Source organism: Beta vulgaris, chromosome 1, assembly GCF_026745355.1.
Source record: "Beta vulgaris subsp. vulgaris cultivar EL10 chromosome 1, EL10.2, whole genome shotgun sequence".
NCBI classification, from domain to species: domain Eukaryota; kingdom Viridiplantae; phylum Streptophyta; class Magnoliopsida; order Caryophyllales; family Amaranthaceae; genus Beta; species Beta vulgaris.
In genome coordinates, this window is record NC_079202.1 from 3163558 (window position 1) to 3293178 (window position 129621).

At 34.8% G+C, this 129621-nt stretch overlaps 6 protein-coding genes, 1 long non-coding RNA gene and 1 other non-coding gene across 9 annotated transcripts; 4 read left to right on the forward strand and 4 right to left on the reverse strand.

Annotated features, from left to right (window-relative positions):
- Window positions 1-9604: 9604 nt before the first annotated feature.
- LOC104884499 (xylulose kinase 2) lies at window positions 9605-17110 on the reverse strand. The gene is made up of 11 exons (XM_010669158.4): window positions 16863-17110; window positions 15744-16395; window positions 15515-15603; window positions 14490-14554; window positions 13490-13545; window positions 12986-13106; window positions 12822-12896; window positions 12696-12749; window positions 12197-12291; window positions 11946-12120; window positions 9605-10066 (listed from the first exon to the last, which is right to left on the reverse strand). Exons 1-11 carry the CDS (start codon window positions 16919-16921, stop codon window positions 9834-9836), a joined length of 1674 nt encoding a protein of 557 aa, XP_010667460.1. The 5' UTR covers window positions 16922-17110; the 3' UTR covers window positions 9605-9833.
- An 8786-nt stretch (window positions 17111-25896) lies between these two features.
- LOC104884500 (xylulose kinase 2) lies at window positions 25897-31163 on the forward strand. Its single transcript, XM_010669159.3, has 11 exons — window positions 25897-26037; window positions 26452-27103; window positions 27221-27309; window positions 27442-27506; window positions 29312-29364; window positions 29477-29597; window positions 29739-29813; window positions 29889-29942; window positions 30357-30451; window positions 30564-30738; window positions 30828-31163. The coding sequence occupies exons 1-11, from the start codon at window positions 25979-25981 to the stop codon at window positions 31064-31066; spliced, it is 1677 nt and encodes a 558-aa protein (XP_010667461.1). The 5' UTR covers window positions 25897-25978; the 3' UTR covers window positions 31067-31163.
- A 106-nt stretch (window positions 31164-31269) lies between these two features.
- Window positions 31270-31343, reverse strand: TRNAN-GUU (transfer RNA asparagine (anticodon GUU)). The gene has a single exon. It is a non-coding gene; the product is annotated as a tRNA-Asn (tRNA).
- An 11123-nt stretch (window positions 31344-42466) lies between these two features.
- LOC130592059 (uncharacterized) lies at window positions 42467-43291 on the forward strand. Its single transcript, XM_057396171.1, has one exon. The coding sequence runs from the start codon at window positions 42467-42469 to the stop codon at window positions 43289-43291; it is 825 nt and encodes a 274-aa protein (XP_057252154.1).
- Window positions 43292-45119: 1828 nt separating this feature from the next.
- Window positions 45120-49551, forward strand: LOC130591296 (uncharacterized). Its single transcript, XR_008969117.1, has 3 exons — window positions 45120-45402; window positions 48128-48228; window positions 49203-49551. It is a non-coding gene; the product is annotated as an uncharacterized LOC130591296 (long non-coding RNA).
- A 3100-nt stretch (window positions 49552-52651) lies between these two features.
- LOC104884801 (replication protein A 70 kDa DNA-binding subunit B-like) lies at window positions 52652-59848 on the forward strand. Of its 2 annotated transcripts, XM_057394430.1 has the most exons (10): window positions 52652-52708; window positions 57558-57707; window positions 57798-58068; window positions 58178-58280; window positions 58364-58488; window positions 58649-58727; window positions 58803-58923; window positions 59024-59190; window positions 59268-59388; window positions 59468-59848. In XM_057394430.1, exons 2-10 carry the CDS (start codon window positions 57570-57572, stop codon window positions 59603-59605), a joined length of 1263 nt encoding a protein of 420 aa, XP_057250413.1. In that variant the 5' UTR covers window positions 52652-52708; window positions 57558-57569; the 3' UTR covers window positions 59606-59848. The 2 variants fall into 2 exon arrangements, with proteins under 2 accessions (XP_057250413.1, XP_057250402.1); XM_057394419.1 differs by lacking the exon at window positions 52652-52708 and having other exon boundaries at window positions 56639-57707.
- A 38333-nt stretch (window positions 59849-98181) lies between these two features.
- Window positions 98182-101840, reverse strand: LOC130591305 (receptor protein-tyrosine kinase CEPR1). Its single transcript, XM_057394463.1, has 2 exons — window positions 99167-101840; window positions 98182-98856 (listed from the first exon to the last, which is right to left on the reverse strand). Exons 1-2 carry the CDS (start codon window positions 101646-101648, stop codon window positions 98462-98464), a joined length of 2877 nt encoding a protein of 958 aa, XP_057250446.1. The 5' UTR covers window positions 101649-101840; the 3' UTR covers window positions 98182-98461.
- A 17795-nt stretch (window positions 101841-119635) lies between these two features.
- LOC104884798 (receptor protein-tyrosine kinase CEPR1) lies at window positions 119636-122398 on the reverse strand. The gene has a single exon (XM_010669494.4). The coding sequence runs from the start codon at window positions 122126-122128 to the stop codon at window positions 120281-120283; it is 1848 nt and encodes a 615-aa protein (XP_010667796.1). The 5' UTR covers window positions 122129-122398; the 3' UTR covers window positions 119636-120280.
- Between the last annotated feature and the right edge of the window lie 7223 nt (window positions 122399-129621).

Below are 129621 nucleotides of genomic sequence, written 5' to 3' on the forward strand. Positions count from 1 at the left end.
AAGTTGTGTATGAGTCTGTTTTATTTGTTTTAGTGTGTGTTTATTTAAGCTTGTAATAAGGCTTAGAGTTGACTCCTAAATGAGATATAATTTGGCCAGCAATAGTGTGTGTATTAGCCTATTTTATTTGCTTTAATGGTGCATTTAATGAACCGTGACAAGAGAAGTGAAAGTATGAGCTTTTGGTGCTTTTTGTAACTGTTTTGGGGAGGTATTTCTTGGCTGGCTAGCAACCAACTTTTGACTTTTTATTTCTCGTGCAAGCTGATATATATATATATATATATATATATATATATATAAGGGAAGGGAGGAGCTACGGTGTCCTCTTTTGAACTGACTATTTTACCCCCCTTCCCTTTCTAAATTACAAAAGCAATCTCAAAATTAAAATCGGGACTCAACAAATAAACTACCGAAATTTAATTTACAACACTCACTCACAAATCACATAAAAGAAGAAACTTTACAAACCACTTATACAATTATTTAAGAAAATCATGTTATAAAAATCACGCAATCAAATAATCAGGAAACTTTATTAAAACTTAAAATTAACATACAAAGTAAAACTAATAACCTAGAACGTCAATACATACAAAAACATTTACTACAAAAATTTACTTACAAATCACTGTTCTCAAGAACCATTCACAATTACATACTCACAAAAGTTACCTATAAAACAAAATTTGAGAAAAGCATAATATAAGATTTTGACAGCAATATCACACATTCATCCATTGACAATTTGCGAACTTCCAAAAAGGTACATAATTCTTTTAACCTTCAAAATTATTTCACATTAGTTGAAATAAACAATAGCAAAATAGTTGACTGTTATGTAGTTAAAAAAATGGAGATGACGATAATGAGTTCAAAAGGGATTTCATACAATCAGAATTAAATTTAATTCATTTTCATATAAAATAAATTTAGTTCTTTCTAAAAAAAATGCCAATATTTAAATTTTTTCCCATAACTTTTGCAAAAAGTCCATGTTCAGAAATAAATTTTGAAAAACAAAACAATATCAAACTTTTTGCGAACAATTTTTGCAAAAATTCATTTTCAAAAAAAAACTAAATTAATTTGCGAAAACTAACAGTTTTTGTTCAAAAAAAAATCCAATATCAAATTGTGTATGAAAAAAATCAAAATTTATTTCAAATATAATTAAAGCTCAAAGTGTTAAAATTTAGAAAAGGACAAAAATTGAAATGATGAAAATTTTTAAATATCAATGTGTGCAAACATAATTTAGAAGTTAGACAAGGAAAAAAAACTGAGGTGTATTTGTAGTGAAATCATAATTTAGAAGTTAGACAAGTAAAAAAAAATATTTACTTTTTCATAGTGTTTCCTATATATAATGAAACTTTTACATATATTTGGACCTATCTCTTTCTATTATATAATAGCGATTAATTATCAAGGTAAAAAAGTTTATGTAAAATATCATTCAAGAATTAAAGTACAACATATCTCTATTATATAAGGGAAGGGGGACTATGGTGTCCCCGAATAAAGAGACTATTTTACTCATTTTCCTTTCTAAATTACAAATCCACTTACAAACCAAAGGGTGATTCAAATAAAAATATTATTGGAAATAAAAAATTATAAAAAATCACTCACAAGTCAACTTAAATCATAGAATTGCATAATTTACATTATACAAATCACTCAAATGATGAAAGTTTACAAAAACCAAAAAATTAACTTACAGACTACCACCAATACACTACAACGTCAATACATACTCACAAAAATTTGACTTGAAATCCAAGTGTCCACTTTCTTCACAATATATGAAGTAGTGTACTTAATTTAAAAATCAACTAAAAAATTATAATATTAGAAATAATAGATAAATTCAATAAAATTTCTATTTTGTTCATAGAATTTTGACCTTGAAAAGTAAAAAAAAAAAAAAAAGACTGGTGAGAGACTTTAAGTGACAGAGACTAAACCAATTAAATTTTTTAACTAAAAATAATTATACTTTGTATGTCTAATGTTCAAATTTTGACTTTTACATAAGTCGAAAAAAATCGAGTTTCTGTCTTGAAAAGAATTCAAGCACGCATCGCGTGCAAAAAATGCTAGTATATATATATATGAATCGTTTCCCAATCTAGTGTTAGAAATTAAACAAATTCCCAATTTGGTGTTTGCTCAAAACTTATTCCATAATCTAGTGTCCATGTAGGCTTGGAATTACAAACCTAATATTTTTAGTTTAACAACACTCCAACCCTCTTTTTTTTGTGAAACTCCAACCCTCTTTATCATCTTGTAAATTTTTTTTTGTCCTCCCTTCATCCCCACGCCAGTTTGATTTTTTTTTTGTTTTTAAAAAAATATTTTCCCAAAATAGTGATGGAAATAAAAGAAATTCCAAATCTAGTGCTTGTCTAAAACTAATTCCCTATTCTGGTGTCCACATAGGCTTGGAATCCCAAACCTATTGTTTTTACTGCCCTCTACCTTTCTCTCTCCAGTAAAAAATGAAAAGTCTGATTTTACTGTCACTATAGTTCCTTACACTCTTCTACAGCTGCACCCACCGTAGTTTACACCACACCACTCACAGCACCACCCACCGGCAACATTGGTATGGAATTTATTTTTCGTCTTCCATGCTTTCCCAAATATTGAAAAAATTCATATCCTATTTTTTCAATCAATTCTTAAAAACATTGGTATGGAATTTTATTTTTGGGGAAAAAAAATTGAACATCAAAGTAATGGTCTTCGAATGGTTTCTGGAATTAAGTTTAGGAATCTTGAATTACTTATTTTATTTATCTTGCAAAGTCAATTGGATTTTTGTCAAATTGAACATCGAAGTGATGGTTTTTGTTTCCCATGGTTTCCTTGCAATGTGTTGCACTTCCTGGTCTTATTTTAATTTTTAGAGGACAAAAAGAAAAAGTCAATTCCTTTATCATTTGCAGAAATGGATAGTCCCTGCTTTTGAATATAGTTGAAAAACTTATATTACAAATATAAAAAAAGTCCATTTGAATTTGATTTATCTTTGTATGCCACTAGTATTCATACACCCATTTCCTTTATCATTTGCAGAAATGGAAAATTCATATTATCCATTAATTGGGTCATTCACGGATGTCAACGATGCCAAATTTTTTATCGATCAAATGAATATTGAATATGAAACTCAACATAACAGCCAGTTAAGGACTTCTACATCCATGATGGCCAACCAACTACAAAATGAACCAATAGGATTAGATGAGCTTGAGTTTGTATCTTTGAGTCGTAATAATGTTGATGCTGATGGAGTAGACAGAGAAGGATGAAGAATTAATTATTTTGGTGGCACTATGTATTTGTCTCAATTTTGACAACCAGCTTGATTAAATTAGTAATGTGAAGATTGTTTGTAATTTGGTCCTAAATGAACAGTAGTATTCTTTCTTTTTTTTAGAGGAAATTTTTTTAAAAACAAAAAAAAAATCAAACTGGCGTGGGGATGAAGGGAGGAGGACAAAAAAAATTTACAAGATGATAAGGAGGGTTGGAGTATCACCAAAAAAAAAGAGGGTTGGAGTATTGTTAAACTACAAATATTGGGTTTGTAATTCCAAGTCTACATGGACACTAGATTATGGAATAAGTTTTGAGCAAACACCAAATTGGGAATTTGTTTAATTTCTAACACTAGATTGGGAAACGATTCTATATATATATATATATATATATATATATAAATATATATATATAATATTATATATATATATATATATGGTGTAATGGAAGAGAAAAGACATATTTGAGTGAATTATAAAATAAAATAAAAAAACCTTATGTTTATGCATTTTAATTTTGGGTGTGTCTCAAGTTCAAGTGTACCCTTGTTGCTTTGAGTGTGTTCTTGAGTAATAAGTTTAGAAGAGGTTGAGTTGGTCTTGTCTCTGGCCTAGAAAACCACAAAACGTTGAGTTTGTCCTTGTGTTTTGGCTCTATCCCTTGTTTTGAGTGACTTTAAGTCGAATTGTAAGTGTTCTTATTTTCATAAGTTTATTAGATTCATCACCCATCTATTTGGAAGGTGTATTTAGATTTATATATGTTAAGTTAGGTGCCTTAAACTCGTCAAAATCCGTTTACGCAGGCCTGCCCGATCGGGAACAGATCGGGCCCGCGACGTCAGAAGCTTGAGGAAATTGACCACCCAATCGGGCGGATGTTGCCTGACCCGATCGAGTTGATGTCGCCCAACCTGATCGGGCGGCTGGGCTTTTACGCAATTTTGGCCAATTTCGAATTTGTTTATCTTTTAGGGTTTTGTACGGGGTTCCTTATGTTCCAAAAGGATTCCTTGGTGTTCATTATTAGATATAACTTATGAAACACTTTGAGCCTCTAGACTTTAGGACTCCTTGTATTATTCTCTATGTTTATTCTCCATTATAGTCAAGAAACTCGAATCCCCCACCTGTGGACGTAGGTCTATTTTGACTGAACCACGTAAATCCTTGTGTTCGTTGTTTGTTCTTCTTTATTGTTTACTCATCCTTATTATATTATTGATTTTATTCCACATTAATTAAACTACAACACCCTGTTTCCTAACAAATTGGTATCAAGAGCTTGTTTATTTAAGATCTTAGGTGTTTATAGAACGAGTTTGATTTCGATTATGCCAATGAAATTTGATATTGAGAAATATGATAGGCAAGTAAATTTTGGCCTATGGCAATTAAAGATGAAAGTCATCTTGGTTAAAGTGGTTGTCACAAGGCTCTTGAAGGTGCATCCAATAAGCCTTCGGGTATGACGGATGACAAGTTGGAGGAGATCAATTTGAACGCACTCTCAGCGATTCATTTAAGTATATCTAATGAAGTTCTGAGAGAGGTTGCCAAAGAGATGACTGCTGCTGGTTTATGGTTGAAGTTGGAGTCACTCTATATGACAAAGAGTATGATCAACCGTCTACTACTCAAATCTAGACTTCATGATATCAGTCTAGAAAAATGTAAACCGCTTGAGTCTCTTTTAGATGAATTATTCTCTATTATTATGGATTTGCAGAACATCGATATTGAGCTCGAAGATGAGGATATGGCTATTAGGTTGTCGTGATCATTAGAGTCTTCGTATAAGCACTTTCGAGAAACCTTATTGTATGGTAAAGATGATTTGAGTTTACATGATATTAAGGATGCCTTAACTCAGAGAGATTTAATTAACAATAAGTTGGTTAATAAATCTAATAATTCTGCTCACACAAATGCTTTCATTGCTCATGGTGGAAAGAATTCTGGCAAGAATAAAATCTGTAACTATTATCATGTGAAGGGTCATATATTAAATATGAGTGTTGAATATTAAAGAAGAAAAATGGGAAAAGGTCCAATGAGGACCGATCTACAAATATCGCCAACATTGTTCTTGATGATGATCTTGCACTTTAGGATTACAAGATTTGGGGCTGCGGTTTCTACGATCTCTTCATGTTTGGTGCCGTTTTGAGATCTCCTGGAGAAACGAGAACCCTGTGGATTTTTGATATGGAGTTTATGATAGATTGCTTTTGACCAGTTTGTAATAAATTAGCAATCTTGGTTTACATTGGATTTTGTTCTAGTTCTGCTATTTATTATTATATCTCAAATTTGGTACTTCTGTATCTTGATTAAGTACAATTGCAATTTAGAAATCATTATTGTCATTTTATTTTCTAAGAATTGCTTGAGTTTGTTATTGAGATGAAGAAGTGTTTTGAAGAGAGTCTGGTCAATTTGAATAAGCATGCTTGACGTTGGTGACTTTATACTCTTGATCTAGGCCATGTGATGATTTTGTATGAAGTTTTGTGTTCGAAGACGCATCGGTACACAATTATAGAAGATGTCCGTCTTTTGGATTGCCTACAATGAGTAGGCTTATGGAATTTTGTTTAAGGTGGAGGTTCTATGGTTTTTGGGTGAGCATCACTTCTTAGTTCAAGGTAAAATTATCTTGTTTTGATCGGTTTCAAGTCAATGTGGCAATTTGTTAAGTTTGGTGCCTTGAACTCGTTAAAATCCGTTTTCGCAGGCTCGCCCGATCGAGCGTTCGTCGCGAGTTACGACCGGGCTAACACCGCCTGATCGGGATCGCGACGTCAGAAGCTTGAGGAAATTGACCTCCCGATCGGGTGGATGTCACCCGACCTGATCGGCCGGCTGGGCTTTTACGCGGTTTTGGCCAATTCTGAATTTGTTTATCTTTTAGGGTTTTGTACGTGATTCCTTATATTATAAAAGACTTCCTTGGTATTCATTATTAGATACAACTTATGAAACACTTTTAGCCTCTAGAATTTAGGACTCCTTATATTATTCTTTATGTTTTTTCTCCATTATAGTGAACAAACTCGAATCCTCCACCTGTGGACATAGGTCTATTTTGATTGAACCACATAAATCCTTGTGTTCTTAGTTGTTCTTCCTTTTTGTTTTCTAATTCTTATTATTTCATTGATTTTGTTCCGCATTAACCAAACTACAACATCCCGTTTCCTAACATCATTATGCTATTCTATAGAATGTAACAAATATTATGCCAATATCTTGAAATAGTATGGGTGACTATCGATTCTACATGGATACATGTATACATGCTAACTTGAACACATCAAAGATGTTTTAAGATTTAAAGTAACTCAAATACATTAATTATAACAATAGTGTTAGTGAAATATTTGTATATTGCTCCAGTTGACAAGTATTGTATAAATCTAAAGATAGTAATGTTAATCTGCTCAGTCTAATCCTGCCAGTTTTAGTAGTTGGATTTTTTTTTCCTCCATGTTATTTCATTGGCCATCTATAATTCATGACATATTTTTCTATCTCTGTCCATATCATAGAGTGTGTATCATAATTGATAGATTAGACTAGCCTGAATATGATATTCTTATCCTAAGTATCATACTACCATTCAACTTCAACCCATTAAAGATTCTCCTTTGCCACAATTCACATATCAAAATGGTCTTAGATTCTCAAGTAAATAATTTTGGTTATGGTACTTTAAAGCTGGCTTTGTGATAGTAACATTACGTAGCATCTGTACCTTTGGTAAGGCATTGTACACTTGTACTAAACTACTAATACATTTTCGAGTTCTTACAATCAAAAAAAGTTGAAGCATCTTAAAAAATGGTAAGCATGTACATTTTTAGCTTTGTTATTAAGTTATAACTATTCCAAACTACAAAGTGCCCCATTAGTAAGCCACAACCTCTTCTTTTTTGGGTAAGTCCCATAATCTCTTCCAGCTCCACCTGTAAATCTGTCTGGATCAGTATTCTTGGCAGAGCAAAATATAGTGCAGCAAAACAATGGTGAAGTCATTTGCTATGGATTTATGAAAATTACAATTAAATCCATATAAGCAACTGCTAATGATTCCCTTATTAACCTAACATAATTACTTTGTTATAACGAACGCAATAAAGGAACGAAGAATTAAAGAACAACCGACACAAGAATTAACGTGGTTCCCTAACAATGTGTTAGCTACATCTACCAACAGAGGGAAAATGTTTTATTTAGATTACAGAATAATTAGAGGCAAAAGTTAATAATAAGATTTGTATGGTATCCTTAGAATGGGCCAAAACCGCTCCTAAAGCAGAAATTAGATAGCGAGATGCCATGCTTTGTTAAGCACCAGATAATTCAAGATATATTTGATATTTCATTATGCTCCTAGGTTAAGTTTAGGTTAATGTTATGTCTCTCCATATCATTCATCCATCAAGTATATATATACATCTGCATTTAGGGCCCATTAGGGATAGCATGCTATCCCTCGAGTCTATCTTAAACATATAAAGATAATTCATATAAAGATAATTCCTAACATCCTATTATATGACGCCTTATTAAAAAAAATTCATTGCAACATAAAATAACCATAAGTTGGACCTTTTCTCTATCCTTTAACGTGCAAAATTTCCGGTTACACACAATACTTCAGTGTAACGAGTTAGTAGACAATTTCTTCAATACACTAAAGGTCTGTTTGGTATTTGGTTGTAAATGGTGATAACGAGAAAGGAGTTGTATGTAAATTTGTGAAGAAAATCGCTTTTTCATTCCCATGGTAATACTAATTTATCCTTAAATGTCTATTTTTATTCTTAAATTTCAATTCTCATCTAATACCGCCTTGTAGAGTCGTAGGTGGTTACGGGTGGTAATGAAAATTGCTTCTTTTTAGAGAAAACCACAAGGTTACGGATGAGATTTACTTTCCCATGGAGAAAAAAGTGCAAACTTGGAGGTTGAAAATAGCTCCTCATGGAAATTTTAAGGGTGTTTCCCTTGTAAAATTATACTAAAAATTCCTGTTCCACTATATTTATTAACAACTACCAAACGACCTAGACGAGTTAGATATTAAAAAGTAGAAGTTCTTCGAAGCTTAATATTTATCGACATTCAAGGATGATACTTGCTGCACAAAGTTTTGCTTTACAGGAAACAATAACGTCAAACATAAAGTTCTGTATTATCTAAATATTTATTCTGTCCTCACACCTGCATGACTTCTTGTCGAATCCAACAATGATATATTATTCCTTCAAAATTACAAGTACTAGTATCATTTTCAAACTTTTTCAAAGTAGTTATTTCAGATGCTTTTAGCTCATTTTCTGAGTAAAGATTGCCACTGATTTAGATGGCATAAAATAGTCAAATAGATACGTATGTGGATGTGGTTATTAGTAAAATTAACATGAGAATGGCAACCCAAAGTTGACAAAGATTCACGCATTTTTAAGATCTGCAAATATTTTCAGAAAATTTGTCTATAATCTTGAATTTTTTACTTCAACTCTAATCTCAATTATGTTTGATCACCAACCAACACAGCAAGTTTCATAGCATCATTTTTAAGGATATGAGATAACTTCTAGATTTATGCTACTTTTCTCTAGATATTAGCGATGAATCTATTAATTAATGGGTCAAATTCAGTTCACATCAATATGTTTAGTGTCATGTGGGAAAATTCAGGTCCGTTCATTATTAATATATTTAGAGCTTGTTTGATTAACCTTTAAATGCCTAAAAAATTAGAATTTTCAAGGAATAAGTATATGTATTGTTGTTTGGTTGACAAAAACGTGGGAAGTAGAACTTCTTAGGTAAGTGGAAATTCCTATGGAAAATAGAATTTTTTATGTTCAACCAAACAAAAAAATGTACTTCCTAGAAAATAAAATTTCATGAGCAATGCAAATTCTTAGAAAGTTATACTTTTCAACTTCAACCAAACGAGCCTTTAATGTTGTGTATGAGGGAAATTCCGAATTCGGGTCCAATTATCATCAAGTCTATTGTGGATTGTCAATCAAACTGTTATTGTTCAATCAAATTTATCCATACTAGTTTCCAGTTTCATTCAAATTTATGTTCAAATTTATGTTCTTTAATTTTAGTAAACATGGGTCAGGGTGGCTCGGGTCAGTATTGGACTTCTGTAGTATTATCTAGATGATGCTCCAAAAAGATATGCACATGTGATAAAACAACACAAATGGAGGGGTTAAGTAGATATTGTTGCTGCAAAGACATGGAAAATTGGTCTTTCTTCCCTATTCTGGAAAACAGAATACTGTCTCGCATCCATCTTCATTTGTTTATGTACATCAGCTTTTATTCTACAGTAATAACGAAAAATGAAAAGAAAAGTAACGTTTTTTTTATATTGGATTTCATATAGAAAGACGAACGCTGCTATTCATATCTTCTAATGCCTTAAATAAAGCCTTCCTATGCGCTTTCCTACTCTCGAGTCTTGCTTTACCAACGACCCAGCTTCTCGACCAGGCGATTCTCTATCTCCATTCTTTTTTGCATCATAACTGCATAGTTAGAGACCAAAGTTGGGTCTCCAGCCTTAACAGAAAGCTTACAATTTAACGATGTCTTTTCGAACTTGTCTTTGTACATGCACTCGAAGGGAACAAAACTGCCCTTTGCATTGCAGAGCCAGCCATGGGCAGCTCTCAGAGCACCACCCAATGATGCTGAATCTGTTGTTGGGAAGAGAAAACAAACAAGAATGGGGTAACCATCAGTTAGTTTCTTGTAACATACTGGAGCATGAATTGCATTTTCAGATTTATTCCCTTGTAACATCCAGGACCAGTAGTTAGTCTCCAGATATAAAGTAGATTATGACAAAAGAAACAAAAGGAAGAAGCAAAAATAGGGAAATTAATAATCGAGATTGACAGAATTGCAACTCAAAATTACAATGATCTGTAAGAGGAGAAGAAAGTCGAGAATTTAAGTCCATATACTCATCAAATAGCATATCATATTCGGTAAGATTAAAGTTAGGGAAGAATTAGAACTTTTAGCTATATCTTACATTGCCCCTACAAAAGAATCCTAGGATAGAACATTTTTAGAAGTAACCTCATTGGGGTTTTTTCCCAATCAGGTTGTTTGGTTCAAGAGAAAACATTTTAACCTTATCATGTTCAATGGACACTGTATTTCAATAGGAATCAGGTTCCAAACTTCAATTTTATTCGTAAAAATCATTTACTTGAGAATTTAGAGGAAACAGGCAGAAGAGGAAAGTGAGAGGACATGGATGAAAATGTGGCATTCCTTCTTTAAATGCGGAAATATAATCCGCCCACTGAAAAACTATTTTCAACTTCAAAACCATCTCTACCTCTTATCTCAGAGGAAAATGGAAAAAGAGAAAGTTATCCTACAAAACAGTTTTCCTTTGAATTAAACATAGCATAAGATTAAGGTTCTAGAGGTAGATTTCTAATTAATGGTTTGCTACTAGTTTTTGTTTTGAATTTCAAAGATAACATAAAAATATGAAAACCAAAAATAAGTTAGTTTCTGTTTCTTTATTGTCAGTTGTCCAAATAAACAGGATTAGAACGAGAATGAATACTTTAAATTTCATCATATAACTTTTATATCATATGATTTTAGAAATCATAAATCATAAATCCAAAAACTAGAAACTAGAGATATACCAAACAGGTCCTAAGCTACCAGTTCAGATATACTTATATCTTGCCTTGCTCACAAAAGAAAAATAAAATAAAACAATTTTCTGTTCCAATAGGATTAGCACTTAGCCCAGCCAGGTTTGACCTAAGCCAGCAACGGGCTTGTTTGGTTTCAAATTAGAGTTATTTATGCCCTCACACTATCATTTTGAGCAAGTTTGCATCAGTCTACTGGATCAGATAAAAGATTTGCTTCGTCTGACTAAGAATACATTCATCAAGCAAAAAATAATGCATACGGAAAATTATGTAGGCAATAGAAATTCCCATGATTTTCAAATCTGGGTTTTCAAATTCGGGTAGTTGTTTGGTTAACAGGAAGTGAGGAAGATGGGGGCAATAAAAATTCATGAGAATTTGAACTTCCCACAAAATGTACGAATTTATTTACATACCCTCCCCTTGGTCACTCACAAATCCTACATAAATTCCTATGAATTACAACTTCACTTTATGACTACCAAACAATTTAGACAAATTCATAGGAATTTCATAAGGGAATTAATTTCCCACAAATTGTAAATTCCTATGGGAATTTAATTCCCATTGCAACCAAACAAGCACTAAAATGCAAAACAACTTTCAAACACCTCTGAAGAGGCCACATAAGAAGCTGAAGGGACTCAAATGAATTTTTAAGTTGAGAAAAACAAAGAGAAGCAAAGCATTCCAGCAAGGAAGAGGATCGCTACATCATTTCAGTCTTGAAAAAAGCAACAAAACTCAACAGGAACCGAAAAGAGACTGACTACTGGAAACAAAACGTGGAGTAAATTTGGAGAAATTATTGCACTCAGATAGCTACTTAGGAGATAGAGTTAGTACTAGTACTTTAATCAGGTTACTTTAGCAAAATATTGGGATTCACCTGGTCTTTCAACAGTGTAGATATCACAGCCAAATATAGAAGCTAAGGAGCCAAGAATGCACTCATTGGCTGATGCTCCACCAGTAGCGATTAACCGTCTTGGAGGGAAACACATCCCGAATCTTTCAACGTGAGCTCGCATTGAGAGAAACTGGCCCTCTATCAGAGCTCGAACCTGCAAATAGTTGATAAATGATATCTTTAGGCAAACAATAATACTCATAATGTCAATAGCAGAAAGCAATTCTAACCTCAGAAGCGGCATCGAACTCTTTAACTTCCGATTCAACCACGTCATCAACAGTATTTCCCGTGAAATTTTTTAGTATGTATCGGTGGACACCAACTGAAACAAAATCAGGAAATTCAATCTCAAAATTACACTCAAAACCTTCAAGCACCAATTACCCTATGGTTCATCATTCTTCTTGTCATTACTCCTTCGGCTCATCTCTCTTTCTCATTAGGCGAACTCCCCCCCCTCCCTCCCCGGGCCACCCCAATCCCAACCCACAAAACAATATTAGACTCTGAAAAACAGCAATTTCTTGACATTTCCATCATTAAGCAGGTGCAGAGGAAGCACCATTAACTCTTTGAGGGAATATATGACTAATACTAACTTGAAAGCAAACTCCACACTGTTGGAAGTAAAACGTATGAATCCATGTAATTATCAAGTCTTCCATCCCATATATGCTCCACGTCACACTCACAGTCGATGTCTACGAAGAAACGCTAAAAACTTACCTGGTAAGGGGGGGAGAATTTCATGCTCTTTGTAGTAGAAACCTATCTTCCCACCTGCAGAACGCCAAACTGTAAACCACACAATTGATACAAATCGACAATCAACTTATGGAAAAGACCACCAACCATTAAGTGGAGGTGTTTGATGCATATAATTGTTGAACATATCCCATGATTTCTCTGCAAACTGATTGCGGATATCTAGCACCAGTGAAGATAATTGAATTATTACATGCTGCAAGATGTCCCAGCATTGATATATGTTGACTACTAAAATATATAGCACATACCTTCACGAGTCAATGACCCATTTTTGTAGCAGAGCATTACCATATAACCTTTTGTATCAACTGGATTAGGGAAAACATGACCTTCTAAACGAGGTTGTGGCTCATCAGTTATGCCAAATACCTGATTAAAGAATATAGCATTTCCATTCAATGATATTAACATAAGACATCGACCACTATTGGTTTTCCTTATTTTTCCTATATTCTTATACTTCCTCCGTTTCATAATACTCGCTACACTTTCCATTGTGGGAAGTTTCACATTACTTGCTACACTTCCTTTTTGGACAATAAACTCTCTCTATCTCTCTCCTCTCACATGGGTTCCTTTTCTTTTTACTCTCTACCTCTCTCTTCTCCAAAAATTGCCTAGGAGTCCGTGAATTGAGAAGTGTAGCAAGTAATATGAAACGGAGGAAGTATATAGAGATCTCATCTTTTTTTTTTTTTTTGCTTTTTGTCCTGCATGGTACAAATACCAAACGATTTGGATTATCAACTCACTGTGTCACTAGTCCCAAGACTAATCGCAAGATCGCCAGGAGAGTTGAGGGTCAAACCTGTATATTAAAAAAGATAAGCGAGGAAAAACATAATTTAGCCAAATATCTGAATCGGTGTATTCAGAGCAAGAATATACATATTCAAAATAAAATTCTGTAGATACAGTTCCATGATATATATAAATTTACTGCAAATCAAACTAAAGAACATTTGCTAAACTCAGTCCTTGCATATTTATCTAGTTTCATGAATACAAAAAGCCACATTAAACAGATTAATATCCCTTTGCAGTCAATAGGTGACTGCCATCAGAAGAACATTCAAGCTTGCATCAATTAGCATTTCATGAACATTTATAAGATTAATGCCACGTCAAAGGATTGATTGGGAATTTGAAAATCCACTGCTCTTTCTAGAGTTATTTGACGAGGTTTTGTGATTCCTAACAAAATTACATAGATAGACATCAGTCAGCATCATCCCTCTCATACCCCAAGAAGAGATGCTTTCTGTTTTCTAGTCTCAATCTTCACGGTGGTAAATTTTTCTATAAGGTAGCCTTTTCTTTGCTAATAAACCAAAAGAGAGCAGCAACAGTAGGAGGCATCGATGGATGAAAATATCACTACCATTGAGAACCAACCGCACATAGTAATGGCAGAAATCTATAAAAGATGAAAAACTATCAGTATGCATCTACTCCCCCAACCCCCACCCTGCGACATCGCATAGAGGAGCTTCGTGGACAGAATTAGCACAACTATATGCTACAGTTGTGTAAAAAAGATAACAATAAGTTTTAAGGCAAGTTAACAAACTCCTAGGAAAAGATAGGGCAATTGCAAAAGCAGATAAAACGCAATAAGTTCTTGGAAAAGGAGAATCAAAGATGAACAAAATCATGATCAAGAGAAACAGAAAACAGAGACCAGAAATTAGAAGTCAAACCAGAACCAAGAGAACCATACAGAAGAATCTTAGATGAAGGGAAACAAGCTACCTGCAAGGCTGTTTGGATTGTCTCCAGACCACTGGATAACCAAGCAATTCTTGCTGAAGCTATACCTGAAATAAACACATAGATATCACCATGACCACAAGTAATCATATAGCTGAAGAGCCTAAGTGCATAGCACTGAGATATAAATTTAACAGTAAAATATTTGGCAAATCAATTCTGTTCACATCATTAGCTAGGCAAGACCCCATCCAGGAGTTACCTAGAGCTTTTTTCCTTTTGCTATACATTTCCAAGGAGAGAGGACCTTTATTTCCATGAATTAGTATATCAAATGATATATGGAAGGTTAGCTTTGCCTTTTTTTTCCTGCTACTTGGGCCCTGTTCCAACAACGTCAGTAGCTGCTTTCCTCCAAAAGGAAATGTATAATTCCTCCTTTCCAACTCGTTTGGTATTCTTTTTTGAAGGAAAGGAAGGAAGGAAAAACATTACTTTCTATTATTTGGTGTAGTGGAAGTTCTTTCCTCTCAAACTCCCCCAATTTTGAGAGGAAAGAAGAGTTACCAGTTTATATACATCAATTTTCATCACCTTCCTTCCCCTTCCTATGCAATCCATATGGTTTCTAAAACCAAACAGGGAAAAGTCAGTTCATTGCTTTCTTTTCCTTTCTTTACGATCCAAATCCTCCCAATCAAACAAGTGTGCAAGTAGAATAAAAGACCAGCAACACTCACTACAATGATAGATCAGACTGGCCGACAGATAAGGCACATCATGGGACAACAATGGGAACGCCTCTCTCATACAGATAATCTTACTCAAATCAACACCTTTTTTCACTAGCTTGCAATCAGGGAAATCTCATGCCACCGGACATTCTTGTCAATCGTTATCTTTTATTTCCCATTTAATTTAGCAAGCACGGCGTGCACATTAATGTCAGAAAGAAGCAGGTACCAGCCACCCTCTTTTACATGATATCAAACTTGTGATATTCTAATATAACTAAAGTCTGGGAAAAACAAGTAAATAGGAGAAACAATAAGCAGTGTGATACTAACCTCTCCACGAAATATGGAGCAATAAAACCAGCAACAGCATATGCAGGAGCTGGCTTTCCAAGCTTTTCCTCCAAATTAGGTGCAGTAGCCTATACCAAGATGCAAAGAATAATATGAACAAGATTGCATCAAGCAGACATCACCAAAATAAAGTAGTAAAAAAGATCCTCGCAAAACCAAACTATCCAACAGGACTAAAAGGTCAAAATAAATGCAGCAAATTGCGTACATCTAAAGCCTTCTTAGACCATGCTCTCTGCTTGATATCCAATAAGTTCATTCCAGCACCATCTGTTTCATCAATGCAAGCATAGCTTCCTGTAAGAAGAGAGGCCATAAAAGAGCTCACAAGTGATATTCGCTCAGTTTGTTTATATACTTCAGGTTGTGTTTCATATATTCTCCGAATTTGAGGGCCTGTAAATCGTTCATGAGCACGAGAACCTGTGAGACAAGATAATTCCAATGCCCCTCCCACAGCCTCCTCTATTTTCTTGCATTGTTCAGTGGTACAACTATCCATCCATATTGGTGATTCTTTAATGGAGAAAGCTTCCGTAAATTGTTCTACCAACTGTTTCTTAGGATCCAAAGATGACAATATAGATGAACCTCCATACTTCCAATACACACTGCCATGCTGCTGTCCACTTCCGGACACTGCAGCAACCTTTCCAAAATCAATCTTTTTCGACAATTTTTGAAGCATCATATCAAAAGCCTCCACCCACATTAAGGTGGGAGATACAATCCGGCCATTAACAGAAGAATCACGATAAACTCCATCCTTGGTCTTATAATGGGGTAACTCAGAATCGAAATGAACCAGCTCCGCCGCAACAATATTAAAGTTTGAATCCAATACTGTAGCCTTAAAAGACCTAAAACAACCAAAATATCACATAATTCAGCCAACAATCTCTACATTACCATATCCAAATTCCTAGGATTATCATAATATTATTGCCCATTAACCAGGATAATATAAAAAAAAAAAACCTTATACAAATTTCATGAAGTTTCCACTAGCTACTTTAATCAAACTAGCCATTGATCCTTTCCAAAACAAATAAATAAAAAAACTAGCCATTGGGAACTAAAATTACTAAATTTTGGGTTCAATTGTGAAAATCAAATTCATATCAAGGCTGAAAACATAATTGAATCAGACATAAAAAAACAAAAAAAAAACACAACATTATCTATATATATAATTGCTAATGCCCAAAAAAAGGAATTTTTTTGCAGAAACATATGATTAAATTTACACAATAATAACAGCATTGCAGATTTATGAAACTAAACGCCAAAATTGCCAAGTGGGTATTCGGGTGAGAAGAAGACTCACTGAGTAGAACTGTCAAATCCCAGAAAGATAGAGTCTTGAGGGAGAGAGCAGTCCGCCATTGAAGAACTTGTTGAAGCTTTAAAAAATTGGGATTTTATTTGTTGATTGAAGGTGAGTTCGATGATCACTTTCTAACTTCTTTTTTTTTAGTTTTTGAAATGAATCCTTTTATATCAATTTGATTTTATGGCTAATTTGCATTTAAGAAGATAAGATCAAATGGGATAATTATAAATTCATGGATTAATCAGTTGGTAATTGATCAAGGATATAATTAGGATTAGATTTCTAATGATTTTACCCCCATATGTAAACACAAACATATTTCTTTTCGTGTTGAGATCCTCTAGAGTTTTAAAATAACTCTATACGGTAGAGTTCGTTAGATATCAGTCATTGATTAACAAATTAAAGGCTTATATTTTCTTTCCCAAAAATCCCCCCTATTTTCCCCTGAATATCCTGCCCATATCTTTTCCTTTCCTACTAATCATGAGCCCTTGATTTTATAATATATGGTCAGGATTTAACTCTACTTTGTAGAGTTTTCATAAAACTTATTGTTTCCTTTGTTCGAAATCAGGATAATCTACAAAGTAATCGAATAGTAGTTCAGTGTTAACGGAGTTAGTCATTTGTTAACCAAATCTTTTTAATTTTGTAATTATAATATCTGGATATACACTTTATTTTCTTGGCAGAAAACTTATCCATTCAGTGTTAATATCAATATTTATTCATTTTTAAGATCTATAGAAAATAAATAAATTTGTAATTTTGAATAACATTTTACTTAGCTAAAATCAATAGATCACTTAGTGCCTCCCATAATAATTGATATAATTCATATTTTTTATCTATCTCATATGCATTGATACACTTTCCAAAATCACAGCTTTCCACCAACTTTATGAATCAATTTTTTGAAGTGCCCTAACAATAATAAATTGGTTTTGTTATTTGTTGGCCTTAATTAGAACTATACATAAAAAAAACAACAAATTCCTATAATAAATGTATATGCCACATTCAATGGAATATATGGCATACTTAATAACAATAACTACACTATATAAGACTCATTAAGTTGGTTTTAGATAATAACTATTGATGACTTATTACTCACATTAAACACAATGCATTTGACATCTAAAAACTTCAACATACTAGAGCATTAAACCATATCCAATCTTCTAACAAAAAGTTACTGGCCTCATATACACGCGATGTGTGCGTTAATTTTAAAATAGTGTCTTATATCCACTTAAAATACAAAGTTCAAATGAAAAAGGATTTTGAAATTGTTTTCTTTTGTATTTTTTTTTTATTCTATTAAATCATTAAGGGTAATTTAGTATTTTTAAACGGATGCACCATCTTCCTCTCCCTTTCCTTATATAATAGATATTCATGTAGGATGAAAATCAGACAACAATTATAGATGCTAATTTTTATCAAGAAAAAAAGGTAACGGCTTTACATGAATTTAGATGCTAGATCTTTCGTTAAAAAATAAAAAGAAAAAATTAAGAGACAATGACTATAGTAGATTGATGCTGGTGTTATAACTTTATCTCTCAAAAAAATTAAGAGCATCATCAATCACGATCTTTAAAAAAGGTCATCGTACCCTCTTTCTAACTTTTTCTCTCTAAAAAATAACATTACACAATCCTTTTGCACCTATTCTCTCAATCATAAACCAAAAAAAGATCATCCCAACTAAGTTTACCTCTCTCTATTACTTTTTGACACCACCCAACTACTTTTTCTCTCTCATCACCCAACCACCATTATACAATATTTTTATTATTTACTTTTTAATAATATGAAATATTTATTACTAATTAATATTTTATTATTAATTAATTAAACTAATAATATATAAATTATAATTATCATTTCAATAATTAAGTTATCTACGTAATTAGCTTTTATTAATTATCTAACATTAGTAATCAATGTTTTTATTAATTGGTTGAATACCAAATTAGCTACCAATTTCTTACATGCGTACATAATTAACGATCTAATAATTAAAATAAGATACATAATTAGAATTTTTAATGTATTATTAATTTAGAGACATATAGATGTTGACAAATACGTAAAATGCTCTTAATTAGCGTTACGACCAATCTAATAATTGAATTAAGAATGAAATACATAAATTGCTACAGCGGTGGAACAATTATTTAAGAAAGAAATACATAAAAGACTTTTAATTAGCGTTACGACCAAACTTATGCCATATATTGGCAATCAAATCACGTTTCAAGGATTGATAATACACATGCTGATCTTCAATTGCATCTCTATTTACCATGTAAATTTTGATATCTATTAACCGATCATAATAATACTCAAATTGGTCATCATTATTACTTGTGTTTGTAGTAAACTCAGTAATATCTGCATAGTGTGCATATGTATCTCGTTCATCTTCCACAATCATGTTGTGCATGATAATGCAAGAAAACATGATATCATTGAGAATTTCTTCATCCCATTTGAGGGATGGTTTACGAACTATCGCAAATCGAGATTGCAACATCCCAAATGCTCTCTCAACATCTTTTTGAGCTCCTTCTTAGTGTCGAGCAAATAACTTGTCCTTGCGAGTCTAAGGACGTGTAACTAATTGAACGAATCTTGCCCAATTCGGATATATATACCATCATTGAGATAATAACCCTTATCATATTGATTACCATTTACGTAAAGTGCATGGGTGGTGCTCGACCTTCCTAAGTATCCCTAAAAACAGGAGATCGGTGAAGAACAATATTGCACGAACCTAGTATCCCAAAGAAAGAATGCCAAATTCATAAGTCACGATCAGCAGCAACTTCAAGAACTAAAATAACAACACCGTCTCTTCCTTGATATTGTGCTTTCTATGCCGTCAGACAAATTTTCCACTCCCAATGCATACAATCTATGGTGTAGATCATGTCTGGGAATCCACGTTCTTACCGAATCGAAGTAGTCTAGCCAAATCATTTGAAGTTGGTCATCTCAAGTACTCGACAACAAATTGGTTGATAGCCCCCTTTGTTAATTTCATTAATGCTACTCGAGTTGTGCTTTCACTAATTCGCACATACTCGTCAATCATGTATGCCGCTACCCCGTAAGCAAGTATTCGAATAGCAGTCATACACTTTTGTGAGGGCGATTGTTATGTTATAAAATAGTATTGCAAGTGCATGGTGTCTATTGTTAGCAGATAATTAGCAAATACGGGTCGATCTACAGTGAAAGGAATTCTAGAGATTGATGCTTAATTACTTGACTATTTAGAGAGAAAAGTTGTTGAATGATTAATAACTAAGCTATAATAAACTAGATCACAAGAGATGGAAATTTATCAAATAATTAAAAATCTAGGGCGTTCAATCGATCCACCATGCTTATACCAATCAGGAGGGTTCAGACAACTAATAATACTTAAGTATAGGGTCGAGCAAGTAGAGTAGGCGTTAATCCTATGGTCAGGTCTTAACACTCTCAAGGCAATATATGTAGTATTGTCACATCACATAATCAGACTCAGTAGTGTGAATAGTTCGTTCCGTCGAAATGTGTGACCTGAGCAATAAAGGTGCGCGACCCGGACACTAAAAACTGACAAAACTCCTCTTTCGCTCAATATGCCGGACCCGGGCACTTTTGGTGCGCGGCCGGGCAATTTAGTTGCGCGACCCAGGCACGAGCTCCTGCCTGGCATCTTTGTCTTCAGTAAATGCCCAGCTTCACCCAACCTTATCTACACATAATATTGAACCCCCAAAGCTCCTAGCACACGATTAAGTCACCATTCTCACAAATCTCCACCTTGACTTGCATCTTCTACAAGTACTCCACCTTGAAAAGATAACCATGATACCTCTCAACAATACATGAGATATCGAACCCTCCCAAGACTCACACATTGAACACTGTGTCGGGTTTTACCCTCTTTATCCTGGGTCGGGATTGCCTCCACCTTGAGGTAACAACCCCCAAAGGTGTTATATGTGACTATCAACGTTCAACAAGTCCAAGCAATGTTTGAGCTTGCGAGACGGAACTGGCTTGGTGAACATATCAGTTGGGTTATCAGCAGTCCCAACTTTCTTCACTATTATCCTTTTCTCACTCCTTAGTAAACGATATCGCACATCAATGTCCTTAGTTCTATCATCATGCACCTGATCCTTGGCAAGACAAATAGCACTCAAGCTATCACAATGCAGAGTCGCTCGATCATGATGTAGACCCATTTCACTGACCAAACCACGTAACCATATACCCTCCTTTGGCGCAGCCGTTAGAGCCATGTACTTAGCTTCCGTAGTAAACAAAGTCACTGAAGACTGCAACGTAGCCTTCCAACTAATCACGGACCCTCTTAGAGTGTATACATACCCACTCATGGCCTTCTAGTGTCTATATCCACAGCATAATCTGAATCAGAATATCTGGTCACTAAACACTCAGTATCATTCCCATATATGAGACCCACATCCATTGTTCCCTTCAAATAGCGGAAAATATTCTTCACAACTTGCCAGTGTTCCTTCCCAAGTTGAGTCATAAACCTACTAACAACACTAATTACATGAGCTATATCTATCCTAGTGCACACCATAACACACATCAAACTACCAACAACACTAGCATACCGAACCTTAGACATGTACTCCTTCTCCTCATCAGATTGAGGAGAAAGAACAATAGAAAGACGAGCATTAGCAACAGCGGGAGTATCAATAGATTTTGTAATACTCATACCAAATTTGTCGAGTACCTTCAAGATGTAACTTTTTCTAAGATGGTAAAAGTTTCTTCTGAGCACGATCCTTATAAATCTCCATGCCTAGAATCTTTCTTGCTGCTCCTAAGTCTTTCATGTCAAACTCGGAACTCATAAGCTTTTTTAATTTCAATACGTCTGACTTCTTCTTCGCTGCAATAAGCATGTTATCAACATATAATAATAAATAAATATAATAATTGTCCTCCAGCTTGCAATGATAAACACAACAGTCATAAAGGACTCATGTCAAATCCATGTTCAACCATGAAGCTGTCAAACCTTTTATACCACTGCTTAGGTGACTGCTTAAGTCCATACAAAGACTTCTTCAGTCGGCAAGCAAAGTTCTCCTTCCCTAAAACAACGAATCCCTCTGGTTGACTTATCTGAATATCCTCCTCCAACTCTCCATGTGAGAAAGCTAAGTTCACATCTAACTGCTCAAGCTTCGGATTAGTGTTACTATTGCTAATAACACTCTAATAGAAGTATGACATAACACATGTGAGAAAATCTCATTGTAGTCTACCCCTTCCCGTTGACTGAACCCTTTTGCATCTAGTCTGGCTTTGTATCTGATACTGTCACCCTCTGAAATTTCTTCTTTCCTCTTGAACACCCATTTGCAACCTACCACCTTACGTCCATTTGGCACCTTCTTGAGTTCCCATGTATGATTCTTGTAAAGAGACTTCAACTCCTCACTCATAGCAACTAACCACTTGGATGATTCGTTACTAGCAACTGCTTCCTTGTACGACATTGGTTCAGGTGACTCTATATCATTGGCTACATGTAATGCATAACCAATCATCTCCTATACACGGCAGTTTTGACCAGGAACTTTTCGGCCTTCAATCTGTTCAATCAGTCTCTGCGTCTTCTCCTAGGTCCTTTCTAACCTTCATCAATAGTTTCCTCATGATCAGGCTCAAGTTCAGTTGTTTCATCAGCAACAACTCCATCTGTTTGACTAGTATCTACAGTAGGAGAATTTACTAGAACATCATCCTCCAACCTCTAACTAAATTCTTCCTTCCCCTCATCTTTTCACCAAAAAGGAACAATGATCAACACTCAATTACTCAAGGACGCAGCCATAGCTACAAAACTGAAGGAGGAGAGCCTTCTTTGCATAAATCTGGCGATTTCTATTTCATATGGGAGTCCTTATGCTTGGAAGATGTTTTACTCTGGTGAAGCATCCAATCTGTTGAGCAAAGACTCCTTCGAAGCCTTGAAGAAAGTGATGAAGACAGCTGAGGAAATGTTTAACACCCCTCCTTGTAAGTCTCCCAAACCTAAACCTACAATTATGGTTTTTGTTCAAAAAAAATAAAGGAGATGGGGTTGAGATTAGTGAGCCTAACACTGAGCAAAAGAGAAAGAAACTTAAGCTACCCCCCATGAACAAACCACCAATTGTCTGCGGATTGAGGGCATTGGGTTCCAATGAGAGCTCTACACCCATAAGGAAGGGAAAAGCAAAAGTTTTTGAGGTGAAGCTGGAATTGGTGATCATTCGAATGAAGACTAAGCTAAGGCTTGCCTTGGGAGGGGATGTATATCAGAGATACTGCATTTGCAGAAGGGAGGAAATGGCATGATATGTTTTGCAAGGATGCTGATAGAAAGCTTCGTCTTTTTAAGGTGTATGAAGGCAATGAGGAATAATATGATGACGAGGGTCCTGAGATTCCCCTAAGTCCTTGTCGTGAAGGGGAAGAATTGGATCCTGATGAACATTCTTTCCTATTATTGCACAAAGGAACTCAAAGGAGTCCATGAGGTTCTAATATTTTCCTCTTGTCTTTTAGTTTACTCCATATGCTTATCTTTGTTTACGTTTTTATGTTTTAGTGTGTTTATCACAAAAAATTGATTGTTTTGTTATTAATTTCATTTTCTTACTCCAAATTGTTGTTATGAAAAGTAGAAGAATTGGTTGAATTTGAACTTTATATTTGTGATTTTTGGTTAGGTTTTTGGGCTGCTAGTGCAAATTTAGTGTTGCATTGTTGTGCGAACTGCTATAAGAATGACATGAAGTGTCTTGTTTCCTTGTGGCAATGTTGGGTATCATATCTTTTATTGTTCATTGCTACATTTATTCTAGAGGAATCTTAGGTGTGGCATGCAATATATGCATATTTGGCTAAACGGGTCAGAAACAACATTTTCGACTCCGTTTGCTTTGTTCTGGGTATTACAAATTGCTTATTTTTGCGGTCAGTATTTTCATGAATTATTGAGAACTCTGCTATGTTTGAGGTGATGGTGATTTTTTTGGTAAGGTTTTGATTATATGCTTCCTGCATTAGTCGCACTTTTGTTGGATTTCTGAATTCTTAGATATGAATTTTATGATTATGATTCTTTCCTAAGGAATAGCATAAAGGAGTATTTGATTAATTGGTTGTGTTTCAGATGAATTCTAAGTTTCAAGGATGAGAGATTTCTAACAATACCTATAACTTAAAGTCCAAGGATTACGGAGTTTACTAGGCATGATTATATTGTTCTAAAGGTGATTGATCACCTGTGGCTATAATTTTCTAAAGGCCTACTGATCCTGCTGTATTTGTATGCATAGACTTATTAGGATGCATTTATATTTTTTGGATATCAATTTCACCTGATTTATACTATTCCTTTCTTTTTTCTGCAATTTCAGATACTGAATATTGTGATATGGGGTGTTTCTGCATTTTCAAATACTGAAAAATACTTCATAGTAATCAGTAACAAGAAAATGTGAACTTCTATAAATAGTTTTTTTTTACCTTGCGGGTTAGTTTTGTTTGTGTGTTTGAATCTAAAGACTGGAATGGTAGACTTCTTATATGTAAAATGTGAGTGATTATTGTAGTTTTTGTAGAGTTCAATCTTTTCATTACCTTGTCAATGGGTTCTTAATTTTCCCCTCTGGATTACTTAATATACTCCATGTGCATTTTGAAGTGTGTGATGGCATAACTTGAGAAGTTGGGGTAAAAGTACGACTTTGTAGCAGTGAAGTGCATTATCTCTCACATGATTGTAGATTTGGAAAGAATTTCGAATATGGTAAGTGAATTTAGGAAAAAAAAAAAAGGTGAAGGGGTGAAAAGGTTGGTCCTTTAATAGGGAAGAAAGAACGTAGGTCCAATTTAAATTTGAAGCTCAATGATGAGCATCTCAAAAAAAAAAAAATTCCTATTGTTTTCATTTCATATTGACTTTGGATAAATAAATATGCATAATTTTTAGCACTTTTTCGATAAAAATTATGAATTGAGGATTCTCCAATGAACCAAATAAACTTACTTTCCATTAACAAGAAAGGATGCATTACATTACTCCACCATTCTCAGTTACATGCACGTTTTCCACAAGTAACCTTCTTTGTGCTATTGTAAGATTACATTTCTGCCTTCTAATAATCGCTTCAAGTTGTTCTACTTCCTCAACCATTTCTTCTTACTAATTGTCTACGCCTTCTTGTAACTTTAAAATTACCCCAGGTAGCTATTCAACAAAGAAGAACGTGGGATCATCAATTTCTCCATCCTACATACTGATCAAACGCAAAATTTCCTGATATTTTGGTTTTTTGGGACTATACAGATAGATGTGCAGCCTTAAATTAGTATAGAGGTGTGTATGCAATTGCTAGGTGTAAGTGCAGTTTTTTGTTTGGGTAAACAATAAAACACTCAAAAGTAGGAAGAGGAGGAGATGGAAACCGTTTCTCAAGTTTGTAAATGTTTATGTAGGTGTTTGATTTTCAAACTCAGCCTTATTAACTTTACTGTTTGAATCTCTTTGTTTTAAAAATCATTAAAGTTCTGCCTAAGTTGTTTTGGATAAAAGTTGTTAGATTAACTATTAAAGTTGCACTTAATTTACCTTTAATGTATTATGTTTTTATGTGAAATTAACGATTATATAAACCATGTTTGCACATCAAAATTCAACACTTTACCAAATGCAACTAATACAACAAGCATATTTACCGCTTGGTTGAAATTCGTGCAAAATGGGCATCCGCCTAACTAAGGCTAACTGACTACGAATATCACTATTACACTATTTTGGGACACCGCATGCGGAGCAACAACGAATATGAGCAAAAGGTCGGATTATTCTTGTTCATTTTTCCTTTTATTTATATCCCACCAAATGTGTGAAGATTACTGAAGGATTTAATAATATTTAGAAAGATATAAAAAAAATTAGAGACCCTTATATTAAAGAATTAATTTTTGATTAGAGAAAATAGAACCTAAAAACCTCATCTTCAATATTTTTGCAGCTTGTGCAAAGCTTGTTTATCATGGAAAACTACTCTCTACCTCAGGGCTCCCTCTTTCTGGGTTTGGATTGTTCTACTCAGTAAGTCCCCCTTTTTCCTTTTTCTTCAATTTTCATATTTAATCCTCTTCTACCATTTGTTTTGATTTTGGGTTTTAGCACTCACATTCTTCATTCTATAAATCTAACACATCAGCTATAATCTTCAATCTATTATTATTATTGGCTTAATCACCTTTTTGGTGCTTCTTTGGTAAGAATGCATTGTTCTATTAATATATACCCAAAGCCTCAATTAAGTTTTAACTACCTCAATTTTGGTGTTAGTGATCTTGCTAATTTTAATCTGTGGTTAAACACTTGAATTGATTAATTTTTAGCATTATATGTGTAGTGTAACTGACATTTCTTAATGATGTTGTTGTTCATGTTGACAGTTGTATATAGTTGGGTTAAATTAAATTGTATTAAAAGACTTTTTCTTGGTGTGTTTAGGTCCTTGAAAGCCACTATTTTGGATTCCAACCTTGTAATTGTTGCTACAGAATTTGTTCACTTTGATTCAGAATTACCCCATTACAAAACCAAAGATGGAGTATATCGCGACCCTGTGATTAATGGCCGAATTGTTTCCCCTACTATGATGTGGGTCGAAGCTCTTGATTTGATGCTTGAAAAATTATCAAAAAAAGTTGATTTTGCGAAGATTGCTTCAATTTCTGGGAGTGCACAACAACATGGTAGTGTATATTGGAAAATTGGGAGCTCCATGGTATTGTCATCTCTTGATCCCGGAAAGAGGTTAAAAGATCAACTTAGTCAGTCATTTCCCTTGGAAGAGTCACCCATTTGGATGGACTGCAGCACAACAGAACAATGCAGGAAGATTGAGGAGGCTGTTGGGGGTGCATCGGAATTATATCGTCTCACTGGGTCTCGTGCCCATGAAAGATATGTGGGCCCACAAGTTCGAAAGATATATGAGACTAGACCTGAAGTATACCATAATACAGAGAGGGTGTCCCTTATTAGCTCTTTTATGGGATCTCTTTTTATTGGAGCTTATGCTTGCATTGACGAAACTGATGGCGCAGGGATGAACTTGATGGATATAAAGAAACGAGAGTGGTCAAATTTGGCTTTAAATGTATGCCAGCTTGCTCATCACATTGTTGCTGAAATAATTTTCAGTTTTATGTTGTCAGGATTTAGACTTATTATATCTTCAGCATTGATTACCTAATATAAAAGGTGCTCACTACAGGCAACAGCACCGTCTTTGGAAGAGAAGCTCGGGAAGCTAGCTCCAGCATTCGCTGTTTCCGGTATCATTTCCCCATATTTTGTTGAGAGGTGAGTACACCTTGAATTGGGTTGTACCACTAGTGTTTTTACTATAATAAAAGAAATGGAGATCTGTGAATTATGTTTAGGAAGTTGAGCATCAAAGCATCACCAGCTATCCTTGCCTCATAAACCTTTCAGATTTAACTTCAACAAGAACTGTTTGGTTATTCAATGGTCAGGAGATAATCCAAACAGCCTTGCAGGTGCTTACTTATTTTTTGCTTACGATGAAGTTATGGCTTGCTTTCCTTGTTCTTTTTTTTTTTTTTTTTGGTCTTTCCATGGTTCCATCACCTCTGCTGTGTTAATAATACCTGTCTGAACTTCTATTGGATCCTAACAAGGTAGATTTTGAAGTGGGAAGATTAAGAACTTATTTTAGGCATGAGCATTGGCTAACATTTGGATTTTGTACTCTCATTTTTTTTTTTTTTTGGAAATTGGAGCCAGCTTAATTAATTAGATAAAAAGTTTGATACATGCCTATGGGCCGAAAATGTTCCATCATTCAAGTTTTGAGGAATCTTACTAAGATTAGATTTTTCCGCAACATAAATATTAATATAATCCGAGTGAGGGTTACTCAAAATACACAAGGTATTGAAACCATCCGTACTCCCTTTGGCATTTCGAGCAATACTATCCGCAAGCATATTGGCTCCTCTCTTTTTTCATGGCATAGCCTAGTGTAGCTTCGATCTTGGAGCAACTCCCTGCAAAGATCAATGAGATATGATAGATAATTTTTTACACACGAAGTCCGATTTATCATATTAATTGTCTGCAGACAATCTGAAGCAATCATGCAATTTTCCCATTGGTTTCGGTATACCCATTGTAAAGCTAGCAAGATGCAGTAGACTTCGGCCTCAAGGGCATCACTGGTATAGGTGGAAAATTGCACAACTTCCGCCCAATCAGTATTGTGGTTACGGCAAACAAGGCCTAAGAAAGCTTGGTTTGATCCATGAAAAAAAGAGGCATCAGTGTTTATTTTTAGTTGGTTTCCACGGAACATTTGTGGAGGAGGAGGGGTTGGGAGCTTTTCCCGCCTTAGTTTGGTTCTGAGTGAAGAACCATTTGGTGGCCGTCCAACTAGAGTTCTTTAAGAGGTCGACTGATGGTGTGTTTTTTTTCTTGAAAAGTGAAGAATTTCTCCTGTTCCATATGGCCCAACTCCCAAGAGGTGAAAACAGAGAACATTTCTTGGAATAGGAGAATTTGGTTGGTGGTGGTTTGAGGTTATCAGATCCTTGAACCAGATTATGAATGGGATGGCGAGATTTAGAGAGACTCCAGCTAAGTCCCAAATCTCGCGAGCTCACAGACAATTGCGGAGCACATGGTTCATGTCCTCAACCTGGGATGGGAAGAATACACAGTGAGGGGGGAAAGATGGAATTCCATGATGGATGTTAGCATTAACAGGCATCCTACCCCACCAAGTTTGCCAAATGAACATGTTTTTTTAGGATGACCCGGAGCCTTCCAGATCTCCTTTCTCCCACCTTAGCCATAAAATCTCCTCTTTTAGAGCTATTTAATTTGTTACAAATAAAGCGGGACTGCTTTGGGAAGACATCCAAGATGAAACTATTTTGAGTTAATTGATAGTTGAGTCTATATTACACACAAGGTATAGCTAGGACTGATAGGGATATAGTTGGGACTGATGGTGTAAATTTTTCTGTTTCTTTTATTGAAGGTGCTTATGAAGATTTCTAGAACTTTCAACTTTTCTTTAGCTTACTATTTGTGTCGTTTTCATTGCCGGTCTTGTGGTCCATTATTCTTGACCTATTATTGACTTATTCTTCTATGTAATCCTAAATTGACCTGTGTACACTTGGACATGAACTGGATGCACCACTTCGCTGTAGCTATATATGTTGCTTGTATATTTATTCCTTGACTCTGCACACAAGTCCTACGATGTTCCATTAATCCATTTATAAGGATAACATTGATATCTGAGATCAATTGCATTGCGTTTTTGTTTTCACTGCAGGTCTGGCACTAAATGCTGGTGATCTCGCCATAAGTCTTGGCACAAGTGACACAGTGAGTTAAAATTTTTCTCATAATAGATCAGTCGGTAAATCTTATTACTGACTACTGAATTTCTTTTTTGTTTGTTGATTATTTAATATATTCTTTTCTTGTTTGCTTAAAGGTATTTGGATTGATTGATGATCCTGAACCTTGCTTAGAAAGCCATGTTTTCCCTAATCCTGTAGATACAAATGGCTATATGGTGATGCTAGTCTATAAGAATGGGTCTCTGACTCGGGAAGGTGCGTAGTGTTATACCATAATTGCTTCAATAGTGTTGCTGCAATATACTTCATGTTATATTTGCAATAAGGTTTACTGGGAAAAAAATGGAGTATTTACACGATGGCTTACTGATGTTGTGAATTGATGTTCTTCATTAGATATCCGCAACTGCTATGCAGAGGAATCTTGGGAAGTTTTCAACAATTATCTGCAACAAACACCACCTCTTAATGGTGCGTATCCATCGTTAATGTCAATGTGGTGAAAGTGCTAACTTAACCTGATGTATATGCTTCCAACATTTACAGAAGGGAAGTTGGGTTTTTACTACAAGGAGCACGAAATTCTTCCTCCTCTACCTGGTAAGTGATAGCTACAGCTCCACCCTGTTTAACACTAGCTATAAATTAGACATCCTTTTCCCTGATGCTTTCCTCACTCGTTTTTTCGATAAATTAAGGAACTACTTCCTCCGTAACAGAAAGAATGCAACAATTCCGTATTATTTGTGAGGTATAAAATATTCAATTGTTGCATTCTTTCTGTTACGGAAGAAGTATATAGTATTATCCACCAGTTATTTGGAACATTATCTTTCAAATAAGTAATGACCCTATGTTCCTAGTTTCATGCCTAAAGTAGATTTATATATAGCACTATTGATCAGAGGACTTCATAGGAGAAGAAAATGTTTTCACTTAATTAAGCTTTTCAAATTTGCTTCCCAAGAGATGTCATACAAAGAGACTAACTTCTTTCCTTCGTATATCAATAAGCTGGTTTCCACAGATACGCTCTCGAAAATTTCAGGGGTGAAAGTATGGATGGTGTAACTGTACAGGAGGTCCAAGAGTTTGATGCTCCTTTCGAGGTTCATATTCTAAATCATATACTTCTATAACTATTATGCTTTTATAGTTTTATGTCTCTTAATATGCAAATAAAGTCATCCTTTCACATAAAAATTGTGATATTGCTTGCAGGTCCGAGCACTAATAGAGGGGCAGCTCCTATCAATGCGAGCACATGCTGAAAGAGTGGGGATGGTGATTCCACCTAAACGACTAATAGCCACGGGAGGCGCATCATCAAATGAGTGCATTCTCAATGCTATTGCATCTGTATTTGGATGTGATGTACATACTGTCCCGAGGCCAGGTAAAATGCATTATTCCTCTACAACTCAAGGGTAAAGTCATCAACTAATATTTGTCAGTTGCTGACTCGTTCTACATGTATCTTCATAGATTCGGCGTCTCTAGGAGCTGCGTTAAGAGCTGCGCATGGTTGGACGTGCCATGAAACATCAAGTTTTGTTCCTGTTCGGTTCTTGTATGAAGACAAGTTGGAGAAGACATCTCTTAGCTCGAAGATTTCTGTGAATGCCGGAAACCCAGCATTGTCATCAAAATATGCAATGCTGATGAGGAAAAGATTAGAAATTGAAGATCACCTTGTCAAACAGTTTGGACGTGTATCAACTTAACATTAAGGATCCAATATAGTGGATTTATAATTAGTAAACATTAGGCTGTATGTAAGATGAAATTTGAGTATTTGACGTTCTGATTATTTGAAGTAAATGTTTCCAGCTTGAAAGAACTGACGAAGACCATTAAGATTTAAGCAAATAAATACTACATTAAAAAAAAAAAATGGATGCCTTGAAAACTTTGGAAAAATAATATCCGCTAGAAGGAGGGCTTGAACCTCCGACCTTGTGGTTAACAGCCACACGCTCTAACCAACTGAGCTATTCCAGCTTTTGTTTCTTCCAATCATTTGTTTTTTTTTAAGAGAGAAAATACCTTGTGAACTCCGAGAGCATACACTACTTCCGTACTTTCTTAGTTGCACCATTTGGTTTTGTGCCACTATTCATCTACCAACTTTGTTAAACTATCTCGCAATATTATATAAGAAAAATATAGTCGAGTGAGATTTTGTTAAATTCGTCTCAATGTGAGGATTTCAAATATTAAATTTTTATAATTTTTACTTACACCCAGTAAGAGATTTTAACGTTCAAATAATGGTCTCGGCTCATGTGAATTAGCAAATAGTGCAACTAAAAATACAGAGATAATACTATATTATTGTGTCTCTTTTTGAATAAACAAACTTGAGCTTACGATCCTACGGTTCTACGATCCGGAAAGACCTCACCGATCCCGTTCCTATGTAGGATCTTAATTTTGTAGGATGTTTCGATCCTACCCAACCACAAAAAAACACATGGTAGGATCTTAATAAGATTCTACGATCCTACGACTCTATGATCCGATCATATCGTAAAAAAATCATAAAGTAATTTTACATATAATATTTATCCTATTAGATTTTGGTTGCATGTCACTTTAATCTTCTAGTATTAACAAAATATCACCATTTTTTAATGAAATAAGTCATTATTGATTTCTGTAAATTTTTAACATGAGTTTCTCGCCATATTCTAACACAATTATCTCTATTTTACGAAATTGTAGGATCTTACGATCCTACGATCCGATCCCACCGATTCGATCCTACCAACTCCTACGATGCAAAGTAGGATCCCGATCCTGATAACATTGCTTACCCCCAAGCAAAAACAGATTTTCGATTGAACGTGTTTGTAGTTTCCCACCCAAATAAGTAATTTTATTTTTATGGACAAAAGAATTTTTTTATGTGAAAGAATTTATTGATTTAGTTTTATCATAAGCTTCCTGTGAATGCCGGAAATCCCAAATAAGTTTTTTCTTTTTCTTTGTTGTTTTGATACTTGTATAAATTGATTGAGAAGGAATTACATAGTAAAAGAATTTGCTTGAAAATAAATGAATTTTTTCCATACATATTGCAAAAGGTAGTTTTATTTCTCTTTTTGTGTCAGATTTCATCTTATTTCCTTGCATACCTTCCACGTAGGACTTGATGCGAGAATTTATTTATAAATTTTGCTTAAGAAGAACGTATTAGAATTAGTGGTTCACATTGCAAAACCACTAATCGGGTAACGGATTTAGGAAACATATAACCGCTACCTAGGGTAGCGGATATTGGATAATATTATATGTAAAGAGATAATATTATAATGTAAAGGGTAGAATGGTACTTTCATAGTCATAGGTCTGTAATGTAAACACTATATATATTGAATGCCAGGTTAACACAATTATTTCCCACACTGGTACATGGTATCACAGCCAAGGATTTCCTAGAAGAATTTTATTTTCTTCAGCCAAATTTTTTTTTCCACGTACTAAAAAAAAAACACATATTTTTTTCCCCAATATATTTTTTACGTGCTTCTCTTTCCTGGCCATGGATTCGCAGTCTTCTTCCGCTATCAACGTTGCGTCGCAGCCTCTGCCGGCAATCATCTCTGCAGCTCTGCTGACCTCCTCGGCCCTCGCCGTCGCTTTGTCGACCGTCACCGATCTCGCCGGACCGCAGTCCTACGCTGCCTCTTTCTTGTCGCAGCCTTATTTCGCTGTTGGGTTATCCTCGACGCCCGCCCAGTCGGTTGGACCATCGTACTCCATTGTACCTCCGGTCACCGCCGTCGCTTACTTCACCGATCTCGCCGGACCGCAGCCCTACGCTCCCTGGCGTCCTTCCATGGCGTCTCTGCCGCCTTCCAGCCGGTTGGTTTCCCCTCCTCCTCCTCGCACACGCCTCAACGAATTCCGCCAGGATTTCACCCCACCCATGCGTCGCCCATCACATGAGGGTATGGTAACATGTTTTCTATGCCACCGTATTCTTCTTCTGTTTTTGCTATGCCACAAATCTCTGCCTCTAATCTGAGTAATCTTGTCACTATCACCCTCTCTTCCCCTGAAGATTATTTATTATCGAAAACTCAGATTACTTGTCTATTACTTTCACATCAACTGCTTGGTATGGTTAAAGGCACGATTTATATTCCCCCTCCAACTATTATTGATGAACATGATGTTTCTATCCCTAATAATCAGTTTTATGAATATTTGCGTGTGGATCAACAAATAAAATCGTGGATTTTTGTCACACTGTCTAGGGATATTTTTATAGATGTGCATGATTTATCTACCTCTGTGGAGATTTGGACTCGTTTACAAACTAGATTTATGCATGCTAGTATGGTTAGATCAATGGAATTAAAGGGACGTCTAACTCGGATTAAAAAGACTGCTTCCCAGACAATGGATGGGTATTTACGGGAAATTAAGGTGATTGTTGATTCCCTTGCTGCTATCGTGTCCTGTGTCGAACTAGGATTTAGTGCAGTATACTCTTTTTGGCCTAGATCGTGATTCTGAGTACGATCATATAGTTACTACCCTCCTGCATTATCCATTCCCCATTAGTTTTGATGATTTGCGTCCCAAGTTGTTACTGCATGCACAAAGATTGATAACTTCTAAGGATGCATCTGATCCATCATCCCATCATTCCTTACTTGCCGTTAAAACTACTGGTACTGGTTCAAGTTCCTCCTCCCAGACTAATTCTGGAGGGAGAAATCGGGGAAGGAATAACAAAAAAGGTGTAATAATACGTGGGGCAACAAGCTGGGGTAATAATGGTGGGAATGGAGGAAACAATAATAATCGTGGCTCTGGAGGAAACAACAATAACAATAATAATCGGGGATGATCAAATGGGAGTAATTCATCAAATAGTAACAATGTTACTTCTACCCCTACTTCCGATACATGTGGTTTGTGTTGGTTTCCAGGTCACCAAGCTGCCTACTGTCCCCAGCGTTTCAATCATAACTTTGTTACCTCCTCCTCAGAAAGTGTCACTCGAGCCTTAGCTGCACTATCTGTTGGTGGTGAAGCTAATGACTCAGTCTGGTACCCGGATTTGGGAGCTGCATCTCACATGACTCCTCAGGATGGTACGTTCTCTATTAAAACTCCTTATCTGGGTCTAGTTCTGTGTAGTTGGTAATGTACCTTACTCCCAATTAAAAGTACTGGTAATTTAACTTTAAAAACTGCAAGTTTCCCTTCGTTTATCATTGTCTGTCATGTCCCTAATTTAAAACATAATTTATTATCAGTTAACAAGTGTGTCATAAAATGATTGTGTTGTGAGTTTTGATAAACTTCTGTGTAGTTAAGGACAGATAACGGGGAAGTTCTGCTCAGGGAACCAGTAAACAAGGTGTCTACCTCTTCAGTCCGCATTGTCCCTCCTGAGCCTTCAGTTCTGCTTTCCTAGCCATTAAGGAGTCGGGTGATGTGGGATGCTCGCTGGGTCATACTATTCTAGCATTATAGGAAAATTATGTTAAATAAATATATACATTACTTCTAAATTTCATATGATTGTGTAGGCTGTAAGCTAGGAAAGATACATCGTTTGCCTTTTGATTCTGTTGAACATATTTCTACATATCCATTATATAAAATTCATAGTGATCTTGGGCAATCTCCTATTTTGTCAAATCAATTATTTCGCTATTATGTTTGTTTGTTGATGATTTCGCGCTATTCCTGGATTTATCCTTTACGTCGAAAATCGGAAGCTTATTCTAAATTCCTTATGTTTCAAAAGATGGCTGAAAATCTTTTTAATTGCAAAATTAAAATATTTCAAAGTGATGGAGGAAGAGAATTTGACAATTCTCCTCTTCTTCAGCATTTTTCTAACAATGGTATAATTTTTCAAAAATCTTGTCCCCACACTCCAGCTCAAAACGGTGTTGCAGAACGCAAACATCGTCATATCATTGAAATGGCTCGTACTATGATTATTCACTCTGACTTTCGTGCTGAATTTTGGGTTAATGCATCATATACTGCCACTTACACTATCAATAGATTACCCAGCTCGGTTTTAGGGGGTGTTTCTCCTTTTGAAAAATTATTTCATCGTCCCCCTTCCTATCAATTTTTGAAAACATTTTGATGTGAATGCTTTCCTTTGTTTCTAAACTCTAAAAATCACAAACTGCAACCTAAATCTAAAACTTGTGTTTTTATTGGATATGCATTGGAATATAAAGGGTATCGATGTTTTGATCCTACTACCAAGAAAGTCTACACTAGTTGTCATGTTCTTTTTCATGAACATAAATTTCCATATCGTCAGTTGCTTGGTCCTGCACCATCTATGCCTTACACCTCTCCTATGGTTCTGACTAGTGACTGGTCCCCCACCAATATAGCTAGTGTGTCTTCTGCGTCCCATCTCTCCTCTCCTAGTGTGCCTTCCACTAGTGTGTTTGCGTCCGCTGACCCGCCCCTCCTCCCTCGTGTCTCGGCTGTTGGGAGTACTCCCATCTCGGCGCTAGCTGAGAGCCGCGAAGTCCTCTCGCCCAGATCTGTTGGGCTCGCTGGCACTCCCTTGGCAGCTGGCACGGTCCCCACCAACTCGTCTGTCCCGTCCGCTGGATTCCCAGCGTCTACGCCTAGTGACACGGCTCGCTTCACAACGTGCGCTGTCTCGGCCACAGCAGCTGCTGTCCATGCTCCCCCCACTGAGTCTCCGTCCCCTACCTCGCCCTCTAGTCCTGTGGATCCTGCACCCTCCCCACCTACCATTATTGCGAATAAACATCCCATGGTTACCCGTGTTAAAGATGGTGTTTCTAAGCCTCGTGTCCTAATGAACTTAAACACTGAAATTGTAGAGTCTGAACCTACAAATTTTAAATAAGCTTCTAAAGACTCACGTTGGCGTCAGGCTATGTTAGATGAATATAATGTTTTAATTAAAAATGATACATGGGAGTTGGTACCTCGCAACTATGATAAGAATTTACTTGGTTGTAAGTGGGTTTACAAGATTAAATATCATTCTGATGGTTCTGTGGAGCGGTTCAAAGCCAGACTTGTTGTTTTTGGCAATCATCAGCAGGAAGGTATTGATTACTTTGAAACCGTTAGTCCTGTTGTTAAACCTACTAATATTCGCTTGGTTCTTACTATTGTTATTTCTCTTAAATGGTCTATTCGTCAGTTAGATGTCAAAAATGCGTTTCTTCATGGTTTTCTCAATGAAGAGGTTTATAAGCGTCAACCTTCGGGTTTTGTTCATCTATCTAAACCTACTCATATTTGTCGTCTTCGTAAGTCCATTTATGGTTTGAAACAGCTCCTAGAGCTTGGTTTCTCGGTTTAGCAACTTTCTTTTATCTATTGGTTTCAAGTGCAGCAGTTGTGACACTTCTATGTTACTCTGAAATATCGTGGTCATCTCATTATTCTTCTCTTATATGTTGATGACATTGTCCTTACTGGTAGTAGTCCTCCTCTTGTTGCCAAATTCATTTCTGTTCTTTCTTCTCAATTTGCTATGAAGGATTTAGGGGATCTTCATTATTCTTAGGTGTGCAGGTTGTGCGTACTCCCTCTGGTTTATTTTTGTCTCAAATAAGTATGTATTGATTTACTACGTAAATTCCATCTTCATACTGTTAAACCAGTTACCACTCCTGTTGTCTCTAGAGTAACATTGTCTCTGCTTGATGGAGAACTTCTTGCTGATCCCACAGATTATCGTAGTATGGTTGGTGCATTGCAGTACTTAACTATGACTCGTCCTGATATTGCTTATGCTGTTAATATGGTGTCTCAGTTTATGCATGCTCCTCGTACTACTCACCTTCATGCTGTGAAAAGAATTTTCAGATATCTGCAGGGCACTCTGGATTATGGACTTTATTTATATAGCAGAGTTCTCCTACTGTTGTTATTGCCTATTCTGATGCAGATTGGGCAGGATGTCCTGACACACGGCGTTCTACTACTGGATATGCTGTCTTTCTTGGGAAGAATTTAATTTCCTGGCGTTCTAAAAAGCAACCTACTGTCTCCAAATCCTCCACTGAAGCTGAATATAGGGCAGTTGCCTACACAGCTGCAGAAACTATTTGGCTCAAGCAACTTCTTGCTGACATTGGCCATTTTCTCCGTCGTCCTGTGATTGTCTATTGCGACAATGTCTCTGCTACTTATCTCACTGCTAATCCAGTTCATCATGATCGTAGCAAACATATCGATGTTGACTATCACTTTGTTCGAGAAATGGTTGCCAAGGGAGGTCTTATTGTTCGACATGTTCCTACTCAGTCTCAGGTTGTAGACATTTTTACTAAAGATCTATCTACTGACTTATTTACTAATCCGTTGTTTCACCTCGTAAAGATTGAGGGGGTGTATTGGATAATATTATATGTAAAGGGATAATATTATAATGTAAAGGGTAGAATGGTATATTCATAGTCATAGGTCTGTAATGTAAACACTATATATATTGAATGCCAAGTTAACCTACAACAGGTTAACACAATTATTTCCCACACTTGTACAGCGGAACTATTATGAATTAATTGAAACCCAAGAATCAGAGATAGAAATACACCAATACCCAGAAGTGAAACTTAGTGAATAACTAAAATCAAGAAGTAACCCGATGGGAGAACACTTTTTACATTTTACCGAGTAATTATTGTGGGTAGTCAAACGAGTGGTTAATTTGAGGAGGATGATGAACAAAGTGAGAAGAGAGAAAATTGAGGTTTTGAGCGCCATTGTTGATAGTTTGTTGAAGGAAGTCGAAACATAGAGAAAGATAGAGTCATTGGGAGTATATTGGGAGGTTAAATTCTTTAAAAAGGAAGAAATTAAGAAGTTGTAAAAATGAGAAATTGACTAATTCATCACATACAGTTGTTAAGTTCGATAATGATGTAAAAATGGAGTGTGGAGAAGTTTTGTCTGATGTAAGGGTCGACTATTGCTTTTTAGATTTGAGTACCCTGATACTGATATCAGAGGTTATATTGTTGACCACCAACAAGAGTGGCGCGTGATTTCCATGTATTAACCGTTGATTCGGGTAGCAGTTTTTGTAAAATTAACCGCTCCTTGTATTAACCGCTTACTTTGACGACAATTAAAAAAAGAATCTTGCGTCCAGTCCTATGTGGATGATACACAAGGAATTAAGATACACTTAGACATAAAACAAGAAATAAAACTTTATTTTTGCAATATCTATGAGAAAAATTCAAAATATATAAATACGATGGAAGGATAACAAAAAATTCATTTAGTAATCTCATACTTTTTCATATTACTTATAATGTTTCTGTGATGCACAAGTTACCTCATAAGTTGTGTGTCCCAACAAAAATTTAAATATCTTTAAAAAAAATAGTAGTTAAAACACATGCAATATATCATTCACCTTATCAACCAAAAACAAACAACTCATTCAATAAACATGTTATGGTTTAATGTTTATAAATATTTAAATATACTTATCTTAATAAAATAAAAAATAATAATATACCAATGATAAAATTGAATGTATTCAACCTCCCAATATTAATAATATCTTTTATTTTTTTGAACTGAATTAACTAGATAATTAAGCATTTATCCATCCTATAGTTGCGCTAACATATCAGTAACTTTTTTGTGTGTATGATTATTAGAACTCGAGCACCTTAATTGAAAAGGTTATTATATGTTTGATTATATTTTTGTCAATTTTTCCTATATCGCAACTATATCACTTTTAGTTAATGTGTTCTTGTATAATTGTCTGCCTTCCATTCAATCCCTTTAATAGTAAAAACAAAAAAAAAGTTATACACCTAAATGTACGGTGAACATTATATATTTAATGCTATTTGTTTAGTTCATTTAAAATCATCCAATTAAGTAAAATGTACTAAAATCATCCAATAGGATTCTCCAAGACAACATATGAAATCAAGTATTATTTTGATGCTTTGTCTTGAAACTAGTTCTTTAGTTTTGTTATCCTTGAGAAAATCAAAAAGCAATATATATTCTTTAAAATGGTGTAAAGCAATAAACAGAGAGGTGCACATTTTGAAAGAAAAGGAAATTCAACTTGATATACTTTGAGCTTTTTCATTTTGTAACCTTTTTTTGAATTTTCATATGGTACCACTGCAGTTTAGATTTATTCTATACCATAACATTCTTTTAAACGTTAGTTTTAGATTAAATAGGGTTAGTAGTTTGCCTCATTTACGTGTCTTGTGCGTCCAGAATAGTTCAACTAAGGTTTATGAATAATTTTGGCTCTTGTGGGTCAAAATTGAAGTCGAAATTAGAGAAAAATGACTAACACCTCGTTTTATGTGTCAGAAAATGCCTACTTATTTTACAAAAATGGACCTTGAATATAGTCGTTAAGGACATAAATTACTCTTAAAACTTTAATTACACAAAAATTAGACAAAACCTAACACTATTTAACCCTCTGATAACACGTTTATACATTCACTTTTATGTGTTATATTTGCGGGTTTTTATCATATTATCTCCATATAGTTGATCTTGTTAGGCTATTATTCTTTCTATTTCGATTATTGCTCTTCTCGGGTTATTTTTCTTGCTTTTGTAGGATTTTTGCTTGGATAGTGTGTAGACTTAACAAGGTCGGATTTAACGCGTTGGAAGAGCTATAAAGTATAGGGGGAAGCTTGCTCCGCAACGTGCTTGCGGCTCACTCCATCATACCGCAGCACACATGCGGCACAATCCACGAAAGGAGCTAAAATCACAAGAGGGCAGTCCACTCCGCAGTGGTACCGCGGCTCATTGATTCGTACCGCAGCTCACCTGCGGCCCCTTGATTTCTAGACGAATTCAGCCTTTTATTTAGGTTTTAAGAGTCTCAATCCTAGAGGAGGTCTACTACTATTTTGCTAGCATAAAAAAATAGGTTTTTTTAGATAGTCTTTTATCTATCACTTGGACAAACTTTATTTGGAGATATTGTATTACGTTATTTTCATTCAACTCGAGGGTTCTACTTTCAAGATTGAATTTTCATCAATTCAATTCAAGATTCGGTATTTCTTTATTCTCTCTTTCATTCCTTAATTGTTAATCATGTTTTCTTTAATTGTTTTTGCTATTGTTCCTGTTAATATGTGTGAGTAGTTTTCTTATTCCAAGATCTAGCGGAACCTTAATATGATTAATGCATGAATTAATTCTTTAAATTCTTTAATAATAATTCCAATTAATATGCTTAATTGATTGTGCTTATGCCGATACTAGATTAGGGATAATTAGTATTGTTATTAATCCATTGTTATAATCACAACGGGAGTTGGGTTTTAACGGGTTTGAATAGTTCAATTAAGGGTTTGAAGTTCATCACGGGAGTAGTTGAATGGATAATTAGGAAGTTAGAGTAATGTGCTTAATGTCTTTAATTTACATGATTCCACGGAAGTAGGTTTGATTGTGGATTAGAGAAGCTATTGAAACTCGGGAGAGATCAATAGTAGTGTCTAGGGATTACTTTTCCTCATTAATTAATTGAATTATATGTTAGGGTAGAACGACTATTGCATTAATCGTATTTGTGGTGATGCTTGATCTTGGATGTTTTTAGCATTTGATTATCATACTATTTAGTTTAATCGCTTCCGTAGTTCTTTAGTTATTATTCCTCATCTATCTTAATTGGTTACCTGCTTAGTATTTACTCGAGTCTATTTAATTAATTAAACCATAGTCTCTTGGGATTCGACCCTTACTTGCCCGTCTACATAGTAGTGGTTTAGTTAGGTTATTTTTGTTAGGTACGCGACACGCCTATCAAATTTTGGCGCCGTTGCCGGGGACTAACGGTTTTTAATCTAGTTATTTGTGATTCGTATTTACTAAGCTTTTGATTTGTTGCTTCGGCTACTGTCCTTTGTGTTTTTGATCTCTTCTTTTTAGTTCTCTGTTGCATGCAAACTCGAAGTTCAGGTACTGAAAGTCTTACACCATTTGATTCTGAGATCGAAGCTACTGCACGGAGAAGACAAGGTAGAAAAAGGAGAAATCGGAAAAGAAGGACTATGGGTGAAACAGACAAATCTCTTCAAGAGTACGGAATTCCTGACACAACAACAGGAATTCTCTCTAGTATCGTCAGACCACCTGTCACTGCTCAGTTCATTCAATTCATCTCCAATGATGCTTTTTCGGGGTCACCGAAGGAATGCCCTATTGATCACATTGACAGTTTCCTGGAAAAGTGTGATACAATGAAGATTCATGGAGTTACTGACGATGCTATTCGTTGCTTCCCGTTTTCACTTAGGGATTTAGCAAGGGAGTGGTTACGAGATGAAGGCGTAGGTTCGTTTGATACATGGGACAAGCTTGCAAGGGCTTTTCTGATCAGATTCTTGGGGCCAGAGAAAACTGCAGAGTTGAGGAATGCCATATCCACTTTCAAGCAATCAGAGGATGAGTCCTTATATCATTCATGGAGGAGATTCAAGCGATTGCAGAGACACTGTCCTCACACGGTATTCCAGAGTGGATGCTGATTCAGACCTTCTATAATGGTTTGACTCATGAGTTCCGCATATACATTGATGCTGCGTCCGGTGGTTCTCTCTATGACTAAAAACCCAACTGAAGCCAAGGCGTTGATTGAGAAATGGCAGCCAATGATAGTTATCATCCAGGGGGCCGAAATTCTGTGAAAACCAGAGGAAAATTTGATGTTGATGCTTTAACCCTCTTGACAAGTTTCCGTGCAAGCATTGACTAGCAAGTTCGATAAGCTCCAAGCCGGATCATCTTCTACTTCATCAGAAACATGTCAATTATGTGGTATCCAAGGCCACATAGCATCACAATGTCAACCTCCTCCGAAGACATGTCAATTGACAAGCAAATGCCTTCTATACCACGCAATCCAAAAGGCCAAATGATCCCTATTCCAACACATACAATGAAGGGTGGAGGAATCATCCGAATTTCTCTTACAAGAATACTCAAGCTCAACAGAATCCACCTCCTCCACAACCTCGCAACAACTACATTGCACCACCGGGTTTCCAACCAAGGCCACCAAACATCAACAACTAGTGCAACAACCACCACCTCAAAAGACTAATCTTGAGTTGATGATGGAGAATTTTATTGCTACCACCAACAATTCCATTCAACAACTACAAGCTCAGAACAAGCTCATGGAAAATCAGATAAGCCAACTTGCTCATCAAGTTGGTCAATCTTCGAAGGCTCCGGGTTCTTTTCCGGGTCAGACAGAGCAACCACCAAAAGGACATATCAATGCCATCACTTTGAGGAGTGGAAAACAATTGGAAGATCCTCCCGCAAGGGAGCCATCAAATAAGGTTGTTGAAGAGGTAGTCACTAATGATAAGGTGGTCGATAGTAGTGTGATCGAGGATGAACCAAAGGCATTGAATCCACCTCCACTTGCCCCATATGTTCCACAAGTTCCTTTCCCGCAAAGGTTGGCACAAGCAAAGTTGGAGAAGAAGTATGGAAAATTCCTTGAGATTTTAAAGAAGCTTCACATCAATATTCCATTCTTAGACGCCATATCCGAGATGCCCTCTTATGCCAAATTCTTGAAGGATATGCTCTCCAACAAAAAGAAGCTAGAAGAGAATGCTAGCGTTGCTTTAACTGCGGAATGTAGTGCTATTTTGCAAAATACTCTTCCTAAGAAGCTTGGTGATCCGGGTAGTTATTCAATTCCAGTCAAGCTTGGGGATATGGAAATTAAGAAGGCATTGTGTGATCTTGGTGCGAGTGTGAGTCTCATGCCTCTATCTATCTGCAACAAGCTTCAAATGGGTGAACTAAAGCCCACACGCATCTCTCTACAACTTGCGGATAGGTCGGTTAAATTTCCTCTTGGTGTGCTTGAAGATGTCCCTCTTCGCGTGGGAAAATTCTTTATCCATGTGATTTTGTCGTGATGGAAATGGAGGAAGATGTACATTCCCTATTATTCTTGGTAGGCCATTCTTGGCTACCGCGGGTGCAATGATAGACATGAAGAATAGGAAGATCACTTTTGAGGTTGGTGATGAGAAGCTAGAATACTCACTTGATGATTCTATGGGAACCCGTCTATGGGAGACACCGTTTGCCAAGTGGATGTTCTAGATGATTTACAACATGAGCAGGTACCCTTGAATAAGTCCATGATGCACTTGAAACAGTGTTAATGGGGAGTGCCGATGAAGAAGATTGGGAAACAAGAGAGTACAAGCGATTACTTGAGGAAGCAAAAGCCAACCCGATCACTACTCCAATGAAGGAAATTCTCAGCTCTTCGGGTGTTGGGGAGAGTACTACGCCTCCCGAGGTAGAATTAAAACCCCTTCCCTCTTCTCTTAATTATGCATATCTTGGTCCTAATGATACATATCCTGTTATTGTTAATGCTGAGCTTAATGACACTCAATTGGAGCAATTGCTCGATGTTTTGAGAAATTATAAAAGTGTCATTGGGTACACCATTGATGATATTAAGGGTATTAATCCCTCTTTTTGTATGCATAAAATCATTCTTGACGACGATCATGCCTCCTCCATAGAACCTCAAAGAAGACTTAATCCAAATATGATGGAGGTAGTTAAAAAAGAGGTTCTTAAATTGGATCACGGGATATGATAGCACTAAATACAACTTGGTCTAGTGGTGAAAACTTTGGTACATGAACTTGAGGTCACGGGATCAAAACCTATACTATGCAATTTCTATTTTTTTTTATTGTACATGGATTACATGAACTAAAACTCTCTAGGGAGAGCGCCACGTGGCACCGTTCTTGATTTACGCACGCCTTTTAATATATTAGTATAGATTACTTTTTCGTTAAATAGGGATAGTAGTTTGCCTCATTTACGTGCCTTGTGCGTCATGAATAGTTCAACTAAGGTTTATGAATAATTTTGGCTCTTGTGGGTCAAAATTGAAGTCGAAATTAGAGAAAAACGACTAGCACCTCGTTTTATGTGTCAGAAAATGCCTACTTGTTTTACAAAAATGGACCTTAAATATAGGCCTTGTTTGGTTGACAAAACAAATCATGGGAAGTACAAATTCCTATGAAGTAGAATTATATGAAGTTATTCGGTTGGCAAAATCATGGGAATTTGCACTTCCTAGGAAGTTCTACTTCCTCCAAAATGGAGGAAGTTACTTACCTAGGTCCCCCTAAGTAAGTAGAACTTCCCATGGGAAGTTCTACTTCAAACACAATTTTACACTTCCTAGGAATTTCAAATACATGGAAAAAATAACTTACTAGGAAGTATGACTTCCTATATCCAACCAAACAAGGCCATAGTCGTTAAGGACATAAATTACTCTCAAAACTTTAATTACACAAAAATTAGACAAAACCTAACACTATTTAAACCTCAAACTAATGTTTTGTTTAATACTCCCTCCGTCCATAATATCGTATTATCGTGCCTACTTCATTTTTGGTCGGTTAAACATTAAAATCTTTGACCGAATATTCTCATTTGTATATATAAAAAAACATATTCATGTGGGATTTTGTTAGATTCATCTCAATGTGTAGTTTCATAATATCAACTTTTTATATTTTTTGTTAATACGGAATTGAAAATATTAAAGGTCAAAGTTACGTCTTGGAAACCGTGTAAAAAAGAAACAAGCACTATATTATGGGACGGAGGAAGTATAATGTTACAGTACTATAAAATAAGGTTAAACTACAATGGTATCATATCTTATATCTTATATCTTATCTTATAGAAAAAGAGGATTGGGGTTTCGGCTGCCCAGGGGTAGGGGCACCGACCCACTTCTCAAAGAAATTACGTCCGTGCCATTGCTCTTAATGGAAAATAAAAAAAAATGACTTTGGGCTCCCGGTATCGACACGTCAATTCTCTCTCCTCAACCTCTTAATTTTCTTTCATCAGTTTAACCAAAACAAACTTTCCTACTTTCTCTCTGTTCATCTTCATCGTCATTGTAATTTCCGCCACTATTATCATCTTCGTCGTCGCCGGAGATCGAGTCCAGTTCATTGATGCTGCTCACTTGGTCAGTTCTTAAATTCAAAATTATGAAGCTTTTTTTCTTAATCCGAAATTTCATCTTTCTAATTTGTTGTAATAGTGTTTGGATAATTTTGTTTTCTGTTCTTTAATTGGTTTATCTTGTTTCATCGACGCCAGTTTGATTCCCAATTTGGATAATTTGCATGGAAGCCTTAACTGTTGTTGGGGGAATTTTGGTCCCCAGGCTTGATGAGAGTAAAACAAAATTTTAGTTTAGAAAAAGTTAGTTAAATCTAAATAAAAGTACAGTAAGGTCAACAAAAATAAGCCATGTTCTTCTACAGTTCCTTGATTTTCCTTATTTTAGTGTTCTTGTTTGAGTTTATTTTATTATTGTATGTACCAAGTATTTGAGTGAAGGCTATTAAGCTGTTATTGATTGTCGAGCTTTGCGGAACTGTTCTATGCATAATTTTTTATTCAGATCATTTAAAAAAAAAAGTAGTATATTCAAATTAAAAACATAAGTGTGATAATATACCTTTTGTAGTATCATATATTGCTGTTTTTGCTGAATATGAGAGTAAAACAAAATTTTAGTTTAGAAAAAGTTAGTTAAATCTCAATAAAAGTACAGTAAGGTCAGCAAAAATAAGCTATGTAGTTGAAATAAGAGTTGAAAAGAATAAATTCCATATGACTATAGTTATAGTTGTAGTATAAACTCTAGGTTTCTTTTTACGACTTATGAAAAAAAAAACTTGTAGCAAAATACAGTAAGTTTAGTGCTGCAAAATAAGTATCCTTGCAGTAAGAATGTGTTCAGAAAAATAAGTTTACACCCCAAAAAAATGCAATAAATTTACTAACAGCAAAGATAAGTTTATAGTTTTTTGCACTAATTCTGGAAAAGAATAGAGAAAAGTTCTTTTTGGGTTGATGCAAAAGAATAGAGAAAAGTGATTGTCAAAGTAGGAGATTCTAATTTTGAAAAGGAAAGATAAAACTATGCAATAAATAGGGAACGAAATTTTTTTAAATTTGAAAATATGCATAAGTTATGAAGTTTGACAAATAATAATAAAGTCTGCTATAGATTGCCTCCATTATGGGTCATTTCAGAATTTCAGATATATATATAAATGGTAAGAAAAGATATGTGCACAACAGTTTTAGATTCTATTTTTGTTATTTTGTTCTTCTGTTATTCGGAAATAATCTAGACAGTGAAAACGGCAAGATTATGACACTTAAAGGAGCAAGTTTAGAAAATGGTGATGGTAGTTCTTAAGAACTAGGAAGATGAAGAAAAGTTATTGAAACCACCGAAAACAAAAAAATTATCTTTATTTTTTTTATATTTGACAGCCTACAACAACAAATTTCATTATACTTTGGTTTCCAATTTGCATGTGTGGAATGTGGATGTATGTCCTTTTCTTTCTTCATTCCCCTGGTTACTGAAGTAAAGCTAGCTACTAATCTCTCCATCTTCAATTACTATACATATTTGGCTTGAGGAACTCATAATGTTTTGGCGAGGAATGGTAATAGAGAGACATAAAGAGGGTGTCAGCATCTAAAAAAGGAAAACAAGGCAAAAAATAAAAATAAAAAAACTCTCTGGCTCAATTAGGATACTAAGCACGTAACTCTGTGATGGTAATTGGGCTTTCGGTTGAGTTGTCAATTTGTCGTTCTTTAATCTTAGAGGTTCTAGCCATTTAGTCATTTTCAATTTAGATGCATAACTTAATTAAATATTTTCAATTTAGATGCATAACTTTATTAATTAAGCTGACGCTTCTTATATCTTGCATGGCACAAAGCTATATTTTATGATATCAACCATATATATTTTTTTGTTGTTAAAGTTGTTACTATATTTTTAATATTTTTTTTGATAATTTAGTATTAAATTTTATTAATTCATAAGAAAAGAATAAAAAAAACTCGACTCGACCTAGGCATTCCTCTTCATGAAACTATATCTTTATTAGTACTTGTAATGAAACTTAATTTAGTTGTTATAATTTGAAAAAAAAAATGTTATAAGAGAGACGTATAGGATACCTATGCATAATTTAAGTCTATGCTAGAAAAACCTATATTATACTTCCATAATTAATCATGATCAAGTTGTGTTAGACAACTAAAATTACGTATTTTTTGTATTTGGTAGCCTACAACAACTACTTCCATGGTAATTTAATTTCCAATTTGCATGTGTGGAATGTTGTATGTTCTTAAAAGTTTTATTGTATATTATAACAAAATACTCATGGAAGTAGATTACGAGCGTATTCTTTGGTTCAAATTTTGGGGTGATGTATCCATTTATAATAAACATTGTATAACCAAAATATGATCTTTGGTAAAGTTGGGATTATGATTAGTAGATTTCATTATGAAATTATGGTACATTGATTGTCATATAGTGTTGGTTGAGCTACGATAAATTAGATGGTTATGTGGGTTGATTAAGTATAGTGAGTTTATATCATCTTAGTTATTCAACTACTATTATTGTTTATTTTCTCATTTATATTTATGAATTTTTATAGTTTATGGAGCAATTTAAGGCTATACGAATTTTGACAATGAGTTTGTGGAATTAATTACAATTTTGGAAATTTCATTTGCTTGATGGTTTGTACTTTGTGATTTCAAAAATTTATCGTAAAATTGTGTTCCTTTCGTGGGTTTTGGTTTTTATCTTCCACATTTGATTTGTGTAATTTACTTGTCTTGATGTATATTGTTTGTAGGTTTTAAACAATATTGTATCGATAACTTGGGTAAGAGTATAGGAAACTTGAAAGCATACCTTTACAAAGTAAGAACGACTACCAAAAGTATTAACTTTGAGGTGAGTAGTTAAAATTGTTTCCTTTTTGATATGCACGACCATGTAATATTAATTTGCACTACTATTGTGAATGTTTAAGAGTGAAAATTACGTGAAATAAATGAATTCTTGTTGCAATTATTGGCAGTTAAAATTGTGATTTCTTTATTTTGTTTTAATATTTACAGCTCAAAATTATTGACAATATTAGATTTGTCTTCTTAAGATTGTTAAGCAATATAAATACTTACCGAATCTTACCGAAATAAGATTCCTAGGGTTAAATTAATTATTGTTTTGTAAGTTATATATGATGGTTATATTTTGTATCTTGATGGATGCATGAAATAGTGTCACAAATATGTAATACATAACACAAAATCACATGTTGTCTTGATGTGTATGATTTGACAACACTATGTACTTTTGGTGTTTTCATTAGTCACTTCTTAGTACTATTCCTTTTTTTGTCTTCTTCAAAATTTCACAAGTGTGATAGATCTATATCTTTGTTTTTTTCCCAAGTTTTGGAAATACAATCTAACGTAACATACATCTACTATGAGGTTTTCTTCCCTTCTATCAATTAAATTTTGTTCCCAAAATTCACCGTAAGATATGATTTTTGTCTTTTTGCGTTAACTTATAATACATTAGATTTTGTTTTTACTTAAAGTTCTGTTGTTTGAATAGTGTTTTTCATTAGTCACTTCTTAGTATTATTCCTTTTTTTGTCTTCCTCAAAATTCACAAGCACAATAGATTTATATCTTTGTTTTTCTCCTTAGTTTTGAGAATATAACCCACCATAACATACATCAACATGAGGCTTTCTATTTCTTCAACCTCATATTAAGCATATTACTTGTTCTTATCCAAATATAAAATACGAACTACAAATTGTAGCCATCTAGCATCTTCAACTCCATTGTCTTAATATAGTTCGGTTGTTTATTTGTATACACTGATACGTGTATGAAATATATGATTTCCAGATTATTCACAAAGCGACGTGTATAGCGGAAGACTTCATTTTAGCTGAATGAGTATCTATATATTATATCCAACTCATTTTTTTAGTCATTCAACTAAGTCCTTGATAGATGTTATTATCTTCATATGGCTTGAAGTTATCGTTACCCGATCCAGATGCAGCTGAAGATTCTTGTGGTTCAATAAAGTTATTAAAGATGTATGTGATTGTTTTTATACGGCCTACCTTATCGTTATTTTCTCTTGTTTGTATTGAAATATTGAACTCAAGATAATTTTATCGAACACTATGAGATAAGATTTAGCTACATTAAAGCAATTATATTTATTTCAAAAAATAATTTCAACAAATATTATTGTCTATATCAATAAAATTGCATTTGTTTTGATTTCATATGGATGGAGAGAAGATTGCAGTCCATAAAGAAAGTTTCTTAAAAGTCACATAGTTGTTTTATACGGCTAACAAATATCATAAATTTGTCACCATTGCATGAGAATGTTAAACTAAAAATTATCTTCTCTGATATTTTGAGATAAGTAGAAATTAATTTTATAAATTAATATTTGTAAAGTTTATTTTATTGTTCTCATTCTCTCCAACTCAAAATTACATTTGTTATCTATTTGAACTTTTTTTTTTACTTGCATGAACTTGCTTAATTAGGAATAATTTTTTCTTTATATAAAATGCCTCTTAATTACATTAACATAATAACGTATACAACGAATCACTTATTATATTAGATAAGTGTAAACAATAAATTATTATAATAACATTAAAAATAGTCAATATGATGAATTATTTTTCCATTTATATTATTATATTATATATGCAATGTAGGATAAGATTAATATTACGTTCTTTTTCTTCTTTTTTTTTTCTACTCTCTCATATTTATTAAACCTTTTTGTATTTTTCTGGTTGTAAGTTACAAAGCGGTGCTGAAACAAATTTCCATAGAATCTATCTATTAGATAAAAAAAAGTATATCATATGCAAATTTTGGCGCCATGTTAGTGAGTTTGTCTATAAATGTAAATGTACGACTCAACCTAGATGGTATGCAACTTTTCAAACACTGAAAATAATATATATCCAACAAAAGAAAATACGGATGATCATTCATACGTAAACCACTTTATGTAGACATATAAAAAGAAGAAGAAACATAAGGTATAATTTTCATGCTATGTAAATTTTTTTTATGCTTTAATTTGTATCTATATTTTTTGTTCATTTGTATAATATTATGTGTCATATATATTTTATTTTGTAAATATCCCAGTTCATACCTTCAAATATGAATTAGAAATAAATAAGAAACATTATGTGTTGAAGTGATATAATGTTATTTTTAAATATTTGTAAATATTTTCAAATAAAAATATGTCTTGCCGCTGGATATCTATCTGAAATGTCATTAAAAATTTAAGTCTTGTCATGGTGAACAACGTTAAAAGTAGCTACAAATGTCAAACAAGCCTCAAACAGCCAAAGTGATCACATAATCACTTAAAGTATTTGATTTTGAATGGCTTTCCTTCTTTCTGTAATTTGTTATAGTCTTATTGATTTACAAATAACATATTGTAAGAAAGATAGCTGCTATAGAATGTTATTGTCTTAATAATTATCATAGTTATGCCTTGTCAGCATTAGCTTTAGGCACTACCAGATTTGTTTAGCTTTCATTATCTTGGTTGTTTTTCAGATATTAGTTATTCTATACACATTTAAATTAATCTTAAACTAGGTTTTTACAATTTTTAAAAACTTTCATATTCAAGTTCTCATATACTAATAAAAATAAAAGAAAATATACCAACTAAACACTAGGAAACTAATTAAGGGTTACTCTCAAATTGAGCTAATTCTGAGATAAGTTAATCGACTCACATTATTGTATTTGGGACTATCTCTATAAGCAAGCAGTGGCAACCAGTTGATGAAAAGGAAAGTCCGCCGATTTTGGAAACAATGGCCAAATAAGTAAGGTCAAGTGGGTGAAGGAATAATTAGTAGGGTCACTAAAGAGTGTGAACTTTAATTATTCAACTTCAATTAATTACTTCAACAACTTCCATTTGTAACGGCTATTTCTTTTTTGTTTCCTCAAAATATAGAAACTAAAAATATATTTTATTTCTGTTTATCCAATTTTTGACATGTAAGGCTAATATTCTAAAAGCAAAGAAAACTATTACAAATAAAATTATATATAATCAATAGTAATATTTTATATCACGTATAGTAAATGAGACAATTTGTTTTTTTTCTAATAGACGGTGGTTAGAATAATGACACATTTCTAATTTGTCCGAAAAGGAAAAAAAATGTAAATTGCTAAAATAAATGCTACTATGTAATAAAAATAACATTAAATAATGGATTACTTCTATCTAATAATCGTTTTTCTTTTATTTTATTAACATTTCATTCTAAAAAGTATAGAACATGAAAAAGGAGATAACCCACTCATCACGGATGCAAAAATTCACGGAAAAAAGAAGAATCATTATTAAAAATTTAAATAAATTGTAGTGATAGTCACCGAAATGTATTATGCAATAGCAAATTTCAATACAAAATGTAAATCTAATTTCTATTTTAGAAATTGACATATTATTCTTTAAATATGTTAATTTCAATAAAAAAAAGTGATATAATTTTTGTCACACGGATACAAAAATTACAAAAAAAACGAAGAATTATTATTTTAAATTTAGATAAATTGTAATTATAGTCACCAAAATTTATTATGCAAAAGCAAATTTCATTTTACAATGTAAAATTTAATTTGAAATTTTGCAATTGAATTATCAGTCTTTAAATATGTTAATTTCAATGTAAAAGTGATGTAAATTTTTATTATCTGGTATTATAGCATCCTATATTATATAACAAAAAATTAAATATTGTAAGTATTCTAAATACATGGGTAAAGAATTTGCTACACCTCCATCTACATTTATAAATATAACAACCTATATGGTAGGCGGTAATAAATTGTGATAATAATGAACTTATAAATAATTATAAATAAAATCTCGTACTAAAATATCCATAATAATGTTTATCCATCCACAGCAGAAGTACCTCTTTGTCTTCACCAAAATCCATAGCATCTTTGAGCACTTTAGAAGTAGTAATGTAGCTTTAGGAAGAAAAAGACATGTTGAAGATAGATAACAAACTCAATTTGATTTGCAATTTATTATAATTATTGCATTTTGTGATCAATATTGTAACGTTATTACTTTCATACTATATAATTACGTACCAATCAATATTCAGAATTCCAAAGTGAACAAACTTCCATTGTACATACATCTGCCAATCTAGATACCTCTAAATCAATAAGAATATACTATGTTTTTAGACTTAAATTATGGTTCAAAATATACAATACAAATAAAATTATCTAATTGACAAAACATATGAAATTGCAGATATTGAATACGAATCTACTAGCAACGAAAGATAATCCATTCGGTGATTCTGTAGGTATGTTGTTTGCATAAAGTAATTTTTATTCATGTACTATATTATATTTATTTTTTTTTCGACTTTGATAATTTGATAGGGATTTTCTAAATATTATATGTGCTTTTATTTTGTATCGTGTACTATGATTAGTTTCAAAGCACTAGGTATGAGTTATAAAGAAAACGAAGCGTCAACCTCGCGTGCAAAAAAACTTCATCTAAAGTTCTCCTAATACTTCAGGTTGTGATTTTTATTAATGAACATATTTTCAAAAATACATACTATATCATATTGTGTTAAATATTTTCATATTAAATGGTTTTCGTCTTATACAAGGTACTAAAAAAACACCACATGAACCTTATATCCTTCCAATTCCGTCCACATGTCAACATTGTGGTGCCAAGCTTCTCGAAGGCGAATCTACGAAATTCTGTTGCAACGAAGGAGATATCGTCTAGCAAGTAATTTAATACAACCCGATCTTTATAGATTATTTTTATCAACAGATGATGATTCAAAAAACTTCAGGCAATATATAATGCTATATAGCAGTCTATTTTCATTTACATCTTTTTGGAGTAAAAAAATAAAGAACTTGCCCGAAGAGATCATAGAATATACACTTTTAAAGTTCAAGGACAAGTGTATCATTATATTAACGACCTACTTCCGAATGAACAAGCTCCACGGTATCTACAATTATATTTTTTCGACACCGAGATGGAAATGGAGTATCGGGTCCAAAGTTCTTCTAAATTGCTGCCAAGTGTTATTTCGACTTTGATGCGAGTAATGGAATCAAATCCGTATGCAAAGTTTTTCCGTTCATTAAAAGACCAGCATATTAGTGACAGCAGTCGGATAGTGATTCGTTCAGACCCCAACCATGATCAGCGTACTCATAACGCCCCAGTTGCATCCCAAGTAGCCGCTATTTGGGTTGAAGATGGTGGTTCGTCACAACAACTAACTCATGATATTATCGTACGACCACATTCAGGTTCAAGCCAACGTGTATGTCACTATTATGGATGTTACGATCCTTACAATATCCTGTTATATTCCCTTACGTGAAACTGGATGGCATCGAAATATATATCGTAGTTCCAGTGGTCGTCAACATCGACAGAGATGTTCAACATTTCCTATCAATGAAGTCTTAGTCCAAACTATTGATGATTTAGTTGAAGCTGAAGAACAAGGTTTGTCCGCTAAAAATTATTTTAATTACGTTCTTATTATTAAAAAAATTATTATCATTCGATTGCTAAAACATTCTTTAAATCAATACAGTTGCTCAATCTTCTTCATCGAATAGAAAGGTTTCTTGTAGAGAATATTATTGCTATCAATTCCAAATCCGAATTGGACAAACGTCACTTTTGCTTCGTTGTGGACGACTACTTCAACAATTTTATTGTTGACATGTACATTAAAATTGAGATGACCCGTCTTGATTTTATAAGGTGCAATCAAGATACTATTCGTGCTGAACTCTATCAAGGAATAATTGATAGTTTACATCTTGGAGAAACCGAAGGGTCCAATATTGGACGCCCTTTTATTCTCCCTCCATCTTTCATAGGTGGTCCACGACATGCGTCGTAGATATCTTGATGCAATGGCTTTAGTGAGACGTTATGGAAAACCAGACTTCTTTATTACGATGACGTGCAATCCTCAGTGGCCAGAAATTAAAAGAGAATTGCTCCCCCATGAAGAAGTACAAAATAGACCAGATCTTATATCCCGAGTCTTCAGAGCGAAATTGACGAAGTTGAAAAAAGATATTGTTGAGGGAAAATTGTTTGGTATTGTTGCGGCATTTGTATATGTAGTTGAATTCCAAAAACGAGGATTACCACATGCTCATTTTCTTATCATATTGGATTCGAAAAGTAAAATTCGAAGTCGGATCAATATGATGCTTATGTATGCGCTGAAATTCCTGATAGATCATTGAATCCTCATATTCATGAAGCTGTTTTGAAACATATGATGCATGGTCCTTGTGGCAGAGATAATCCGAAAATGTTTGTATGAGAGATGATAGTTTGCAAGAATAAGTATCCTCGTAACTTTGCGGAGATAACCAACTAATGGTCGCAATTCCTTTCCTATTTATCGGCGTCGTGATGATGCAGGACAAGTCGGATACGTGGAGTACTATTGGATAATCGATGGGTAATCCTTTAATCCGTTTTTTGTTTAGCCAATTGTATTGCCATATAAAATGTGGAAATTTGTTCGACAATAAGGCTGTCAAGTATTTATATAAATATATTTTATAAAGGACATTGATCGTGTACTTTGTTGCTGTTCCACATGCAACAAATACAAATCGTGCTGATGAAATTTAGTGCATATCAATCTTGCAAGATGGATCATCCTCCGGAAGCTGCTTGGCGGTTTTTCAGATTTCTTCTCAATTGATATATATCCAAACATCGTTGCCCTACAAGTACATCTTCCAAAATATTCGTGACATACAGATCAGAAGAAACGTCTGGAAGATATAGCTGAGAATAACAGTAGAAGAAAGACCATGTTGACTGCTTTCTTTGAAAGAAATCGGACTGATCGAAATTCTCGACTTCTACTATACGAACAATTTCCGGAGCATTATGTTTGGAATCCGAAGAAAAATGAGCGATTTTGGAGTCCTCGTCAAAGAGGGTTTGCCATAGGACGAGTAATATATGCGAATCCTGTCGAAGGAGAACGTACTATTTGCGCCTGTTACTCACTCACATCAGGGGGCCTCAATCATTTGAAGATTTGCTTATTGTTAATACAACCAAATGTTCAACATTTCGTGAAGCAGCATATCGACACGGACTTCTTGAAGCTGATGATTCCATAGAAAAATGTATGGAAGAAGCTACACATTTTCAAACACCATTTGTTCTACGCAGATTATTTGCACTTTACTTATATATTGTCAACCGAGAAGTCCGAGATCATTGTGGGATAAATTCTATTCCGCATTATCAGAAGACTACATTACTCTTTCCCGAAAAATGCACGAAAAGTACAACAAATGACACTTAAAAATATTTCTTACCTCATTGAATCAATGGGAAAAAGCTTTGATAGTTTTGACTTCGGAGGACTGAAAGTTGAAGAAAGCTATGAAGAAAAAAAGATGAAAGAAATTGAAGAAGAGCTTCGAATCCCAATCTCTGCTGAAGAGGTAAGTGCCGTTGATTTGCTTAACTACGAGCAAAAAATTGCATATGCTAGAATATATGATAGAGTTATTCACAATAAACCCGGAGCTTTCTTTGTTGATGGTCCTGGTGGGACTGGAAAGACATTCTTATACTCTACATTGCTTGCAAATTTAAGAGCACAAGGAATAATTGCTTTAGCTGTTGCACATCCGGAATAGCAGCTCAAATATTGCAGGTGGTAGAACAGCTAATTCTCGATTTAAAATTCCGTTAGATATTGATGAAAATCAGAACTCCCAAATTTCAAAACAAAGTCACTTGCAGAGTTAATTCGTATGTCAAGATTAATTATTTGGGATGAAGCATCTATGGCAAGACGACAAACTATAGAATACCTTGAAAAACATTAAGAGATATATGTTCGAACGAATTGTTATTTGGTGGAAAGTTGTTGTGTTCGGAGGTGATTTCAGGCAAGTATTACCGGTCATACCTAAAAGTACATTACAAGAAGCCATCAATGCAAGCTTTGTCATGTCTCCATTATGGACAATACTTGAGAAGATTCACCTAAAGCAAAATATGAGGGCAATTCATGATCCTGCTTTCAGTGAATTCCTTTACAATTGGGTGAAGGAGCTCCACCTTATGAAAACGGAAGATATATACCACTGCCGAAGTCACTTGTGATACCTTATCACAATGAAACTCTCTCTGTTGATCAACTAATTTTGAGCAATATATCCAGATATTGATTCCATGAACACACGTACATTATCTACGGCAGCAAAAGCTATTTTAACACCAACAAATAAAGACGCCGAAATTATTAATTCGAATTTAGTTCACAGGCAGCCAGGAGAAGCATACGAATACAGAAGTTTTGACGAAGCGATAGGAAATTCAGCAAATGATTATCCAATTGAATTTCTAAACAGTCTGCTACCAAATGGCTTTCCACCCCACCATTTAGTTTTAAAAAAAAACAGTCCTATTATACTTCTGCGTAACCTAGATCCAACATCGGGACTTTGCAACGGTACCAGGCTGCTCTGTAAAGCTTTTTACCTAATGTTATTGATGCCGAAATTATTGTAGGACATCACAAAGGCGAACGTGTTTTCATACCATGTATTCCATTACAACCATCCGCTGTGAATAAATATCCATTTCATTTCAGGAGAAAACAGTTTCCCATCCGACTGAGTTTTGCTATGACAATAAATAAGGCTCAAGGTCAAACTCTTGACAAAGTTGGTATATATCTACCGCGGTCAGTTTTCTCTCATGGCCAACTTTATGTTGCTTTATCCCGTGCAAGAAAAAGCCATGACATTCGAGTTGTTATTAAACCCGATGAACGACATACAACTTGCGACACAGAAACGCAAAATATTGTATGCTACGAAGTTTTACAACATGCTGGAATTATTTAAAGTGTTAGTGTCCTACTAAAGGTAAATATTTTTAACAATTAAATATAGTTTTATATTTATACAGCTTTTTCACTTATTTAGCATATTAAATTTTAAAAATAGTCTCCTATACCTATAAATTAAACTTAGTTAAATTCAATAGTACTATAAATATTTCGTAACATTGAATGCACTACAATTCATGTTTTTATATTTAAATTTTTACGAATACTATGCTTGCACAATATAAATATATATTTTTGTTTTCATTGCAAGAACATCATTACTATGGAAAGAGTAGCACTTGCTGATCTATCCGACCAAAGTCGTAATTTTACGACTACAATTGTCGTCCTCCGAAAGCAACCTCCAAAGACTTCTCGTTCAGGAACTGTGAAGATGCAAAATCTTATATTTGAACATGAGGTACATTTATATTATTTTATTTTGTATGCAAGTCATATTCATTACCGAAATTATTTTCCATAACATTGTAAATGTTAATTTTATATTTAGGGTGTACAAATGAGAGCAACAATATTTGAACAAGATATTGATCTCTTCGGAGATACACTTCATGAAGGAAAAGAATATGATATAACAAATCCACTTATCAGTCGAATGCCTGACTATCTCATCAGAAATGAGCAACAATATCAGATGACCATCAAGTCAACAACAAAAGTAACCGAAACCCAATCATCCATACATAATCAAATAAGTGAAACGTCCTACTGGGTATCACTTGATGCGGTAAATGATTATATTGGAAAAAGCGATAGAATTGGTTAGTCATTAGTTATATCTACTATTAATTTTATTCAAACTAAAATTCGTTACTTACGGCTTCTACAATTTTATGGTATGTTGGCCAATCTTGTCAATTGTATCTGCAGATATTGTTGGTGTTGCTATCCATGTACATGAAATAAGAACAGTGACTTCTCAAACAACTGGAAGGACGTATGATATACGTGATATTCAGTTAACAGATACATCGTAAGTTTATAATTTCAACAATATCAATTATTCTAAAATGATTCATTTAAATAACAATATATGTACATTATATATTATGACAGGTTAACACCAATAACATTGTCAGTATGGAGCACTCTTGCTACACATGAAGCTGAACAGATTGCTGAAATGATCGATTCGTTTCCTATTATTCAAGTTACACGTGTTGTAGCAAAAAATTTCGATGGTATCCGCTTTAAATTATAATAAAACTTAAGTACCACATTTACTTTTTATTATAATAACATTAGTGTTACCATTATGTTATTATTATTTATTTTCAGCTATTTTTGTTAATATTTTATTGTTGTTAAAACAACTATAAGTCTACTAATATGTTTTTATAGGAGCGAAATGGAACAGCTCACCTCTTTCGACTATCAAAATAAACACTGATTCACCAACAACATCTGCATTACATAACTGGTAAGTTAAATAAAAGAGTAGCCGTAAACTAATTATTACCAACGTTATCTAATTTTACACATAATTTTGTTACAGGGTTGTCGAAAACACTGAAAAGATATACGAACTAAAAACATCGATTGCTAATCTGAGCAATGAAAACACAGAGCAAAATGGACACTCAGATGTTTTAATCAGTTTACTGCCAGAACAACAGGTTATACTGTAATTTAAATATAAATATACTTCTTATTCCTTTATTATAGTTATATTTTTCTTAGTAATTTTTTTATTTGATTTAATTTTATTAATGTCAGGCTGGAAAGAATGTGCGTATCAAAGGAAAAATTACAGAAATATCTAATAAGCATAGTCTAATATATGATTCTTGCAACGTATGCAACAAAAAATGTAACGCTAACATTGGAGAGGAATTTACCTGTTCAACTTCATCCACTCCACATGCTGCAACAGCTGAACCCAAGTAATTTTTCACACTGTTTTCCATTATTTTTCAAAATTATCTCCCATTACTTATCTGTTCTATTTCATTCACTGCAGATGTATCCTACATGTTGATATTGAAAACTCCAGCGGTAAGATACCTATGACACTCTTTGGTCATCATGCAGAGTTTGTTTTGGACAAAAAAGCAATTGAGATATCTTTACTGTCGATGCAGGTACCTTAATAATCATTTCATATTACATAATATATATAAATATACCAATAATCAATATTAATTACATTTATTCTTGTAGGAACGCCGAATATTTATTGAAGAAACTGTTGAGAAGTTGAAGGACAAATATTTCAATATAGAATTGACTACATACATGCTTGGAGATAACAAACAACTACGTTGGAAAACCAAGGAAATTACATATGCTACCGTTTGAATACTATGTCTATAGTGTAAATTACTTTTGAATATCCATTGTAAGATAAAATAATATAGACACGCTTGTACATATTGTAAACTATGTAAAATAATATATTTTATATGTAAAATAATATATCATAGGAATGTAATATTTGTTTTTTCCTTCAATGTTTATATCTTGGTTTACATGTAATAATGTCCAAAATTAAACTTTTACATTTAGATATAACTTATTATATGCAACTATATTATTCCGAAATTGAAATTATTGTTATAATTCATGTTGGCTACCGCGTGCGTAGCACGCGGTGGTCCAACTAGTTAATTCTAAAAACAATTTGGGTATCAAATGAAAAAACAAAGATTATAGCGGTACCAAGTGGAATTTCCCTTAAAAGAAAAGTTGAGGTTTTTTGAAAGGTTTGTGTAAAAATTGAGGATGATTAATCTAAATAAATTGATAAAAAATAAAATAGGTACGACATTTTGGAACACTTAAAAAGAAATGTAAGTACTATATTATGAGTAGAGGTGACAAACAGGTCATACGAGTCGGGTCAAAACGAATCGGGTCATAATCGGATCAACTTTGTGTTCGGGTTACATACGGGTCGAGTTTGTTCGAGTACGTGTTCATATTGGGTCCATGGGGTTTCGAAACATGTCGTGTCGGGTTAGATCGAATTTTCAATCTCGCAAATAAATATAGCACATATAAGACTAATGAGAATAAATTAAATAATTAATGGAAAGTGGCAAAATCATATATAGTATTTCATAATAATATTTTCCTTAAATTTGTTTAAAAAGTAACTAATATGACAACTTTTCGTGTCGGGTTCAATTTATTGTCACCATTATCGGGTCAATTCGGGTCGGGTACGTTCGTGTTCGGATCATATTCAAGTCTGTTTTAATCTGGGTCGGGTTATTACGTGTTTCAATTCTATTTCAGGTAAACGGGTTTCGAATCGGGTATTTCAAAAATCGGGTAACGAGTACATGTCTATTTTGGCAGCTATAATTATGAGACATAGGGGAGTAGTTGTAATAATAAGAAAAATTTGACAAATCCACACTATCACCGTTCAGCTCAAAATAATCTCAAGTCTCAACTATGAATTATTCTAGAATAATCCAAATTATTGGGAATATTTTTTCAAAATAATCCAACTTTTAGTTATCCTATATATAATAGACCCGAAAGAGATTATTGAAGGCAAGAAAAATAAAAATTTGAATTATTTTGGAAAGGTGCTCCAAATACTTTGGATTATTCTAGAATAATCAAAAGTTGGGATTATTTTTGAGCGGATTGATCATAATAAGGATTAATTCTGTCAATTTTTTCTAATAAAAGAAGTTTTTTCTTAAAAAAAATATTCTAATTTCCTCCAAAAATAAAACCTACTTTCCAAAATACATAATCAAAATTTCCCTGACGTTTCAACTAACTGAAAATATTCAACTAAACAACCACATTAATACATTAATTATCAACAGAACCATAAATTCAACATTTAAAGCTGTGATCTTGGACAATGGCTAACTAATATCCTTCTCCAATCTCTACTAGTAGTATGCTTCGATATTATTAACAAACACATAAACAGAATTGTAAAACAACCCTACCCTACCAAAATGGAAACAAAAATATCAATAATTCCTACTAACAATAGAAAGTAAAAAAAAAATCAACTCATTTTACTAATCAACATAAAGAAGCAAACAAATGAAAGAACTATTATCTCAAATTTTATAACTAAATTTCCCAACGAAAAATAAAACTTACATTTGTCATCGTCACTTCATAATAATGTAAAAAATGTGACAAATCTACAAATACAATAACGAAAATAAAATGCTAAGATAATAAAATGAAATTCCTAAAGTTAAGTAAAATTAAAATGCCCACCTAAAATGTAAAAAAACCCAAATGAGGAAAAAATATCGAGTTCTTTCAATTAGTTGCAGTAAAAAAAAAAAAAAAGAGTGAGATATAATAAGAAGTGCCTGGCTTCATCCTGTCTGCCTTTTAACCATACAGATGAAAAAGGTAAAAAAAATTTACAGAAGAAAGAGAACTAAAATGACATTGCAGACCTTAAAATCATCTTAGAAATTAAAGAGAATGATGGAAAATGACCCCTGTAAAAAAAAAGGCGGTAATTTTTCCACAAGGGTATTTCTGTAATTTCAGATGACGCCACCAGCCAGAAGAAGAGAGCTCCATTTTCAAACTCAGACGCCATTGTTGTGGAGCACTGTAGCAGTGAACTCTCTCAGTGTTTTTTATTTTTAATTTTGGGGGTAAGGACTAAGGAGAGAGAAAATGGTTAACAGGAGAAGAAGAAGAAGGAGAAGATTTGGGAGATTTGAAACGTGGAATTTAGCGTTGGAGTTGGGTGGTGAAAGGCCATTTTCAACCTTATTTGGTTCTTCTCTTTCTTTCTTTCTTTCTCTCTCCTCTTTTGGTGACACTCGCCGCTTTTGTCTCTCCCACCTCTCCTCATATCTCTCTCAATATCAATATCTTAGTCAATACTCCTTTTTTTTATCAACATAAATTGGTATTTGAGTTCGGACATTGATGCTGTTTTTCGAACTTGATATGTATTTTTTTCCATTTTTATTAAAAGATATGAAGGAAAACTCAATATTTGAAAAGTACAAATATAATAATGTAGATACTTAAAGCATGATTAAAAGTTGGTTGAGATGATAATTGTATCATGTATAATATCAAGAGGTCACATGTTCAAATATTGTTGCGAGCTAATTTTTTCTTTGTTAATTGACCTGACTTATGTACACACTGGACAATTCTAATGGAGTAACATTGGTGTCACGTGGCGTGTATACATTATTATGCACACCTTTTAATATATTTGTATAGATTAATATTGCCCGATTCCGTTTTATATTAATTACAACAGTTTGATCGACATATTCATCAACAATCTGTCTCGTATGGATCGATTCAGGTTAATATTAGTGTACAAATTGCCAAAAGTTAACACGTATCATTTCTGAATAATTTACTATATCATTTAGAAACCCACAAAATCATGCAGAAATGCACTACAACTTACTTTGATCGTAATAATTTTATGTATGTAAGATATTAGTGGTTAAAGTTGTGCATTGAAAAAAGTGTTGAATATTTGTAAAACTGTTGCAACTTATATAGGTTGGAGAGAGTGTAATTTTTCTAGATATAAAACCATTTTTAAGTTTTAGATGAGATTACTTTAAGTAGTCTAATATAAGACGATAAGAGTGATCGTTAAAATGGTAAAATGATGTTACTCCGTCTAGAATAGTTTGTTACTCTAACCTTAGTTTAGATTATTACTAGAATTTTTTGCACGCGATGCGTGCTTGAATTTTTTTCGAACAGAAACTCAATTTTCTTCGACATAAGAGTCAAAATTTGAACATTATACATACGAATTATAATTGTTTTTAGTTGCAAAATTTATTGGTTTAGTTTCTGTCACTTAAGTCTCTCACCATTCTTTTTGTTTTTTTTTTTACTTTTCAAAGTTAAATTCTATGAATAAAATAGAAATTTTTTGAATTTATTTATGATTTCAATATTTAATTTTTTAGTTGATTTTTGAATTAAGTACAGTACTTCATAAATTGTAAAGAAAGTAGACACTTTGATTTCAAGTCAATTTTTTCATAGGTTATAGTTTGTAAGTGAATTTTTAAGTTTTTTTTGTAAAGTTTCCTCATTTTAGTGATTTGCATAAGTAAATTATGAATTTTATGATTTTGTTGACTTGTGAGTGATTATTATAATTATATTTTTGATATTTTTGTTTGAAGCCCCTTTGATTTGTAAGTAATTTGTAATTTAGAATGGGAAGGGGGTAAGATAGTCTCTTCATTCGGGGACACCATACCCCCCCTTCCCTTATATAATAGAGATATGTTGTACTTTAATTCTTGAATGATATTTTATATAAACCTTTTTACCTTGATAATTTATCGCTATTATATAATAGAAAAAATACGTCCAAATATATGTAAAAGTTTCATTATATATAGGAAACACTATAAAAAAAGTAAATAATTTTTTTCCTTGTTTAATTTTAAATCTGATTTCACTACAAATACACCTCTATTTTTTTTATCATGACCGACCATTAATTGTGAATGGTTCTTGAGAATAGTGATTTGTAAGTAAATTTTTGTAAATGTTTTGTATGTATTGACGTTCTAGGTTATTAGTTTTAGTTTGTATATTAATTTTAAGTTTTAATAAAGTCTCCTGATTATTTGAGTGATTTGCGTGATTTTTATAACGATTTTTTTCAATTGTATGGGTGATTTGTAAAGTTTCTTCTTATAAGTGATTTAGGAGTGAGCGTTGTAAATTTATTTTCGGTATTTTGATTTTGACATTCCTTTTGTAATTTAGAAAGAGAAGGGGGGCAAAATAGGCGTTTCAGTTAGTTTTCTCTCACAGTTTTCATTCATTTTATTTCAGTTCAGTTCATACACATTCAGTTCAATTCAATTCCGCCCAAAAAAACATGGCCAAAGTCCAACTTTTTTTAAAGGAGCCTAAGTCCAACTATATTAATGGAAAGATTAATCTATACAAATAAAAAAAAACTTTGATAATTATAGTAGCTTCAATTTTATTAGAGTCATTGAACAATCATGCTATCCAAAAATAAAAGTGCAAAATAGTATTGTCAGATGGATGAAAAGAGAAACAGTAAACTGTATAATGAGATGGTGAATAGAGAAAAAAAAACTCAAAATAAAACATTCAAAAAGAAGTAATCAAAAGTAGAGGTGATCATAGGCTGGATCGGCAGGACTTTTCGTCAAAACCGCTAATTTGGATCTGCCAAACTTTAGGCTAAATGTCCATATCTGGGTTGTCCATGACCCTTTTCCCCCCAAAACCAGATTGGGCGGCTCGAGTCTGAATGGTAGTCGGAAATTTCATGTCCAAACCCGCTAATTTTTGGGTCGGGTGTTCTTCCAATTGAATCAATGTTAATCGCCTCTAATTTCAAAAGTGCCAATAACAAATAATTTTAAAAATAAGATTAGGTGGGGTATGTTGGGTTTTATTTGGGCTTAATGAAATGATGGCAAAACATTGTGCCCTTTTTTCCATTTGTAGTATTTTTTATAAAAGTAGTAACAAATGAGAAATATATCTAAATGGCACTCCCTCTGTTTATTTTTAATCTACACATTTTCTATTTTGGTCTGTTTCTTTTTAATCTACACACTGTTGTTTTAACTAATTTTCGTACCATGTCACATCTAAGATCTCTTTGTTTTTCTACCTATCTAATCCACTTTTTAATACATTAATCCACTTTTTAGTTTTTCTCTCCCACTTTTCAGTTTTTCTCTCTAGCTTTTTGTTTTTCCTTTCTTACTTTTGTACTTCTTCCTTGGTTATCCTCCAAAGTGAAGTGAATAAATTAAAAAGAAACGTATGGAGTAAAATGTAGCAACATTTAAAAGATGAAGGGAGTATTTGAATTTTTTTTAAGATAAGGAGAATGGGCCCTTACACGCTAACCGGATAGGAACCTCGCACAGGTCAACCCGGCCCGGATTTACGGGCAAGGCTCCTTAGGCCTTGAGAGTAGGGAAAATGGTGAAGGAAAATCCCCACTCCTAATATACATCTAGTAGAATTTAATCTCACACATTCAAAATCGTGAGATACAAACTAAATCATTAAAACAAATACTACTTGGTAAATTTTTGTTTTTTTGATGAGGAGTCTTATTGAACTGATCATGTACCATCGTATCATGTACGTTGTGAACCGACAAAATTTCTTACTATGCTGACGGAATAAAAATTTACCATCACGTCATACAACAATCCTTCCAAGTTCCAGCAAAAAGGGTACGACACCTCTTTTCTTTTTCTTGGCCCTTGACTAGAATTCGTTTTTGTTTTATTGAAGCAGAAGTCAGGAAGGTAATGTCGTCCATTATTATAACTAATAAATCTGGATCGTGGATCTGATTTTCTCTATGGACCATGAAGCATGTTTTGAATTTAATTTTCTCTTTCGAGAATCGAGGGAATTGATCAAATTTTATTGGAAAAATTATTTCAACTGTACTAACAATTAGCGATTTATTTTAAACGGTACCAATTATCGTTTATTAAAAAAGGTACCAATTATTGAACTTATTTGCAATAAACAGTATATTTGCAATAATTTTTCTGATTATGAACCAGTAAGAGTGTGACACGTGTTACCATATACCGTTTATTGCAAATAGGCCCAATAGTTGGTACTATTTTTGAATAAGCGATAGTTGACACCGTTTAAAATAAGGAAAAATTGATGAAAATAGTCCTAACTATTACACATCTTCTTTAATCAATCCCAACTTTTAATAATTTTCAGTTGGACCCAACTATTGCATGACTTTGCCAAAAACGGTCCTGGTGACCTGATAACCTAGAGTATCATGATAAAACCCTTACGCGGTGACTTTTACCACTTTTATTTTTGTTTTGCCTTTATTTTTTTGAGTTTTTTGTTTTCCCAAATCCCACCCCTCCTACCCCCAACCCAGAACACCACACTGCACCCCCCTCCCCAACTGTTCCATTGTTTCCAACCTCAGAGACCCATCCCCACCACAAACACCAACCACCGTACCCCCACCGTCGACTACTTTTTCACTCTTTCGCTTCCCTCACTTTATCCGACATCCCTCTTCACTCCATCACTCACTCCACAGGTGATCTCTCTTTGATGGGATCTCCAAATACAATCACCTACGTCGGCAATGATAAAAACGATATCAATCAGGTTGTCCCCACCGCCAAACACCCATTTCCATCCCCCGAAAAACAACGCGTACCCCTGGAAACCTCACAACCTTTAATTCCTCATCGTCATCTTGAAAACAAAAAAGAAAAAGGAAAAAGAGTTTATGTGGGTTGGGGACTGGTGGGGGTGGAGATGAGTTTATGTGGTTGGGTGTAGGCATTTCAAAGTTGTGACTTGGTGGTTGGTGTTTGGGACCGGGGATAGGTGGGGGTGGGTTTTGTGGGCTTGGTGCTGGTGGGGATTATGGTTGTTGTCACCGCTTCTCCCTCGGTGTTATGCTACTTTGAGGGTGTTGACGGTGCTCGGGCAAGCCACCATTGTCGCTGTCGAGGTCTGTTGCTGCTACTAGTGGCGCCTCGAGTATTCGAGATAACCAAAGAATTCTTTTGTCTAAACATTGTTTTTTTATTTTAATGAAAAAAATAGGTATAGGAAGGGGTGGTCGGTGGCTGAGGAGGGTGGGGAAGGGGGTGATAGGGGAGGAGAGAGGGTGGATGAAAATGGCAGTAGTGACGTTGTCATCAAATGTCACAAGAGATGTAGTGACCAATGTTTTACCTGCTACAATAGGTAAACCCTTCCAAGGGACTAATAATATCAAACATAAGTTAAAGTTAGGTCCGTTGTTAGTTAATTGATAAATGGGATTGTTGAAAGAAGATGTCCAATAGTTGGGACTATTATTATCAATTTTTCCTTAAAATAAATTGCTAATAGTTGGTACCGTTGAAAGTAATTTTTCCAATTTTATTTTAAAGGGAAAATTTCTAAAAACTATCTTTTATAACCAGTTTTTTTTTTCAAAAAACTACCTTTTAAAAATTTTCTTTCAAAAAACTACCTTATATAACAAATTCCTTTCAATATACTACCATTTTACATTTATATTAACTACTAATCAATAAATGACAGTTGTCGTATGTGTTGCTGCCGATGGGGTAGCGAGAAGAGAAGAGAGAAATGAGAGGAGATGAAAGAAAAACAATTTATGGTAACTCAATTATTAGTGATTATACCCTACAAATTTGTTATATAAGGTAGTTTTTTGAAAGAAAATTTTTAAAAGGTAGTTTTTTGAAATTTTTTTTTATTATAAAGGGTAGTTTTATGAAAATTTTCCTATTTTAAATGTAAAAGTTATAGAGATTTATGATACTACACGCGTCCCTTAATAGTTGTTGTATTGCATTTTTCATGTAATCCACTACCTTTTTTGATTATTTATCTAGTTATTAGGTCCGAGTCATGCCTCTAATTATTAATATTTCCATGTTAAAATAGTTCATTGGTCAAAACTTGGTTAGTTTGTTAACATGGTTACTAAATGCAATCTTCATTTACTAAACATAACCCTTCAAAATACCCTCTTTCTCATAACCTCATTTCCCCTTTGCATATTCCTCTTTCCTTCCTCCCCTATCCTCTCTCTCATTGTCCCTGATATGCGTTTCATGAAATCGCTAACTAAATTGCAAATTTCGCCCAAACTTTTCCCCAATTTCCTACCATAGTTTTACATTTCTGTTGGAATCAATTATGTCCCAAGATATACCTGATGATTTTATTGTGGGAAATGATCGATTAAACAAGGAATACTAGTAATATGAGAAAATGTGTTGGGTTATTATTTGATAAATGTTTACAAAACATAAAGTTATCTATTTAACTAATGGTTTAAAATTATTTAGTATATCAACCATTCAATCACAGCTAGATATACTTCCTCCATTTCGTTTTAAATGCAACAAAGAAATATTTTATATCTTAGAAAAAAATACCCCTTTGTTGCATTTAAAACAAAGCGAAGGAAGTATAATAAGTGTCAATTGTAACTTTTTTGGTGTCCACTTATGCTCTTGCTTGGGAATTCTGTTTTTAATTTCTTAGGTATGCTGTTTATACTCTTGTTTAGGAGTTCTTTTTTTTTTGTGGCAGTTTCTACTATTGCTTAGGTGTTGACATGTTTGATATGCATGAGGTTTTGTTTCCATGCCCCCTAGATCTTTCACTTAGAATAATTTTCACAATCATGGCGTCGACGATCCTCCATTGATGCGTCAGATGAGTCTAATTCATTCTCATGACAAGCAATTCTAAGCTCCATGTCGTGCGCTTTACTTACTGGTTCTTGAAATGTTTTGGGTTTGATCCATTGCATGATGTAGGTCAAATCCCAATGCATGCCTTGGATGCACATTTCGACCGGAGAAGTTCCTGAAAAATGATCTTTACATTGCATGCTTAAAGCACGCCAAAGATTAATGTAGTCAATGATGGGTTCATCATTTCATTGGTAAGTCTTAGTCAACTCAACCATCCTGACAATACATTGAGTGCTATAGAACCTGTTTAGGAACTCTTCCTCTATTTGATCCCAACAATTGATGGATTATGAGGGTAGATTTGTGTATCAATCAAAGGTCATCCCTTTTAAGAGAACGTACAAATTGTTTGATGAGGAAATCATCTATGGTACCAGCCATTGTTACTTAAGATTTCCTTCCAAATTGAATTGTTGAAACTTTTGGGGCTGGTAGCCAATAGGCATATGCCACTCATCAATTATCTCGGTATAAGGCTTTACATAGTGATTACTTCCTTGAGAGTTTTTCTTAAGATGATTCTTGACGGTATGAGCTATCAACAATTCAATTCGTCGAGCTGTTGGTGGACAGGGAGGGTTGTTACCACCCTCGTCTTCGCTTTCATCACCCTCCTGGCTTGATGTTGTGTCGCCTAGGATAAATTCTACTAAGTTTCTCATTGAATGCAATAATTTGCTCGTTTTGGAGTTTGATCTAAGCCTCGTTTTCCTCTATGTCCTTCATCAATTTTTGGAGCAGGATGTTCATTTCAGTGAGTTGTTCCTCAAATGTTTTAACTTAGGTCACCATAACAAAAGTAGTGACAACATCTTTCAATAGTGAAAAAAAGGTCATCTGATGCGGTCAAAATCGGGCTTACTGATGCGGTTTTGGTCCGCATCAGATGGGACCACAACAGATTAAGGAAATAATCTGATGTGGTCCATGACCGCATCAGATTCTCACTACCTAATGCAGTTTTGCAAGACCGCATCGGTTGAAGGAATTTAAAAAAAAAACCTGCTTTGCACTGTAGGTCTGCAACAACAAAGCAGGAACACCAAACAACAACAGTCCAAAGTAGTAATGAAACTTCAAAAAAATTCAGATCTAATAACAAACATTATACAAACTAAAAATGAATTCAATTATACAAAAATTATACAAACTAAAAATGTATTTAATTATACAAATATTATACAAACTAAAAAAATTCAGATGAAGATAACCAAATAAAAACCGAAAAATTTACAAAAGTATAACCAAAAAAGAACAAAATACGGAAATTAAAAAATAAACAAAAAAAATCAAACAAAAAAAAAATCAAAAAAATACAAAAATCGAACAAAATACGAACAAAAAAAATCGACCAAAAATATCGAACAAAATACGAAAATTCAAAACGAAAAAATATAAACCCAAATCTGGAAAAAAACAATGATGATGAAACGATTCGTAGTTCGTCGTTCACGGTTCGTGCTTGATGATGATGAAGAAAATGAACGATTCGTGGTCGATGATGATGAACGAAGTTGATGATGAATGAAGTTGATGATGAAGAAGAAAATGAACGGTTCGTCGTTCGTGGCTTCGAAATCTTAAATTCGTTGAGGAGGGATGATGAATTTGACCCGTTGCCATGATTCGACAACGGTGTTTGTGGGTTTGAGAGGGAGGAGGGAAGAGCAGATCTACCGAGGAGAGAGAGGAGAGATGGCGCCGTGGGTTTAAAAGGGAGGAGAGATTAGGGTTGAGTGAGGAAAGGAGAGAGAGAGGCATTAGGGTTTGAGGGGCGCCTAAGGAAATGGACGCCTAAGGGTTATGAGGCCACGAGTGTTAGTAATGGATTTTCGGATGCGGTCCCATGAACCGCATCAAGTTCATGAAATACCACATCAAATTTAAAATCTGATGCGGTTTTCTAAGGACCGCATCAGATTTTATTTGCCAAATTTCCCTCCCATTTTTTCGTTGTTTTTCGGATGCGGTTTTACAAAAACCATATGTTACTAAGTGACATATAAGGTTTTTTCCACTAGTTTTTTTCTTCATGTTTTTGGTGTGAAAACCAAGAGCATGTCTTCCATAGAGTCACATAACGTTATAGATTTTCGCGAGGTGTCAGCAATGTTTTCAGCAAATTGAAAAATGTTCTTCCTCGATTCCATTTCTCAGATTTTTGTTGATAATGAAACAAATATGAGAGGTAGAGATACCCACTGAGCATGCCAGAATTTGTATACACAAATTTTCAGTCAAAATAAATAAGACAAAAAACAAAGTGACAAAGAAATCTATTTCAATAAATGTATTGAGTACAATCTCTGTATACATTTTATAATGAAAATAAACTAAGGCCTAAGATTCTATTCCATAGCTGGGGAGTGACATGTGTTGATGTCGACGTGGAGTTGAGTATAGAGTGACGTTTTGTCAACATAAAAAATTGAGTATAGGGTGACGTTTTGTCAACGTCAACCTGAGTTTGATTCTGTTTGAGTTTATTCGAATGAGGGATGACAAAAGGATGAATATCAATCGAATATCTTTGAGTGTATCTCAACAATCGGCATAGATTCGATGTGCTTGTTGACTAATTGCAGGAATAATTTTATGAGCTTTTGAGAATATTGATTTTTTGATCCCCTCAACTGAAGGAGGTTAGGTCTATTTATAGGAAATGATGATTTTTTCATGGACTTGGTAGTTTATGGACTTCGGCCCGTAAAGTCTTTTCTACCTTTGCCATTTGACCATCTTATTTGGAATAGTGACATGGACTGGCCCAAATATGTTACAATACATATTATATTTGTTAGATTTAATTTGGATGTTTTATCTAGAGGGGCTAAATTAATCAAATTGGGCTGATTATATTTATTTTAGCTTAATAATAATTAATTTATTTTATATTGAACACTAATAAATTTTTAGTGTCTACAAACACTTATCTAGAATTGGAGGCAATTCGTGTTAAAAAAAACAATTTCAAGTTTCTTTAAAAGTAAGATAAATAACTCTTGCATAAGTAGGGGGATTGTGGATCTCACTTTGCAATGGGCAAGAATCGAACTCTTGTCACAATGGTGGGAGAGGGCCTTTGACCAACTAGGACAACCTTGATTCTTTAAAAATAAAATAAGTTAACAAGCCAAATCCGCAACTCCATTCGTGTTGTATGTAGGATCAAGAGAGCATGAGTTCCAAAGAGAAGTTACAAGTCAAGAGTTACAGAGCAGGAGCATCTTGGAGAGTATAGAAGTCTAGAAAATTAGGAGTTTAATTTTCTATGATTTTTGTTTGTACAATGGAGTCTGGAGTTTGACTGGAACACGAGTCAAGTTTTAAGTAGAACTTAATAGGTGTCAATGAGTCTAATGAGTTTGTGTCTAAAATGAAATCTCATATATAGTAATCAACTAAATTAATGGAATCTCACAAGAGTCTAAAATGGTCTTCTGCCATAAGTATAGGGATTTAGTCAGAATTTTTTTAAATAACTAAAGTTATGACACGAGAGAATATTTTTTGAGAAAAAATTTGGTGTGCCTAATAGGAAGAACAACTACACTTTTATAATAGGACAACACCTTTATCACAACCTATTCTTTACTCGGGCCCTTAAGTTCTACTAGGAACTCTTATCTCAATTAACAGTTCGCCCTAACTGTTGAAGCTCTTCTCTCTCTATTCTCTTCCCTTTACTCGCGTGCAGTTTGAACTCACTCAAGTTCACTCCCCTTGTATTATAAAGAATTAAAACTTTTTTCACAAACTCTAGTGCACTGAACTAAGAGTAATTGGACATGAACACAACTGGAACTTCGTCAAACACTAAAAGAATTTGACTCTAAACTCTTGTGTTTTTACTCTCATCCGTTGTTTGATATTGTAACAAGTGATTAGCTATTTATACTACGTGATGAACTCAACTAAACAACTCCAAGACCCATGATGTCCATTTAACCAACTAACATCCACTTTTCCACTAACAGGAACTTGAACATTCTCAGATGCTTGCTGCCTAAGACTCTTATAATTTTCCCACTAATTGAATTACGACACATGCCTTATTTTTCTTCAGATTTTATTCCTTAAAATTAAACTCTCTAGCCACTCCGGGTTTAGACCTAGATATTTATTTAAGAGCAAAAAGTGCTAAGAGTTCCCCACAACAATTCATCCCTCCTCTTGCAGTGTTCCATTCGAGTCAACAAACTATTTACTAAGTCACATGTGAGTTATACTCTTAACACTCCCCTCACATGTAAGACACCTTTAATCTTACAATCTGGATAGGTTACAACGTCCTCACTGAATAATTTGAATCATTATAGGGGTTAAGTTTGCTAATAGAAGTCGGAAATATGTTTGATCATAAGTTATTCGTTCACTCAAAAAGGGTGGAAATTGTTTGATGTATAAATTAGATAATATTTTGTGTTATGTGATGTCAATTTTCTGGAACATATATTTCCTTATAAAACTTCTTAATCTTTGACCCCATTAAGGAGTATTATGCTTGATGAGCGCATAGATTATGACCAGAATATGGAGGAGGACAATCCTCCCCTTGCGGGGATCTCCGTGGGGTTGAAGGGTGATACGTATAGTAGATGGTGATGCGGGCGTGTGTGGGGGCACGCCAAACATCATTGGCAATGGTGGCGAGTGTGGGGTGTGCCTACCCTTGTGGAAGGTGGTGTGAATGATGTCGCATGCCCTGTGGATGACCGGGGGGCCCATCGAGGAGTGAGTGCAAGATGGTGGGGATGGTGGTGAAGCTTTGGGATGGGGCATGAGAACTGAGTTGCCTTATTCAAAATCGCGAAATAATGTGACTCATATTGTAGTGAAAAAGAAAAGTTCATATGCTTGTGCATCCACTTCATCAAAATCCTCAGGTACTCCTTATCCGATTACACATTTTGTTAGTTGTGAAAAGTTTTCAGACAAACAGTGCAGATATCGCAGTTATTACTGCGAAAACCCTTCGATGCTATTTAACAAAGCCACCAAACATGAAGGATGTCGTAAGGCCATGGTTTAAGAAATTAAAGCCCTTGAAGATCAAGGCACATATCAATTAAACCTCTTCCTCTCGACAAGAAGGCATTGGGGAGTAAGTGGTTGTATAGGGAGAACTATGATGAGCAGGGACAACTGTAGAGATTGAAGGCCATATTAGTTATATTTGGCCACCATCTGGTAGAATAAGGCATTAATTATAATGAGACTTTTGCTTCTTTTTGGCAAAGATGACAATGGTTTGCATATTCCTAGCTATTGCAGCTATGAAAACATGGGATTCATCATATGGATATTGATAATGCTTTTCTTCATGATGATATGGAGGAACAAGTATATATGAAACTCCCTCTTGGCTTTCAGGTAAAAAATGCTAATATAGTTTGTAGGATGAAAAAACTCATTGTATAGATTGAAGCAGGCACCAAGGTGTTGGTTTGGAAAATTAGTCACTGCTCTCAATACCTAGGGGTCTAAGCAGTCTTATTTTGATTATTTCTTGTTCACTTTAACAAGGAAGAAAATTCAGCTCAATATGCTTATATATGTGGATTATGATATGATTATTGCATGGAATGATCAGGAAGCTTTACTACACAACAAAGCTTGCATAAGAAAATGTTTTAAAATGAAGGATGTGGATGCATTGAAATACTTCCGAGGCTTGGAGGTTGCCAAGAGTCATCAGGGACTTTTTATGAGTCAATGTAAGTATGCATCGGATATTATTTTTGATTCTGGGCTATTGGGCACAAAGCCTGCGAACTTCCCCAAGGAGCAACATCATCAACTTGTTATAGTCGCATGTCCCTTATTCGACGATACAGAAAAATATCGTCGATTGATGGGCAGGTTGATTCATTTGGCTGTTACTAGATCTGATTTGGCATATTCTTTTCACATTATGTCACAGTTTATGCAGTCACCAAAAGTAGTGCATTGGGAGGCAGCTCTTCTAGTTGTTAGTTATTTGAACAAAAATCCTGGTTAGGGCATTTTATTTTGTTCAAATAGTGATATACACATACAAGGTGGTGTGGATCTAATTGGGCTAGTTGTCTTCTTACCGTCGATCCCTTAGTAGATGGTCTGCTTTGATGGGATATTCTCTCGTTTCCTAGAAAACTGAATAGTAGCCTACATTGTCCCGTTAATCTGCAGAGGCAGAATATCGCTCTATGGTTGCTATAGTTTGTAAGTTAAAATAGCTCAAGCAATTGCTTTGGTGATATTAGAGTTCAACATCCTAAAGGGATGAGATTGTATTGGGATAGTCAATTTGTGCTATATATAGCCAAGAATCCTGTGTTTCATGAGCGCACAAGACATATTAAAGCAAATTGTAACTTTGTTTGTGATGCTATGAATGATTGTTCTTACTAATCCTTCCTATGTTCATACCAAGTTTCATTTCGTACATATTTTCACTAAAGCTCTTGAAAGGACACAGTTTGAATTTTTATTATCCAAGTTGAGCATTCGTAATTTGCATGCTCCAAGTTGAGAGATGTGTTAGGACTCTATTGCTATTAGGATAATATTTATGTTTATGATTATGTTAATCTAATCCTAGTTCGATTTAGATTAGGACTTTGTCCTTTAGAGTTGTATAATATTGATTATGATGATAAATAAAAACAGAACAAGCTTGACCAAACTTAACAAAGACATATATGAATGAGATTAGAATCAGAAAAATATTACTCTAATACAATCATACTTAGCTAAAATCCTATATGAAATATAAAATATATTAGATAATCACTTAGTTTTTAAAGAAATAATAATGACAAATTATCACAAATATGTACATCTTATTTTTGTTGGGTATGGAGATATTGTTTGAAGCATATTTGTTTTGTTTTATATTTTTATTGTTGCTATGGGAAAGATCATGTAATTTGTCTCTTATCGTTGTTGTGGGAAAGATCATGTAATTTGTCTTTGTCATTGTATTAGTGGTCTCAAGATATATTATCGAATAGGTTTTGGGTTGACTCATGGCGAACCAGATCACACTCGGACATGTCATGTTTATGCCAGTCAGTGTTATGGGTCAAGATCGGTCAGGTTTTGTTCAATGGGTTGGTCACATTTGAATCTTTGAATTATCAGATGCTAGACAGGTCTGACCCGTCCCACTAACACGTCGATTCATTCCCGAGTTTGATTTCCCATGGATGTTTTTTTTAGCCGGGTTTGCGCATGTCATATTTGGATTTCATGTACACTTGGGTCGAGTCAAGTCTGCTCGGGTTGTATTGCTTATGATCTTCGATTGATCATTGTGAAGCATCGGGTCCATTCGCTATTAAACGTCAATTCAACTTCGGTTAAACTCCAGTTTCTGGTCATTTTATATCATGTTGTTAACTTTTTTTTAACAACTAACTATCACTTATCAGAAAGTTTCAAGTCCGAGTTGTTACACATTGACTATTATAGAGGTATGATCAATTTCGATTTTGTAGTGGATCAACAAATCATATTATTATAAGTATTAAGATCGACATATATATACATACATGTTTGAGCAATAAATATAGAGATGATAACGGAAAACTAATAAATATACTAAATTGTTTATCATGATGTTTTTAGTGTATTCTTTTAATCAACTCGTGTTTGGACTAATTGCGTAAAACCACTATAATATATAAATAAGTAGAAGTATTATTCATATCTTTTAATACTATAACCAACAATAATAATAACGAGTATACAATCAATATGTTTATAACAATGGTTCATATGAGGCCTAAGTGATTATATCGAGGGTTCATATGTTGTGCAATGATAATAATAATAATAATAATAATAATAATATTAATAATAATAATAATAATAAACGTAGCAATATTTTATATAACCCAAGTTAATTATTACAAGAGATGAGAGAATTTGAATTCAAGGGAGGGGTTCTTTTTGATTTAGAATAAATAGGTTCAAGAGATGAGAGAATCAAGGATTCCCACCAGAAAGACTAATCCATTCCATAATGATGTACTAGAAAATACTTGGGTTTAGTCGTCTAAATAGGTTGGTTTGAAAAATTAGATCAAATCAGACAAATTTTTATTTTATTTGGTTTAATCCAACTCCAGTTGAATTCAGGTTGGCTATAAACAAATCCGGTTGAACTAGGTATCTACTGTTTCTAATTGGGTTTTGGGTTAATATTGGGTTGAGTTACGATCAGGTTTGGTTTGGAATGCAGGTTTGTGTGGTCAGGTCAGCATATCATCTTGTCGGGTGCCGGTCAGGTCTGGTTCATCTCAGCTCATGTTTCGATCAGGTCTTGGTCATCTCAGGTCAGGTTTCGATCAGGTCTGGGGACTGACGCTCACATGTAGAACCAGCTTTAAGTCGATCGGTACCAGGTTGACCCATCGTTCAGGGTTGTTTTTGACACCACTACATTATATGACACCTAGCTACAGAGTGGCATGTTGTAGCAACTAGCAAGAATTACAACATAACATGGGATTCATAAGATTACTCCGCAAAATCCGTTGCAAGGTCACGAGATAATATTAAGAATAGTTTTCCTAGTTTAATTATGTAATTAATTATTTAGGAAATTAGAAATGTAAGTTGGCATGTATTATATTTTATCTAGGATTAGGTTATTAATTTTAAATAGGATTCTTTCATTTCTAGTTAGATATAAATAGAAGTCCTGGGATGGGAATAATAGGTGTGAAGAGAGAGAAAAAGTCAAGATGTGATGTGTTATAACGGATGTGAGAAAGAACAAATAATGAATGCAGAAAACAATAAAGAACACACAGATTTAACATCGTTGACTAACGGATTGTTAGCTACGTCCACGGATAGAGAGAGAAAAGTTTTATTGCTCTTGAGGAAAACCAGAATTACAGATGTGATTTATGAACTAATCGATGAACAATAGAATTAGATTAAAAGCCTATTTATAACCCGGCTTGAAATCATCAAATCCGCGTCAAAATCACGCTCGCCCGGTCGACCAGGCCAAAACCGCCCGGTCGGGAGCGCAATACAAAATCAGCACGAAGCTTACGAACATCTTGCGTGGTCACCCGAGCCAGACCTCCCGGTCGGGCACCCTACCGCCCGGCCGAGCGAACCTGCCCGGCTGACTGGGTGAGCTCCCGATTCACCTATCTCTTCGTCCTTCAACTAGATTCAAGGCATACTCTTTACAAATCTTCACCTTGAAACCTCTCACAACGAACTAGATAGCCAGATAACAGATGCATTGAACACAATGTCCAGATCTCCCTGCAACCAAATTTGTCTCGAAAGATAACCCGAACCAGATTTGTCCCTTAAGGACACCAGATTAGCCCCTAAGGCCCCAGACGTTCCCCAAAGGGTAACTAACAACCTCAATCAGTTTGTAAATCTAAGAAACCTTGGAACTTACCTTGTGGAACTAGATTCGAACATATGGCTTGCTTATACTCTTTCCTAGCATGAGCAACACCTTCCTTGGACGACTCAGATATATATCCACCCCTCCAACATATAGTGCAAAACCCATTGTGTCTTCACAACAGTCCTTTTGGGGAGAGTTCCCAAAGATTACATGCCGACCAAGAGAAAAATTTGGCTGACCTGATTTTAACGACGAAGAACACGAAAATTCAGATTCAGATAGTGTGTGTTGACGGACTTTTCCCCAACGTGAGCCACCACTCCAAACTAGAGTGTCTCTGTCTCCACCTGTTTCTAAACACTACCACAAATAGCCAATGTGGCAACCCCACACTTAGATGACGTAGACCCTTAAAACACATACAATGTTTCCCATTTAACACCTTTCAGAATTATCTTTGAACCCCTGTAGACATATAACACTCCACCTTCACCTTTGAAATTGAACCCTTTGCTGTCTAACAAACTAAGTGAAATCAAATTTTTTGTAACCTGCGGAACGTGCCTAACATTGTTAAAAATACAGACTTTGCCATCACACGTCCTAATTCTGATGAACTCTATACCAACTGTCTTGCATACTTCAGCGTTGGCCATAGTAACACTTCCATCAACCTGTTTGTAGTTCACAAACCACTCCCTGCTTGAACACATATGACAAGATGCCCTAAATCAAGAATCCACATCCGAAAGATGCATATGTTCATCAGCAACTAGGGCAATCATCATCAGAATTCAAATAACAGCAGAACCAGACCCAAATTTATTTTCTTGATTGTTCTTTTTAGGACATTTCATTTTTCAATGCCCCTTTTCCTTACAGTAATTACAGATATCACTAAGTTTAGGACCTCTTAAAGATGATTTCCTAAATTTTCTCCCCGAATTCCCTTGTACGTTACCTTCAAGCTACTAATCCAACAACCTGATCGATTGTACCTATACGTGACGTCTTATGGCGCAACTCCCTAGTATGAAAATATGATCTAACTTCCTCTAGGGACACATAATCTTTACCAACAATAAAAGATTGCACAAAATTCTCATATGATAATGGTAAAGATACAAGCAAAATTAAAGCAGCACCTCATTCTCCACCTTAACATTAATATTACGCAATTCTAACAAAATCGTATTTAAATGATCTAGGTGAACCCTAAGAGGTGTACCTTCACTCATGCACAAACTGAACATATGTTGTTTCAAAAGCAACTTGTAGGTTAGAGATTTTGTCATATACAAACTCTCGAACTTCAACCAGAGACCAGATGTGGGTTCCTCCTTCACGACTTCAGTGATTATGTCGTCAGCCAGACACAACATAATCGTTGAATGCGCCTTCTCCTCCAGAAGGGTCATCTTAGCGGTAACTGAATCAGTTGACTTCTTTGCCAACGGTGCCTACAACCCTTGTTGCTTCAGTAATTCCCGCATCTTGATTTGCCATAGACTGAAATTGTTTCTCCTAGTGAATTTATCAATTTTCACTCACCCCGGACATGTTTGACTCAGATCGAAAAACCAAAGCGTTGATGTCAATTTGTTATAATTGATGTGAGAAAGAAGAAATAATGAATGCAGAAAACAATAAAGAACACATAGATTCAACGTGGTTCACCAACGGATTGTTGGCTATGTCCATGGACAGAGAGAGAAAAGTTTTATTGCTCTTGAGGAAAATCACAATTACAGATGTGATTAATGAACTAATCGACAAACAATAGAATTCGGTTTAAAGTCTATTTATAACCCGACTCGAAATCGTCAAACCTGCATCAAAATCACACTCGCCCGGTCGGGTGCGCAAGCCAAAATTAACACTAAGCTTACGAACATCTCTCCCGATCACCTGGGCCAAAACCGATCGGGAGAACCTGCCCGACTGACCGGGCAAGCTGTCGACTCGCCTATTTTCTTCGCGCTTCAACCAGATTCAAGGCATATTCTTTACATGATGTGTTTGGGTAGAACACGGATTAGATATGGAAGATCTTCCATTAATTCATGGTTTTTCTCTTGGTTATCGGGTTTACAAGTGAGATCTTCTTGTGTGAAAACAATATAAAAATTTGAGGGTAAAAATTATACTTCCCCCGTCTCACAATAAGTGAAACACTTACCTCCTTTGGCATATTCACAATAAGTGAAACGAAACTCTAAATGGTAAAAATAATTCACTCTTATTACAAATATGCAATCAAAAAGCAAGAGGGGACCACAACCTATTTGTTTCAACACTCTACTTTATTGTGGTCCCAACTTTCTCTCTCTACATTCTTGGTATGTGTGTACTTTCTTTATGTTTCAGTTATTATGAAACAGAGGAAGCATTTTAGAGTTAAAATTTTAAAAATATTTATTTTCTTTGATATCTATATCTGGATCTATATTGGTGATCGTCTTTCTTTTACTTGTTGTTCTAAATTTTACATCTCCTTTACAACATGAATTATTATTGACAAATTAAGCTTAATTAAAAAAATATGGTAGTATGGCATCATGCTTATCATCCCTAAGAGGACCAACATTAGTGCTTTACAAGCAGCTCTCCAAAGAGCTCTCCAAGGAGAGAAAAAAATGGAGAGCCAACTCTACCCCAATATTGGTGCTCTCCAGGTGATCTTCATTTGCTCTCCATTGAGAGAGCTTGGAGAAATGCTCTCCCCCAAGAGCATTGAGAGAGCATATTCTTGGCATAATATGATGACACGTGTCATTGAAGATATTTTATAAAATAGGAACTAAAGATAATAAATTGGAGAGCATATTAGAGAATGATACCATTGCTAGTAATTTTTGAAGGGGTGGTATTGAGGAGAGAGAAAGTTAAAAATGAATTGGAGAGGTATCTTGGAGAGCTATATTGATTTTAGTGCTCGAAAATTAGATACTGATCCCATGATAGAAGTTTATGTAGGCGAGAGGGGATATAATATGTTTAGTATGTTGAGATCGATCTAGGTTAAGTGCCTAAAATATTGGTGATAACCTCACATGTGATGATATGAAAGTTGATTGAGAGGTTGTTTAGTTCACCTCAAATTTCATTGAAATTTTGATTTTCTAGGAAGTATAAAATAGGGTAGCTGTTTGGTATATAGAAAACTAGCCTTCATATGCACGCGATGCGTGCGTTAATTTCAAAATTTGTTATTTTATTAGATACTCCATTCGTACTTTATTTATGATTAAACTTAAATGTGAAAAATTCAACAGTTAGGTGAATTTAGATATATTAATTCGTTAATGTAAAAAAAATAAAAAAGGTTGTGAGTGATTGTTAATATTAATTTTTTGTGAATGAATATTGAACAGAAAGAACAAAAATAATGAGTTGGTTTAACTGAATTAAAGAGTATCAAAGGTAGTGAATGTTCAGACTTTTCATGTGCACGTTATGTATGTCATCTTTTTTTATAAGGTATATATATTTTGTCCATTTAATTTTTGATCGAAGTATTTGATGCATATACCATTTTAAACTTGTTTTAAATGGCAAGTTGGAATGGGAATTTTTTAATGATTTGCTTTTGTAATTTTTTTCATTCCATTAATTAGATCATTAAGGGTATTTTAGTCACTTCAAAAGAGGACACCACACCTCTTCCCTTGGCTTATATAATAGAGATAGGGAATTTATGAGAAATAGAATCTCTTAAAAAATGGAAAGTCCTATGCAGTGTAGGAAATTAATCACCAATCCTCTCCATTGCTGATTAGAAATTCCAATGTTAATTACAAATTTATATGTTCAACCAAACACCTAAAGCCCTCTGAATTTACTTTCAATAAAATAAGACTTTAGATGGAGTAAGATTTCCCATGAAAATTAAGTTCCAATTATGATCAAACGAGGCCTGAATATTGAATTCAAACAAATGGAGTTGGCAATCCCACATATGTATATTATCCGGGTCTTCTTCCCCTTTTTTCTTGGGGGATCAAGTTTGCTGAGCATGTAGATGTAGTACACTCCTAGAATTTATTGCATTTGAAGTTAACGTCCAAGCTGAGCTTACTTATTCTTGGCATGTGACAGGGGTTTCGACTCGTCTATTTCCATGGGTTGTTGTTGTGTTTTGTTGTGTTGGTAGACTACTAGACTGCTCCTGCCGCCTGCTGTTGTTGTTGTTGGCTACTCTATCTAGCTTCTAAACTTTTTATCATTAACTCATGATTTCATTGAAAAGGATATATGCCATGTATAGGGGGCATTTCGAATAACACCACCAATCCCCCCCAAATTTGTGCTTTCTTTCTAATCTTCTGTACACTTCTTCGGGGTTAACAAACTTAATTTTGTAAATTTCTCTCCCATTGTATGAAAATATATGCTTCTTCCTTGGTTTGATTGGAAAATAACATATAACAAAATTTAACTTACAATTTCGACCATTTATATTATAATAATTTATTAATAGTAAATATAATAAAAAGTGGATAATTTCGATAATATCTATCTGTCTGTTTTGTAAATCATTCTACTTTCGATTTGAGTCCGTTTAAAAAATTATTTCTACTTTTACTTTATTTAGTAAAGACTTTATTCTTTTGACACTTTTTTTTCCAGCTGTTAGACTCACATAATTCTATATTCTCTCATAATCATAACCACATATTTCCCCCAAAATATCACTTCATTTATAAAATGACAAAAAAGGAGAGAAAAAAAATTCAAACTTTAGAAAGTTGACTTTTTTTTTAAGAAAAGTTGTAATATAGTTAAGGGTGTGTTCTTTTTACTCGAATTAGGCTATATTTTTTGCAACTTATTTAAGCACTCTAGTGCTTATTTCAGATTTACACAGAAAAATTCGGATTTAATCAGAAAAATTCAGATCATATCATAAAAAGTTCAGATTAGATCAGAAAAATTCAAATCAGATCAGAAAAACATAGATTGGATCATTTCAAATTAGACCAGATCAGAAAAAATCTGATATAACTTGAAAAATTCAGGCCTTATCCTTAATTCTTTTTCTAATTATTATTATTATTATTATTGTTGTTGTTATTATTATTATTGTTATTATTATTATTATTATTATTATTTATTATTAATATTATTATTATTATGATGATGATGATGATGATGATGATGATGTAAGAAATGATATGACACGGCAATACGACCAGAACTCAACACGAAATAAGTGGATTCAGGTCAAAATTTGTGATACGTTTTAAGTAAATGGGTCAACATGACACTAATCGTTCATTAGATATGTGTACCTATATTTTATATAAAGAAGTTAAACTAAGTCATTTATTTAAAGATGCATTGCAAAATCACAATGCATGTTGTCTTGAAGAATTGAAGCCACCTAATTTATTTTTTTCGTATGTTCTCTTTCCTTCTTTAATTGCGATTAATCTTGGTACCCAAATGCCAAATATATATATATATGATTAGTATAAAATTTCATTTGTTTGCTATGTGCTACTGAAAGCTTTCAATTTCATTTTTTTTTATAATTGCAAAGGAGCAACAAAATCGCTTAATGCCTGTGTTTCTATTCTATTGTCTTTAAAGCCTATTTATATAAGGCAAGTATAGGTAAGTATATTTTAATGATATTGACAAAAAAATATACAATTACTTAATAATAATAATAATAATAATAATAATAATAATAATAATAATAATAATAATAATAATAATAATAATAATAATAATAATATCTTGGACGTTAATAATAATAAGAATAATCGTACAGAAAAGTTCAGATCAAATCAAATCAGAAAAGTTTAGATCAGACCAAATCAGAAAAATTTAGATCACATCAGACCAGATCAGAAAAGTTCAGATCAAATCAAACCCGACCAAATCAGATCAAACCAGACGAAAAGAACATAAGCTTACTCTTGAACTTATTTGAATTTAAATCAACTTATTTGAATTTTTTGGAACTTACTGAAGTTCATTTTATAACGTGATAAATATAATCCGAGCTTATCAAAACTTAACTAAACTTATTAAACTTGAAACTTATTTTTTTGAAAAGTAAAGATAACACATCCTAAATAACAAACATCTATACTTATGTGGTCTTTCCATACAATTTCATTTTTATTAGGGCTTTTCTTATAAAAACACCCTTTTATTGTGGTGGAACCGAAAGCGGAATATGCCAAAGGTTCCACCATTCTATATATCCAAAATTCAACTCAAACATCATTATTTAAGACAATTTCCTACATAAAATATATTCGAGCTAAGTTCGAGTAAATGCTAACAACAGTACGTTAATCATAGAGGAATTAAGAATGAGGTATATAATACTCCCTCTGTTTTTTTTTATCGTTCTCACTTTCTTTATGCGCGTCTCCCAATGCACTTCTTTGAACTTAAATATCTTTCATTATATATTAGTAAAAATTATAACGATTGAATATTAATAATGTATTAATTGAGACGAATCAAACAAGACCCCACATGACTAAATTTTTTCTTATAGTTTGAAAACAATTGAGAAGATTCTCTCTAAGTATGAATAGTGCCAAGATTCTAAGTGAGAAAGATAAAAAAAAAAAACAGAGGGAGTATGTTTTTGGAAATAGGTTAAACATCTAGGGTGCGTTCTGTTCAACTTAAAAAATTAAGTTTCAGGTCCAATAAGTTCAGATAAGTTCAGATCAGTTCAGATAAGTTCAGATAAGTTCAGATAAGTTGCAATAAGGTCTAATAAGTGCAATAAGTTCCAATAAGGTCTAATAAGGTCCAATAAGTTCCAATCAGGTGCAATAAGTTCCAATCAGGTGCAATAAGTTCCAATCAGGTCTAATAAGGTCCAATAAGTTCCAATCAGGTCTAATAATGTCCAATAAGGTCCAAATAGTCAATGTTTAATAAACATTTGTATTATTGTCCACTATTTTGTTATTCATAATTTCATATCACTATTAGCGGATTATGTTATTATTAGAATTTTAATTAAAGTACCACAATGATTGTATAGTATTATACTTGTATTAGTGTCTATTATTTTATTATTTTTTTTGTATTATGTCTATTATTTTATTATTTTTTTGTATTATGTCTATTATTTTATTATTCATATTACTATTAGCTGATTATGTTATTATTAGAATTTTTTATTAAAGTACCACAATGTATAGTATTATACTTGTATTATTGTCTATTATTTGATTATTCATATTGCTATTGAATAATATTATAATCATGGTCAAATAATTAAGGTTAAAAATAATAATAATAATAATAATAATAATAATAATAATAATAATAATAATAATAATAATAATAATAATAATAATAATAATAATAATAATAATAAAATAAAATAAATAATAATAATAATAATAATAACATATTTTGCAATTCGTCTTTAAATAACTAGAGATAACATGTTTTCGTTACTAATAACTATGAAAGATATAAATGTTATCAATTGATTGCTTCATTATCATCACTGGAGTATCTTTCTTTATCGGAGTATATTTCTTCATCTTCTACATCATCCTCTTCAATAATACGTTCTTTATCAAATAAATGAAAGGTGAAGAAAGCTGAAGAAATGAATGAAGGAGTTGTTGTTAGCAATAAATGTTCAGCTTATTTTCATTGATTAGGAAAAGGAGAATCAGGCCCATAATCAAGCCCTTTACAATGAAAGTTCACTGCCTTTTGCTCAGCTTAAATAGTAATACTAGTATTTATAAATTAATTTGATTTCTACTAGTGTTTTATAAAATTAAAACAACACTATTAGATATATTAGTGATGAAAGTTATGTATAGGCAAATATATAAATAGTAATTTTTTTGTTAAATTAATTATCATAAGAGATAATTAATAATCATTATTTTTTAAAGGACGAATTATAATAATTATTATTCCATAAAAAAATTTGAGGGGTAGTATTTACGTTAGTGGTAATATTTATGTTATTCATGGTCAATGTTTTTGTCTAATAAGGTCAAATAAATTTCAATCAGGTCCAATAAGGTCTAATAAGTTTCAATCAGGTCCAAAGATCTAATAAGTTTCAATCAGGGTCAATAAGTTCCAATAAGGTCTAATAAGGTCATCAATAAGTTCCAATCAGGTTCAATCAGGTCCAATAAGTTGAATCAGGTCCAATCAGGTCCAATCAGGTCCAATCAGGTTTAATAAGTTCCAATAAGTTCAGTTCAGGTTCAATAAGTTCAATTCAGATAAGTTCCAATAAGTTCAGGTCCAATAAGTTGAATAGAACGCACCCCTAATTGTTAAATCTCTAGACGTGAAATAAAAAAATAAGGTCCCATATCTGATCCATTTATAAAGATACTCCATAAACAAAATTTAAATTTTATACTAACAATAATGTGAAAAGATGGGGGAGGAGGAGGAATATAAATTTGTCTGACACAAAACATAACATACTTACAGAGAACTAAAAACATACTCCAAATGGATAGGTAGATGGACATATTCAATTGGTGTACTATTAGCAATAATTTATACACAGTAATTAATATACTACACTATGGCTATGCATAAATGATAAATGTGATGGTCCTGCTGCTCAAAATTAAGAGGCCTAGGCCTGAGAGGCTACGCAGTAGGCACTGGCTGACTGATGGCTGGTGCTGCAATGTAGACTCTGGACCGCTAAATACACTGCTTGTTGTGCCTTCAACGTCACTACTTTGCCGGTGGTTTTGGTTACATTACAATATTACTCATACATCACAGTTGGAAAATTATAGTAAATAGGAAAAAGCAGAAAGAGGGTGAAATATACATGTTAAAGGATCCGTTTCTGGCAAAAATATCAGCTGTTTTATTCACTACTTCTTCAACTGACAACCCTAATCTTAATCAACAATCTCTTCACATTCATTTGGCTTTATTTGGCAGTAAGGAATTCAATTGCTGAGAGAGTGAGACGTGCAAGATTAAGCTAGCTAACATTATTTTTGCGACAATGGCTTCATCATTTTGATTAGGGCATTGGGCATAAGTACCTTATTAGTTGACATTGGTTATTCGAGTAGTTACGCATTTAGGCTTTTGAATCCTCAACTAATTTCAGTAATAGTATTTACTTATGTTAAGTGTAGGTTAAAAGGTATAAAAGCTCACAGATTATTATTAACACAAATAAGAAAATATTTATGGTCAATATATTAAACCTAATTATTAGGTTATGAATAGGAGATAAGAATGTATAAATGACAAAAAAATCTCAACTTCAAAGGGACTATTTGGTCAGTAAAAATAATATGTAACTTAATTTAGGTAAATACAACAATTTTAGTTTAACTTTGACACCCACCAACCAAAACAATTTATGCGGAAACGTAAGATAAATCCAATAAATTGGATGGTTGGAATACCATGTTAAGTTTACGTTAAAGGTATAAAAGCTCAGATATTATTATTAACACAAAGGAATATTTATACATCAATAAACCTAATTAATTAAGGTATGAATAGAAAATAAGGTAATGCTCCTTAAAGCAATACAATACTTTTCCTAAATATCATCTTAACCTGGATATTATCCTAACAACTTTCTTCCCTTGTTACAAAATATTTGACAAACTTTTTAAAACATGTTTGCCAATGCAAATCTTTAACTATAATTCCAGACCTATAAGTAAAAGTTATTATAAAAAGTTGATATCTTTTTTTCATGATTTGGTTTCGTTTTATTCAAAGGATTAAGGTGGTCTAACTACTCTTTATAAACACGGTAGAAGCTCATTATCTACTCCACCAACTCACCACAAAATTGAAGTACAATAATGCAGAAATGAGATGTGAAATCACAACCAAGCAAGGAAGTCATTCTCCCTTGGAAGCCCTTGCTTTGCCGCTGAATTCGCCACGACATTTGAACTCTTTCCTTTATTATGATATGGGCATTAAGTTGTGAGTTGATGGCTTGTCTTATGAAGTTCAACATGAAATTCAAATTCCAAGGGCCACCGTCATTCCCGTTACACCATCTAACTGCATTTGATGAATCCGATTAGAAAATTATTGGAGAGGAACTTATCTCGGGGGAAGAGATTGAGATTTTGACAGCTCAAAAAATCGCATAGACTTGTGCGGAATTAATATCCAATGGTGGAATGGGACATGCAAATAAACAGATGAAAAATGCTGCATCATTGCGAAGAACTCCACCAATGACACTGAGATTACAAATAGGGTCGAGAGATGCATTAGTATTCCATTTCAAAGAAAATTTTGATGGTCAGCTCCATATTGTTTGTTGAGGAACAACATGAAATGATGCACATTTTCTTGAAACTAAGCTTCGTTTTAGACAAAAAGGGTTTTGAAGAACATCATTATTGCAAGAATAAGGAAATGAGTCTTGCCGACCTTTTATCCACCAACACAAGCGATATCGCACCAAATCTTGAAGTTACTTGGAGGAACTAGAGACATTGCTGAAATATTCTGGTGTTACGTTCCTTCCACAAGGTGTAGGGAGTCATATGAAAATAATGGCCCTCCATATTTTCTTAAACAATACATTAGAGGTTCCATAATTTCATTTAAGGAAAAGATCCTTCAGAGAAGAAGGTAAGATCCAGTTCATGCCCCAAATCGAGAACCACCAATACTAAATTTCTAGAGGCAAAGACACACTGAATGGAAAGATGATCCCCCGATTCAATGTGATCTTTACAGAAGGCGCAAGACACTTCTGTTGAGGAGAGAATGCCTAGCTTTGACAACTTTTCTCGAGTGTTCAATTTACCCAATAGTGGAAACCACGCAAAGATCTTTATTCTACAGGGAATCAAGTTTTTGAGATTTTCATTTGAGACCATTGGAGAGGTTTTCCAAATCCCTTGTGAATGAATTTTACAGAGAAACAACTTGACTTGTAGGGGTCCAGATGAATTTGTCATTGCAGTTTAGATAAAGTCCAACGAGTCCAAAAGAGAGTGAAGTTGGCCGAACTCAAGGATATGAAGTGACCGTAACCCACGTTTCCATTCCATACTCCACTGCCACCTACAACCATCCCAAAATCCCATAGAAGAAACTGTGGCAGATGGGCTGCTGTTGATTCGAAAAAGCCGAGGGAAACAGGCTTTTAAGGTAGAGTTCCCTAGCCAAGTATCCACCCAAAAGTAAGTGGATGTGCCATCACCGATCCATTTCCTAACTTTTGGCTTTGCAAGGATTTTGCAATAGGATGAAGGAGGATGGATGAGTAGATGATTCTCCATGATCCACCACGGTTAGGAACTGAAAAATCTAGCATGATTGTGAGAGATGAATAACCATATTTTTCTTGAATGACCTTACACTATAGAGCATTCAGTTCATTGAAATACTTCCACCACCATTTGAGTAAGAGGAATAAGTTTTAATTTAGGAGGTTACCTACACCAAGGCCTCCTAGACATTTTCTCAATTCAATCAAACTCCATGAAACTAAAGGAAACGGGTTCCTTCCAATTTCACAACTCCAAAATAATTGCCTTTGCAGCTTCACAATTTTTGCTATGATACCTTTGGGAATAGGGAATAAAGACATATAATACAACGAAAGTATAGATAATGATGCTTTGATTAAGTTAAGGTGACCACCTAAAGATAACATTTTTCCTTTTCAAGTCGCCAACTTTTTGTTCATGTGATTAATCACGGTGTTCCAAGTACTCAAAAGAGATGAATTCCTTCCAATAGGGAGCCCTAAATAGGTGAAGGGGAGCTCACTTATTTTACATTTCAAAGAATCCATGGAAAAGTGAAGCCATGAGGGCTTCAAGTTCAAGCCCAAAATGTTGCTTTTATGGAATTTGACTTGTAAACCGGAAGTAAGTTGAAAGATTATTAATGTTTTCTTGATATTCATGAATGATTCAATATCTTTGGGCCAAAAAATGACAGTGTCATCTGCATATTGAAGATGAGAAATTTTGATTCCCCCTTTTGAGATTTCTACCCCCTCCCATAGGCGCACAGAGATGGTTTTATGGATCGATAGGTTGAGAGGCTCAACCGCTAGACTAAATACAAAATGGGAGAGAGGTTTGCATTGCCAAAGGCCCCTTTGGAGCTTGAAAAGAGATGTTGGAGATCCATTAATGAGAACCGAAGCCGATGCACTCATAACACAAGTTCTAATTCACGATCGCCAAAGTGAGAAAATTTATTTGACAAAGTACCCATTCCAAATAACACTATGAAATACTATCGAAGGCCTCATGGAAATCAAGTTTTAGCATAACAACTTCTTTCTTTGATTTTTTTCAGGAGTCGATCAGTTCACTAGCAATAAGAGCCCAATCAAGAATTTGTCTACCTCTGATGAAAGAAGAATGGAAGGGACCCATGAGATGATCCATAACTGATTGTAGGCGCCTAGCTAAAAGCTTTGCCGTAATTTTGTACAAGCAACCAACCATGCTAATTGAACGAAAATCCTTGAATCCTTTTGGATGCTGAATTTTTGGGATGATCGCAATAAAAGCGTTGTGTTGCAACCATGTGGGAGGCGAGATGATTCACAAAATTCATCAACAATGCTGTAAATATCATGCTTCATCCCTTTTCATGAGATTTTGATGAATTTGAAGTTCAAACCGTCGGGACCAGAGGTATCACACGAATCAATAGTAACATCTATCTCCTCATGGGAGAAAGGTGCAACAAAAAAAGAACAATTCGTAGCAGTAGGTTTGTTGAAAATAAGTCCATTGAAAGTAGGTCGAATTGGGTGCTCTTCATGGAAAATGCTCTGAAAGTATGTGACCGCCTTTTTCTTTATTTCATCGGGCTTATCAACGATTTCACCACCAACTGCCAAGCTTTCAAATTGATTTTTACGGCGTCTGATTGATGCAAGGGTGTGAATATATTTAGTGTTACAATCCCCTTCTTTGATCACTTAGCCTTGGAGTTTTGGGCCCAATAGGATTCCACATCGTTTTAGCCAGGTCCATAAGTCCAATTAAGCTTCCTTCCTTACATGCAATTCATTAGTGCTTAATAAACGAAAATTTGCAATTTTATCAAAAATAATTAATGTTATCCTCACAAATTTTGATGTTTTCATCAATGACACCAAATTTACTACTATTCCATTGTTTGAGATCTTCTTTAAGGCAATCAAATTTTCGAGAACTAAAATATCATGATTTTTGGCGCATACATCTCTAATGATCTTCATGCATCGAGGGTGAGTGAGCCAACAATTGAGGATATAAAATGGCTTGGGCCCCCAATTGCGCTCAAGAGACCACGCTAGAAGAGGGCAATGGTATGAATTACCCCTCTTTAGGAGAGATAACTTTAATGAAGGAAAGGTTATTATCCAATCCGGTTGGACAAATAAGCGATCTAACGTACTCTTCGATTAGGCTCAAAACCAAGTAATTAAACCGCCCATTCAATGCAGAAATTTCAATGAGGCCCAAATTCTTAATGAAATTTTGAAAGTCACAAGCACCATGGGTGGATATAATATGATTACCTCGATCGGTCGAGTCAAGAAATTCATTGTACTCACATATGATGAAGCAAGGGTGGCCGTTTTTGGAACATAAATCAATGATCTCGTGCCAAACCGAAGCCCTAGCCTCTGCAGAGAACATATTTTAAATGTTTATGAGTGATGAACATATGAGATTAAGGGAGATGATAGAACTGGTTAGGCCAATCTAGTGCCTTGAGATATTGCTTGTTGTCAATCAAAAGAAACTCGATTTCCATATTGAGATAAGTCCACCTGAATTTCCCACCGAGGGACTAAAGAGCCAATCAATATCATCACTACCCTAGATTATCCCTAAAAATATTATTGTTGATGCATTTAAATTTAGTCTCTTGCAAAAAGACAAAAGAACGATGATGTGTAGCGACGACCTTACACACTGAGCTTCGTTTACTCCACGCACTAAGGCCTCTAGTGTTCCATGCATGACATTTCTGTCATTGAATCAAATCGATGAGAAAATGAATGGTAGTACTCACGCATCCGTGGCCTGATTAGCCAACTAGGCTGATTTTTGTCACTTGTGAATAGTAATTATTCTGCTTTGGAGCTTTGAGGGAGGGCCATTGAAGCAGATGCCAACTCTTTAGTAAGTTCCATGGTGTCTTAAGGAGTTATTATGGAGATAGGTGAGGTTGAAAAGGATTTTTTTTGAGGTGCTAAATCGATTTGTGAAGTCTTAGGAGGGGCTTGGGATGCAGCATGAAATTGTGATTTTTGATGGTGTTCAAATTTTTTGGACTTCTTTCTGGCTCTTTTTTTTCATGGGCTAATTGTCGAGAGGCCGCTATATATATTTGCTTCAAAACCTGGATGGAATAAGGGCCTAGATGAAATAGAGGATGATGATTTGAGTTCGGCTTGCGGAGCAATTTGAATCAATTTGAGGTAGAAATCGAATGAGAAGGAGAGGAGGAGAAGGATTGATTGTTGGCTTTAGAATGGTGGGTAAAATGAGATTAGGCTTTAGGAGGAAATGATCCAGCAAATGCTACTAATGAATAATGGAGATAGGGAGTGTTTGCTTTTGGTTTCCAAGGCTGGATGAAAGGCTAGATGAAACGTAACATGAACATTTTCCTACTGATGAATAATGTACGAGTTTCCATTTTTTGGGCCATTCATTTTTTTGAATTGCACTGATCATAGAGTTGGTGTTTGCAAATTGAATAAAAGTGAACTTATGCTTTCAATTAGGTTTGACATTTTGAACAGTGAAAGTGTTCAAGATTCTACCAAAAGGGCAAAATATGGCTTCTAAATTACTAATGGTGAAGTTTAAAGGAGATGAAACTATAGTTCTGGAGGCGTTAGGGTTCAGTTTCCTCTTCCTATGACTCACCGTATTCCATCCATGAGGATCAAAATCATGCTCACTCACTCTTTCTCTCTCTACTCACACATTCTCTTTCTCACTCTTTATGTTCACACGATTTATTTGAAAGTATATGTTGATATCTTAAAAGTATTTGTCGATACGAATCTAACAAGATCTGACATGATTATATTTTTCCTTACGGAAAAATAAAAAAACGCGGTCAAAGAAGAATGTGGGAATAGTACAAATGTCAAACCATGTAAAGTATTTTGAAACGTGGGGAGTATTTTTGTAAAAATTCTATTTGCCTAATAGTTCGACAATGAATAGAAATGTACATTTACATTTTTATCCTTTATTGCGTTAACTATGGCTATTTCATGTATATCTATAAATTATTTTATAAGTTGGATGTTACTCAAAACAACGTGAACAAAAGCGATTTTGTAAGATCACCGTACCGATCAGGTGATGCCTTGACCAAAGTTGCTTTCCTTTTGATTCTTTATTCGTAGGCAAGCTATGTCTGATGCGTCGGATGACGATCTTATGTTCCTTGCTCGATCGGCTGGAAGCCTTGACGATACGGTTTTGTGTTTCATACATTTCGTGATTTCATTCACACATGATAACCCTAAACACATAGTTTACCTTTTATTCTCTAAGATTTGAGCAGTTCTTGAGAAATTTCAATCCTTTATCCGGGTGCATGGAGTTGAGGATCGTTGTGTTAAACTTTGAGGACGAACGTCGTCATCAAGAATCTACACCGGAGATGGTGAAATTCGTTTCTAAGTTAGTGGCTCTCCTACCACAATAAAATGTGTTCTTGTGATTTCAGGTTTTGTTGTTTGATTTCTACAGATTATTTCTTACATTATATACATAGAAAAAATATACTTGTACATCGATGAGTTATAATGTACCATCATAAGCTATAATAGGTTAAAAAGCTGTTCTTGTAGATTGAAAAGCTATTTTTGTACATTCTGAAAGCTTACTTATTACATTAATATTCAAAAGGCATTTATATTAAAAAATCCCTTACATTCGAGCAATGTGCTCCAAGTCCTTATACAAAATTTATCATACATTCGAATGTAGTATGGTAAATACTTAAGAGGATAAAAGAGTTGAAAAAAAAATAATTAGAGGATTCTCCTACATATTAAAAAATGAAACAAATTTTTTGTTTATTATATTCATTTGTTGCACTTTCTCATGAGATGAAAGTATGAAACCAACAAGTTAATCAAATTTCACCACCAAGTCCTTGTACAACTTTTACCATATTTTCGGACGTGTTATGGTATATAAAAAACTATGTTTTTGGTCAAAAGCTATGTTGGTGCGTGTACTATGCATATACCGATTGTATGATAAATGTGCTACAAGTCCATAATAGAGCAAAAAAATAGTACTTCCTCCGTATCAAATTAAATGCAACTATTCCCTTGACACAGACTCTTAGGCGAAATTTCTTAAGGTAAGATTAATGCAAAAGTTTAGCATATATGTTAATAAGGAGAGAGAAAGCGGGCCCAAAAAACTAAAAAAATAGTGGAATGGGGCGGCAGATTACCACCACCATTATGGCAGCACTACCGCCACCACCACCGATATATTACCAACAACCCCCAACAGCCACAACAAGCCCCCTCCCCACCCCTGCCAGCCCAGCAATCCCCCACCCCAGTAGGTCCCACCCTTGCGCCCCACCCCCTTTTTCGATTTCGGACCACTAATCCCGTCCCCCTTTGATTTCGGACCTCTAACCCTTTCTCCCTTCGATTTCGGACATCTAACCCCCTCCCCCTGCTTTAATTTCGGACCTCTAACCCCCTCCCCCTTCGATTTCGATCGTGTTTGTGGTTTTGTGGTTGTTGCGATTGGTTGATGGTGGTTAGCCGATGGTTGTGTGAGATGGTTTAGTGGTCATGATGGAATGAGTTGGTGGTGGTGGTCGTGTTTTGTGGTTATTGCGATGGGTTGGTGGTGGTTGGCTGGTGGTTGTATGAAGTGGTGCCGGTGAAACGAGGTGGTGGTAGGGTGGTGCTAGTGACAGTAGGTGGTGGTTTGGTGGAATGGGGGTGGTCAATGTTGATCAAGGTGGGTATTGGAGAGAGAGAGAGAGAGAGAGGGGTGAAGTTTTGGTAGATTAATATTGGTTAGGTTAGGTTAGGTTAAGGGGGGCTTAATTGATTTTAGTAAGGGTATATGTGTAATTTCACACTCTAAATCTTTACCAAAAATAATAAAAAGGAAAGTGTTGCATTTAATTTAAAACATCCGTTTTTAAAAACTATTGCATTTAATTTGATATGGTGGAAGTTTAAGTCTTTAACATAACAAAAGCTGAAAGTATAGGTCCTTGCAAGACGCCTAACTCTACTTTTTTCCTGAGAATATTTATAGTACACATGGGTGTACCATGCTCATGGTACACCCAAGACTATTTTCTCCAAATGAGCAAAATGAGCGAATAAGCAAATGAGCAAAATGAGCAAATGAGCAAACATGTCTACTCATTTAAGAAAATGAGCAAACACTTTTATTACAAAATGAGCAAAATGAGCAATTGAGTAAATGAGCAAAATGCCCATATGAGCAAATTTGGTGTCAAATGAGCACCTAAAGTTCTAATTTATTACAAAAATACCCATGGGTGTACCATGCTCATGGTACACCCGGGTGTATCATGAGTGAACTCTTTTTACCTTACCCTATGTGCAAAAATATAAAACAACCTACCAACTGAATTAGAGGTGATCATGTGTCGGGCCGCGCCTAAAAAAATTTGCCCATTGGTCGGGCCAGACCCGATCGCAGGGCAAAAAATTCTACCCAAAATCGGACCGGGCCAAAATGATCAGCTCTAAACTGAATACAACTCTTGAAAACGTAAAATTAATGATATGAGGGGCAAACTTAGAGGAATAGGGATATATTCCAAGTATGTACTCCAAGTTAGTACTTTTTATATACGCTATCGATTTTTTTTGGTTAGTGGTTATTTCATTCTTCCTCCATCTCTCAAAAGATTTAACATCGTGTTAGGTGTAATATATTACACCATAACTTATCGTGTAAAATGATACATTTCAAGAAGAACTATATAAAATAATGATAAATTACATGTTATTTTGTCATTTATATTATGTAATTTGAGTTTTTTTTTTTTTTTTTTTTTTTTTTTTTTTTAAGAAGGTAGTGTGGATTTTTAGGCTGTTACACCATAATTATGGTATAACGGTCCCATCCAATAATTTACATTTAACATTTTGGTTATAGACACATGTCATGGATCAACAAAATTTTTGATCGATCTTTTTAAAATAATGCCAACTTTTGATCGATGTTTCTAAAATAATGCCAACTTTTGATCGATTTTTCACAATTCTAGGTCAATTTTTCATGTCAATTTCTCCAATTTGTAATAAATTTGGTTCTTTTCATATTATTCTGACTTCTGACATCTCTGACTCGGATCCCCGTGATTTCCAATCGAAAGCGCACATTCCTATGATCATTGCTTAAATAAATTCTCATCCATGGCAGGCAGCAGTTTTTGACCGACAAATTATAAACAATTTATTCCCTAATTGCAGAGATTTTTTCAAGATTTTGGAAAGAACCACAAACATGAGTAAGATTTACCACTACCTATATATGCTGCTCAAATTATTACAATCTTCTAAAATGAATTTAATTTCAAGATGCGGGTTATTTTATCTGCTATGCCAATCAAAATTTTATACACTTACTATGTTTGTGACCTTATAATCTTTGATAGATATGGTAGTGGGTATTAGGTATGAATGTATGATGTGCACATTAGATGTTTGATACATTGCCTTAAAATGCAAAAGCCCAACATCTATTTGCTGAATCACTTAATTTGACTTGTGTAATGCTTTAGTTTATTTACAGTCGTAGATTAATTAATTTTTTGCACTTATCTTTGCTTTATACTAGTTGATGTGCTTCATTTATTCAATATGGGTAATCATTACCCACCATTATATGGATTGTTGGCGATATATTTTAGTTATTGGTAGCTAGGGCTTGTTGTCCTGGTAATTTGATCTCCATATGTTATTGCTTTTACTACTTCCATCCATGTTATGATGAAAATGGATTGTCCGGGTTGGGTTTTGTTCTGGTTAACTTGATTTGGGTCATATTCGACTGGTTAGTTTCCCGATTTGGTAACAGTTTGGATTGGGTCAATTTAATCTGGATTTTTCTACATGTATGGATGATTGAATTTTTTAGAATAACCAATTAACGTTGGTCATATTGATTTCTGGGACAATTTGGTTTGATTCGAGTTAATTGATCAACATTGATTTGTGGGTTCGTTCAGTTAGCATCAAGCCAATTTTGGTTAATGGAGTCTGGGTCATGTATATAGGTTTGGATGATTGGGTACAAGTTTGTTTTGCCAAGTCTAGCTCTAGCTGATAGTTGAGGAAGAATTTCTGAACTACTTTTACTCGAATCTCAACTACGTGAGTTTTAATATTAAGAATTAACCACATCTAGATGACTAAGTTTTGGTGGTTATATGATTTTTCTGTATGCCAATATTAAGAACCATATTCATTAAACTCGTGATAATGATGTATGCTAACTATGGCTTATCAGGAGACAATTTAGAGGGCGACGGAATACATGAAAAGGAGGAAGCATTAGTAAATTTTTTCCCCTTCTCACGAGCCTGGTAAGAGGTAATGCTGCTCACTCACTTGGACTACCCCAAAACCCTTTAAAAGCAGTGTTCTTGTTGCTGTTGAAGCTTTGGGAATTCAGAGTGATTAGAGAAGTGTGCATGCACATTGCAGCCATACTTGATGCTAAAGGAAGTGTAATATTGTAAGTTTCTAGATTCAGGTCAGAGTGAGTAAACACTTTCTGAAATTAATGTAGCACAAGCTGTTTCTTTTAGCTTTTATAAACATCTACAGTACTTTAAGAAATGCAAGCAAGTGACTTGTACTACTATATTAATATTATTACTAGACAAGTGAACCAAGTTGAAGAGTGGGGTCTCATGGTCACACTATGTATGGTGAATTATGTTTGTTAGTTTTCTTTAATCCAACATATGCATCTATTTGCAGTTTAAAAGATTATACACCATTAAGAATTCCTTTTTACTGCAGTTTGTGCTTCTCCCTTCATCCTGAATTTTGACAAAGATAATCATCCTCAATAAATCATTTTATTTCATATTAAATACTGGATAACTATTAGCTTAGTTGGTCCCTCCAATTTGAAATTAAACCTTTATGTATTTTTTGATTCAAGAACCCACTTTGATAATTTTCTTTCTTTTGTTTTTCTTTTGGGAAAGCTTCCTTTTCTCTTGTTGTCACTCTCATAAGATAAAGGGGGATAGATAAAAAGAAGAAAAAAACAGAAAACTAAAAGCTAAAGAAATATTTTCCTTTAAGGTTTGTGCAATGCAGATGCTTGCTTTGCTATAAAGTAGTTATATGATTACATTCCCCATATCTTACAAGAGTTCTTTGGATGAAAGGTGGAAAAAGGAAAAGATAGAATCTACCTACTACTTTTACATAAAAGAAATAAATGAGGTCTAATTGTTCCTCATGAAGGGTCTCTGAATGCTCTTGGAGAGACGATGCTTTTTTGTACAGATGCTCTAGTGCTTCACCTTAGACTTCTTTTAATTACTGTATGGTCATAGTTGAAATGTTTTATCTAGCGTTGTGGGATCTAATGTGTCTTTGGTCTTTTTTGTCGACTTGCAAGAATCGAATCTGCATGGGTCAATCTCGCTTAGCAACTGCACAATTTCATTCATAGTTGGTCTTGGGACCGGGGCCCTAGCTGTACAACGAATGGCTATGCGGATCACTTTGATCATATCATCCCTGAACAAACCTGAAATTTGATTGTCCAAGACTTCCATAGCTCCTTCCTTGGTCTTTACCTTGGTAGAAATCCAGTTTATGATGTTCTTGTTCTCACCAAACTCTGCCTCCACTGGCTTTTTCCCTGTAACAAGTTCCATCAACACTACCCCGAAGCTGTAGACATCGCACTTTGTTGTTGCCTTGGATGTATTAGCATAATCTGGAAGAAAGTCAATGTTAGAAGACTATAACAATGTACTGCATGCATAGATTTTTTATAGTACCAGATATCAAACTTGAAACTACAATATATCGTATATTAACCTTGGAAAGCTTTAAACTGATGCGATATTATTGATTTAGTAGCAGTAGATTTTGAATGGTGACTTGAAAATTATCACATGCAGTTTATATGGGCTTAAGTGACATTCAGAACAAAATATTCATGTGTTACTTCGTTGGATTAAAAAACAGTTATTCCCCCTTCCCCCTCCCCTTATCAAATGGCAATTATTAGCATCTGAACGTACCAGGATCCATGTAGCCATAAGTGCCTGCAATGAGAGTATGACTTGAATCTTTGCCAACCTTGGATTGCAGGACCTTGGCCACACCAAAGTCCGCTACCTTGGGCTGGAAATCAACATCAAGGAGGATATTGGAGGACTTGATGTCTCTGTGTACAATCGGGGGGAGCAGATCATGATGCAGGTAAGCTAAACCCTGTGCAACTCCTAAGGCAATTTGGTGACGGGTTGGCCAATCCGACAGGATCTTTCCTTTGTGTAGGGCATCCCAGAGGTTTCCATTTGGCATATACTCATAAACCAGCAAGCTACAATCAAAACTTGACAAATAGCAGTACAGCTTCACGATGTTTTTGTGCCTTATGTTTCCTAGAGTCTGAACTTCTGTCTCGAGTTCCTTGTCTGGGAAGAGTTGGTCCTTTGAGATGTTGTCCTTTGTGTTCGGACTCCATAGCTTCTTCACTGCAACAATATCCCCACTGCTTAGCCCAATTCTATACACAGTTCCTGATCCTCCATGACCAAGTATGTTCTTGTCAACCATGGCTTCTAAGATCTCACGTTGATTAAAGCTTATTCGATGGAAGCTTTTAAGATCATAGGAGCAGAAAGATGATGACATGGTCTCGTCATGTCCTATCAACGATCTTCCTTTGCTTAACCATCGTTTAAGGAACAATACAGCTCCAACTAAGAGGAGAATCACTGAGGCCACTATTACCCACATTAGGTTCATCCTCTTCTGCTTGTAATCCTGTGGACAAAGTGGGAATCTTCTATCTGATGAATTTGTGTATGCTGTCACACAGAGCCCTGGATTTCCTATGAAACTTTCTTCCAGGCCATCTTTAATAAGTGAGAGAGGAATTGGACCATAAAGATGATTGTTTGAGAAGTCAACAGAGTTGGGAATTAATTGTGATAGACTCTGAGGGAGATTCCCTGTCAATTGGTTGCATGACAGATCAAGGAGATTTAGAGATTTTAGTTCAGCTAGTGAATCTGGGATGGAAGAAGTGAGCTTGTTGCTTCGTAACAATAAAAGATTTAGCTTCTTGAGGTTACCAATTTCAGTAGGTATAGGGCCAGATAAAAAATTGTTGCTTAGATCAAGTTTTACTAAACTGACTGCTCCAGCTATCTCAGGAGGCAGAGCCCCTGAGATTTTGTTACTCTGAGCAAAGAATTCTGATAGGTTCTTAGCATTTCCAATAAACGGGGATATAGGACCCGTCAATTGATTAAAAGCCAAATCGATAACGGAAACATGGGGAAGACCAAAAAGTCCTTGTGGTACAGAGCCCATTAACTGGTTGTTGCTAACACGAAAACGTACAAGTGATGTGCATTTTGCATAATTATCAGGTATCTCTCCGGTAAACTTATTAGACAGTACAAGAAAGTACAGGAGTTTACCTCCCCTGCAGATTTCTGGTGGCAATTTTCCAGTTAGTTGATTCTCTGACAAGTCCAACAGCAACATTGTTGACGACTTCCCTAGATTTTTTGGTACCACACCTGTCAGATAGTTGTCATAGATGGATAAGTAACTCAAAGAATCTGAGTCTCCCAAGGCAGATGGAATTTCTCCTGTGAGGCTGTTGTTGTAAAACTGTAAGCCCCGGAGCTTGGGAAGACGGCATATAGAATCTGGTATTCTTCCTGTCAATTTGTTCACTGACATATCCAGATCTATCAGCTCTTTTAGATTACCCAACTCTTCTGGTATGTTACCTGTGAGCAAATTATAGTAAAGCATGAGGGACCTCAGGTTCTTCAGCTTTCCTAGCTCAGGTGGAATATGACCATGTAGGTAGTTCCCACTGAGTTCAAGATCAACAAGAGATGACATGTTTCCTATGGATGGTAAGATTCGACCCTGAACCTTTGTTGAGGATAGTACCAGGGTCCTAACCCTTGTCAATCGTGTGATGTTCTCTGGAAGTTCCCAGTAGTTCAGGTTGGTATTTTCGTTAAAGTTTATGACTTCAAGATTGGTGAGGTTCATGATGGACATAGGGAAATCTCCATCGAACAAATTGTATGACAAGTCCAGAGCGCGAAGAGACTTCATAGAGGAAAAATTCGGCAGTTTGCCACTGAGATATGAGGAACTCATGTTCAGCACTTCCAAGAGAGAGCAATTGATGATGCCATCTGGAACAGGGCCTGGAAATGTGTTGTTGCTAGTATCCAGCACTCGCAGCTCAGGTAGGTAAGAACACACATAAGGTGGAAGTGAGCCTTTAACTAACCAGCCTGAAATATTGAGTTTCGTGACTTGGCCTTGAATATTACAGGTGATTCCAGTGTAGTTACAATATGAGTTCCCTCCATTGCCACTCCAATAAGACAAGGCGTGACCTGAAAGAGATTTTTTCATGAGGGTAAAATATTGAGACTGCTTATTGCTTGTGGCTTGGAGAGAATTAAGGAATGAAAGACATAATATGAAAGAAGAGAAGCAGAAAAATCGAAAAGCCATGATTTGGCCTTGGTGGATGAATTTGGGAAACAGAAAGGAGAAGTATTGGTTTAATATGGTTGTTACAGGTGAAGGAGCAGAGAAGAGAATATGTATATAGCTAACATGATTGAGGAGATTACTGAGTGAAGTAGTAACGAGATTTGAAGGAAAAAGAAGGTTCTTTCAGTACTAATCACTGGCACTACTGAAGAAAGAGAGGGGGTACATATTTAGCATAAAGAGGCTTTATGCTGTGCCCACTAAGTTATGTAGAGAATAAGATTTTGTACGTGCTTTGCGCCCATAAAATGTACGAATTCCTTTGTAATTGTAAAAACTTAATAACTGTTTGATGTTCTGAATTTCTGATTAATCAGGACCACTTGATACATAATCTCTTTCCTAGATGCCCTCATTATACTTCAGTATTATTTTAAAATATTCCCAATTGAAAGCTGTTTACCTTCAGATAAATGATGTTTACTGTCATGGTTATCATCCCAGAACTGATCGTTCCCATTTACAGGCTTACCTAAGTACTTTTTAGTTTGAAATCTTCATCAAAGATTGGACTTCGAGTCTAGTGTGCTGAGCTAAATTGACAAAATCTTTACTTGGCATTTCATATGTTAATCTTTCTAATTGACTTGATTTATGTTAGCTATTTTACTTCACTCTTGTACTTGGTGTTGACCTCTATGCTATTTTGTTTTAGGTTTTGTGTTTGCTTAATATTCTGGATGCAGGATGATGGTTTTTGCATTATGGGCGTCCCTCTTCTATTTTACAGGTAAATTAATTAGTAATTTTGATATAGTTTTCTACTAATCACAATGTAAAGATAAAATACTATTATGCAACTAGCACATTGTTTGAGCTATCAGCACTATGCTTTGCTTTCCTGTTGTTTGTTAACTTAATAATTTGTTGTTATGTTAAAGAAATCTTCTAGTGCTTCTTAGTCCCCACCTTAGCAGATTGATATGCTCTTGCATGAGATTAAATAAGTAGTCATATAGTTGATAGTATCTTAGTTTATTTGCTGATTCTTAATGGTTTTCCAACCGTCTGCATATAAAACATGTGTCAGGCGTAACATCTTTAGCTACTTTTGGCAGGAAAAAGCATAATGACTTATTTAACATTATGGAGAAATCATTCTAGGGATCTGTAGCCAAAGTGCCCTGTCTCTGGGAAATTCATGAAGAATCATAAACTATGTTACTCGGACTCATGTCTTCATCTGAGACAAAGTATGTCCAGACTATCAAGCTTTATCATTTTACACCATAATCAAGTAATCCAGAGTTTTATGTCAAGAATTAGATAACCAGGAGCCGACTCCGTTGCTAAGATGTGTACAAATTGGGATGAACTCCCTAATGTAAATAGGTGATTACCCCTTCCCCCTAATTATTGTCAAAACTTGTTCTTGGAAGATTATAATAGGCTTTTTGCCATGACTTTTTAATTTAATGCTACTCCTTGCTCACCCGAAAACAAAGAAGTGATATTTATGGGTTTTAAGGAGAAACTACTGAAGTATAACAGTGATAAAAGATTCTTTTACCTTCAGCAAAAGCGGTATCTAAAAAAAAAAAAGAAAAAGGTTTGAGCTCATAATAATCTAATGCAAATGATGAATCAGTGTGGTTGAACATATTAGATATATATTATTGAGAAGAGCATATGTCGAGGTTTATGACTTGTATCGAACTTTTAGATTCTAACTAACATGGTTATAAATTGGCTGTGGAACATTCTCTTTATTTCCATTGGAGAAAGCTGAGAAAGTTTAACTTTCTGAGTTGTCTTGATTGTTATTGACATTCATCTCAACCGTGATGAGCCAGGTATTGGTGATATTACCTTTTCTTTTTGTTTGTTTCTTTTCTTGATCTTTTGGTTTTGGCTTTGTTTTCCCTTGTTGTTACAGAACATGGTGGCACTGACGGAACAACCTTTAAAATACTGGAATTTAAGAATATGGCAGTAAAGGTCACTACTACAACCAGTCTACCTGGATGACTTTAGTTTCATAAGCTCCATAATGAAAATAAGCATGAAGGTTTGTCAAAGTATCCGGGACTTCCTTAAGTTAGAAATAGGCATAAAGGTTTTTTTTGTTACTTTTCAGTTTTGTAGTCTTTCCGTATTAACTAATACTTTGTCATTTTATTTGATTTTTATTTTCAACAGTAGGTCTGCTCTTTTCATTAATGCACTCAGTATACAAGATAGAAGACATGAGTAAAACATAGGGTTATGTCACCAAAACTTTCTCATCCAAACAGAATCTAAAACCTGGCATCTAAAAAATCTATCACAAATCTGGAACAAGATATTCTCCCCCCTTCCCTTTATATTTTTAGTAAATGCTTCCACCAACTATTCTTTATTTAGTTCTTAGCCGTTATGAATTGGATTATAAGTTTATAACTTTGTGATTGTTTAACTTACTTACTAAGCTACACTACACAAAAACGGGCCTTGATGGGGAAAGCCCATAAAAGTTTGTGAGCCCAAAAGCTAGAATCTCATGCTCAAGCTGGATGTTCTTAATGATATAGTGGAATGTTAATCAAATAAAGATGCCCACTCATACTGGGTAATGGTTATTGATTTTGACAGCTAGAAATTCCTGCAATCTGACATAGAAATCTTATTCTCTGGAAAAATTTGTTTGATTATGTGAACTTTCTAAGAAGCTCTTGAGATTGGTTCCAGGTAGAGTATTTTTAGTTAGTTTAAGTTGGTTTTGCAAGCAGGGATGGGAAGCAAGTTTGAACCAAAAATTAGAAGAAAACTTGCTAAAATTATTTGGCAAGTTTTAGCCTAAGTGAAGTTTATGTTGATTTACTCACTAGTGGATAAAGCTTTTGGCTTTTAATTACACTGTGCTGAAATAATTGTATTTTTGGAACTATTTTATACTTGAATGCTGTATAGTAGTATTGCGAAGTGTTGCAAGCGAAGAGAATTGTTAGTGCAATATTCTTTCCAGTAGCTGGTTCTATTTATTTTGTTGCCTTCATTCAGTATGACATAGAAGAGGTGTTTCACAAATCGGTGTTTCACAAATCGGTGTATACTTCTTACTAGGAATGGCTTCATGATGATGTGTTATGTTTTAGGTGCTCAGTGAAACAATATTTCTGTGACTGAAGCAATAAGATTGCATAAACTTGAGACTTTCTAGCCAATAATTAGTGTTATTGGTTATAGATTAGCTTCTATCATGTCGCTATTTGATTAAGTATAATGAATTAAGTTTGAGTGTTTAGCTGTTACAAATTGTGGCTTTAATTTTGATTTTTGTTTTCTGCTTAACATTCTAGATGAAGTATTGTGAAACATGCCTTCAGGCATAAGTTTATAACTGTATATTTGACATCTTGATTACTCTCTATTTGCATTTTTGTTGGAGAGTTCAGCACCTCAGAAAGCAGATGGAATTTTATAGGTTATTACTTGGTGGCTGATTCTTTTTTTTTGGCATCAACTTGGTGGCTGATTAAAAACTTCTGATTGAGAACTAGAGATTAGGGAAAGTAGAGGCTACATGTCAAGTCTCGAAAGGCCGCACACCCATTATTTACCCCTATTGTATAATGCATTAAACAAAAAATTCATATTGAATTGTCAAGTCATTGTCATATATTATAGAAAAAACTTCTTTATTGTCTATCTGTTTCCTGTTAAGCCTCTCATGTCTTTACAGAATAATTGATGTTGGAGCTTGCATTTTTGTTAGTGTGATTCGACTTGATCACCTTTCTATATAATAATTAATTTCTTTTATTTGATGGACTGAGTTATGATGCACTCTCAGTGGAAGAGGCATCATATGTATGGTAATGGTTAAAGATGTATGACTGTGATTGTATCAGTGTAATATTGATTAAAAGGTAGTTCTGTAAGATAAAAGCTCCTTTTTAGGGTGAAATCAGTGATTGAATTATAATTTTGGTGACGAACACCATGCTAGCACTGAAACATAAAATTCCTCTTCACAATGGAAATAGTAGTTTAATAATTATACATGTATCTTTTTCCTTGTTTTACCCAACTGAAAATTCTTTTCCCAAAAAAATCTTCAAGTAGTGTCTTGAGGAATAGATTCTTCCAATAATAGCTTAAGGCTGATAATTGATCGGACGATGTCTAAGGTTTGAGCATCTTGTGCAGAGTAAATTCTAGGAAGTTTGTTACTTATTTTATTTGAAAACGCCGTATTATGTCTTTCTGTAAAATCCTGATAATGTATTAATTACTTGAATATATTCTTGATGTCGAAATGTGTTGGTTTTTGTGGATAATTGTGTTATTGCTTGCATCTCTGTTTTGGCAGTCTACAGAATAAACTAGTGCACAAATTGGTTCTTTTTTATTGTGGCAGAACTTTATCCAATTGCTATTTGTTATGTACTATACAAAATACACCAGGTTCCTTTTCTTTTTTCTGACATAATTATCTTGCTGACGTGTCTCTTAAGGGTATCTGTGTAAGGCAAATGAACCATCGTGGTGCAGAAGGATGTGAAATTACAAATGAAGCAGGTAGCTCCCATATCATTCTACAGTTCTAGCCTTCTAGGTGAGTGACTCAAAGGTTTTTAACTGAGGACTTTTCGCTATTGTGGCATTTGTGACTGTTATCTTCCTAATGTTTTTCTCAGACTGCAATAGCTTGTGTGATCTTGGGTTTTGAACTGCTGCTGGACTCGAAATAGACACAACCTAAACTGTTAAGCTAATATCAATTTTGGTAAAATCACAGAAAATATTTGCTGTTTATCAGGCCAAATAATTATTCTGAGTACTAAATGGCAACCAACATGTACAATAAATGATTAATTTGTTAATGAACAAGGGGCACTTATTTGTTTTTGTTTTATTGTGTTCTTTTTTAGGAGATCAAATTGATCGTACCTCTTGGTTATGTTTTGAGAAACAGTTTTCTAAGCTTCTTGTAGAATAAGGTGTAGTATTAAGTGCGGCACGGAAGCCAAATAAGATTATAACTTAGAGGACCCCAATGATAATATGTTTCGAGGATAATAGTTTGAAGATGCTGGCTATAGCCTAAGTAGTCTGAACTTTGTCTTAACCTAAGAATTTTGTCCCCAACTATTTGACTTTACCAAGGCCCTGTTCTTTTGGGAAAAGTTTCAGTTCAATTTAGTCCATAGTTCAAAAATGTGGTTTTGGTCACGATCGTGGTAACTGTCATGGTGATGCGGGAAAGGGGATGATGCGGTTGTCATATAGCCAAATACCGGCTCAGACCATGAGATATCACTTGAACTCGCCTAAAACGTGGTTTTTTTTTACTCGATGATACGAGAAGTATCGGTTTAGTAGATTTGAAAACTTTTACGACACGGGCGATACGATACGATGTAACCTTGTTTTGACTCTATGCTTCAATCCCGTCCAATTCAGCTTGTTTCAGTTCAGTTTAATTCAACTCAACTCTGCTCAGTCCAGTTGAGCTCGTTTCAGCTCAGCTCATAATATTATATATTATTTTTTGTTATTATTATTATTATTATTGTTATTGTTATTGTTATTGTTATTGTTATTGTTATTGTTATTGTTATTGCTATTGCTATTGCTATTGTTATTGCTATTGCTATTGCTATTGCTATTGTTGCTGTTGTTGCTGCTGCTGTTGTTGCTGCTGCTGCTGTTGTTATTGTTATTATTATTATTGTTGTTGTTGCTGCAGCTGCTGCTGCTGACAACTTCCTGTTTCGAGGCGACACTACAGAGTACAGACTACAGTCCCTTTGTTGGTTGATATCTGGAGGTGCTAGGTTTGAATTCTCAATTGCTTATCTGATTGGAACCTTTAGCATATATTGTTTGAAGTTTTAAGGTTTCAATCATATCTGCTGTGCAAATAATATAGAGCTATCAAGATGAGTTTTTAAACACATTAAGAGCTGAAAGATTTTTGTGAATTTTGGTAGAATTATATGCATCATCTACATTTATAGCAGATTTAAATCCTCATTGCATCGCATTTACTCTGCTTGGATAAATTAATAGTAATATTACTTTCATTAAAGTTCATGCTGAACTGCTGGGTGAAGTGAATAAACTGATATCCAAGGTTGTTGCATTTGACTTTTTAAGTTTTAACCTCCCTTTTTGTCTTGACATTGGAATTCTACGACTGCTGTGTAATACCCTTTTGTTATTAGGGAAGGAGAATACCAGTTCATAATTGTTATGCACTTTATTTTTTGCTCATTAGTTTTTTGATTATATACTCAACAACAAATGTTATATTCATTATACATAATCAAAAATGTTGTATATAAAACCTTACTGTTTCTGCTAAGAAATTGAGGATGATCATAGGTGTTGGTGTGTGCTGAGAGACTTGATGTAGGCCCCAAGAAGGTATGTCTGAGCTCCGTTGTCCGTACGTCGGAATCCTGCAAAACAAGGTTAGCCTACCCCGGGGGTGGTCCCGGGATCGCCTCTCCGACGCTCAAGTCAGTTGATGATTGAGGTAGAGAGAGAAAGAGATCAATGTAGAGAGAGATGCTCTCGTTTTTGTAGCCTAGAATTGCGTACCTTTGTCTGATGAGACAACCCCTATTTATAGAGGAGAGGAGCCCCAATGAATGAGGGTATTTTAGTCATCTCCAGCTGGTGGAGGATTTGCTTCCCTAGAGGTAGGGGTATTTTAGTAACTTTGCCATAGGTGGGCTGGTCCAAGAAATGGGCCCAAACAATTAGCCCCACGCCAAGTGATCGGAGTGGAAATCACCATTTTTAGTGCGGTTGATTGGCGGAATAAGCTGATTACACTTTTGCCGATATTGAGCGGGACCCAAGAATCTTCTGGCGCTAAGATTAACCAAGCACGGGGGTCTCGCAGGTGCCCTTGAGGTTGGCCGAGCGAGTACCCTCGTTGCTGGCCGAGCAGGTGCTGACCAAGGCTGGCGGAGCAAGTGCTGGCCGAGGCTGGCCGAGCAAGTGCTGGCCGAGCCACTACCCTGTCCGAGCAAGTGCTGGCCGAGGCTGGCCGAGCAAGCTTCTTTTGCCGAGCTGGTCCCTTGGCCGAGCAAGCTTCTTGTGGCCGAGCAGGTGGACTAGGTGCGAGGTTGGCCGAGCAAGCTTCTTGTGCCGAGCTGCTCCCTTGGCCGAGCAAGCTTCTTGTGGCCGAGCAGGTGGACTAGGTGCGAGGCTGGCCGAGCAAGCTTCTTGTGCCGAGCTGCTCCCTTGGCCGAGCAAGCTTCTTGTGGCCGAGCAGGTGGACTAGGTGCGAGGCTGGCCGACCGGGTACGAGGCTGGCCGACCGGGTACGAGGCTGGCCGACCGGGTGCCAGGATGGTCGAGTGGTTTCATAGTCCGACCCACTCCTTTGACCGACCCATTCTCTTAGCCAACCTGCTGCCGTGACCGAACGAGCCTCATGACCGACCCACTCCTTCAGCCGAGTGATTTATGTCCGAGCAGCTTCATGGCCGATGACTCTCTTAGCCGACCAGCTTCATGGCCGACCAGCTTCATGGCCGAGCAGCTCTATGGCCGAGTATCTCCATGGTCGAGCAGCTCCATGGCCGAGTTTCCTGGCCGACCAGATAAACCGGGTCGAACCGAGGGGGTTCCCTTGAGGCTGGCCGAGCTGATGTTCGAGGGAGCTGGTGTCCGCGATTTGCCGAGCGGGTGCTCGAAGCTTGCCAACAAGGTCGAGCGGGGGCATTGACCGAGTGGCTGAGCAGGGGCCATGGCCAAGCGGGCTGGACGTCGCTCGGATGATGGGCTAATGAGCTCCATGCTGTCCGAGTGGGTGTCAATGAAGTACTTAGCCTTAATTTGGCTAAGTATGAGAGTGACTCGTCAAAGGAGAGAGGGTCTCCTAGTGGCCGAGCGGGTTTCCAATAAGCCGAGATGGTCGGACGCCGCTCGGATGATGGGCTAATGAGCCCCATGCTGTCCGAGTGGGTGAATTTGTTTGCACGCTCGACTCGGGAGGCTAATGAGCCCCATGTTTGTCCGAGGAGGTGACTTTGTTTGCACGATCGACTCGGGAGGCTAATGAGCCCCATGTTTGCCGAGGAGGTGAATTTGTTTGCACGCTCGACTCGGGAGGCTAATGAGCCCCATGTTTGTCCGAGGAGGTGAATTTGTTTGCACGCTCGACTCGGGAGGCTAATGAGCCCCATGTTTGGCCGAGGAGGTGATTTGTTTGCACTTAACTATTTGCTAAGTGGTAGGTACTCTGCCTAGCCGAGGAGGTACCGCGAGATGCACGCTCTACTCGGGAGGCTAATGAGCCTCATGTTTGGCCGAAGAGGTGACTTTGTTTGCACGCTCGACTCGGGAGGCTAATGAGCCCCATGTTTGGCCGAGGAGGTGAATTTGTTTGCACGCTCGACTCGGGAGGCTAATGAGCCCCATGTTTGTCCGAGGAGGTGAATTTGTTTGCACGCTCGACTCGGGAGGCTAATGAGCCCCATGTTTGGCCGAGGAGGTGATTTTGTTTGCACTTAGCTATTTTCGCTAAGTGGTAGGGTACTCCTGGCCTAGCCGAGGAGGTACCGCGAGATGTGCTTGACTCGGGAGGCTACTGAGCCCCATGTTTGGCCGAGGAGGTCTTGCGACGCTACTCGACTCCCGAGTAGGTCCAGTCGTTGATACTTGGCTATATTTCGGCTAAGTTGGTTAGGACGCTCCTCTTATGACTGAGGAGGTGCCAATGAACGAGCTTCCCGATCCAGGAGGGCTTTGCTAGCCCCATGCTTCTCGAGGAGGTCTTCTAACGCTACTCAGATCCCGAGTAGGTTCAATTGTTGATAATTAGCCGTTTTTCGACTAAGTTAGTCGGGGGAGGCTTCTCCATATTTGAGTGCCGTTGGAGAAGTTTTTGTTCAGGAGATGACGAACATCATCGCACCTCCATCAAGTGTATATCATTTGACCAGCTAAGGCGTTCAAGCAATTAGCCCCACGCTGGATGATAGGGTAGCATCATTCCTTCCCAAGGCGATCGTCCAGCGGAAAACGAGGGATCCATGTTCCTGGGGGACCCTGGTGGGCCCGGGAGGGGGGTGAAACGCCCTCGAATTTTTGCAAAGTATATGCTTGCCCGAGCAGCTCCCTTGGCCGAGATTGTGCCCCGCTTCAAGTTATGTGCACGACTGAGTGGCCGACCGGGTCCCTGTCCGAGCAGGTATCAGTGAATTACTTAGCCTCAATTTGGCCTAAGTATAAGGGCGGCTCGACGAAGGGGAGAGGGCCTCCTATCAGCTGAGCGGGTCGGATGCCACTCGGATAAGGGACTAATGAGCCACATGCCGTCCGAGTGGGCGCCAATTTAAGTGCTTAGCTTGAATGAGTATGCCGCTAAGTATGAGTGACTCAGCAAAGGAGAAGGGGTCTCCTAGTGACCGAGCGGGTCCAGATATGGAGGATATGGGTCGATTTGAGCTTCGCCCTTTTGACGTCATGAATGCTCCGGTATGTTGTACTTAGCCATTTTTGGCTATGTTAGTGAGATTTCCCCCTCCTGACCGAGGAGGTGTCATGGCGAAATTCTAGCCTTTTGAGCCTCCTTTTGCTCGCCTCTATTGGCTTGATAGTTTTAGTTTTGCTGGACTGATCCGGGTGATGCAAGGCTTTTGATAGTGTGCCTTTGAAGTTAGGATAAATTTCTCATAAGTTTAGGCATCTGAGGCCGAGTAGATGCCTCGGCTGAGCAAGCACCCATGGATGAATGGGTACATCGAAGGAGCAGGTACCGTTGATGAGTTGGTGCCTTTGATGATGAATAGGCACATCTGGCTGAGTGGGTACCTTAAATGAGTAGACCTTGTCAATGAGTCGATGTTTTTTGATGAATAGGCCCCTCTAGCTGAACTACGGGCCTGTTCTCCCCAGCTTATTTTCAGTTCAGTTCAGTTCAGTTCAGTTCAGCTCTAATAAGTTCAATTCAGTTCAGTTCAGCTCCAATAAGTTCAGTTCAGTTCAGTTCAGCTCCAATAAGTTCAGTTCAGTTCAGTTCAGTTCAGCTCTATTCTTTTATAACCATTTTGTTAAATATTATTATTATTATTATGTTGGTATAATTTATTTTACTAATTACTATTATTATTATTATTATTATTATTATTATTATTATTTAAATATATATCATTACTATTAAGTATTATTATTATTATTATTATTGTTGTTGTTGTTGTTTCTATATATTTTTTTTATTATAGCTTTACTAATTATTATTACTATTATTATTAGGAGGAACATGGTTTAGGTCAAAGCACAAATAAACCCACTTTTTTTAGCCCATAAACCAATCAAATCGCGTCAAGACGGTTTATGATGTAATTTTCGCGGTCCAACCCAATCATTATTTTTATTACTAAATATTTTTAAATTATTAAATCTAATTATTAAAATAGTAATATTAATTTACTTCTTAGATATTATTGTTATTATATATCATCGTCAAGTATTAATATATTAATACATATAATATAAAATAATTATTATTAATTATCATTACTATCATTAATTATTATTATTATTAATTTATGATTATTAATATTATTTATTTATAACTATCATTTAAAGATATTCAAAATACTACTATTATTATTATTCATTATTATTACTTATCATTATAATTATTATTTAATATTCATATTATTATTGTTTAAAATATTATTTATATATTTATTACATTCAATTTATTTCAATGTAATATAATTCAATTCAATTTAATTCAATTCAATTCAGTTCAGTTCAGTTCAGTTCAGTTCAGTTCAGTTCAGCTCTGATAAGTTCAGTTCAGTTCAGTTCAGCTCCGATAAGTTCAGTTCAGTTCAGTTCAGCTTTGATAAGTTCAGTTCAGTTCAGCTGTTTTATGCCGAAGAGAACAGGCCCTACATCATAAATTCGAGGGTGCCACTGCTTATTCTGGAGAGGTTTTACGGTTCTGAGTCACCACACCCCTTGTTCAGGTCAGTCTTATGGGTTGTGTTCTTCAATAGAACCTCTTCCGAGTGATAACAGGTTTTGCCCTTTGAGGGTTAACACGGTCCTTCCCTCTATTTAGGCCCTAGCCGGTTAGGCTGACCATCTCAGGAAGGACGAATGATCTCCTCTCGACGAGTGGAGACCATACACATTCGACTTTGCTGGAGAGTTTGTTGAAGATGAGATGCCATCAAGGTGACGTTTGTTGCAGTCATGGGCATTGGGTCAGCTACTCATATCTGACCTGATGCTGAGGGGTTACCGACTCCGTAGTGGATTTTCCATTGGGGTGGAATCCTCGTCATTCGGATAGAGGGATAGCACCATAGGTGCATATAGGATGCTTGAGCTCTCCAGGAACGGTTGGCTTAGGAGCATGTCTTCATGGTTGGGGCCATTGCTGAGCAGCAATGAGGTGAGTTTTGCTGAGTAGCAACAAGGTGAATCTTGCTGAGTGGTGGCGAAGTAACTTCTTGTACTATCCCCACAGACGGCGCCAAACTGTTTCTGCTAAGAAATTGAGGATGATCATAGGTGTTGGTGTGTGCTGAGAGACTTGATGTAGGCCCCAAGAAGGTATGTCTGAGCTCCGTTGTCCGTACGTCGGAATCCTGCAAAACAAGGTTAGCCTACCCCGGGGGTGGTCCCGGGATCGCCTCTCCGACGCTCAAGTCAGTTGATGATTGAGGTAGAGAGAGAAAGAGATCAATGTAGAGAGAGATGCTCTCGTTTTTGTAGCCTAGAATTGCGTACCTTTGTCTGATGAGACAACCCCTATTTATAGAGGAGAAGAGCCCCAATGAATGAGGGTATTTTAGTCATCTCCAGCTGGTGGAGGATTTGTTTCCCTAGAGGTAGGGGTATTTTAGTAACTTTGCCATAGGTGGGCTGGTCCAAGAAATGGGCCCAAACACTTACTATCACCATCTGTCCATAATCTATTAGCTATATTGATAACTTGGTTTCAATATACAACATTTGAGACTGAAAATACAGCTAAAAAAATGTTAGTATGTCGTAGATTCCAAATTCGATCTGCAGCTTGAGGCTGCTTACATAAGTTTTAACCCAAGTTTTCATTTTCTTTGCTTGATAGAGTTAATTTGTACCTTAAGATTCTTGAGGTGGGAAATCAAAAAATTTCAACGATTTGGAGATGAAGAAAACAGAAAGAATTTATGTTTACTTTTCCAGAGTCTTGGATGATAATTGTTTTATCAGTCTCGTTGACACCGGAAAAGAGACCCCTCTAGAAAACGTTGATTTGAATTAGAAGTAGGATGCAACCAGATCCCTTAGGAACACTCGAGCAAAGAACGCACTGGTAGCAAAGCGTGATTTATGCACTAGGATGCACATTGTATAAGGACAACAAATATCAAGTAGAGTTAGAGGAATGAGGGGCACCAAAGAGTCTAAAGAATCATAGCATCCAAAATCATAACTTTGTCCTTTGGGGGTAAATGAGGTTGAGAAGAAAATCTTTCTTCCACTTTTTGTCATCTGGACTCTACCAAAGAAACCGATACTACTTTCATTGAATGCCATGAAGATAGGTTGGTATTGTTTTCCAAACTTGATATGCATTTTTTCCATTCCTATTAAAATATATTAAGAAAAATTCAACATTTAAAAGGTACAAATATAATAATGTGGACACTTTAAATATGATTAAAAGTTGGTTGAGATGGTAATTGTATCATGTATAATAATAAGATGTCATGGTTTCAAATCTTGTTTCAAGTTAATTTAACTTTTATTAATTGACATGACTTATGTACACATTGGACAATTCTAGTTAAATAATAATAGACATGTTACTTTCAATGGCTGATCATCCACAGTCTGTAGGAAAGTCTCAAAGATTTAGCTTCACTTGCTTGATCTACACCAAAAACCTAGTGTTGCTGATAACTTGTAGGAATTGTTTGGGTTCAATTACCTTTTTTTTATCGCATACTTCATCTGTTTAGAAATAGTTGTACCATTTCTATTTTGTGCACTATTCACATCTTACACTTAGATTGTCTGTGGTGATTTATATTTTAGGAAAAACATAGTCATCAGGATCTTGTTAGATTTGTCTCGATGTAAATTTTATTAAAATAAACTTTCTATAATTTTTACTTATTGATAATTAAAGATATTAATGGTTGAAATCATATATCGACATGTGTGAAAGTTAGAAATGGTGCAACTATGTCTAAACAGAGGAAGTAATTTTTTTTATTTTTTTTATTTTTTTTTTTACCTTTTGTAGATTTTAACTATCATTCATGCTTCTAAATTATTGATATTGCTACCTTTTGTCGGCATCTGTCATAATACCCGTTGCGTGGGGACACTTTTTAGTTTCTCTTTCCCAATTCTTTGGAACTATCCCTCGATTTTTTCTTATAAACCCATCCTTCCGTCTTCATAGGTCATTTCTCCAATTAATCTTCAAACATTTTCCATAAACAATAATTGGGTATTTTTTAGGAAATTTGGACTTATCTAGGAGAAATAATCATCCATTTCTGTCAATCAAGGTAAGATTATCTTTAAATTTTGTAAATTAGGGTTCTTAGCAAATTGGGGATTTTGAAAATTGAGGGTTTTAAGAAATTAGGCTTTACAAAATTACAACTGTGACTGAAATTTGTCTACTGCATTGTTGTTTAGCTAAATTTGAGCTTATGTTACATATAGGGCAATGACATCCTCCTCAACTCTTTCCCTTGATAGCAAGAAAGTTAAGTGCCATAACGGTACTCCAATGGCCATTTTAAAGGCTTGCACAAGGAGAGTAAAGAAGATGACTCGTCTTTTAAAGGGAATGAATAGGAACAAGGAGAGAAAAGCGAAGGAAGGTGGCTTTACTGTTAGAATTTGCAAAATTCACAAGAGAGTAGAATGGTCATTTCATGTTTTTGATAGTGTCTCTATCAAAAGGTAGCATTATCAATAATTTGGAAATATCAAAGGTAGTCAAATCTACAAAAAATACTCCTTTCCTCTTAGAATATCTTTATATTTTTTTTTTTATCTGTTCCAGAATTTTTTTTTTAGACTTTTATTTTGGGATATGACCTACTATTATTTTAATTATTCTACCTTATAACTATTGGTGCATACTCTCTCTCTTCTAAATAAAATAGGAAAAATTGATAGCAACAGTCCTAATTTTAGGCGTTCCGCCATTTTCAGTCCCAACTAAAGATTATTTCTGAGCGATCCTAACTCCTAACTATTTATCATTTTTGCCAAAATTGGTCCTAGGTAACTTCTTACCTGTTTAACAGGTTAAAATTTTTTAAATTTTTTTTTAATCCTTCTTCCTTTCTCTCTCTCCTATCTTCTTCCTCCCCTGCTACCCCTTCCCCTCCCACCCCTGAAATCCCATTGATCCTCTCCTGCAATGAACGCCGGAGAGGTCGGAGCGGGCATCGAGAGGCGTGAGAGTTGTGCCAAGGGGTCTGCCTCCAAGCAACCTTCCCATCACTCCCAGCACCAGGCCCGTCTCGAACTATATAGAGGCCCTGTGCGATCTCGTATTTGAAGAATTTAATAATGTAATAGCTCATCCATACTTCACATAATCATATTATGAAAAAAAAGTTCAAATAAGTAGATAAACTGTTTCTTTTTACTACTTGAACTCTCTCTATTTTGGGGCCCTCACAATTAACGGGCCCTGTTCCATAGAACATGTTGAACATGCTAAAAGCCGCCCCTGCCCAGCACTAATCTTAGTGCCAGAAACAACAAGCTCCAAGCACCACAAATCCGGCTTCTTGGACCATAAAACAAACCCACCCACTTCACCACCATGCCTCATTCCGTTAAGCTTCACAACTTTATTGGTATTCAATTTCGGGTTATGCACAGACAAACTCAAAAACCCAAAAAAAAAATTTAAAAAAAGATTTTTTTTCATTGATGCATTTCACCGAACAATTCATGTGCAAACAAGAACCCAACAACACAGAACAAACAAATTATGGGATTGTAAGAACTCACAATTGGGTGATGTTTGATGCATTTGTTAACTTTATGATATGAAGGAATTCGAAGAGGAATCAATGGAGCACCACGAAACAAGAAAAAATATTTGGTAAAAACTCAGCAAGCCAAAGCAATGATTCTGAGTTGAACAAGAAAAAAGCAATGCTTTGGCTTGCTGAGTTTTTAACAAATGAATATGGAGCACCAATTACACCAAGAAACAAGAAAAAAACAAAGAAACAGAGAAAACATAGAAGAAACAAGAAAAAAACAGAGAGAGAAAAATAAAGGAAAGAAGGAGGATGGGGCTTCGGGGTGGGCTCTGTGGCAGGGAGGAGCGAGAAAGAGGAGGAGGAAGTGGAGGAAGTGGCAGGGAGGAGAGAGAAAAAGGAGGAAGAAGGACATGGTGAAGGGAGGAGGAAGAAAGAGGTGGAGGAGGAAGAAGAAACAAATTCTGGCGGAAAAAAAAACTCATTTTACCTACTGTAACAGGTCATTAACCTGTTGGGACCAATTTCAGCAAAAATGATATATAGTTAGGACCGCTCAGAAATAATCTTTAGTTGGGACTGAAAATGGTGGAACGTCCATAGTTGAGATTGTTCCTATCAATTTTTCCAATAAAATAATACCATTCTTATTGCCTACTAACTCTAATCATGACTTACAATCTCTCTCTTTAAAATAAAATAATACTACTTTGACTACTACTAACTTTTATCAAATCTACTTTTTAATAAAATAACAATTGAACTTAACCTCCTTGAACACCTGTTTGTACTCCCTACATACACTCAAAGCATAGGAGTTGATATCAGTATGCATCATATCCTGATTTATAAGAGTTATAGCCTCTTTACATTCCCAGCAGATCAAAACATACTCAACCTTCTTAGAAACCGCTATACTCATGCCATGAATTATTGCAAGAAGTTCCATCATTTTAATGTCCAAGCTATAAATTTTCTTTTGGAAGCCTACCACTCAATCACCCGATTTCGAACGCATACAACCCCCAATTCCCGCAAGTACTACATGGGAGATGAAGGAGGCATCGACATGAAGGATTGACCAATGATCGGGGAGAAATTGCTAGAGCAATCCAATTCCATGCTCATCTTCCTACACAATTCGGGGGTGATTGTTTACTTGCTGCCACCTATCTTATCAATCTTCTTCCTAGTTATGTTCTTCAGTGGAAGACTCCTTATGAAGCATTAATGAATAAACCGCCTACCTATGCTCATTTGAGAACTATAGGTTGTCTATGTTATCCAGCTCTTAAAACTCTTGACAAGTTTGCTCCTAAGGCTACAAGATGTATATTACTTGGCTATCCTTATGCTCAAAAAGGGTATAAGTTGTTTGAATTGGAAACTCATAAAATCATTCTTAGTAGAGATGTCGTTTTCATGGAAGATCAATTTCCTTTCAAGACTTCTATTGTTACTTCCCAAAACATACAATGGCAGGTCACTTACTGGTTTTTGCATTTTTCTTGGAGATTTTTTAATCTCTTGGAAGACTAAGAAACAAAAGGTTGTTTCCAAAAGCTCTACAGAAGCTGAATATAGGTCTATGAGTCAGACCACTAGTGAAGTAGTATGGATTGAAGGTTTATTACAGGATCTTCAAATTCATGTGCCTACTCCTATCACTTTATTTTGTGATAACAAGTCAGCTCAATACATAGCAGAGAACATTGTTTTTCAAGAAAGAACAAAAATCTGAAGTTGGATTGTCATTATATTAGAGAGCATGTGGATTTCAAGTTTATTTCTTTGAGTCATGTTCAATCTTCCTTACAACTTACAGATGTGATGACTAAACCTTTGGCAGCTGATCAGCATAACTTTCTATCTACCAAGATTGGACTGTTTACTCATCCACCACCTAGTCCATCTTGAGGGGAGGCTGTTAAGATTATAATTAATTTATAAAGTTAGTTTTCTCAATGTACAACTGTCATAGTTAGTTAGAGTTTGTTATTCACTCTTTGTATATATAGAAACTTTCTGTTATCTTTGTAATAGGAGCTTAACAGATAATACATTCTACAGATTTCTTTTGTCTCCTAAATTCTCTCTTTCTCTCTCTAAGTTCATCATCAGATGATGATGAAAATCATCAGACAGAACCTTGGTTCCCAATACTGAACCCAGATTTGGGCTCCTTGGATGAACCAAGGTCCATCAGCAAGTATGGCTGTTCTTTTTTAAATGTTTGGACAGTTGACAACATAAAACCCTTTGCCAATGACGATGAATTCAATTTCTCCAGCCAACTGCCATAATTTGACCAAGTGGGCCTTTAGAAAATCACAAGAGAAGGACCGGCCAACAACCTTACAGATTATGGCATTGCTCCATGGTTTACTTAGATTCGAATATTCTTCAGCAGAAATTGGAACAAACACTTGGTTATTTTGAAGAAAAGGGGGGATACCTTGGTGGGAATTGACTGGATTATTTCCACTTCAGCTACTTTTGTGCCCTGGGATGATTGGGCTACAAACTCGACAACAATCAAGGGCAGGGACCGGGCTGAGTCTTTGATTTGGGCATGATTCTCTGCAACCTTGCGCTCTGTGAGGGCTGGTTGAGGGAGGGATGAACATTTTGTTTGAGGGGCTAAAGGTTTATCTCTCTCTAGGATTTTCTCTCTCAATAATGCTCCTATAGAAGGCTCCGTTTTAAACTATACTCACACAGTATTTTCAAGGCAGCTTTGTCTAATGCAGTGAACCTCTGTCTTCTAACATGACAAGAACAAACATGTGCAAATTGACTGCATTTTGTCCAAGGCTAAAGTCAATCAAGGGGTTATCAAGCCTTAATATGTGTCTTCTTAAGATCAAGATAGCTAGCAGACGCTCTCACCAAGTCTCTGTAAGTATACCAAATTACCAACATCATCACTTGCTTACCAAGGTGACCTCGTCTCTCACCTCAATCTAAGCTTCTGAGGAGCGAAGAAGGTCATGGACCTTAGTCTATTAATTTATGGTAGTTTTTGGCCCATTCAGTCCAGTATTAAGTAATTTTCTGTTTGTAACTTGTATGCTTCAGTAGCTTGAGAATTGTCATCTTTTGTCTTGTTGCTTGTACTACTTTTTGGGATTTCTAGGAAAAGTGTTTAATGTCATAGTAATTAGGGGAAAGAATGTGTAGCAGTATTGTCATTGCACCAACCAATTGCACCAACCAAGAAATAGAGATATCATCTTGTGCTGCTCTTTTCTCTGTGAACCTTTAAAAAACTTTGACTAGCCTGGAAATCAACAGGGTTTAACCCCAACACTTTATTGTGTGAAGGCATTTTTCATGGCTGCACTTTTTAATGTATAGAAAGGTATGTACATTACTTTAATGGCAAGATGATCCTAAAGCTCATTATTGCCGAGGGCTACCGTGGTCATATCCTATGTGAACATTTTCTGTTCGTATCAATAACAAAATAGTATGTTGAACATTAAAGTAGTGTATTAAATTACAAATGTTTTATATTGTAACTCACTATATCATTGCTTTAATATGGGTAATAGATGGTGATATATTGATTGGTTTTCATATACTACTTTTTTATTCAACATACAACTTCTTTTTGTTGAATATAATATTGCAAATTGATCTAACAAAAAATATTCATATTGAATGGCCTAGTACCTACTTCTTTTTTCTTGAGCAGAGTTTTAGGAACACTACAACTGCAAGTAGTAGCACAACTATAGCTAAGGCCACTGTCACCCATATCCAAATCAAGCGTTTCTGCTTGTGAGTTTGTGGACAAAGTGGGAAGTTTCTATATGATGGATATGTATGTGCAGGAACACAAAGCCTTGGATTACCTGAAAAGCTGTCTGCCAATTCTCCTGTAATTAGTGGGCCTGGAATAGGACCAACAAGGTGATTGTTTGACAAATTAATGGTGTGGGGAAGAAGTTTAGATAGACTGTCAGGGATGTTCCCTGTCAACTGGTTGTTTGAGAGGTCGAGAACATTTAGTGACATAAGCTGGGACAGTAAGTCTGGAATGGAGGAAGTGAAATTGTTGTCACGTAACAATAAGAGATTTAGCTTCTTGAGTTTACTGAGTTCAGCTGGTATAGGGCCAGATAGAGAATTGTTGCTTAGATCAATTTTCACCAAATTGACTACTTCTGAAATCTCAGGTGGCAGAATTCCTGATATTTTGTTGTTTTGAATATAAAACTCTGACATATTTTTTGCCTTCGCAATTGCTCTAGGTATGGTTCCAATCATTTGATTGTCAGCCAAATCAATTATATTTGCCTTGGGCAGACTAAGAATTCCTTCAGGTACAGAACCAACCAACCGGTTGTTGCTGACACGAAAACGTACAAGTGATGTGCACTCTGCATAAGTTTCAGGTATCTTGCCAGTGAACATGTTCGAAAGAGCAAGAAAGTATGATAGTTTACCTCCTCTACAGATATCTGATGGTAGTTCACCCGAGAAGTGATTCTCCGACAAGTCTATTGCGACCATTGGTGATGAATTCCCAAGATTTTGGGGAATCTTGCCTGTCAAAAAGTTCTCATACACAGATAATATGCTCAAAGTAGTTGAGTTCCCCAGAACAACTGGAATTTCTCCTGTGAGGCTGTTATTATAAAGCTGCAAGCCTTGAAGTTTGGGAAGACGACATAAGGATTCTGGGATTTTCCCTGTCAATAAGTTGACTGACATGTCTATATCTGTAAGCTCTGCTAAATTTCCCAACTCTTCGGGTATTTTGCCACTCAGCTCATTGTAGTAAAGCATGAGATACTTGAGGTTCTTCAGCATCCCTAGCTCTGGAGGAATCTGACCCTTCAGAAAATTCCCACTTAGTTCGAGATCAACAAGGGATGTCATGTTGCCTAGGGACGGAAGAATGCTTCCCTGAAGTATGGTTGTTGACAGAACCAACTCTTTAAGCCTCACCAACCGAGTGATGTTTTCTGGAAGTTCCCACGGATTGAAATGATCACACTCATTGAAGTTTATCACCTCCAGATTGGAGAGTTTTGTAATCGACAGTGGGAAGTCTCCACTGAATTTATTAAGCGACAAGTCCAAAATCCGGAGTGATTTCATGCCAGAGAAGTTTGGCAACCTCCCACTGAGGAATAAATTATTCATGATGAGAACTTCCATAGTCGAGCAGTTAATGATGCCTTGTGGAAAACTGCCAGTGATATCATTTCTACTAATATCAAGAAATCTCAGCTCTGGTAGGTAGGAGCACACATCTGCAGGAAACGAGCCTTTCAGAGATTGTCCTGTAAGATTCATCTTTATAACATGGCCTTGAATATTGCAGGTTATTCCAGTGTAATTGCAGTATGAGCTCTCTGCCTGTGCACTCCATTGGGATAAGGCGTTACCTGAGAGCGAGCTTTTCATGAGGGTGAAATACTGTGACTGCTTATCAACTGTGGCTCCAAGATAGTTGATGAGTGAAAGCAATAATACGACAGATGATAAGCGGAAAAAAGGCTGAAGAGCCATGGTGGGATGAAAGGAACTGAGAAGAAATCAGAGAGGATTTCTGCTTATTTACTTTTTTTTGCAGGTGAAGGGAGGGACATACATGATAAAAGTGCAGGTGTTATTTCCATGCTATTCATACACTCATTGATCCACTTATGAAGCATAAAAATGGTTTATGCTATGCCCACTAACACTTGTAAACATAACACAGTAATAATCTCTTCTCTTTATTGAGCTATCATACTTTATATGACATTATTTTTCTCCCTTTGATTGATTTTATGTTTGAAAATTTGGGACCCAAAGTGTGAAGAAGAGGATGCAGCATTTGAATTGGACTAAACGAAAGCCACTTAAGTTAAAAGAGTTGGAAATCTAAGATTCATGTCTAGTAGCATTAAAGTTACTTTAATCTCAAGATATACAAATAATAATTCATAATGGAGCTAGCATATCTTTAGTAGTCCTTGTCCAACGTGACGAAATTTTATTTTTTAGTGCCAAAAAACCCTCTTCTTTCAAACAATTATAGGGAAGAGTGATTTTCGTTATATTTTTTTTTCAGAATTCATGAGGTTTTTTAAACAAATCAAAGGATCATATACTCTTTCCATTTAATTTACAAACAGAATTCATGGGGTTTCTTAAACAAATCAAAGGATCATATACCATGTTCATAACAAAGTGATTTTGTTACTAAGAAATTTCTTTTTTTTTTTTTTTACGGATACTAGGGAAATTGATTTTGCATAAAAAAATGGTTACATTTATATTTCGTTGTGACACTTTAACTTTTAAGTTGTCAATCCATTCCTTCAACCATTAAAATCGATAATTTTTATTTATAATAATTCTAAATATGTAATGTTATAAAAATTTACAATGAGACTAATCCAATAATATTTTATATAATAATTTTATCAAGAAATGTAAGTATAATTGTATGGTGAAAATTAGTTTAAGAATAATGCAAAAGTTAGTGTTGTTAGTTGTAACTAGTAGTAAAAAACATAGAACACGTCCCTTCAAAAAAAAAAAAAAAAAAAAATAGAACACTTCCCTTCAAAAAAAAAAAAAAAAAAAATAGAACACGTTTTTGTTTAGAATGATAATGATCACAAAGAAAAGGATAGATGCTCCATTATTTTACATGTATAAGTAGGACTGTACAAAAATCGGGAATGATACTGGAATTTGGACCGGATCGAATCAAAGATTTTGCTTCGGTCCTTGATCAATAGTATACTCTGATTTTGGGTTTCCGAACCAGTGGATATGAATTTCTATATTTTTTAGTAAAAAAAAAATTTTAAAGATAAAAAAGTTTAAAAATTAAAAAGCCAAAAACCTACTATTATTACTTTTAGGATTATTTTTGTTAAAATTATTAAATTTAATGTATCTAATTTATAAGTATCTTTAAACCAAATAAATAAATAAATAAATAAATAAATAAATAAATATATATATATATATATAATATATATATATATATATATATATATATATATATATATATATATATATATATATATATATATATATATATATATATATATATATATATATATATATATATATATATATATATATATAGGTTTAAGTTCATATGAGAACCACCCTTATGGTGACAACCACTCATTTTACAAAGATTGATCATTTGATAACTTTTTTGCTCATTTTTTGTTATAATTATTTTATGGTTTTGCTCATTTAACAATTTTGTGCTCATTTATCAACGTTTTTACTCATTTTACGTTTTGTTCATTTTACTTTTTTTTCTCATTGAACTTTTTTATGCTCATTTTAGGAAGTTTTTGCTCATTTTAAGTGGTTCTCACGATTTTCACCATAAGAGGGTTCTCACTAGAATCCAACCCTATATATATATATAATATATATATATATATATATATATATATATATATATATATATATATATATATATATATATATATATATATATACAGTGGCGGAGCCAGGATTGTTAATCAGGGGTAGCATAAAAGAACTACTAAATAGTGGTTCATCATTATGCTGAAACATAATTCACGTTTAATTCTTATAACTCTTTTTTTTAAATATGGTACAACACTATTATAGGAAATTATTTCGGATGACTAGAAGTTGGTCCATTTACAACTTTGACACCCCATATTTAACATTTAACATTTACTGATAATATCTTATTAACACCATGAATCATTTATTAATAAGGGTATTAACTTATCTCTATTATATCAGCAAAGGGGGAGCTACGGTGTCCCCTTTAAAAAGTCATTTTTGTCCTAAGATAAATATATAATGGGATATTCAATCTTCTACAATATATCCTTTCCTAATTTAAAGATGGGGTAAAAATTCTAATGATAAATTAAACTAAATAAGCATTGACAAAGTAACTTGACACAATTAGAAAAAAAAATTACAAATTTAAATTGACTATAAGACCTTATATCTAAATGTTCATTACAATTTCTAATCACTTTACATTAGTTTGTAGGATAATAATCATAAATCACACTTCTAATATTATATTTAGATGAAATTTATAGAAAGCTAGTGTTAACTAATATCATTTGCAGCAGCCGGTAGAGAAAAAAACTACAATAAATGCCCATCTAAACAATCTCCTAAAAAAAAAAACAATTGCCTCCATGATTTAATTTCCAACCTTTTATAGAGTACTAATGGAGAAAAAGGAAAAAAAAATGGAAAAAAGAAAAAGAAAATAAGAACAGCAACAACTAGCTGTCATTGCCCACAAAAAACAAAGAATTAGAACACTCTTACTGCTACTCTAGGGAATCGAACCCGGGCTGCCAATTCAATATGGATTCATCTAAGAAAAAAGTTCCACCACTGAGACGCGCGAACTCGCCAATATGTTATTGCTCTTTCTGCTATATATACCGTTTTTCCTAAATTTTTTTCCAGCCAATTTTTTTTTTTTTTTTTTTGAGGGGTAGCATGTGCTACCCCTTGTTACTTAATAGATCCGCCCCTATATATATATATATATATATATATATATATATATATAGATATATATATGTGTGTGTTTCGTTTTTTGAAGAAAATATAAATGTTGATCCTAAAGGTCCAAAGTCGGACCAAACAAATTATGGTATTTGGTCATGGTCCACAAAAGTTCAACCAATCGATCTAGTCCTAAACTGATGTACACCCCTAGGTATAAGTATTGTAGACTAAGGTGCCTATCTTAGGCCGAGCCCAACCCAAATTTAAGATTACTTCCCACAACAACCCACGGCCCAGCCCATACCAATTGGTACAACTAAATTTGGCTATTTTTCACGGTACATACTCTTACAAAACTAATAAAATAGAATATGTATTTACTTATATTGATAAAAAAGATTAAAACACTAAGGATGATGCAAAATTGGTTGTTTGCTATTACATGTCATGCGAGTAAAAAGTAAATATATCTTCGTTGGGTAAAGGATGCAACATGTTAGCTTATATGTTTGACAATACGTAACTTTAATCATCAATATCTTTAATCATCTAATAATGTAAATTATAGAAATTTGATATTTTATAAATATACATTAATACAAACCAATAACATCTTACATTACTTTATTTTATTGTATATATTAATTAAAAAAAATTCCAGTCAAAGTTGATACATTAAATGCAAAAGTCAAATATTGCTAACATTTAAAAAGCAACGAAAGTACTCCCTTTATCTATTTTTATTTTTTTTATCTTTCTCACTTTCCTATACACATCACCCAATGTACATCTTTGAACTTAAATATTTTTCATTATAGTGAAAGTATTGGGTCAGACTGTCTGACGTAGTGTTTACTGTCAGACGGGCTGCCTATTACTTGGACATCTGAAGACGGTGAAGATCGTCGGCGCGCAACCGCTTAGAGGAGGCGACTGACGAGCGAGTGGTGGAGTTTATGTAGTTTATCCTGAAACATGCGAAGGTATTGGAAAGATTATCCATTTGCATTGATGAGAAGGCATGGGAAGAGCAGGAAGAGGAAAGTTCATTTCAATTGTCTATCTTTCATATGCTGCTAAGCTTCCCAAGATCTTCTATAATAGCTGTACATTTGCATTGATGCAAAGGCAGGGGAAGAGCAGGAAGAGGAAAGTTTATTTCAACTGTCTATATATATTTCATGCTGCTAAGCTTCCTAAGATCTCCTATATTAGATGTGATTGAAGTTATATAAGTAACTGAAAACTAAGTTGTTTTCCTTTAGAATTTACTTTATTTCATTTACTTAAGTTTTGTTTTCAGTTGATTTTATTTTTCTTTCATTTAGTCGAATTTTTCTTTTCAGTTAGTCGAAGTATTCTTTCAGTTCGTTGGTCTATTCTTTCAGTTGGTTGGTTTATTTTTTTAATTGGTTGGTTTATTCTTTCAGTTGGTTACCTTGATCTTTCATTTAGTTACTAGTCTTTATATGCAAGCGATGCGTGCGTTAATTTCAAAATTTGTTATTCTATTAGATACTACATTCGTACTTTATTTATGATTAAACTTAAATGTGAAAAATTCAACAGTTAGATGAATTTAGATATATTAATTTGCTAATGTAAAAAGATAAAAAGGTTGTGAGTGATTGTTAACATTAATTTTTTTGTGAATGAATATTGAAAAGAAAGAACAAAAATAATGAGTTGGTTTAACTGAATTAAAGAGTATCAAAGGTAGTGAATGTGCAGACTTTTCATGTGCACGTTATGTATGCCATCTTTTTTTATAAGGTACAAATATTTTGTCCATTTAATTTTTGATTGAAGTATTTGATGCATATACCATTTTAAACTTGTTTTAAATGGCAAGTTGGAATGAGAATTTTTAAATGATTTGCTTTTGTAATTTTTTTCATTCTATTAATTTGATCATTAAGGATATTTTAGTCACTTCAAAAGAGGACACCACACCTCCTCCCTTGGCTTATATAATAGAGATTTTATTCTTTCAGTTGGTTCCTTTATTCTTTCCGTTAGTTCCTTTATTCCATCGTGTCAGACCAACTGAACAAAAATTGAAACCAACTGAAAAAAATGAAACCAACTGAACAAAAATTGAAACCAACTGAATTTTTTTTTTGAAACCGACTGAAAAAAATTGAAATTGGTCGGACGGTCTGACACAATACCTTCTCTTCATTATATATTAGTAAAAATTATAACGAATGAATATTAATAATGTACTACTTGAGACGAATCAAACAAGACGCCACATGACTATATTTTTTCTTATAAATTGAAAAAAAAACTGTGAAGATTCTCTTCAAATATGAATAGTGTCCAGATTCTAAGTAAAAACGATAAAAAAAACATAGCATATTGCAAAATGTTACATGAAAAATAAACTACAAGATAACGTGATTAAAACAATTGGCGCCCTTGGTAGTTGCCACCAATCCAATGATCCATTTTCACAAAAGAAGTACGCATAGCAAAATGCATGTCCTAGTCTTATAGTTTTCTCCGTTCTTCAATATTAATTCTAGTTTATAGTGTTCAATCTATAAGCTTCATAACTAATGACAATCTACTCATATTTCTTTTATGTATAGCAAAAAAGTCTGTTGAAACTTTGAAGACATAAAATTATCTTGATTTCATTTTGTAGCAATGCAGACTGCGAAACTATGTGGTAACTCGACAATAGGCTGGAGCTTGATCACAACTTTAAACGAGCTAGTTAAAAAGGAATCCATAACTCCCGAACTCGCGCATGAAGTTCTCCGTCATTTTCATAAGGTGAACTCGAAATTTCTGATAGAATATGAAATATACTAGGATTATATTTTGTATTTACACTGATACGATGGTGGCATGATTTTTAACTTTGGTTCTTCATATAGAACATTTTTTGCTTACTTTGTGTTTCTGCATTGACGTTTTAGTCCATGTTGGATGCTTTTCAAACTCAAGTTCCAATTCAGAATCTCACCATCACGGTATGATTTTCAATTCCTGGTGCTAGTCCAGAAGTATATATGTTGCATTCTGTTGCTATATAACGTTTATATGTTACATTTTGTTGCTATATAACGTAGTACACTTCCCATTTTCAAGCACAATCTTTATACTGGAGTCTGGAAAATATATGAAACGTTCCAAACTTGGGTAGATAAATATTTACATTCTACACGGTCTGTTTGGTACGCAGGCGTGGTTCTTGGCCCATGCAATCACGACCATGGAATAAGACCCCAAAATATAAGGGTCCCAAAATATTTCTATTTTTAATTGTTTGAAGATTATACAAAAGAAAACATTTGGATCAGTAGTAAAAGTGTAAGGGAAGAAACAATGAGAACATGAAATTAATCAATGTTTTATTGTTTAAACTTTTAAAAGTAGTTGCCATTAGCCAGCTGTAAATACGAATCTTATACTTCTATTTTTTTGAACTACAAATGAAGGGCTTTGTTAAAAAAATTGTACAGGGCCTCCATTATATTTGCCCATATTTATCCCGCCCCTGTTGGTATGATGGAGATCTTGTATGTCTATTTGTTACCGGGAACAACTAGGTGTACTCGAGACCATTTTTGCGGTTAATTTGACAATGTTTTTTTGCTCATTTAGTGCCATCTTAAAGAGCAAATGACTATATTTAACGAGAAACTCAACTCTCCTATATCAACAACACTTTTTTTATTTGAAAGAGATATAAACAATACTTGATGAAATGCGACGTACTTTCCTTATTACTACTTATAGTTCTGTTAATTAGACTACATGAAAATTGAAGATAATTGTAAAAAATTACAAGGTTTAACCACAAATATATAAGGTGGATGAAATGTTGATATGAATGAAGTATATTGTTTCTGAAATTATGCAGACAGACCCCTGTTTCAGCAAAGTACTGTCTTCCAAACACTAATAGAAGCTGAATTCTGGAGGGACAAATCCATATATTTGTAAAATCAAGGAATAGTATATAAATATGGTTCTTGCTGTTATATAGTATGCTTTACAAAAATATTATATACTTCGTTCTTAATTTGATTGATTTTTCAATACTTTCCCTTAAAGAGTTTGGAGCTCCCTTCTCATTCTTTTTGTACAATAAGCGATTTCGAATTCTATAATATGGATTTTTCCATAATTTTGAGCATTCTGAATGACAGGCAATGAAGTTGCACAACTACAAGTTCGTTGATTCTGTTTGGACCTTCGATGTAGAGGATGCTTTAATTTCAGCAAAAGGAAGAGGAACATGGATGAAAGTTGATGGAATACTGCGAATTATGGCATTTGACGGAAAGTCTGTCAACAAAAGGTTTCATTCCAAGTAATGCATTTTACCTATGATGTTCGCATTGTAGTAGAGCACACTGAAAAGTGTTTTGCTTAAACTCTGGTTATGTAGGATATATGGGTTATTGATCTTTAGTCGTTAAAATGCTTTTTAAAGATGAATGTTGTAGAAGTTTCAGATTAAGCTGTCATTTTCCATGCGTGCTTATGATCTTATATATATTCTTATCCGGCTT

Coding starts and splice junctions, on each gene's coding strand:
- LOC104884499 (XM_010669158.4), bottom strand. CDS start 16,921: ATGGCGGACTGCTCTCTCCCTCAAGACTCTATCTTTCTGGGATTTGAC. Junction 15,604..15,743: donor GGTCTAAGAAGGCTTTAGAT/GTACGCAATTTG, acceptor ATCTTGGTATAG/GCTACTGCACCTAATTTGGA. Junction 13,546..14,489: donor CAATCCAAACAGCCTTGCAG/GTAGCTTGTTTC, acceptor TTTAATATACAG/GTTTGACCCTCAACTCTCCT.
- LOC104884500 (XM_010669159.3), top strand. CDS start 25,979: ATGGAAAACTACTCTCTACCTCAGGGCTCCCTCTTTCTGGGTTTGGAT. Junction 27,310..27,441: donor TCCCCATATTTTGTTGAGAG/GTGAGTACACCT, acceptor TAAACCTTTCAG/ATTTAACTTCAACAAGAACT. Junction 30,739..30,827: donor ACATACTGTCCCGAGGCCAG/GTAAAATGCATT, acceptor GTATCTTCATAG/ATTCGGCGTCTCTAGGAGCT.
- LOC130592059 (XM_057396171.1), top strand. CDS start 42,467: ATGGAGAATTTTATTGCTACCACCAACAATTCCATTCAACAACTACAA.
- LOC104884801 (XM_057394430.1), top strand. CDS start 57,570: ATGGAAAGAGTAGCACTTGCTGATCTATCCGACCAAAGTCGTAATTTT. Junction 58,489..58,648: donor TGTAGCAAAAAATTTCGATG/GTATCCGCTTTA, acceptor ATGTTTTTATAG/GAGCGAAATGGAACAGCTCA. Junction 58,924..59,023: donor GTTTACTGCCAGAACAACAG/GTTATACTGTAA, acceptor TATTAATGTCAG/GCTGGAAAGAATGTGCGTAT.
- LOC130591305 (XM_057394463.1), bottom strand. CDS start 101,648: ATGGCTTTTCGATTTTTCTGCTTCTCTTCTTTCATATTATGTCTTTCA. Junction 98,857..99,166: donor TTATGGCTACATGGATCCTG/GTACGTTCAGAT, acceptor ACTTTCTTCCAG/ATTATGCTAATACATCCAAG.
- LOC104884798 (XM_010669494.4), bottom strand. CDS start 122,128: ATGGCTCTTCAGCCTTTTTTCCGCTTATCATCTGTCGTATTATTGCTT.